This window comes from Lithobates pipiens, unplaced genomic scaffold (assembly GCF_037356315.1).
Source record: "Lithobates pipiens isolate NorthernLeopardFrog02 unplaced genomic scaffold, aLitPip1_a1.2 Scaffold_3, whole genome shotgun sequence".
Lineage (NCBI taxonomy): Eukaryota > Metazoa > Chordata > Amphibia > Anura > Ranidae > Lithobates > Lithobates pipiens.
In genome coordinates, this window is record NW_027507790.1 from 14,673,546 (window position 1) to 14,791,085 (window position 117,540).

At 43.7% G+C, this 117,540-nt stretch overlaps 1 protein-coding gene across 3 annotated transcripts; it reads left to right on the top strand.

Annotated features, from left to right (window-relative positions):
- The first annotated feature begins 18,859 nt into the window (after nucleotides 1-18,859).
- On the top strand, nucleotides 18,860-85,268 carry FANCG (FA complementation group G). 3 transcript variants are annotated; one of them, XM_077461303.1, is made up of 16 exons: nucleotides 18,860-18,932; nucleotides 24,095-24,249; nucleotides 25,169-25,327; nucleotides 25,545-25,635; nucleotides 27,885-28,016; nucleotides 30,503-30,693; nucleotides 33,415-33,562; nucleotides 37,397-37,527; nucleotides 44,105-44,251; nucleotides 53,080-53,240; nucleotides 61,055-61,121; nucleotides 62,758-63,059; nucleotides 73,097-73,137; nucleotides 73,790-73,942; nucleotides 83,234-83,372; nucleotides 85,004-85,268. In XM_077461303.1, exons 3-16 carry the CDS (start codon nucleotides 25,235-25,237, stop codon nucleotides 85,122-85,124), a joined length of 1,917 nt encoding a protein of 638 aa, XP_077317429.1. In that variant the 5' UTR covers nucleotides 18,860-18,932; nucleotides 24,095-24,249; nucleotides 25,169-25,234; the 3' UTR covers nucleotides 85,125-85,268. The 3 variants fall into 3 exon arrangements, with proteins under 3 accessions (XP_077317429.1, XP_077317430.1, XP_077317431.1); XM_077461304.1 differs by lacking the exon at nucleotides 24,095-24,249 and having other exon boundaries at nucleotides 18,867-18,932; XM_077461305.1 differs by lacking the exons at nucleotides 18,860-18,932; nucleotides 24,095-24,249; nucleotides 25,545-25,635 and having other exon boundaries at nucleotides 25,202-25,327.
- Nucleotides 85,269-117,540: the final 32,272 nt, after the last annotated feature.

Sequence of the window (117,540 nt, forward strand, 5' to 3'; positions counted from 1 at the left end):
TTTAACTTTTCTGGGAAGGCTTTCCAAAAGGTATAGGAGTGTGTCTATGGGAATGTTTGATCATTCTTCCAGAAGCGCATTTGTGAGGTCAGGCACTGATGTAAACGTGAAGGCCTGGCTCGCAGTCTCCGCTCGAATTCATCCAAAAGGTGTTCTATCGGGTTGAGGTCAGGACTCTGTGCAGGCTAGTCAAGTTCCTTCACCCCAAACTCTCTCATCCATGTCTTTATGGACCTTGCTTTGTGCACTGGCCCAAATCATTTGGTGGAGGAAGGGTTATGGCGTGGGGTTGTTTTTCAGGGGTTGGGCTTGGCCCCTTGGTTCCAGTGACATTTTGGACAATTTCATGCTGCCAGGAAATTGGGAATGGCCCCTTCCTGTTCCAATATGACTGCACAAAAATGCAGAATAAAAGTCCATAAAGACATGGATGAGTAAGTTTTGGGTGGAGGAGCTTGAGTGGCCTGCACAGAGTCCTAACCTCAGCCCGATAGAACACCTTTGGGATGAATATGCCCAGCTCAAATTCCATGAATCGTGTTTACATCCACTTTAAGCCTCTCTAATTGAAAGCTGAACACTACTCTTTCTTACGGAGAGGTGTAGGTTTTGAACCAGTATTTGGAGTTGATGAATTTTATTCTCTTCTTACGTTTCATAGAAATGAAAAAAATCTCTCCCTAGAAATGAGTGTAATGAGGATTTTGGAGAAGCTTTTGGAAGAGGGTCAGATAGATGATGTGGATAAAAATTAGGATAATTAAGATGTTCTGGAAATTCTTCATTCTACATGGCTTCAACTCAATGAAATGTTAGCTTCAATAGATGGGGAGTTACTGTAAAGCTGGATTCTCCATCAGGTGAGCAAATTAGCAGCAGAGTGCTTTTTGCAATGATATTGGCCAGAATTGGAATCACAGAATGAGTTTGTTATGGATTATTTGAAAGTTTTTTTGGAGAATTATTATTTTATTTGGATGGAGTTCCTGGAGTTGACAAGAAATAATAAAGGCACGTAGGTGAAAAAAATGTGCATCCTGTAAAGCATTGCACCAGCGATCAGCAGACTGTGATGCCATGCTGGTCTCCTGCAGATCTGTTATCCTCTCTGTTCATCCTCTCTAGATATGGGGATTCTCATCAGCTAGTTTTTCTGTCTGCAACAGAATTGTTCAAAGAGCTAGGGGCTATTATCATAAAACCCTCATGTGACCATCATTAACCATATCTACATTATGGCAAGGCTGTGTGCCATGAATAGCAGCTAGGGAAGGCGGCCTCCCAGTTTCAAACTCGCAACCTCATGCTTGTGGAACCGCCACCAGCTGAAACGATGTGTGAGCAGTCTAAAAAACATGGTGTTAGGAAGCATACCAGGGCTAGTCTAGAACAAGTGCTGGTTTTGAGCTATTTGTTTGTCCTTTTGTTCCGCCCATGGTTATTTTCCCAGAGTGAGACATGGAGCGCAACGCCTTCCATCTGGCATAGTGCTGAGATTTAGGGCGGCGTGATGACGTGTGAACGTTAGGGGTGACGGCGTTGCGTTGTCTTTCGATGGGTGGTTCCCACTGCCAGTTGTTCCTCCCCTGTAACGCAGTTGTGGGCGGTTTTTACTGCGATAGTGTGTCCCGCCCCTATGTACAGCCCCCTCCGCCATTTGGCATTTCCCCTGAGATGCTAGGCTCTTATCTTTCGGTTAGAGGTGGCATGGAGTCATATGCATATGGGGGCTGATACTTTGATTTCCTTTCCCTGTGATAGGTCTGTTCTGAGTGGGATGGGTGCTGACACTTTGCCCTCTCCTCTCATTGATAGATCTATTCTGTGAGGTGTCAGCAATAGATGTCAGGAGTGGTTTTAAAAACATTGCTTGAATTTTTGTCGCTTGTGTCTCCAGACAACAGCTGATGCTAATTGTAATTGAATGGATGTGTAGTTATAGCGTGGGATTTCACAAGGAGGCTATTCCCCAGTTGAAGCAAGTTATTGCGAAACATGTCGGGTACTTAGCCTGCTGGCGAAATTTTCCACGCATCCAGACGACAGCTTTGTTGTTGTTTTTCTTTTTTTGTACCCCTCTTCACTGCGGGCTTGTACATGCATGTATTTCAAATTTTATATATTTTTTAATAAACATATTTTTTTACTGGATTTAATCTACTCTATGAGGAGGCCTTTTGCCTTTTTCTTTTCCCCTTTCTTATTTTTGATACACCTACTACGATGTGAGTACTTCCTACGTTGGAGTTTAAGCTGAGGATATCCTACATTGGACACTCCGTTTTTACAGAGTACGGAAGACGGCTTGGCGGAGTGGAGGTTCACACCTTTCCTTTGAGAGGATTGCTGTTCATTCCAGCTTGACGCCTGACTGACTCACCCATAAGGTGTGTGGGTCCACACCTTCGAGTAAGAGTACCCATTACTTATCTCTGTTTATCCAGTACGCTGTATTACCTGCATGAGGAACTTTGGAAGGGTGTCGCTATGATGGTACCTTCAGTCGCTGTATTACCTGCATAAGGGGCTTTGGAAGGGTGTCGCTATGATGGTACCTTCAGTGTTCCATTTTACATTTACTGGAAGTTGGATCATTCCTTACTGAAGAGGAACTATTTGTAAACACATGTAAAGGTTCCCTGAGCCTTTAAATGGTCTCTCAGTCTGGTTAAGTAGGTTACACAATCATTGGGAAAACTGCTGACTTGACACCCTCCACAACATAAGTCACAAAAGGTCATTGCTAAAGAAGCTGTATCCATGCATATTAACCGGTTCCCGACCAGCGCACGCCGATGTACGTCGGCAGAATGGCACGGGCAGGCATATTGGCGTACAGGTACGTCCAATCTTCAATGCCCCCGCCGTGCCGGTCGGGACCCCCGTGAGTCCGGTCGCGGGTCCCTCGGACTCGATCGCCGCAGGCATACCCGCAATCGTCTCACGGGATGGGTGAATGGAGAAGTGCCGTTGTAAACAGCATTTCTCCATTTTGCCTAGCAACTAGTGACGCTGATCTCTGCTCCATGTGATTGGAGCAGAGATCAGTGTTCACTAAATGAAAGCCCAGCCCCCCCACAGTTAGTAACACACCCCTAGGAACACTTAACCCCTACACTGCCACCCACTGGTTAACCCCTTCACTGCCAGTGTCATTTACACAGGAATCAGTGCATTTATATAGCAGTGATTGCTGTATAACTGACAATGGTCCCAAAAATGTGTCAAAAATGTCCGATGTGTCCGCTATAATGTCGCAATCACAATAAAAATCGCTGATCGCCACCATTACTAGTAAAAAAAAAAAATAATACAAAATTATTAATAAAAATACCATAAAACTATCCCTATTTTTTAAACGCTATAACTTTTGCGCAAACCAATCAATAATCGCTTATTAAATTGTCGCTCTATTTTTGTTTATAGTGCAACAAATAAAAACCGCAGAGGTGATCAAATACCACCAAAAGAAAGCTCTATTTGTGGGAAAAAAAGGACGTCAATTTTGTTTGGGAGCCACATCGCACGACCGCGCAATTGTCAGTTAAAGCGACGCAGTGCCGAATCGCAAAAAGTGGTCTGGTCTTTGACCAGCAAAATGGTCCGGTCTGTAAGTGGTTAATGGACAATTGAGTGTAAGGAAAAGGATTGGTAGAAAAAGGTGCACAAGCAACAGGGAAAACAACAGCATTGAGAGGATTGTGAATCAAAGGTCATTGAAGAATTTGGGGGAGATTCACAAGAAGTGTACTACGGCTGGTGTCAGTTCTGTAAAATATTACTGAAATAAATTAACTTTTTGATGATATTCAAATTTTTTTGAGATGTAAGTACATCTGCAAAGGATGGGCCAACTCAATATTGAACCCTATGGACTTAGACTGGTTTGCTATTAAAGTTCATGTGCGTGTAAAGGCAGGTGTCCCAATACTTTTGGTAATATAGTGTATATAAGGTGCACAAAGTCTGATGCACATCGTGTATATTTAGTCATAAAATGGTGTGCGTATTGTGTACCACATGAAAGGTGCAGAAGATATACTTCAAAATAATGATATGAAAACTGAGTGAACCACAAAAAGGTACATAAAGTGACCTTCAAAAAGTGCCTCCTATTGGTATTAATATATCAACTCTCACCGGGTGCATCTGCCCACACACCAGGAAACCTAAGGACGACGACTAAAATGTTTAGGACTTTATTAAAGTAGATTTGCTTGAAGTGTGTTTTACTTATAGGAAGGGGTAACTGAGAGATACCTCTCTACCTCAATGTATCATTGAACTCCATCTCCTCTTAGTGGCTCTGTCTATACTGCAGTACAACTAAAGGAAGTACAAATGGGAAGAATAGGGGTTCTAATGAACTGATAGAAATCACCCTACTCTGCTCCTAAATTCAATCAATTACTTCCATTTTTCCTGGACTATGGGTACTTTCAAACTGGGACGGTGGCGGCATTAGGGGTAAAGTGCCGCTAGTTTTAGGCTGGATTCACACCTATGCAGTTTTAGTGCTTTTCGCATTTTGCAGATTTGCAATACAGTCCATTCACCATGGTTTCCTATGGAACACGTTCTGTAGTGCAAATCTGAAAAATGCAAAAAGCACTAAAACTGCATAGGTGTGAATCCAGCCTTAGCAGCACTTTACTGCTGTTATAGTGGCCCTTTTCGGACGCTAGCAGCCAAAGACATAGTGCACGTGTTGCGGTGCTGCCGAAACGCTGCCCATTCATTTCAATGGGCAGGGCATTTTGGGAGAGGTGTACAGTGGTGTGAAAAAGTGTTTGCCCCTTCCTCATTTTCCTGTTCCTTTGCATGTTTGTCACACTTAAGTGTTTCGGAACATCAAACCAATTTAAACAATAGTCAAGGACAACACAAGTAAACACAAAATGCAATTTGTAAATGAAGGTGTTTATTATTAAAGGTGAAAAAAAATCCAAACCATCATGGCCCTGTGTGAAAAAGTGATTGCCCCCTAAACCTAATAACTGGTTGGGCCACCCTTAGCAGCAACAACTGCAACCAAGCGTTTGCGATAACGTGCAATGAGGCTTTTACAGCGTCCTGGAGGAATTTTGGCCCACTCATCTTTGCAGAATTGTCCTAATTCAGTTACATTAGAGGGTTTTCGAGCATGAACTGCCTTTTTAAGGTCATACCACAACATCTCAATAGGATTCAGGTCAGGACTTTGGCTAGGCCACTCCAAAGTCTTCATTTTGTTTTTCTTCAGCCATTCGGTGGTGGACTTGCTGGTGTGTTTAGGATCATTGTCCTGCTGCAGAACCCAAGTTCGTTTCAGCTTGAGTACACGAACAGATGGTCGGACATTCTCCTTCAGGATCTCTTGGTAGACAGCAGAATTCATAGTTCCTTTTATCACGGCAAGTCTTCCAGGTCCTGAAGCAGCAAAACAGCCCCAGACCATCACACTACCACCACCATATTTTACTGTTGGTATAATGTTCTTTTTATGAAATGCAGTGTTCCTTCTACGCCAGATATACTTGGACACACACCTTCCAAAGAGTTCCACTTTTGTCTCATCGGTCCACAGAATGTTGTCCCAAAAGTCTTGGGGATCATCAAGATGTGTTGTGGAGAAATTGAGACGAGCTTTGATGTTCTTTTTGCTCAGCGGTGGTTTTCTCCTTGGAACTCTGCCATGCAGGCCATTTTTGCCCAGTCTTTTCCTGATGGTGGAGGCATGAACGCTGACCTTAACTGAGGCAAGTGAGGCCTGCAGTTCCTTGGACGTTGTTGTGGGGTCTTTTGTGAGTCGTCGCTGCACTCTTGGGGTAATTTTGGGCGGCCGGCCACTCCTGGGAAGGTTCACCACTGTTCCATGTCTTCGCCATTTGTGGATAATGGCTCTCACTGTGGTTCGCTGGATTCCCAAAGCTTTGGAAATGGCTTTATAACCCTTTCCAGACTGATAGATCTCAATTACTTTCTTTCTCAATTGTTCCTGAATTTCTTTGGGCCTCGGCATGATGTGTAGCTTTTAAGGATCTTCTGGTGGACCTTACTGTGTCAAGCAGCTCCTATTTAAGTGATGCCTTGATTGTGAACAGGTGTGGCAATAATCAGGCCTGGGTGTGGCTAGAGAAATTGAACTCAGGTGTGGACAACCACAGTTATAATATGTTTTAACAAGGGGGGCAATCACTTTTTCACACAGGGCCATGATGGTTTGGATTTTTTTTCACCTTTAATAATAAACACCTTCATTTACAAATTGCATTTTGTGTTTACTTGTGTTGTCCTTGACTATTGTTTAAATTGGTTTGATGTTCCGAAACACTTAAGTGTGACAAACATGCAAAGGAAAAGGGAAATGAGGAAGGGGGCATGCTGCTTGCAGGACCTTTTTTTTCCCCATCCTGCAAGCGCACCGCCCCTGTGTGAAAGCACTTTTAATAGAATGTTTTTTTTTTCTTCAAACTGATAGGCAAAATCAATCCCTCACTCTCACCATTTTTAGTCTTACTCATTCTTTATTTATACCTTTTTCTATCACCTTCTAAATGTCTCTATTGTAGAAATTATTCCTATGAGTCACCATCAAAGGTTTACACACATCTATTACAAAATCACTATATAAATAATTTGCAGATGCTATCAAGAACTATTCTCCCACAAAAGGTGGTTAGGTAAAACCTTCATTTATTCCCTGTGGGGCACGTGATCCTAACCAAAAGATCCATTTGGCTTCTGTTTTTAGTAGTTTCTTATCTAGATCTCCTTTCATCTGGTCCAATTTAATTTGTTGGACGACCTAGAAGGACAGGCCATCAGTTTTTCCATTGTGTTGTTGTACCATTTGTCTTGCTATCGGTCTGTCTTTTTTTTAATACCACATTATTTATGCGTCTCAGTTGGTGGACCATCTTACCAACATAGAGAAGGGGACAGGCATTTGGCTACATATTTTACATAGCTCCCAACTGTCCCTGATTTGGAGGGACTGTCCCTGATTTGGATCAAAGTCCTTCTGTCCCTCATTCCTCCTCCTTTGTCCCTCATTTTGGTCTGATTTGTATAGTTGTATATAAAATGCACTTTTTATCTATCAAAAAGTGTTTTCCACTGGTAAACCTTTCATTTGATTTCTAATTGCTGCATTTGTAAATTCCAAAAGCCAATATAAAGCAATAGTAGTGGTATAAAAAAAACACTTGGAGTTTAAGCAATCTTGTTTTTTTGGACAATTCTCCTTTTAAGGGGGCGTGGCAATGGGGTGTGTCCTATGCTTTCATAATTTTGCTGATAGGTGTCCCTCATTCCCATCTCAAAAGGTTGGGAGGTATGGTATTACACCCTCCGTGCTACAATTATAAAAGGATGTAATATCAATTTTTTCTAAATTTTTGGGATCAATGAAGTTTTTGACTGTTGGTATATGTCTACAGGCTTTACGATGACCACATTTATAACTTGCTTTAGGTTTTTCTGGTAACCAAATCAAGGAATCTTGTGGTCTGGGACTTTTTTCCTCTTAATGGCTGTGGACCAGCATATTCTTAAGGCTACTCCGTTTCCTATAGGTGATCTGGGGATTTACTGGTAAAGCTTGTGATAAATCCTTTTTGTCATGTATCACGTGACAAAATCTTTTGATAATGTTGTAAATTTGGCTAGATTGTCTGCAATTTGTCCCAATTATTCTCATGCTCCCTGTCTCATCTCTGGTCTTTCGTTTTGGGTTTAACAACTGTGTTCTTGGGATGTCTTTCACTTTCTTATAGGATCTTTCTAAATCATGCAACCTCTCTTAAGCCCCATACGCAGTATCAGATTTTCTGATGATTTTTTTCTTCAGATTTACCAAAACCATGTAGTGCAAGGGCCTGCCTGACTGCATAGAAATTGAAACTCCTAAGGTTTGACCTCATATTATATGGTTTTGGTAAATCTGAAGGGGAAAAAAAACAGTAGAAAATCTGATAGTGTGTATGGGTTTAACTGAAACAATCAAAAAGCCGCATACTCTCTGATCTATATGCCTCCTCTGAAGAGCAATTCCTTCATGTCTGCATAAACGGACTTGTAGGTATACCCCTTTTCAGTGGGGCTGGATGAAGATTTGTCCAGTGAAGTAATCTGTTAGTTGCAGTGTGTTTACGGTATATCTGAGTATTAATCATACCATTAATCCCTTTGCTTATTTCCAAATATAGCTAATTAAGGTGATCATGAATTTCACTAGTGAAGAACATCTCAATATTGTTGTTTTTAGACACATCACAAATTCCATGAAGGTGGCTCATCAGTTGCAATCACTTTAAACATACATGAAGAGACAGATTAAAAGATACTGGTGGGCGTGTTCTTCTACTGCTAACATTACAACCTATTTTATATAAAGGACTGCAGTGTGGGGGGGGGGGGGGGGGGGTTGTTTGGCCTGAGAAGGCCAGGTTTTTTGCTGTGATTTGTGCGGGAGAAGGAGTGCCTAAGAACAGGCCAGAATCTTCCTTACGGAGTGCTGCTTGGCCTCCTGACTTACGATCAGGTGTCATATACGCCTAGGTTTTGAGTTGGGGGTGTTCTGGGGGCTCCTCTTCTGGGGGGACCCCCGGATAAGTGTGAGGCCAAAGAAAGACGGAACTAAAAAAAGGACGTCGCCATGTTGCAGGGTTTGATGCGTTTGAGAAATTCTAGGAGAATCCAGGTAAAGCTTAAATATCGTGGTGAAGTGGGCCTGAAGACGATCGCTATGGATGTTTTACAGAAGTTGCTGAATTTACAGGTCAGTGATATATTTGCTCTCCAAGATTTTGTGGCCTGTGGTCAATACGATGTTTCTTTTCATACTGAGGATACCTGCCAAGCTGCATATGAGAATTGGGTGTAGGCGAATCTGGGAGGAAATTTGCTAACTAAGAAGATGGACGTCAGTTTATTGTTTGATCCTGTATTGAAGACCATGATTGTACATTTTTATTATCCTTTTTTGGAGCCGGAATTGGTGAGACAATTTTTGTTGCTGTATTGTGTTGGCTGACAGAGGAGAGAAGCTTTATAACCAACCAGTATGGCATGTATAGAGGTAAACTGCGTTTTAAAGTACGCATGAAGAGGGACGCATCAGGTTTTTGTGGCGTGTGTCACCCTCCCCTGGCATTTAGCATTGCCATTCTAAGCATTGCTGCAGAGTGTGCTTGAAGCCGGGACACAATGCAGTGGAGTGCAAGAAAACAAAAATGAGACCTGTGTGGTTCAGGAGAGCATATGGTCAGAAACTGTCCCAAAATAGTGGGGAGGAAGATGTTCTCATATGCGAAGGCTGTGCACTGATGGCGGTTTACAGGGCAGAATGTGAGCCGAGAACCGAAGGAGCAGAAGACTGAGTAGGCGGCTGAAAGGGGTGAGCAGGTGGCTGGCACGGAAGGTGGTAAGGCGCCGACCCCACCAGATGCTAAAAACCCTGGTAGTAGCTCCAAGGAGGGTGTCAGGCAGGAACTTGAAGGGAGTATGGGTAAAACTGGAGTAAATATTAATCTCAAAAAACAGAAGAGGGGGATAATGAGATGCAGGTTGGTGAGGCGGAAGAAGCTGGGGAGGGAGGTTGGTGATAAAAAGAAACCTAAAGCTTGGATTGCTGGGGAGATTTTTCCTAATGGGATACAGTACTTAAGAGAGAAGGAAAGTGTGCAAATTTGGAAGAGTGTGAACACAAGAGGAGTGACTAACTGCCAAAGGGACTTATCCTGGATGACCTTTATGGGATGTCAGATTACCATGAGTTTTCTGAAAAGTAGGGATTTGATAAGATCTGAGTTTTTTCCAAGGGAGGACATGTTCCATGTGTTTTGAAACCGTGTCTTCGCTAAAGAAGTGCTGGGAAAGTTGAAGGGCTCCCTGATGGAGATGGTGGGAGTGGCTTATGTAAGGGAGGAAATGGTGGTTCTGGGTTTGTGGAGATTGAAGAAAAATGCAGCCAGGAAGGCGTGGTGCTTTTATGTTGTCCACAAGGAAGTAATGTGGGATGTTAGCAATATATGGGTAGGAAGGAAGAGGTACATTTCTGTAGAAGATGCGGTGAGGTTATTTTAGGCTAGGATGTATATTGTATATCTTTTTGATGTGAAAGGGATGGGGTAGGAAGAAGCTGGGAGATATTGGAAGAGGGATACATGGAATGTCTTTTGATATATTTGCATGATTATTAAGATGTGCTCTGTATTATTAATTTGTTTGGTCATATGATGTGGAGGACGCAGTCACTAAGTACTGATAGTATATGTGTGCTGTTGTCTGTATACTGAATTGAAAAAAAAAAAATTGTGCACAATGACAAAAGCACCACTAGAACTGTTTGCTGAAATTCTTGTGCATTCTTTCCATCAAAAGTGGGTTTATGTGACCATGCTGTCAATGTTGTGTGTGTATTGTTCCTGTTTGACCATGCATTCTTGGTTTGGGAGAATCTGCTGACCTTCTACTCTTTGATCTCATTGCTTAATCATGTACACAGAAATGCAGCTTCCAACAGAACATGGTCACCAATGTATGTGTGGATTGTGGGGTGGTGGGTGTTAGTTTGACTATGTGCCTTTTTTAATATTATGTTGGAATGCTTTGTAAGAATAATGACTGTTAAAGAGGAAGTAAACCCTGATGGGTTTACTTCCTCTTTCATTCCCTGCAAAGGTAAAGCATAATGGACTACTATGCATCGCATAGTAGTCCATTATGTTTCACTTACCTGACACAGGAGCCAGCGAAGTCACCGCTGTCCCCTGTAGTCCGGCGCATCCATCTTCTCGTGGGTCTCGCCGCTCTGCCGCTGTCATTCGGTGAAGCCACGATGATGTCACTCCCGGGCATGCGCACAGGAGCCGCCACGCGCGCCATATTCGCAGTTGACGGTGCCGCGCTCAGTGCGCCTGTGCGCCGCTGTCTACAGTGCCTGTCTTTCGGTAAATATCTCCTAAACCGTATAGGTTTAGGAGATATTTCTTGGACCTACAGGTAAGCCTTAATCTAGGCTTAACTGTAGGTCAAAGTGTGTTGTAAGGGTTTACAACCACTTTAAGTATATTTCTATAATCTTGCAGATAAAAATGTGATGTGGGTTGGTGTGTGAGTAGTTGTACTAGGAAATGTGTTGCCCGTTATACACTGAAAGTAAAGCTGTGTCCACTCTAAGGTTTAGACAAGTTTTTGATTGTACGCTCCTATGAGCAGAGCCCTTAGAACCCAATTGATAACTGTTTTGCTAAATGTAGCACCATATATCCTGTAGAATCTTTTCTTATGCTTGTAAATGAATGTACATAGTTTGGTTTCTGCTGGCAAAATAAAAGTTCATTATTGAGCTTGTTTGTTGTTTTTTCTCTTTTCTTTCTTCTTTTTAAAGCGGTAGTAAACCCGCAATTTTTTTATTTTTTTTTTAAAACCTGCAAAGCAAAAGGCATAATGAGCTAGTATGCACCGCATACTAGCTCATTATGAAATACTTACCTTAGAACGAGGCCCCGACATCTCGCCCGATCCACGCCGAGGGAGCCGACATGCTCCCTTGGCGTCTCTTCCGGGTATCGCGGCTCCGGCGCTGTGAGTGGCCGGAGCCGCGATATCGTCACTCCCGCGCATGCGCGCGGGAGATTTAAATCCGGCCGGACGAGCGCTGCCGGATTTTCACGGAGAGAACCCCCTTGTGCGCATGCGCCGCTGCAGTCAGCGGCGCATACCGAGGGGAATATCTCCTAAACCGTACAGGTTTAGGAGATATTTTTTTTACCTACAGGTAAGCCTTATTATAGGCTTTCCTGTAGGTAAAAGTTAAAAAAGTGGGTATACAACCACTTTAATTAGTTTTGGGGAAGTGCAATATCTTTCTTATACCCATAGACATTATAAGATGTAATTGTGCACCAAAAAACCTAATCTCTTCAGCACACCTGCAAGTAAATGACAGTTGTGAATAATTGCAGGTAATGAATTCAGCCAGTGGATAGGCAGTGTTGTATGTGTCAGCCCTCGTTCACATTGGTGCAAGTTGACATGTCAAATTGGCGGCAATTGCATAGTCCTAATCGGTGCGGCGCCGCAATTTCCAAAGGTTTCTGTACTACTTTTGGTGACTTTGAGGTGCGATTTACATTGACATCTGTGCAGGCCCCCCCATCCCCAAAACACCCCCCCCCATGTTGAGGGCATGCGGCCTGGTACGGCTCAGGCGCTTGCTCATCCCCACCCCCTTTCCTGACCTTTCCTGACCAGCTGGCCTGCGCACTCGGATAAGGGTCGGACCAGCTGGCCTGCGCACTCGGATAAGGCGGCGACATTGACCTCCTGCACTAGTCCTGTCTACCTGGAGCCACATTCAAAATGAACAGACTTTTCTCCGTCTGTGGGCAAGTCCGTTCATTTCAAAAGTCCAGTTGACTAGCGCACAGACGGCCGGATTGTCCGCCGGACTGCCGAGTCCAGCGGACAGTTTTGAGTCAAAACTTCTTTCTAAGTCCGCCGGACTTTTGAGAAAAAATAGTCCACCAGGGCCCACACACGGGCGGATTGTCCGGCGGACTCTGGTCCGCCGGACCAAGTCAGCTGGATAGTCTGATCGTGTGTACGCGGCATTAATGTTCAATACATGTAACTTTACAGAATAGCATACATTTCTCAGTAATAATGATTCATAACTGCATTAGTTAGCAAAAGAAGGGAAAAAAATACTAATACTGATTGCAATATATATCAATAGATGAACACGAGGTAGAGCACATCTCATATAAAAATGTTTTTCACATACATGGATCATGGTTGCAGTGCAGTGCTATATAATAACTTAGTAGAAATTGGCATTTGCATATCTAATTAGTGCTGATTTCCGAATTTACTAACGTATGTTTGCCGCTAATTTCGCTCTTTTTCATTTGCAGTACTTCCCGGCGCTATAGTAAATGGCCCTCTATGGTTTGCTCCCACCAGCCCAAAAATAAATTGGCGTAGGTGGGAGCACATGCAATTCCCATAGATGTGCCCCGCTTTTGTTGGTATATTTTACCCGATCGTGACCCCAATTGTGATTGATGTTACTATACAGTGCCTCATCATCTAGGCTTGCCAATAGTATGTCTTCAGTCAATGTCGCCCCTTCTAATTTGTTGACAAATTCTCAAGTATCCTCAATATGCAGTATCTCAAAAAAGTGAGTACACCCCTCACATTTTTGTAAATATTTTATTATATCTTTTCATGTTACAACATTGAAGAAATGACACTTTGCTACAATGTAAAGTAGTGAGTGTACAGCTTGTATTGTATTTTGTGTAAATTTGCTGTCCCCTCAAAATAACTCAACACAGCCATTAATGTCTAAACTGCTGGCAACAAAAGTGAGTACACCCCTAAGTGAAAATGTTCTAATTGGGCCCAAAGTGTCAATAATTTGTGTGGCCACCATTATTTTCCAGCACTGCCTTAACCCTCTTGGACATGGAGTTCACCAGAGATTCAAAGGTTGCCACTGGACTCCACTTCCACTCCTCCATGACTACATCACAGAGCTGGTAGATGTTAGAGACCTTGCGCTCCTCCACCTTCCATTTGAGGATGCCCTACAGCTGCTCAATAGGGTTTAGGTCTGGAGACATGCTTGACTAGTCCATCACCTTTACCCTGAGCTTCTTTAGCAAGGCAGCGTTCGTCTTGGAGTTGTGCTTGGCATCGTTATCATGTTGGAATACAGCCCTGTGGCCCAGTTTCTGAAGGGAGGGGATCATGCTCTGCTTCAGTATGTCACAGTACATGTTGGCATTCATGGTTCCCTCAATGAACTTTAGCTCCCCAGTGCCGGCAGCACTCATTCAGCCTCAGACCATGACACTCCCACCACCATGCTTGACTGTAGGCAAGACACACTTGTCTTTGTACTCCTCACCTGTTTGCCGCCACACACGTTTGACACCATCTGAACCGAATAAGTTTATGTTGGTCTTATCAGACCACAGGACATTGTTACAGTAATCCATATCCTTAGTCTGCTTGTCTTCAGCAAACTGTTTGCGGGCTCTCTTGGGCATCATCTTTAGAAGAGGCTTCCTTCTGGGACCACAGCCATGTAGACCAATTTGATGCAGTGTGCAGCGTATGGTCTGAGCACTGACAGGCTGACCCCCTCGCCCCTTCAACCTCTGCAGCAATGCTGGCAGCACTCATATGCCTATTTCCCAAAGATAACCTCTGGATATGATGCTGAGCATGTGCACTAAACTTCTTTGAGTTGCACATGCAAGGCCAGTTCTGAGTTGAACCTGTCCTGTTATAACGCTGTATGGTCTTGTCCATCGTGCTGAGTAATTTTGAGGGGACAGCAAATTTACACTGTTATACAAGCTGTACACTACTTTAAAAGTGTAATTTATTCAGTGTTGTCACATAAAAAGATATAATAAAATATTTACAAAAATGTGAGGGGTGTATTCCATATAAGCCATATACATATGGGCGAATAATAAAATCAATATATCTGCTGGCTTTTTCACTTAGGTTGTTATTTCCAGAGACAATTGGGCATCCTGGGGGTGAGAGCTGATTTTTATGCACCTTTGGCAGGGTGACATTCCATCATGTATTTAAATGCCTCTTTTAATAGGACAACCCTTTCTTTTTCTTCCATAAAGATGTGTTTCAATTCATGTAAATATTTTGAGGTGAGATCTTGCTTGCTCTAGGTATCTCATAATTTTCTTTATTACTGAGAATATTATAACACATCCTTTCATAAAAGGGTTTGTCCAATGTTCAAATAACCTCACTTTTAGCTGTTTCTTCCTTTTAAACATGTACATTGACCCACATATACTATTATTATTGTAAAAATATCTCCCAAAATGGACAATAGTGCAATCAACTCTTCTATATATGGCCCCTTTTTTATTATTTAGCCATGTTTCTTTTGTTTGTGGAATACATTTACTACATACCAATTGATCCTTAAAAAAAAGACGCTCATCTCATTACGAGGGCCAACTAACATGTCCCCCTTCAGGAACATATTACGTGTTCCATCCTTTTTTGGGTGGATCATGTTCCTGCTTCTGCAGCTCCCCCTCTACTCCCTGCCTCCACCCTTTGACAGTGGGCCGGGGATCTTTTCTCTGCACCAGCTGTCACAATTTGAAATGTGCGGGGCTCTGCCTACATAGCCAAGTCATTTATTCACAACAATCTGACTTTGCGGCTGATGGCTTGTAGTTCTCAATGAACTATGAGGTTGGTGGTGAGCATCTTTTTAGTTCATTGAATCTTCCTGGACTGAAGTAACTGCCTGCCCGTTTCGGAGCTACACTAACGAGCCATACACACAGGCTGAATTTTATGCAGCATCGGCGGGTTCAATAGAAACCGGCTGACATTTGGCTTGTGTGTATGGCAGCCGGTCCAACAGAAGCCGGCCAAACAGGGCATGACCGAAAAAGGTCTACTGATCGGTCAATGGCTGAAATCGCTGACCGGTGTGTTTCAGTGAGGGACAGTCCCCCCATGCCTATATAAGTCGTTGCGCACCTCGCACACAGCATTACAGCGGGAGAGAGTGTCGTGCCAACATCGGAAGAAGAGAAGAGGGAAGAAGACGATGGAAAAGACCAGGCCAACGCTAGCAAAAGAGCAACAAAAGAGCAGAAGATAGCGGAGGAGCCCAGAAGAAGAGCCAGAGACTGGGAGAGGAGGCCGGAGAGCGGGATAAAAGGCCAGAGAGCAGGAGAAGAACGGGAGAAGAGGCCAGAGAGAGTGGAGGAGTCGCAAGAGACCCCCAAAGTCGGAAGAGACCCCCAGAGCTGCCTAATAAAAAACCTGTCTAGTGTGTTTTTTTTTATTGACACTTTTTTGTACTCCATACTCATTCACATAGGGTGGGGGGCTGGGATCTGGGGGCCCCCTTATTAAAGGGGATCCCAGATTCCCTTAAGCCTCCCACCCACAGACCCCGACAACCAATGGCCAGGGTTGTTGGGAAGAGGCCCTTGTCCTCATCAACATGGGGGAAAGGTGCTTTGGGGTGGGGGGGCCGCAGGGCGCCCCCTTCCCCAAAGCACCCACCCCCCATGTTGAGGGCATGTGGCCTGGTATGGTTCAGGGTGGGGCTCTCACTCTTTCCCACCCCCTTTCCTGACTGGCAGGGTTGCATCCTAGGATAATGGTCTGGTATTGATTTTGGGGGGACCCCCAAGCGTTTTTTCGGAGTAGGGGGTTCCCCTCAAAATCCATACCAGACCTAAGGGCCTGGTATGCCCCTGGAGGGGAACCCATGCCATTATTTTTTATTAGAGAGGCGACATTGTCGCTTCTTTCTTGCGCTCGCTGCAATAGGAAAATGTGTTTTTCCTAAGGCAGCCAGCACGAGATGTACAGTACCCTGTCGCCAAGAACCAGCGCGATGGGATCGAGCTGGAAACACATTCCTGCTGGCAGGTACTGTAATTTCTTTTCCTGTAAAGTCGCTTCAATATAGATGGAGATGCTGTGTAAGCAAGGCAACTCTCCATTCTGACAGGGGAGATCACACAGATCCTGTCTTTCTGCTATGCAGGAAGATGGATCTGTGTATTTTCCCAGTAACACAGTCCCCCATGCAGCTAGTAAATACACTTGATTGCCCCTGATGTTAACCCCTTCCATGCCAGTGTCATTAGTACAAAACCAGTGCAAATAATAAAAATGCCACAAATCTATCCCCTATTTTGTAGATGCAATAACTTTTGTGACAACCAATCAGTATATGGTTATTGTGATTTTTTTTTGTTTTACCAAATATATGTACAAGAATACATATTGGCCTAAACTGATAAAAAATGTGTTTTATTCCTTTTTTCTTTATATATATATTATAGCAAAAAGATAAAAATATTGTTTTTTTTTTATTCTTATTTTATTAATTTAATGTTGCTAATAATTTGTAATTTTAATGTTGCTCTTTTTTTGTTTAGAGCATGAAAAAAAAAACTGCAGAGGTGATTAAATGCCATCAGTAGAAAGCTCTATTTGTGGGAAAAAAAGGACATAATTTTGTTTGGGTACAACGTCGCACGACTGCGCAATTGTCAGTTAAAGCGACACAGTGCCGTATCGCAAAAAATGTCCTGATCATTAGGTGGTTTAAGAGAAACTCTGCTCTAAGTTTTTAAATCTTAAAAAGTTCTCCTGTATAAAAGTAAAAAAAAAAAAATCATTACTAGTCAATGGAGTCCAGCATTGCCTTGCTTCCTGGGAAAGTTCTCCCTACACTGATCCTTTCCAGACAAGATGCAGGGCTCTTTGCCAGGTCTATGGGACCTGGCAGATCCCACAGCGTTTCTGGACATGTACCTGACCCCTTGCGCAGACGCGGCAGTGTTGCCAACCGTCAGTATTTTTACTGGCAGCCAGTAAAAAACAGGCAAGTAAATGCCAGTAAAAACAAAAGGTTGCCAGTAAAAAATATGGCTGTGACGCTCGGCCCGGAGCCAGCCGAGACCATACGAGTGCCTGCTACAGTGTGTTTGGCGGCTCTGGTGGAGGTGGTGCCTGAGCATGTCATGTGACGTCATGGTGCAAGGGAGCCAAGCAGAGCGGTCAAAGCCTTGTGTGTGGGTCTGCGGGATGGGAGCGAGGCAGGCCAGAAGTGGAACCATCAGTGCTGTTTGGACTGGAGGGACCACCTGGCTTGGAGAGAGACTGTCACTGTGACTCAGGAGGGGACGTGTCGTGTCAGTAATCTGTGCTGCTGCACATTGCTGTCAGTATCACTGTGAGTCAATTTCATGTGTGTGCCGCCCAATCTAATATCTTGCCCTCCTGAGTCCTGTCCTTGAGCTACTTGCTTACTATATTGAAAATAAAATAAGAGATATATTGTTTTGCCTTATTATCTACCTTAAATCACATTGCTAATTACATATTGTACTTGTTTGTAGCCTAAATAGTGAAATTTGTACTTAAAACTGTAATTTTGTAACTTTTGGAAATGCCAGTAAAAACTTGGCTTTGCCAGTAAATTTTGGGTGTCCTGTCAGTAAATTTCAATCTGTTAGATTGGCAACACTGAGACGCGGAGCACACATATGAGTAAGGATGATCTCTGGTGTGTTCGCATACGCCACGTGCAGAGCCCGCCAGGAAGTCGGCGCAGCGCTGTGCTAAACACAGGCAGTGAGACATTGCCCTGATGAGCGGCTGCAGAGATCAGACAATGTCTCACTGCCTGTGATTAGCGCAGCGCTGCACCGACTTCCTGGTGGGCTCAGCATGTGGCGTATGCGAACGCGCCTGAGCTCATCCTTACATATGAACAGTTTCTGTGCTTGCCAGAGATCCACCCCCTCCTAGGTTAAATAAAAAATAAAATATAAAAACTCCAGGAGTTTGCACCCAGAGTGACCACCAGTGTTTCTGTGCATGCACATGGTCTGGTATGTGATTTTTGGTTAGGTGATCTCAACTTAAAAAAAAAAGAAAAAAAAAAAAAAGAGATATATAAACACATTTTTCTGAAGTTTTGTTTTACAATTTTGTTAGGAGGGAGGTGAGAACAACGTAAAAAAAAAGGTGCTGGTCCACTGTGATTTCTCAAGCCCAAAGTGCATCTTTTAGCAAATGTGTATAATAAAAAAAAAAAAAAAAGTGTGTGTGTCTGCATTTTTTTCTGGCGTATATAAATGTCATGAATATATATATATATATATATATATATATATATGCCTTCTATAACATGATCAGGATGGCAGAGTTGGGACTTGTAGTTCGCAGTCCGCCTGGGGCGCTATCGTTAGCCTTGCTCGTCACCTCACCTTGAACTACATTTCCCATGAGCAACTTGTGAAGCTGCTCTGCCAATGAGCGGGACGGGGCGTGTGTGGGGAGGAAGCAGGCGGGAAGTGCGGTGTGATGGCTGGGTACTAGAGGTCTGGAAGTACGTGTAGAATCGGATGGTATGTGGCTGGAGTGAGATATAGGCACGTCTGTCACTTGTCATAGCACCGGACATTGTATGCAGGCTTCTTCTATTATGTGTATATATGACACGTTACCTGTTCAATGTAGTAGCCTTATATAAGCTGCCCATAATAAATTGCATTTTGTATGCAGTTCCAGCCGATAAGTAGTGCACTGTATATGCCTCACTATTCACCCTTATGGAGTAGCCATTCTAATCCAGGGTTCCCCCAGAGAATGTTAGGGGTTCCTTGGGTAGTTGCAGACTGATCTCTCATCTGATGCAATGTCTGCATAGTTCTGGGGCCGACATCAATGGCAGAGTTAAGGCAAGCATACATTATACAATCTGATTGTGCAATCTCCTTTAAATTTACCAACATTATAATATTATTATAGAGAATTTATATAGTGCCAACACTTTACGCGGCGCTTTACAATATAAAAAGGAGACAATACAGTTATAATACAATAAAGAAGAGCTTACAATCTAATAGAACTCGCCTAATCTATCCAATTTGGCAGGACTATGCGCTACACAAGTGATGGTAGATCTAAAGTAGTTTACACAATGAAGTGTTGAGAAACTGACAGGCAGATCTGAATAGAATGGCTGTGTGAAAGGGACCCTCACCATACACATTACAGTCTGATTGTGGAATCTTCTTTAGCTCTATCAATAGGTATGTAATGTACAGCCCTGCTTGGTTGGATACTTTACATAGGTCACCCCAATACATTGTTTTGGTAAATGTTAAGTTGATTGTACAAAGATTGTGAGGTCAGATTGGAATATGTGGGGTGAGGTGAAGACCTCTTTCAGACAGGGAGGACTTCATCCAGCGGATCCGCCTGCTCAGCGGGGGATCTCTCCACTGAACAGACAGATCACAGCCACTGATGGAAACGGACTGCCTGTCAGTTTTCATCCGACTGTCATTCGATCTGGAATAAGGATGAGCTCAGGCGTGTTCGTACACTCCACATGCAGAACCCACCAGGAAGTTGGCGCAGAGCTAATCACAGGCAGTAAGACATTGCCACGATGAGCGGCTGTAGAGATCAGACAATGTCTCACTGCCTGTGATTAGCGCAGCGCTGCGCCGACTTCCTGGCGGGCTCTGCACATGGAGCATGCGAACACGCCGGAGCTCATCCCTAATGGGGATCAGATCGGAAGCCGACATCTGCCGCTCCATAGAGATCAATGGGTGGTCCAATCGGATCCACCTGACAAAACAGACAGGCGTACCTGATCAGTCCGCTGGTGTGAAAGGTATTGAAGGTTAGCATTACATAATAATGTAAGGAATTATTTTTCCTTTTTTTTTTTTTTTTTTTCTGTCATTATTTTATAATTGTAGCGGAGAATGATTTTTTTTTTTTTTGGAAGATTTTATTGGTAAAAATGATCCACTACAAGTGTCAGATATTCTAGGTCTTTATCCTTTAGTTTATTGCCATAGTGATACTAATATGGATAACATACCTTGAGCTGTAATATACCTACCTGCCCAACTGTCTATGCCAATCTTTTTTCTCCAATAGAGCTAAACCTGCTGAAGGATCTTTAGTGTCAGACACTTCTGGGTTTGTCAGATGCTTGGTCCCAATTACGTTTCTACCGTTTCTTGCATTGACAAAGAGCCAGTAAATGGAAATAGTATGCACTGATATCTGACAAACCTGTGTTGGATTCTGAACATTCTTGAGCAAGCTCTTTGGCTCGATTCACATATATGCATGTTGCTTTTAAGCGTCTCTGCAGTGCTTTTTGTTGTGCTTTCTGCGTTTTTGTAACCGTGATTTTACCGCAATTTGCGTGTGTTTTTTTTACATTCGCTGTATATAGCTGTAAGCTAAGTAGCGGTTCGGGAAGCCGTCCGCCGTGTCCTTGGCAACCAATGAGTCCTCCGCTGTCAGCGGACTTCCCTACTGACAGCTGAATGTAAAAAAAAAATTGAATAAAAAGAAAAACGAATGAAAAGAAAAAGGTGCCCCTCTCCTGAACCATACCAGACCAACATGGGGGGGTGTGCTTTGGGGCAGGGGTGGATCTGCCCTTGGGGACAAGGGCCTCTTTCTGACATCCCTGGCTGGTGGTTATCAGGGTCTATTCGCAGGGGGCTTATAAGAATCTGGAAGCACCCTTTAACAATGGGGCCTTCAGATCCCAGCCCCCCCCCCCCCATGTGAATGGGTATTGCCCCAAACCCATTGCCCCAAAAAGCAGTGAAGTGAAGAAAAATAGCCAGTTTTTGTTTTGACAAGTCCTTTATTTAAAAAATAGTCCCAAGCTGTCTTCCCCCCGAGCCGTCGACTACCTGCTAAGAACAAAAAAGGCCACTCTTGTCCTGAGGCTGTCTTCCTCCTTTGTGATGTCCCCCGCTGTCTGATATCTCTTATATAGTCATGGGGCCTGGCCATCCGATGACGTCACCTGGAGAGCCCACCCTTTGTGACTTCACAAAGGGTGGACTCTCTGGGTGATATCATCGGATAGCCAGGCCCCATGACTATATAAGAGATGTCAGACAGCAGGGGACATCAAACGGTTGAAAACAGCCTCTGGATAAAAACTTTTATTTTTTATTTTTAGCGGGTATTTGTTTAAATAAAAGACTTGTCAAAAAAAAAAGTTTTTTTATTTGTTTATTTTTTTTAACATTTCACTGCTTTTTGGGGTGAATGGGTAGGGGTGAGATGTACCCGATACTCACTCACATAGGGGGCGGGATCTGGGGACCTCCTTGCTAAATGGGGCTTTCAGATTCCGATAATCCTGCAAACCCTGACAGCCGCCGGCCAGGGTTGTTGGGAAGAGGCCCTTGTCACCATCAACATGGGGGCAAGGTGCTTTGGGGTGGAGGGGCAGAGCCCCCCCTGCTGAGGGCATGTGGTCTGGTATGGTTCAGGATCTGTCGGGCTGAATGCTCAGATAAGCTATCTTTATAAAAAAAAAATTGCGTGGCGGGGGGGGGGGGGAGGGTTTGGGGGCACGCTGGTTTTATTTACTTTCATGAATTTTTTTAGCCTGCAATTTTTTTTTTGTACATGACTCATTGGTTGTTAAGGACATGGGGACTGGCTTCCCTTTCTGTCCCTTAGCATCCAGCTATATATGGTCAATGTAAAGAAAAAAAAAATTGTGCTAAAAACGCAGTACTTGAGTTTTGGATGTGGGTCCAGTGAAAATCTATTACATGCAAAATGCTGCATTTTGCAGGAAAAAAGTCCACAAACCTTTTCAAAAACGCAGAGGCACAAACATGTATTGATGCGTACCTGTTCCATGGGAACCCATGTTAAAAAAAAAAAATTAAATGCATTTCTGTAAAATGCAAAAAGCATCAAAAAACTCATTAAGTGTGAATCGAGGCTTCAAGAGGGTACAGCTCAGCACTGTGGCCTCAGCTCTGTCACTGCTTTGGATCAGGAGCCACGGGACAGGCTTATTATGTGATTGCTGTGAGAGCCAGGGCAGTAACATGGTAGAGAAGGCCGCGCTGCAGGAAAACAAATGCGTTGAACTGTTGCTGCACTTATGTTGCAGATTAAGCATTTTGCTGCTGAACCAATACCAGTAACCAGTTTTGATATGCATGCTAAATAGCACATTGACTAGAATAAGTATGAAAGACTTATAAAACAATATACTTTATTTTATTATTACTTACTTTCTAAAAGCAGGTGAGCTATAGAAGAAAAATATGGTAGTCATGATTTAAAAGGTTCCATAGTTGTGCAGATGGGTATAAAATATATTTGTTTTCAAATTGAAAAATCCACTGACATTTTTAACCACTTAACAACTGGCCCATAGCCAAATGACAGCTACAGGGTGGTTGCTTAACTCTGGGAGGACGTCATATGACGTCCTCCCAGAATTCCGCTCTCGCGCACCCCCTGGGGTGCGCACTCGAGAGCATCTGTGACCGCCGGGTCCTGTGTATCATGGTGAACGGCCGCTCATCCTGGCCGTTTACCACGTGATCGCTCTGTCAAATGACACCGGTTCCTCCCTCCCCTCTCTGTACCGATCAGTACAGTGAGAGGGGAGAGATCAGTGTCAGCAGCGCTGTGGGCTGTATCTGCAGTGCCCACAGCACTGCTCACCGACAATTAACCCTGAAATTCCCTGCCAATACTCTGCAATGCCCTGCCAATACTCTGCAATACCCAGCAATGCCCTGCCAATACTGTGCAACGCCCTGCCAATACTGTGCAACGCCCTGCCCAGTACCCTGCAAGGCCCTGCCAGTACCCTGCACGGCCCTGCCAGTACCCTGCACGGCCCTGCCAGTACCCTGCACGGCCCTGCCAGTACCCTGCACGGCCCTGCCAGTACCCTGCACGGCCCTGCCAGTACCCTGCAATACCCAGCAATAATCTGCAATACTCTGCCATACATTGCCATACCCAGCCATACTCTGCAATACCCAGCCATACTCTGCAATACCCAGCCATACTCTGCAATACTCAGCCATACTCTGTGTTACCCTGCAATACCCAGCCATACTCTGCAATACCCAGGCATACTCTGTGTTACCCTGCAATACTCTGTGTTACCCTGCAATACCCAGCCATACTCTGTGTTACCCTGCAATACCCAGCCATACTCTGTGATACCCTGCAATACCCAGCCATACTCTGTGATGCCTTGCAATACCCAGCCATACTCGGTGATGCCTTGCAATACCCAGCCATACTCGGTGATGCCTTGCAATACCCAGCCATACTCGGTGATGCCTTGCAATACCCGGCCATACTCGGTGATGCCTTGCAATACCCGGCCATACTCGGTGATGCCTTGCAATACCCGGCCATACTCGGTGATGCCTTGCAATACCCTGGCCATACTCGGTGATGCCTTGCAATACCCGGCCAGAACTTTACTAGCTCACCAGTTTGATTTGAAGGCAACCTGTACTGCCATTGCTGACCTGTCCTGAAAATGTTAGTTGCCTGGCTGTCGTGGTGATCGAATAATGTCCAAGTCTAACTCCGGGTTAAACATTTATTTTTTAAAAAGGTCCCATAGGTGCAAAAATAGCAGCTCTCACTGCAATACTCACTTTTAACATATAAGTGCAATTTAAAATAGTTTATTTACTTGATTTTGCCCTGACCTAATTTAACCCCTCCTTCCTCTCCACAGATGCCTGGTTACTAAGATCCGACACCCGCAGGCTCTGGTGTTTGACTTTTGGACAACAAAGCTTTCATCTCCCGGCCACACCTGTGCATCAGAGCCCTATAGACTTTTGTGGTTCTTGTCTACCTTTGTCACCTGGCTGCAGGCATCAGATCTCAGTAAGTAAGCATTTTGTGAAGAGAGAGAGAATGAGGATGGTTAGGTCTGGGTAAAGGGAAAAAAAAGATAAGTGCACTTTGTTTTAAGGGGGAACTTTATCTTAATTGCAGAGCTGCCCCTCTGCAGTATCTCTTTTTGACCACACGGTGTCCTTAAATGATGCCCATTCTGTTAACCCAGAAGCTGTCAAATCACGTTGCTCAGCCACTGCAGAATGGATAGGAATGGGATTGCGTGCTATAGTATTATGGTATTATACAGGATTTATATAGCGCTAACAGTTTCTGCAGCGCTTTACAATGTAAAGGGAAAAATATATATAAACACACTGACTGCAAGCCACTAACAAAGCACATAAAAATGACACAACTTCACTAGAGCATAGAATAATTCATATAAAGTGCAAGTAAATTTCAAAAATGCATGTAAGCGAGACAAAACTTCACTAAAGCATAAAATAATTCATATAAAGTTCAAACAATAGTGCAATATAAAATCAGTTAATGTCTAATATTCTCATAAAGTGCATACAACATAAAGTGCAATGTCCAAAAAGTGCAGTGAAGCTCCAGTGAGAAGGGAGCAGATCTCCATATAATAGTTCATACAAAAAGAAAAGGGAGTGCATGTGCAATAAATTTGATCGGTGTCCACTTCCTCCAATGACTAACACCATCCGCAGTGCGCCACTCGTTTCCCCCAGCCTCTCACCTCTAATGGAGACCCATACTGATAGTCGATTGCTGGGATATGGTTTTATTTCGTACTAAGCAAATCATAGCAGATATTCTTTGTCCACACACACATTTTCATTAAACAAATTCTTTCTTAAAAAGGATAACTTTTTACTTTGATTTGGCGCCCTGAACTGATGAGATGAAATAAAGCTAATATAAATTTTCCCAATTGACTTAACAGGTGTGCTTTACTTGAGCAGATTGGCCCAGATAAATTCTTGATGATCAACTGACTCCAGAATGAAAGATGGAAATTGAGTGTGAAATAGAAATCCCTGAGGATGAAAGCCTCGTTCTACTTTGGATTCAAGAGAATAATGCAGTTGTTAAGAGATGGAAAGTAAATATTCTTTGTTTTGTTTACTTCACTTGGAAATTGTGGTTATTGATGGAAAAATATCCATAATTTTTACATCTAAAGCATTGTAGCTGATTTTATGACTGAATACTCTTTTGTTTACACAGTGATTTTGTACCATGATAACTGTCCAGGGTAATACCATATAGAATTTGTACTGATTAGGTTTTGCTGCATGTCATTTGTATTTTGCTTTCAGGATTTCAAAACAATCCGGTATATCCAAGCATTGAAGCAGAAATTACTGGAGTGGGATTCAGAGCTTTCGCTTTTGCTTCAGAAAATACAAGGTGCTGATTTCTTTAAAGTGAACCTATGTAGCCATTAAGGCAGCCCATACATGAGTCCTTTTTTTTTTTTAAAGTGACTTGATTGCCCCAACCACACAGATGATGTGGATGGGGGAATCCTCCCAGCTGAGCTATTGTTTTCAGACAGCAGGGAAAACTTCTGCTTATAGCCGACAGCTCTGAACGAGCAGCAAAAATCTGACAGGGTTCTGGATAGACTTTTGTAAAACCACTTTGCCCATGCATGGATCAAAATGTGGCTGGTCCCTGCTGAATTTTGCTCCATGTATGGCCAGCTTAAGGAGTGTCTAAATCAATAAAACTGCTAAGCCCTAGGCGCCTTTGTGTTATCTACAAGTACCTGTGGTAATCAAAACATGAATTTCAGCAAAGGCTATCTATTCCTAGAGCTAAGACATGTCCATTGAACAGTCTAGTTTCAGATCCTCAAAGGCCAGTAGGGACCAGGGTATTGAGCTATTGAATGATAGAGTTGAGGCTAAGATTTAAGAGGGTCAGCACTGACATGGAGGAAGGTCTGGTGTACCATGTGTGCCCAGGTAAAGGACTTTCAAGACACATAGATTCACTTGCAAGAAAGTGTAGCACTCATCCATAGAGGGGCCGCTGAGAATATACCCAGATCTCCCTTGCTAGTACAGAGGCTGCCTGCTGCAGACACAGTTCCATGCACACATACAATTCACTCTCAGTCTATGGATATCTTTTTTAGAAATTATTGCTGAATAGCATGAAACCGGAGAGGGGTTCAGGAATTGGGATACTCCAAACAATAGAAGAAATAACTGGAAGAAAGTTTCTTGCTAATACTCTCTGAGCAGCCTTTCCTGGAGGTAAAAGGGAATAGCTAGTATATCTAGGACTCTATAAGAGCAGTCCCAGTCCACATAGTATCCTCTGGCACTTAGTTCCCTTCCAGTGAACAAGAGTCCACAGCAAGGTCTTTACCCACTATTTCCCACAGCATCCACAGGTAGTTCCTCAGTGAGGGAGACAAAAGGTCCTTCTCTAGACCAGGATGATGCCCTCCAGCAAATAATCCTTTGGGAGTCATCTCGTGGCTCTCAACTCATGATGAAGAATTCATACCTGGATGAAAAACCCTCCTGCTCTATCTTCTGGAAGCTTCTTTTAGAAACGGGCAAGAGAAATCAATCACCCAGCTTAGGAAATCCTCCCCAGACCAAAAACAACAGATCGCTGGTCCACTGACTGCAGTGAAGGCAAAAAAAATAAAATTTAGCCTAACTAGATGACGGCACTAAATAAGCACTATTGTTAACTTATTTAAAGAGGAACTTTTATCAATGCACTCGCAGTTTACTGAGAACTACAAGCTGTCTGCTGTGGTTGCAGACAGGACTTGTAGTTTATTAATTCACAGATTACTGTAAGTGAATGACACGGTTCTGTGGGTGGAGCGCTGCACATAAGTGCTGATTTTGAAATGTGAGAGCGGCTGCAGGGGAAAGGAACCCCTGCCTGCTCTCAGGGGGGAGGGGTGCAAGGGGATGTGCTAGAGCATGTTACACCTGAAATATGGGTGTAACATGCTCCAAAAGATGAATCGAACTTAGCCTTTAAAGTGAAACTGTTTCAGCCCACGTTCACATTGGGCCGATTTGGCATGCGATTTGACATGTCGGATCAGATGCCAATTTGGAGGCTATTGCCGGTGCCACACCAATTGCCAAAAGTAGTTCCTGTACCACTTTTGGTGACTTCGGGGCGATTTAAATAGATATCTGTGCAATCGCTCCCAAAGTCAGACTTGGCGGTCTCAAACTCACACAATTTCAAACTCACCCTCAATCTGAACCTGGGCTCAAGGCTATGTATGTTTGAATATTTACAAATTCTTAACAAGCAGTAAATGAGCTTTGAAAAGTTCTCACTGACCTTTCTGGATGCAAGCACTGTGAAGCTATTTATCCTCAAAGTTCACAGCAGAAATAGCTCATCTCTTTGCCAGGCCAGGTGCTGTTTGTTTACAATAAAGATAAGAAGGCGGAGTCACTGCTGGGTGGGGGAAGCTGAGAGAACGATTTCAGTGCTATGAACTCTGAGGATTAATAGCTCCACTGTGACTGCAACTTCACAGGTAAGAGCTTGTTTTGAAGCGGTTTGTAAAGAATGTGTAAATACTTGAATGGTTAGTATGTTTTTTTTTTTTTTATTCACAATCTTCTCTTTTAAATGCACTTAGAATATTTATTCTATGATTACAGGTTTACCATCCACTGCCAACAGCCTTCCCTTGGAGCTAACAGTTGTGTACAACACTTTGTTAATTCACATTAATATAACTGGTGGATTTCTGTGTGAACATCAAGAGCAACTGAAGAATGCCCTGTACAGAGGTTAGGAATCATAGCTGCCTGTAGATAGTAGGTGACACTTTGTCATAAGAAATGTCCAGTTTTGAATACAGCATTTGTCTTTCAAAGAAAATTTGCAGATATGGTTCTATATTTCTTAAATGCCACCAAAAAAATGTAACTTGTGTAGCTAAATTTTTTTTGACAATTTAACTTTTCACTTGTTTCTTTTCTATCTTAAAAATCTTAACCACTTCCCACCCGGCCAATGCACATATACGGCCGGGTGGGAGCCATCTACTCCTGATAGGACGTTCAGGAACGTCCATCAGGAGGAGCGGGATCGCGCGCGCGCAGCGGCGCGATCCCGATGCGCCCGTGTCACCGGGACACGGCACATCTCAGATCGGCAGGAGGGCTCTGTGATTGGCCCTCCTGATCACATGACGGCCGTGTCCAATCACGGCCGTCATGTGATGTAAACAAACAGCCGGTTGCTAGGCAATCGGCTCCTCCTCTCCTCACACAGAAGTCATCGCTGAGAAGAGGAGAGCAGATTGCTGCAGCCGGCTGATGATCAGTGAGTATGAGCTGTTTTTTACAGCTTTTTACTCACTGATCTTCAGTCTAGTGTACACACACAACACACCACACAGTGTAAACACAGTCCCCACATATGTCCCCATAACACACATGTCCCCAAAAAATAAAAACACATGTCCCTAATAATAAAAACATGTCCCCCACATATGTCCCACTAAAATCACTTGTCCCAATGATTATGTGCACACATATGTACGTGATCACCTGCACACATATGTACATGATCATTTGCGTACATATGTCCGTGATCACACAAACCAATTATTATACACTTAACGGAATTTTTTTTACCAAAAACATGTAGCAGAATACATTTTGGCTTAAATTTATGACAAAATTTGATTTTATTGGATTTCTTTTAAAATAGAAAAATGAAAATATTGTTTTTTTTCCAAATTTCCGCTTTTTTGCGCTTATATCGCAAAAAATAAAAAACGGAGTCGTGAATAAATACCACCAAAATAAATCTCTATTTGTGCGAACAAAATGATAAAAATTTAATTTGGGTACAGTGTAGCATGACTGCGCAATTGTCACTGAAAGCGCTAGAGCGATGAAAGCTGAAAATTGGGCTGGGAAGGAAGGGGGCGAAAGTGCCCTGTATTGTAGTGGTTAAACAACATACAATACATACATATGGACATTCCATTTACCTAGAAGCCTTATTTTAATATCTGACTTTCATACGTGTGTAGATTTTCACTTATAGGACCAACTTTGTATGTTGTCACTTTAATGTACATACTCTACGTAATCTACTATTTATGTGCCTTATCGGTTGTGTGCCTTATCGGTTGTATGTTACAGTAGTTATATTAATTTGGAGCATTGATTAGAATTGCTTTCTTTTGCTGTATGTTAGCCTTTTCCTAAGATACCTTTGAGAAAAAACAAATTGACTTCTGGTCCTGCCATTTTGACCTAAATAATTTTTAGCACAGTGACTGGGAGCAAGATAACCCAATAATTTTGACCATGACAGGGTACGTATGGATTGTAAGGGTAACATAACATTAGGGATTCAAGGGTTAGGTTTAAAATTCAGAATAAATGTGAGATTATGTTTTAAAAATATGTGAATGGATACTTTTTACTGTGAGGTTAAGGGTTACTTGTCAGGGTAAGGTAAAAGGAAACCTGTCAGGTGAGAAATATGTCAGCTAACATGTCTTGGATAAAGCACAATAAATAAAGTGCACTGATTGAGCAGATGGTCACTTTTAATAGGAAATGTAAAAAAGCACTGAACTTACATCAAAAGGTAAAAGACAGGCTTATGAGAAACTTCTGTTGGTCCCCGAGGAAAGGAAGCAAGGCTAGTGGGGATTGTGTGGTCTGTTAATAGACTTCACAGACTTGCTGTTAGTGGTCCTGGGGCGATATATGATGTAACTTCTGATGGAATCTGGTCTCATTCTCTGTATGTATAGGATTTACTTATTTTATTTATCCCCGTTCACATTGAATCCAACTTTGAAATCGTGCAACTTCGCTTGAAGTTGCACAATTTCAGAGCTGCAGATCAGTGCAATGTCAGATGGGACTTCATGCACAGAGGTCTTTTGCAAATCGCACCTGAAATCACAAAAAATAGTGCAGAAACTTTTTCTTCAAATTGGTTAGAGTTAGACCTATCAAACTACATGACAAGTCACACCTGTGTGAACGGGGGCCTGGTCTTTCCAGATTTTATTTTTTCTCGGTGGCTTTATGCACCGTATACTCTGATTTAAGAAATTGAGCAAAAATTAGGTTGACACAGTGCTGTGACATTTAACTGTTTAACTGTGTAGTTTGTTTGTCACAGCAGAAATACAAAAGCACCATGTAACCCAAATAAATGTCAGGCCTCTATAAACTGTTTTATAATTGTCAGCATCTGACTCTAAATCCTGCTGCATAACTATAATTCATTTTGCTGACAGTTCTTTTGCCTAGAAGCCAGGGTGATATGAGGGACACAACCATCACAGAGCTATGGAAGAAGGTCCTCACTACAGTGCATCCTCAGGAAACATACTCCGCTCTGAACAGATTAGCTGGATTGCAAGCTGCCTTGTGGCTGGCAGAAAATCAGCTGGAGCCTATAATTAACTTATTTTGCCTTTTAAACCAGGTATGTTTCTATCACGTCAGAGTATGTCTCAGTTATACGCTATATTGTATTGCACCATTGTTTCAGGGTGCTCTAGTGACTTAAAGTGTATATTTGGGCAAACGAAAAACCTATTCAGAACATTTCTGCAAAACCTTTACTCTCCCCCCCATTTACCTATTGATTCTGGAATAAATGCAGTGAGCTCCTATCATCTTTTAGTTGACAACACATTGCCTCTGCTGCACGAAAATCCCAAGCTACGCTGCCAGCCCTGCCTAGTTTTCCCTCGTGGGCTATAGATCACAACTACTTGTGTAGTCCAGAAGGAGAAATAATTTTACTGAACTAGTGTAAGTACCAAAATTTGGCTTGGTGTTAGCTTTTTGCAATCCTCTGTACAGCAGCGTATGAACGGGCAGGACTGGGAGCCAATCAGGCATGCTACATGCAAATGAGTTCTGTCTCTTTTAGCTTATCACATCTAGCCACTGAGATTGTTGCCCATTCTTCAGGGCAAAAGTACTCCAGCTGTTTCAAGTTAAACTGTTTGTGTTGGTCTACAGCAGTCTTCAAGTCAACAGATTCTCAGTAATATTTAGGTCTGGATTTTGACTTTGGACTGTTTCCCTTTAAACCATAGTAACTTTAGCAGTATGTTTAGGGCCATTGTCCTGCTCGAAGGTGAACCTTTGTCCCACATTCAAATCCCTGACAAAAATTGCAGTGTATTTAGTGCCATCCTGATCAGTTTTTCAATCCCTGCCGATGAAAACCATCTCCAACATGATGCTGCCTCCACCATGCTTCATTGTGGCGTAGCTGTTCTCAGGGTGATGAGAGGTGTTGGGTTTTTGTCACACATAGCATTTCCCGTGATAGCCAAAAAAGTAAAATTTTAGTGTCGTCTGACCAGAGAACCTACTTCTGTGTGTTTGGAGAGTCTGCTAATTGCTGCTTGATGAACTCTAAATGTGTATTCTTATTTTTTCTTTGTTTTCGTGTTGCTTGCTTAGTGGTGAACTCAGGAGGGTCTTTCGGAACAGGTGAATTGTATTTTAATTGACATATGACCGATCACATGACACTGATTGCATACAGGTGGACCTTATGTAATTATTTTAATTATTTTAAATATGGGACTTTTAAAGTTGGGTGGATTGACCACATCTTACTTTGGGATTTCATAGCAAAGGGGGTGGATACTTATGCACATTTTTTTTGTCTTATTTATTGTTCGTGTCACAACAAAAAAACTCTTCATCTTCAAAGTCATAAGCATATTGTGTACATCATATGGCACAAAGCCGCAAAAAAAAAAAGCATTTTAATTCCAGGTTGTAATGCAACAAAACAGGAAAGACACTAAGGGGGTTGAATACTTTCTCAAGGCACTGTATGGATTTATTTTTTGTATTTAGCCGTTTGCCTGGCTTCAAATTTAAATTGTATTTTTACCTTAAAACACAGCATGTGTGTTTTCTATTTACTTGGGGTTATCTCTTCCCATGGTCCCCAAGGCTGTTCATAAGTGGATTAACCTGCTATGTGAATCATCCATACAGTATTTGTTGAAATAACTAGTATGTTTAAAGCGGACCTATGAGGATAGAAGAATGGGCATTTGCTACCTATTGAGTCACTGACCTGCATTGAATATGCAGCGAGTGAATTCTGAAAATTCTGAACTCCTCTTTGTCTGCTACATGATGTAAAAGCAAGTTACTGCTCTAGGTAGGTTTACCTCTGCGAATCAAAGCTATTGTAGAGGTGCACAGTTCTAAGACCAAGTATAATGTAAAGTGGTTGCGTTTATTGACTGCAAGAGATGATGTTACAAAAGTCCAATAGTAAAATGTAAGAGGCCACTTGTACTTCGGTGATGCATTTTCAAAGATTTATTGTAGATACATAATAACACATAGATCAAAGTGCCAATGTTTTGGGGCTTCGCAGGTCCTTTTCCTCAGGGTGACCTAATGACTCCAAACATATTTATACAACATATATAAAGCAAGGTAGCCCTTAACATCCAGAGTCCCTTTGCTCAATGACATCATACTCCTGCCAAATTCATGAAAATAATGGTAATGTCAATAAGACACCTACATGCAAGAAAAAGTTAAATTGGCATCCAGATGTTGAATGAAAACTTTGTTAGGATTTTAAAGGGGTTGTAAACCCTCATGGTTTTTCACCTTAATGCATTCTATACATTAAGGTGGAAAACCTTCTGTGGTGCTGCAGCTCCCCGTGTGCCCCCGTTTTACTTACCTGACCCCAATCTTTCTCCGGCCGGGAATGAGCACACCAGCTCTAGCTGGTGTCTCATATCCTGATCGGATAGATTGATAGCAGCGCAGCCATTGGCTCCCGTTGCTGTCAATAAAATGCAATGACGCACACATTCTGTGTGATTGGACACAGATGCGGGACTCAGGAGCATGCCCGCACGGGTGTCCCCCAAGCAGAGCGATTCTCCAACGTGGACACTCAATGTGGGGAGGAGCCACCAGCACCGCTGAGGGACCCCAGAAGAGGAGGACCGGGGCCACTCTGTGCAAAACAAACTGCACAGTGGAGGTAAGTATGACATGTTTTTCTTTTTTGTTGTTATCTTTTTTTATTTAAACGAGGCTTTACAACCCCTTTTAATGCAAGTTGCTTAACTATTGATAAAATAATCTCATTTGAATGGTGACAATAACAATGGACCGGTGATGGACTTATTTTTTCCCACAGGCTCCTACATTTTCTTGTAGAAAATACACATTACTAGAGTTGATCAAGGCATGGAAAGTTCCTCATCAGGCAGAGGAGGAAATTCACACTCTGCAGAGTGCCTGCCATTTAAAAGATATTCTCTATACCTCAGCTGCTTTTCTGCAAGGTAACTCATTCTGTTAAGTAATATCTATGGTGGTGCTATGACAGACAATATTCAAGCATGCATTTACTTTTTTTAAATGTTTTGTGACACCAATACTTGACTTTTGGTCTTTGTTATAATACTGAATAGAAACCATGCAGTGTGATACTGTTAAATGAGACTTGTGTATGTGCTCTTAGATCTTCCAATGATCTTATTAAAAAAACCTTTAATGGACCACAATGACAAACATATAAAAATGGCATTACCTGAAAGTGCAGGAATATTTTAGTCTACATCAGTGGTTCTCAACCCTGTCCTCACGTACCCCCAACAGGCCATGTTTTGGTTTTCTCTCTTAAATAAAATAGCTGTCCAAAATACCAAGCCATTGACTCGGATTTAAAGCACCTGTGAAATATAAAGGAAAACCTGCAAACATGGCCTGTTGGTAGTACTTGAGGGACGGGTTGAGAACCACTGGTCTACATGAGTAAAAATGCATTGATATACAGGAACCCGTTTCTCATTTATGTTTCTTCTGGTGTAAATTACAAATTAAATTATGGCTTTATAACTTTGTAGAATAGGCCATGAGCCAGTTTTGCAATCGGTTCTTTTAAATTTCCTAAAGTAATACTTGCACATATTTTGGCAGGGAAAACGTGTGTGTGTGTGTGTGTGTTTTTTTTTGTTTGTTTTGTTTTCCCACAGGAACCTTCAAAGTTTTGCATTCGCAATCATTGGATTGCAGATGCAATTATGGGATCCTGCAAATTCTTTCTCCAGCTCCCTGCCTGTACCTGTGTACAGGGTTTCAGTTAAAGAGCTGAAAGTGACAATGGACTACGAGAGTGCTGATTACTGCACTTGTTGGCCTTTAAACAGGGGTGATATTGGTCCTTTTCTTCAGGGGGGCAGCTTTTTTGACAGAACTAAAGTGCCGTTGGTGAACTCCAGTTTCTACCTCCATCTGCATAATCGTCGTACTCCCACCCATGACTTTGAAAAAAAACTCAAATTTCTAAAAAAATACTAATTGCCAAAGTATGGTTCCCATTTAGGAGCATATACAAAATCCGTGTTTACTGTGTTAATGCCCTTAAAACTTGTATTTTTATATTCTGGTTCATGTTAGAGAATTAAACCACCTTATATTTTGTTATGTCTCTCAGGGAGTATGTTGGTGAGGCCCCTGCACTTTAACCACTTGCTTACTGGGCACTTAAACCCCCCTCAGTCCCAGACCAATTTTCAGCTTTCAGCGCTGATGCACTTTGAGTGACAATTGCGCGGCCATACAACACTGTACCCAAATTAAATTTTTATCATTTTTTTCCCACAAATAGAGCTTTCTTTTGGTGGTATTTAGTTACAGCTCGGAGTTTTATTTTTTGCTAAACAAACAAAAAAAGATGCAAAAAAAAAAAAAAAAAAAAAATCATGTTTTAATAGTTTGTTATAAAATTTTGCAAACGGGTCATTTTTCTCCTTCATTGAAGTGCGCTGATTAGGCGGCACTGATAGGCTGCATTGGTGGGCACTGATGGGCTGCATTGGTGGGCACTGATGGGCTGCATTGGTGGGCACTGATAGGCTGCACTGGTGGGCACTGATAGGCATAGTTAAGGCGGCACTAATAGGCACAGATAAGGCGGCACCGATGGGCACAGATAAGGCGGCACTGATGGGCAAAGATGGGCACAGATAAGATGGCACGGATGGGTGGCACGGATAAGTGGCACGGATGGGTGGCACGGATGGGCACTGATAGGTACCACAGATAGATGGGACTGATGGGCACTGATAGGTGGCACTGATAGGTGGCTCTGATAGGTGGCACTGCTGGGCACTGATGGGCGGCACTGCTGGGCACTGATGGGCGGCACTGCTGGGCACTGATGGGCGGCACTGGGGTGCAGCACCTGAGGCAGATTTTGGGTGGCACTGTGGGTGGCACTGCTGGGTGGCACTGTGGGTGGCACTGTGGGCACTGCTGGGTGGCACTGTGGGCACTGCTGGGTGGCACTGTGGGCACTATGGGCACTGCTGGGTGGCACTGACAGGGGGGCACTTACTTTATTTCAGGATGGCACTGCGGGTGGCAGGTGGGCACTGGCAGGGGGCAGGTGTCCTTTTAAATTGCTGGCCGTGATCGGGACTGATGTCCCGAACACGGCCGCCGGCGATCGGCTTTTTTTTTTTCTCCTCGCGCTGTCAGCGCGAGGAGGAATACTAGCCGATTACCGGCTCCGTTTTATCACATGATCAGCTGTCATTGGCTGACAGCTGATCACGTGATAAGGGGTCGGGATCGACCCCTTACACGGATCGGTGATCAGGCGAGTCTCACGGACTCGCCGATCACAGAGCGCGCCGCGCGCGCCCCTCAGGGGGCGCGCAGGCCGCTCGTAACCGGGACTACGTCAATAGACGTAGTCCCGAAAATGTGGGTCCGCGCTATTGCCGTCATTTTGCAATAGCGCGGATCCCAAGTGGTTAAAGGGTAACTCTTCTTCTTTCGTGGGGAAATAAATGACAAAAATAAATAGCATATACAGTTGTTTCACAAGTCATATTGTAATTGAATGTTATTAAAAAATGCCTTCCCTTTTCAATCTGCAGCTCTACAATTTTCTGTCAAATGCAATATGGCTACCTGGAGGTGTTCTGTACACAGATGGTGTACAGAACACCACCAGAAACATCATTTCCTGCTGGTGTGAGTGGCTCAATGAATTTCCCGGAAATCTGTACTAAGATACAAGTCAGATTTCAGGCATCCCCTGCAACAAAAATTTCATTTTTTGTGAGATGCTTCCAATAGGAAATCATGTCTAAAGTGATGCAGACCCTGCATTTTTTTCCTCATTCGAGCCCTGCTTAGGAATCTGCAACAAAGTTTGTTAAAATCCTTGCAATGTACATAGATTACAGAGAGGGGAATTTTTTTCTCAACAAAAGTGGAGTTACTCTTTAAGTTCAGATCTGTTGTGGCCATTATGAGGAAGTCTAAGACCCCGTACTCACTATTCAACTTTTGTTGTCTGATTTCCTTTAGATTTACCAAAACCATGTAGTGCAAGGGCCTGCCTTATTGCATACAAATTGAAAAGGGCATTTTCACACTGGGGCGGGCATCGGCGGTAAATCGCAGCTATTTTTAGTGTCGCTTTTTGGCCGCTAGCGGGTTGCTTTTAACCCTTCTAACGGCCGAAAAAAGGTTAAAAGCACCGCTGCAGCAGAGCTGCCCATTGATTTCAATGGGCAGGGGTGCTTTAGGAGAGTGCCTCAAAGATGCTGCTTGCAGGACTTTTTTAGCGTCCTTCCAGTGCACCGCTCCAGTGTGAAAACACATGGGCTTTCACACTGGAGTGACAGGAGAGGTGCTTTACAGGCTCTATTTTTAGTGCTATAGCACTAGTAAAGCGCCTCAGTGTGAAAGTAGCCTTAAGGTTTGACCTCATATTATATGGTTTTGGTTAATCTGAAGCACAAAATCTACAGAATATTGTATAGTGTGTATCCAGCTGAACTCTCACTTTTGGATATTTCATTTATACTTTTTTATGAAGAAAGCAGCAGGAGTTGGAAAATGCAAAGGTGTCAGGAAATTTAGTTTTTGAAGTATGCAAGTTGAAAAAGGAGCTAGGGTTTTAAGCCCATCAGGTTCCACCTATAGCGGATTTATTTATTTTGGATTGCCCAGCTATTTAAGAGTATTTAAGAGTAGTTTTGCTTTGGTAGTGGATCCAATATTATTGCTGAGCTAAATATGGAGTGCTCATTTTGTTTTTGTTTTTTATGCAGTTTTTTTTCTTTCTTTAGTGTATTCTAAACTTAATTCTCTGCTAGGTTTGGCTTCAATGGATGCTGAGGATTTCCCTAAGGCAGTGGACCTCTTACAAGAAGCTGCCAGCAGCTTGTGTACTAGCAAAATATTGTCTGAAATCTACACCTGTCTTGGATGGTCCTTCTACAAGATGGTATAACGTAGTTAAATTTTGTTGTATAACGGCACAAGTATGTTTTTGTCAAATTTTCAGAAAAGACATATATATTATAACTCCAAACATATGTAACGGCTGTGGATTTCTGGTTGTAGTATTCACCAAGCATCAAAAACATTTTTTCCACGTTAAGTAGGGATGCACCGAATGGGTTTTTTGATACCGAAACCGATACTGAAAATGAAAAATACACTAGGCCAAAAACTGATACCGAAACAGCACCGATACCGAAAATGACTGTTTTTAAAAAATATTTTTATACAGGAGGTGGTCAGAGACTGGGGACATGGTTCAGGGGGTGGTCAGCGACTGGGGACATGGTACAGGAGGTGATCAGAGACTGGGGACATGGTACAGGAGGTGATCAGAGACTGGGGACATGGTACAGGAGATGGTCAGAGACTGGGGACATGGTACAGGAGGTGGTCAGAGACTGGGGACATGGTACAGGAGGTGGTCAGAGACTGGGGACATGATTCAGGAGGTGGTCAGAGACTGGGGACATGGTTCAGGAGGTGGTCAGAGACTGGGGACATGGTTCAGGAGGTGGTCAGAGACTGGGGACATGGTTCAGGAGGTGGTCAGAGACTGGGGACATGGTACAGGAGGTGGTTAGAGACTGGCGACATGGTACAGGAGGTGGTTAGAGACTGGCGACATGGTACAGGAGGTGGTTAGAGACTGGCGACATGGTACAGGAGGTGGTTAGAGACTGGCGACATGGTACAGGAGGTGGTTAGAGACTGGCGACATGGTACAGGAGGTGGTTAGAGACTGGCGACATGGTACAGGAGGTGGTTAGAGACTGGCGACATGGTACAGGAGGTGGTTAGAGACTGGCGACATGGTACAGGAGGTGGTTAGAGACTGGCGACATGGTACAGGAGGTGGTTAGAGACTGGCGACATGGTACAAGAGGTGGTCAGAGACTGGCGACATGATAAAAGAGATAAGTGTGTTGTCCCCTGTGCAGCCAGTGTTGTCCCCTGTACAGCCAGCGAAGAGAGAGGAGAGCCGCCTCCGCCGTCTGGTTTAATAGAGCGCCGGGAACATCACAGCTTTAATTTCAATAGCTGTGTGTTCCCCCGTCGCGCACCGTCGCATAAGCCCCTCCCCCTTGTCCAGGGAACTCTGATAGACAGATCACTCGTCCAATCTGGACGGGTGATCTGCCTATCACAGTCCCCCGGACAAGGGGGAGGGGCTGTATGCGACGGCGCGCAACGGGGGAGCGCACAGCAATTGAAATTAAAGCTGTGATGTTTCCAGCACTCTATTGACCAGACGGCGGAGGCGGCTCTCCTGCGTTATAGATCTCCCATGATGGGTGGCACCAGGGGCGGGGACGGTGTTCCGCCCCGCCCCATTTTCGGCTCAATTATCGTCCGTTTTTTCCTTTTGGCAAATTTGCCGAAAAGGGCATTTTCAGCCGATATGTTTCAGCGGCCGAAATTTCGGTGCATCCCTAACGTTAAGTGCATGCAAACTGCTTTGAAAAATAAACCTAGCCGTTTCAGCTAACAAATGGGTGCTAATTTTAACAACACGGTTGGTCTTTATTGAGAAGATATCATGTTACAATTAACAATTACACAATGATCTTCTTCATAAAACAGTCCAAGGAGAAAAGAAAAACAAAAAAAGAATTTGGTAAGGAACCAGGGGAACAGAAACAAGGAAACAGGAGAAGCATCCAAATAATACCGTTTATGCACTCAGTATTACCTACAGTTCTTAAGTACATCTGTTCTCGGGTGATGAGTTGGAGTAATGCTCCCCCTCCGTACGGGTAGGGGGGGGGGGCAGACATGTCTGATATATGCTGTGGCAGTACCCCAGTTTCTACCCAGCAGAGCGATTAAAATTGCTCGGTCCAGGGCAGCCATACTCGGTCAAATTTCTGCGGGCATCCTCTGTTTGTGTAGGTCAACTTATACATAGGTAAATTGGCATTTACTGCGGAGTCCCAAGAATCAACCGTCTGGGGGGGAAGCCGAAGCCCATTTCTTTAGAATTAATTTTTTGGCATAAAATAACAAAAGTGAAACAAGCCGTTTTGTATATCGGGGTCTCTGGTCGTCCTCATGGATGCCCAGCAGTGCCAACTCAGGCGATATCGGCAATGACAATTGCAATCGGATGTTGATACACTCAAAGATCCCCTCCCAAAACTGCATGATGAGGGGACAGGACCAAAACATATGTATATATGTACTATCAGCGGATTGACATCTGGGGCAGTTTGGTGACCTATGTGCGTATATCTGATGCAGTCTTCTTGGCGTGTAATAAATTTGATGCATGAATTTTGTTTGCACCAATTTGTCCCTAGATGATATCATCAGTTTATACCCGTCTTTGAAACACTCCTCCCAGGTTTCCCTGTCCAGACTAGGTACGTCATCCTGCCACCTTCCCCAGAGGGCATTTATTTTGGGTGAATCTACCCCCAGTAGGGCATGATACAGTGTAGACAGGGTCTTTTTAAGGGTTTCCTGTGCCAAGATTTCCTCAATTGGGTCCGATTTTATATTTATAGGCTGGGGTAATTGACCCCTGGTTGCGTGCGGCAACTGGTAGTATCTGAAAAGCATAACCCCTGGAAGTTCATACTTCCTTACTAAATCCTGAAAGGAGAGCAGTGTGCCCGAATGGATAACATCCCGGAGAACCTTAATCCCATACCTAGCCCATAACTGCGGGCCCGGTATAGTCTTAAAATGAGGAAGGGAAGAATTCCCCCATAGTGGAGAGACAGGGGAGTACTGGTGTGGGCGTAGAAATCTTTTCCTGGCCACGGCCCATACCTTGAGGGTTATCTTAGTGGGACCTGGAAGTGAGGGGTAGGCAGAAGGTCCTCTGTACACTAGATTACTTAGTTCTGTAAGAGAGCCCAGCATAGCAGCTTCCAGACACGTAGCTGCATTTGACCTGGACTGCTCAAACCACCATCTTACTGTAACTAGCATCGCTGCCCAATAATACACCATCAAATTAGGCATTGCGAGACCACCACATTGCACTGGTAGTTGAAGGGTTGACCTGCCCAGCCTAGGGCAAGATCCTTTCCAAAGAAATGAACCAATGTACTTGTCCAGTTCCCTAAAAAAGGATCCAGGAAGCCACATCGGGCAATTCCGGAAAACATAGGTGAATCTAGGTAGGAATAGCATTTTAACCACTAGGGATCCGCGCTATAGCTGAATGACGGCTACAGCGCGGACCTGCTTTGCCGGGACTACTTCTATTGACATTGTCCCGTGCACGAGCGGCCTGCGCGCCCCCTGATGGGGGTGCGCAGCGCGCTCTGTGATCAGCGAGTCTATGAGACTAGCCTGATCACGGATCGGAGCAAGGGGTCGATCCCGACCCCTTACCACGTGATCAGCTGTCAGCCAATGACAGTTGATCATGTGACACAACAGAGCCGGTAATCGGCTATTTTTCATCCTCGCAAAAAAAAAAAGCAGACATCAGTCCCGATCACGGCCAGCTTATCAGTGCCCACCTGCCCCCTGCCAGTGCCACCTAACCAATAAAAAAGTGCCCATAGTGCCACCCATCAGTGCCCAAAATCTGCCTCAACAACAGTGCTGCACCCCAGTGCCACATATCCGTGCCCATCAGTGTCATCTACCAGTGCCTATCAGTGCCCAGCAGTGCCACCTATCAGTGCCCATCAGTCCCATCTATCAGTGTTACCTATCAGTGCCATCTTATCTGTGCCCATCAGTGCCGCCTTATCTGTGCCCATCAGTACTGCCTTATCTGTGCCCACCAGTGCCTCCTCATCAGCGCATTTGAATGAAGGAGAAAAATTACCTGTTTGCAAAATTTTATAACAAACTAAGAAAACAATTTTTTTTTTATTTTTTATTTTTTTTTAATTTTGCATCTTTTTTTGTTTGTTTAGCAAAAAATAAAACTCCCAGCTGTAAATAAATACCACCAAAAGAAAGCTCTATTTGTGGAGAAAAAAATGATAAAAATTTATTTTGGGTACAGTGTTGTATGGCCACGCAATTGTCATTCAAAGTGCATCAGTGCTGAAAATTGGTCTGGGCAGGAGGGGGGTTTAAGTGCCCAGTAAGCAAGTGGTTAAGCACATTAATGCAGCCTAGCAGATTAAGTGGCAATTCCTGCCATCTAGAGCAGTGCTCTTTCAGTCTTGCTACAATGGGCTGAAGATTAAGGAGACGAAAGGCTTGGAGGTCCCTAGTTACTATAATACCTAGATATTTAAATTCCTCTACCCATTGCAGGGGGGTCGAAGATGCCACCGCTCGTGCTTGAGGATCTATCAGGAATATGACCGACTTGGACCAGTTAATCTTGACCCCCGAAAACCGCCCAAATTCATTGAAAATTTTAAGTGCCACTTGTAATGAAGCACCGGCATCCTGCAGATAAAGCAATGCGTCATCCGCATAAAGAGAGATTTTCTCCTCCAGAGGGCCAACCCTAAGTCCCCGAATGCTGGCTGACCCCCATATCAGGATAGCCAGTGGTTTCAGAGCTAGTGCGAATAGACTGGGAGACAATGGCAACCCTGCCTAGTTCCCCTACGGAGGAGAAAAAATTCCAATAGGGTATCATTGGTGCGGATCCTAGCCCTAGGGGATTTATACAATAGACCAAGCCAACCCAGAAACTTGGGGCCGAAACGCCTCAAGATCTCTCAGAGGTATGTCCATTCTATGGAGCCAAAAGCTTTCTCCGCATCCAGGGAAGCTATGACTCCAGTACCACTGTTTCTATGGGCAGTGTCTATATTAAGAAAATGTCTGCGGATATTGATATCGGTGCCCTTCTTCGGCATGAACCCCGTCCTGATCTTGATGGACCAGGTCCTCAATTACCGTGGCCAATCTAAGGGCCAAGATTTTAGCCAATAACTTGGCGTCAGCGTTTATCAAAGATATGGGCCTGTACGAGGTACATTCCTCAGGGTCCTTCCTGTATTTGGGCACCAATACCACCACCGCCTCAGACATAGAGTCTGGAAGTGAATCCATAGTGGAGAACTGCGAAAGGAGGGAGGTTAACCTAGGGGCCATCAGTTCCTGATGCGTCAAGTAAAAGTCTATAGGTATACCGTCCGGCCCAGGAGCCTTTCCTACCTGCATTCACCCCATGGCCTTCTGAATTTCCTCTAGCGCTATGTCTTCTTCTAGTACTTGACTTTGGTCTGTGTCAAGTGTAATGCGTGCTAATTTTAGCTGTAAATTTCATTAAAGGGTGTAGTGCTACTAGCCTAGTCAGGACATAGTTCTAAAATTGGCTGTACTTACTTGAATTGCTTGTTAGGGTAATTACTGTCAATAATATTTTGAGGACTAAGGCTGTCTATAGATTGAGCGATTTTCTTTCTCGCAACCACAGTCAGTGTTTATGGGGGAATCCTTCCCGCAGAGGCATTGTGTTCTCCAAGCTGGAAGGGTGGGAGAAGCGATCCCTGTGGGAGAACCGTGATTATTTCTGGTGGCTGTGATATTTGCTAGCAATAATTGCATGTAAAATCTAGCAGGCTGGTTGTACCCAAGTGGATTGATCAACTTGGGTACATTCAGCCTGCCCATACATGGTTCAAATCTTGGCTGGTTCAGCAGGAACCAGAAAATTTGAACCATGTATGGGCAGACTGAATGAACCCTCTATGACCAAAAATTGGCATGGGTCTGGACAGTGTCATTGATGGAGGCACTAAAATTCTCTTTATCTAAAATGATCTTATGGGTGTGGCAGCTTTGCTCAGGAAGCAGTGTGAACATAGCTTTATAATAGTTCATTGTTGGCTCTCATTCTAATTTTAGTGCAAAGCTTCCTGGTATGGACAGTCATGATTTCAAAGGCTGGGTGAAATGTCATTGACAAAATTAGGCTTATTCTGTAGAATATTGCAAGGCGCAAAGGGTAGCAACAAATTAGCATTCAAATGATACTAGTCGGGCTTCAGTAAAGTGGAATCTGTTTATTTGCATGGAGTCATTGCACTTGAAACTTAAAGAGGAACTACCTGTTCACTGCATCTGAGCACCACAAACCAAAAAATGCTATTTAATTCATTTTTGATATTCATAGTCAAATTCCCCATCCATCCATATCACCTTGCTTTATTTTACTTAAAATTTACTTTCAAAAAGACCCCCTGGCATTTCTGACCATGGCCACCTTGGGTAAAGGCAGATGATTCATGTAACATTTACTTCCTGGAATCCATCTGCCCTTCACATGCGTGCAGACAGATAGGTGTGCTTAACTGAGAAAAACCCTTACTCCCCTGCTGAAGACTCCTGGGATATATTACATTATTTGCCTAGGCACGGAAACCAGAAAGTAACTGAATAAATGTAAAAAAAAAAAAAAAAAAATATATATATATATATATATATATATATATATATAAATAAATAAATCAAATACTATCTATTTACTAATGCTAGCAGCATAACAATTATAAATAGTCAATGTTGATTGAGAGAGTGAAGGTCCAAATTAAGATTAATGATGTGAAAAGGCTCGGCAGTCATAGGAGGTCATTTGTTTACTCTAGGCAAAGCCACAGACAGCCCTGCAGTTCTGGAAGCAGGCTCTGAGTGTGGATTTTCACTGTCTCCCAGCCCTGTACCACACATCCTGCCTGTACCGTGAAATGAATAGGATGGAATCTGAACTGGAGGCTCTTACTCTACTTCATACGGTAAATATGCAGAAAACACATAATGAAACATGGGTTTGTGTGGATTGCAATGACTTTCATAATTCTTTATCTCTGTACAGAATGCCACCTGGGAGCCTTTTATTAAATAGTCTGCATAAATATATATTTTTATATATATGTAATGCCACCTGGGATCCTTTTTATTAATAGTCGGTAAAGTATATATTGTTTGTAGTGAATGTATATACTTTTTATCCATTTGTTCAGTTTAAAAAAACATTGTTTGCTTTAGTTTTGTCTGCGCTTTACTGTATTAGAAGTCCTTATTTACATACTTTTTTTATATTTATTTATCCACCCAATTATATTACCTTTTACTACTGCTGGTCATAGGTGTAACATTCCAGATTAAATTATACCCACCACAAATAGAGATGCTATATATACAACAAATAATAGTGCGCTATAATTAATAGTGGCTACCCTTGATAGTCACGTGACATGACGCAACACGTCGGGAGGAGCCTAGTGACATCTGATGTGTCTCTTAGCAGCGCAGTGGATGCGGTAGGAGGATTTACCACTAGCAGCTGACTGTTTTTATTAACCCTTTCATGACTAAGCCTATTTTTGGCATTTGGTGTTTACAAGTTAAAATCCATATTTTTTGCTAGAAAATTACTTGGAACCCCCAAACATTATATATATTTTTTAGCAGAGACTCTAGAGAATAAAACAATGATTGTTGCAATATTTTATGTCACACGGTATTTGCGCAGTGCTGTTTTAAACGCAACTTTTTGGGGAAAGGGACACTTTCATGAATTAAAAAAAACGAAACAGTAAAATTAGCCCAATTTTTTTTGCATAATGTGAAAGATAATGTTACGCCGAGTAAATAGATACCAAATATGTCACACTTTATAATTGCACGCACTCGTGAAATGACGACAAAGTACGGTACCTAAAAATCTCAATAGGCAATGCTTTAAAACATTTTTTTACGGTTACCAGGTTAGCGTTACAGAGGAGGTCTAGTGCTAAAAATTATTGTTGTTTATATACATATATATGAGTGGATCTGCTTTTGCCTTTGATTATGTGTTATATGTGGTGATCATTGCACGATGATTAATTTCTTTTATTTCTATGAGAAAAACATCCTTAATTGTGAATCATTCAAGAGAAGCGTGGGTAAATGAGCAGAGAATTATTAAAGCTGTGTGAGCCTGCTGGGAGTGTGCCCTTTTTCCTCTTTAAGTGCACAGAGGATTTGCCTCACCTGTGAATGCTTTTTTTTTTTTTTTTTAAACAAACGCAGGTTTATTAATCATGCAAAAATGTTACAGAAAATAAAATTAGTGGGTGCAACCACACAATTTATAAAGTAAACAAATACCAGCATATGTTCATCCCCAACGCAGTGAGGAGAGATAATCCACACAACCGAATAGTACAAACATGGGAGCTTCCCGCCCACCCCCCCCCACTGTCCCAGGACACGAGTACCATGCGTCACAGCATCAGCGGACGCAAGTCTCAACTGCATTCAACCATCTATCCCACACTTTATTGTACTTGGCAGGGCAACCACGATGACTATACACCAATTGTATGTACGGTAATGTATTATTAATTTCTATAATCCAGTCCCGGACCCGAGGAGGAGCAGGTCGCATCCAATGTTTCGCTATCAACTTTCTAGCGGTAAATAGGGTAGACTGTAGGAATGTAGTAAGGTACGTATCCATAGCCACGTCCGGGAACATTCCCAGTATACATACTTTCGGGTCAAGTTGTAAGGGCGACCCCATGTGGTCATGCAGAAAATTAATTATGTGTATCCAATAGGACTGAATCTTTGGACACAACCACACTAGGTGGTATAAGGTTCCAGAGATGCATGAGCACATGGGGCACCCCAGACTATGGTCAGGCCGGAATTTCGCCAACCTGACAGGGGTCAGGTACGACCTATGAATTACCTATAGTTGCGTAAGGCGGTCTGGGATTTTCAATGATACCTGTTTAACATTTTCAAGCAAGTCCTCCCAGTCTGACCCCTCCAGTGGCCCCATATCCTCCTCCCATCTAAGCCTGGCCCTCTCCGAGATCAGAGCCGACTCCCTCGCCCTCAATAAATTGTAGAATGTGGAAATCAACTGGGCCGAGGTGTCACCAAGCAGCAGGTCAACCAAAGGCAAGGTCTGAACATTAGGGGGGCCGTCAGCAAATTGGGCTCTAAGTGCGTGTCGCAATTGCAAATACCGGAAATACATGGATTGGGGTAGGTCAAATTCCGCCTGTAACGTAGGAAAATCACGAATGCCAAGGGGGGACATGACTTGGTATAAAAAGATAACGCCCCTAGCGGCCCATAGTGCGGCCCCTGGGACCGCTAGTAATTCCTTCAAATCAGTGTTGCACCACAAGGGGGTGTGCGAATGGAAAAAATCAGCTCCAACAACACCCAACGCCGACTTCCAGATCTTCCTATGGTAGGACAGCATAGGGGTCTGGACAGCTCCCGCCCTCCCGGCTCGAAAGAGCGTCTGCAGGGGGGTATGAGTGTGTAAGCCCTCTCCGCCACCCACCAATGTCTGGTATCTGGTCCCATCCAATCTGTGCAGGTGATAGAAATGCGACAGCTGTGCCGCCAAATAGTAACTCCGAAAGTCCGGGAGGGCCACCCCTCCCGAGTTCGATGGGTTCTTAAGCGTGGTGCACGCCAGCTTGTGCCTAGAGGAGCCCCAAATAAACGTATTCAAAATTTTATCAATCGTTTTGAAGTAGCGGAGAGGGATCAGGACCGGGGAATGCCAGAGCGCGTAAAGAATCTTGGGGAGTAGAATCATTTTGGTCAAATTAACCCTGCCCATCACCCCAAGGGGGAGACGGGACCAGGCCTGGGTACGTGTTTTAAGAAATAAAAAGAGGGGTTCGATATTAAGTAATAGGTACTCCCGCGGTTCTCTAGTGATATAAATCCCCAGGTACTTAATTAGGGAGACCCTGGCAAGTGGAAGGGAGGCCGCACAGCGGTCTGGCACCGACACATCCAATGGTAAAACCTGGGACTTGGACCAATTTATGGCCAAGCCCGAGTGTCTGCCGAACTCCCCCACCACCTCCAGCGCACTCTGCAACGAAGGACCCTCGTCTTCAAGGAACAAAAGGGTATCATCCGCATACATACTCACGGATTCCACCAGGGTACCACTGCGGAGGCCAACTATCCCCGGATGATGTCGGAGCTTGGCCGCCAGGGGTTCCGCCGCGAGGGCATACAAAAGGGGGGAGAGCGGGCACCCCTGACGCGTACCCCGCCCCACGGGGAAGGGATCCGATACCCAGCCATTTACCGCGACCCTAGCCATCGGCCGAAAGTAAAGCAAAGTAACCCATTTTATAAAATTGGGGCCAAATCCAAATCGCCCCAGGCACTCCCAGAGATAACCCCATTCAATGGAGTCGAAGGCCTTGGCAGCGTCCAAAGACACTACCGCCCTCGATCCCACCGAGCCATGCCTCGCCTGTACATTCATGTATACACGCCGGATATTCATAGCCGTGTTTTTCCCCGGCATGAAGCCTGTTTGGTCAGGGTGCACAAGGGACAATATAATCGTATTCAGTCTGATGGCCAAAATTTTCGCTAGAACTTTAATATCGGTCTGAAGTAGAGATATGGGACGGTAAGACTCAGGAAGGAGGGGGTCCTTGCCCGGCTTGGGTAATACAACTATGGTGGCCTGCCGTAACGTCTCGGGAATCGTTTCTGAGTCAAACATATGCTTGTACAATTTCAACAGTTCCGGAACCAGTACATTGGAGTATTGGGCATAGAAATCTAAGGGTATACCATCCTGTCCGGGGGCCTTAGCAGAAGCCAGAGACGAGATCGCCAATGCGACCTCATCGCTGGTGAGGGGGGCGTCCATATCCGCAACCTGTGTTGGTGACAGTCTAGGGAGAGAAATACCCTCCAGATAGGTCCTGGTCTCTGATCTCGGAGTAGCCACCTGAGAGGCATAGGTCGTCTTGTAAAACTCCCGGAACATCTCCGCCACCACCGGCGGATCAGACACCACCACTCCCCGGTGATCAGTTAAGGAGACAACCACCGGAGGTCTGGAGTCCTGGTGCGCCAGGTAGGCCAGAAGCCGCCCCGCCCGCTCCCCCTGCTCGAATACACGTTGCCTAGTGAAGAAGAGCTTTCGCCTAGCGTGTTCGTATTGTAAGTGCTCCAACGCACGGGTGTGATGCCTAAGCGACTGCGCCTTAGCCTGAGTAGGGTTTGCACTGAAGTCAGCTGTAACCGCATCCAGTGCCTCTGTAGCTTGTGTCAGTTGGGTCAGGGAAGCTTTCTTCAACCGGCCTATCCGCCGTGAGAGAGTGGAGCGGACATGCAGCTTGAAGGCCTCCCATACGTGATCTATCCTGGCCGTGTCTCGGTTGGTATCAAAATAGAACCGCCATTCCTCCTCTATGTCCTCGCATTCGCCCAGCCTCGACAGCCAAAAGGGGTGTAGCCTCCAGCGCCTCGGACCCGCCTGACATGCCATCTCAAATGTAGCCCAGCAAGGAGTGTGGTCCGAAAGCGACCGGGCGCAGTACCCGGCGTCCAACAGTCTGGGCAGAAGGCTTCTGGCAATCAAAATGTAATCAATGCGGGACATAGAGGAGTGGGCAGCCGAGAAACACGAGTACTCCCGCTTTCCTGGGTGACGCCACGGGTCGATAAGGGAGAACTCCCGTAGGGTACGACCCAATCTGGTTTCACCATGGACACGATCACCCTCAGCCAGACGCATCCTGTCCAGTCCCCAAGCCAAATGGCAGGGGTAGTGGGGTGCATGGCCATGTAAGAGAGCCCCTCGTTAATAATGGTAGAGTTATATGGCGGGGGAATATAACATGCCAACACTAGGTATTGAGCCCCATATAGCACACAATGCATAAATAAGTACCTGCCCTGGGGATCAGTCCGCAATGAAATCAACTCAAATTGGGTAGACTTAGTCACCAGGACAGCGACCCCACGGGAATAAGGGGTATAGGAGGCATGATATGCCCAGCCAATCCAGGGGCGTTTCAGCGCCAACTGTAATTGTCCGGTAACATGCGTTTCCATTAATGCTATAACATTAGCCCTGTATGATTTAAGGCGGTCAAATACTGCCGTGCGTTTTAATTTGTCACGCATCCCCCGGACATTCCAGGACAGAAACTTCAACTCACCCGCGAGAAATATCTCGTAAATGTTTCGAGAGGAGGGAGGCGGACAATCCCCAAAGCAGTGACTCTCCCCAACACAGTATGGTCATAGGCAGAAAAGAAAAGCAAGCTAAACAGAACTGTTAAATATACATTTCCTGCAGTTAAACACATATTGAAAGCCCCACAACACAAAGAAAACCTGCAACCAGATTTAAAACTAAAACAACCCAACCCCCCCCTCCCGGCTCTCGGCCCCCCCAACCTAGCCGGAGCATATATCCCTGAACAAAATTCAACCAGGTTCAACCCCGGTAAACTATGGGGGCGAAAAATCCGCTGGGTGTAGTCCCAGCGATGGAGCAAAACGCCTACACACCGCTCTCTGGCACAACAACCAGCAGCTGAGGAACAAGCTGAGCCGCACCCGCCGTACCACAGTCATGAAGCGCCCATATAATCCATTCATCAGAAATGTAAGCCTTATAGTCTTAGAGGTGCGAGAACCAAACCCGTGTCCCCAGGGTCTCAGAAAGAGTCCGGCACCGACCCAGTCCCCCCTCCATGTTTGTATAGTGACAAAGTGCCTACCAGACATTATACAGGTAAGGAACCCAAGACCACATAACCGTAGCCCCGAGGGGGGCTAAAAGAGAAAAGGAAGAAGCAGGGAAAATAAGAGGAGGTGAAGGGCAGAGAAGGAGGGGAAGGGTAGGGAGAGGGGGAGAAAAAAGTTGTAATACCCAGACAGGAGACGGCAGAGGTGAGCTGGAAAGGAGAGGAAGGGAAGAAAGAGCGAAGAGGGAAACAGCAGTAGAAACGGAGATACAGAAGGGGAAGGATAAGCAAGGGGGAGAACATGGCCGGTGCCCAAGCATAGGAGTTCCGAGGAGCTGCAAGCCGAATGCTGATCCAGGTGACAGTAAGGAAATTCCAGCAACTTGTGGTGGAACAGTCATTCACAGACAAGTATCCTCCATGCAGCAGAGGAGGCGTTGCGGGGAAAAATCAAAGGAGAAGGGAAAACAAAAAATAAACGGAGACCCCACACATGTCCTCTTCACGTCCACGGGCGGAACAGGGGCAAACAAAAGAAGGGGAAACAGGGGGAGCACCCGTGTCCAGATAGGCCGTTAATAGCTCCGTAGCGGCAGGGCCCAGTCCATGACACCCCATCAGCCAGGACGGCAGGGGACAGAGAAGGTAAGTCACAGGTAAAGCATGTACTCACAGGCTCGCGGAGCGTTCAGTCCCGCGGTCGGTTACGGGCCGCATCCCTCTGATCCAGCCAAGCCACCACCTCCGCCGGATCTTCAAAAAAGTGGGCACGATCTTCCCCCACCACACGAAGCCTAGCTGGAAAAAGCATCGCGTACTTCACATTGTGGGCTCGGAGGCGTCTCTTAATCTCCACAAAACGGGAACGTCGCCTCTGGACCTCCGCCGAGAAGTCTGGGAAGACCGAGATGTGACCATTCTGGAAGGGGACATTCCCCCGCTCCCGGGTGAGTCGTAGGATGGTGTCTCGGTCCCGGTAATTTAGGAGCTTGGCAATGAAAGTGCGCGGTGGGGCACCATCCGGCGGTGGGCGCGCCGGCATCCTGTGTGCCCTCTCCACTACAAACGAGGCAGAAAAGGCCTCCCTCCCGTAGGACTTAATAAGGAGATTCTCCAGGAACGTAGCCGGGTCAGCGCCCTCCGAGCCCTCCGGCATGCCCACGAACCGTAAGTTGGACCGACGGGCTCTATTTTCTAAACAGTCCTGTTTCTGGGCCAATTGCTGTAATCTCCGCTGGATCTCTTCCTGAGCGTTCTGTAGCGGGAACAGGACATCCTCGGCCTGGCCAATCCTGGTCTCCGTCTCTGTAACCCTGTCCCGCAATTTAGAGAGATCTTGGCGGATCAGGGAAATGTCCACCTTGACTTCCTCGATCTTGCAGGTAAGGGCAGACTGGCACGAGGAGATTGCCTCTAGCACCTTTGCCGTCTCCGTCGCAGCAGGCTCTGTCGGCGGAGCGGCCGGGCCGCCATGTTGGTCCTCGTGGTCCCGTTCCTGCCTCCGATATTTGTCAAGCGCCGCTGCCGCGCTTCTTTTCGGCGGGGACATGTCCGCGCACACACCGGAGACCGACTGGCACGATATGGCTAAACAGGTAGTCTTGCGGGCTCACAGGATAATCGTGAAGGATGGTGGAAGGTACGGAGCTCAGCTCACACGCGTCTCACTCCATCGCCAGCCAGGCCACGCCCGTGAATGCTTTATTTTAATATTAATTTTTTTCACTCATAGTCTGGGACTACTGAAATTTGGAGAAGAGTTTTTTTGTATTTGTGTATTAGGAGGGGTGGTGTGTACCCCCAGTAACAGTATTTAAGACATTTACATCCTATTCATTGTAGAATCTACATATTCATATTTTGCTAGCATGATACACTTAGGAGTATTTATCCATGCATTTATTGTCTACACGTTATAGGTATTTGTGCACCATATTAGAAAGTTAATTATAGTGCACTATTATTTGTTGTATATTTATCACTTTGTGTTAGAACACTATCAGAATGGTTGCAGCTTAATTATTTTCTAATTTTATTCACTAAATTGAATTATTTTATCAGCGCTTTAGTACACCTTTGACTAGAGATCCTGTATACTGGCAGTACTGGGACTACCCATTTCTTAGTGAAAGAAATAGTTTCTTTGGGCCCACTTGGTTGCAAAAAATAAAAAAACACACTGACCATGAGTTTTGACTCTGACACTATCCTAGATCAGCCCTAATCTAGCCATTTTGTCTTGGTTTTTTGATTTATTTATTTTTTTGGCCGCACTTTTTTATATTTTTAAAAAAATTTTTTACACTGTTGTCCTCTAACTTGGAGATGAATATACAATGTATCTTTTTTCTGCATTCTGAGAAAAAAAGTAGCACAGGAGTGGTTCAGTCCTCTCAGTTCCCGATTAGTTTGCTGGCCGCGCACTGTGGAGCATATTTGGCACAGATGCCAAGTGCATGTATGTGGTGCCTCAGAAGAAAGCACATATCTGTCTTCTTGGCATAAACAGATTACTTATTCACTTTTAGTAAAATTAGCCACCTGATCTAGAAACTTCTCCCAGGTTCTTTCTTAATTCAGCATGACGTTTGCAACCTCCTCTGTTGCTTCTCTCCTCCCGCACCTGTGCATTGAGCCCCCACAGTCTTGAATAGAAGCATCTTTAATCTTAGTGTACGGCTGAGGAAGCGCTAAAGAAGATTTTGGCCCAGAGGTAGATGGCAGAAGGAGCCACAACTGTCCTGCTTATGTAAGTGAGCAGCTGGGTGGGAGTTTCCTAGGTTAGAGGGCTAAGGAAGGAAGGCTAATATTTTTACTAAATGTGAACCTGTCCTTTTAAGTGATTTTTCTCTGTTCCCACATCTTCCTTACTATTTCCCAAATACAGTGTATCTCACTTTTCACTCACACCTTGCTGTCCATCTACTGACCACCCAAGCACCTGACACCAATGGACACTGAGGCTTTAGAAATAAATCTGAAAAATAGTCCAGATGCTTGAGCTGTTTAACATTTTCCTATGTTATAGTTTTGTCTTGTTTTAATTTTTTTTTTGTATCACTACACTATGACCATATTTATTTTTATTTCAGGAATTAGAAAATTATTGCGTTGACCACAGTTCAATAGACACCTTTTTTCTGTTCAGAACTGAACTTTTACTGAACGCCTCAATTTTGAGTCACTATGTCCATGTACCAAATGCCTACGAGGTGAAGTATCTTATCGCAAATCGCTACCTCAGAAGAAATAGGTAACGTATAACTGTAACAATAACGGTAATCTTGCGCTAAGGCTTCATGTACACGGGACGTTTTTACAAACTCTACTGAAGGATTGAACTTTTTGGAATGCCTCTAAACTCAACTGCCTAGAAATTACTGTAAACGACTCTGTGTACATGGACAGATAGAGTTCGGGGCAGTTGAAAAAACTCTCAACTGCTCCTAAATGTCCGTTTACCAGCAGCAGTGTAAATGAGGTCTAAGTGTGCAAAACAATAATAACCCTTTCATGCCTAAGCCTATTTCTGACATTTGGTGTTTACAAGTTAAAAATCCCTATTTTTTGCTAGAAAATTACTTAGAACCCCCAAACATTGTGTATGTATGTTTATATATAATATAAAAAAAAATTCAAATTTATTTTAGCAGAGAATAAAATGGCGATTGTTACAGTATTTTATGTCACACAGTATTTGTGCAGCAGTGTTTTAAACACAACTTTTTGGGAAAAGGGACACTTTCATGAATTAAAAAAAAAACGTAAAGTTAGCCCAATTTTTTTGTATAATATGAAAGATGTTACTTTGAGTAAATAGATACCAAACATTTCACGCTTTATAATTGCACGCACTCGTGGAATGGCGACAAACTACGGTACCTAAAAATCTCCATATTCTACGCTTTAAATTTTTTTTTTTTGCGGTTACCAGGTTAGAGGTACAGAGGAGGTCTAGTGCTAGAATTATTGCTTTTGCTCTGACGATTGTGGCGATACCTCACACTTGTGATTTGAACACCGTTTACATATGCAGGCGCGACTTCCGTATGCGTAATGCGTTTTCTTATTTATTTTTATATTATTAAATTGTGTTTAAAAATAAAAATAAAAATTTGATCATTTTTATTGCTGTCACGAGGAATGTAAACATCCCTTGTGACAGTAATAGATGGTGACAGGTACTCTTTATGGAGGGATTGGGGGTCTGTCTAAAAGACCTCCAATCCCTCCTTTGCACTTCAAAGTATTCAGTTCGCCAAAAACGGCAATTCGGAATACTGTATATTTTTTTAAATCCGGCTCCATTGGCAGCCGGGTAAACCGGAAGTGATGTCACTTCTGTGTTCACATTCAGGATACTGGAATGAAGCCATTTATGGCTTCGTTCCAGTCTGATGCTGGACGCCGGAAGTGCCGGATCGCGGATCAGGTCTCCCGGTGGGACGGGAGGGCTGGTCAGAGCGGCATAAGGGATGTCCCCTCCTGCTCCTCTGGGATAACAATCAAGCAGCTTTTAGCCGTATTGTTTGTTATCCCTGGAAAGCTGATTGCCTGCTCTAAAAAACTGTACCGGGATGATGCCTGCCCCCCCCCCCCCCCCCCCCCCCCCCCCCGAAAGCCGAGGCCGCTTACATGCATACTCTCGGCGCGAAGAGGATAAAGAAAAAACACAAATTTCAATAGAAGACAGCAGCACTCACTGTATCTCACATAACCATCAAAAAATGTGTTGTGCTATCTGTAAAGTGCATAAATCATATCCAATTTCATAAACCCAAAAATATATAAGAATTCATAAACATATATACAAGAAATCAGGCCATAAATTGATAAGTGAGTAAATAAATAAGTAAATGCTCCCAAGAATTGGGGGGCGTGGCCTGACGCTGCATGGGGTAGGATGTGCTGGTCAGTGCTCCGGCTATTAATCCTGCAAATTACTCCTGTGACACCTGAAACGCTAGCTAAATCGCCTGAAAAGGTACCTGGGCATCTTCACCACACTGTTGCTAACCCCTGGAGGCCCTTTGGTTTCGCGGCAACCCGTGCAGAGCGGCGATCTCCCATTCGGCGGCTGACAGAGCTAGGAAAGTCCCCGACTTCGGCCTACTCCTGGAGCCGGTGGCCATCTTGGTACACCCAAATCACCGGACGACGCTGTATTCAGGCCCTACGGCCTATAGGACTACTCTGCTTGGGATTGGCATTGATTACAGAGTCACCCCAGGCCCCTGAGGTATGTCACCAATGAAATCGCAAAAGGCGGGAGCAAAACTTGATCAGTCTCGCAGACAGGAAAAGAGTGCTATGGAGGTCGATGATGTTTCACAGAAGGTGGGGGAGTGAACAACCGACCAATGACACTGATAGACTGTTGGAAGCAATTACTTTATGCAGAACCTTACTTACAGCGCAAATTGAGGAGGTGAAAATGGATATTTCCCTCATTAGGCAAGACTTTCAAAAGCTCAGGGACCGGGTGAAGGAGACAGAAACCAGGCTGAGCACAGTGGAGGACGCCATTCCGCCCTTGCAGGCATCCTCCGATCACATGCAACAACAGATACGCCAACTCCAGACTAAGCAGGATGATATGGAGTACAGGCTGAGACAATGTAATTTGCGCTTTATTAGCCTGCCAGAGGGGACTGAGGACACTAACACGTTCCTAGAACAACTCCTCATTACTACCTATGGGAGGGAAACCTTCTCCCCATGTTTGCAGTGGAGCGGGCGCACCGCATGCCAGTTAGACCCCCCCCCCCCCGCATGGAGCCCCCCCACCTTCATAGCTAAACTCCTCAACTACAAAGACTGGGATGCAGCACTGAGAATGGCTAGAGAGAAAGGCAATATTCCTGTGGGCATTTTCCTGGACTCTTCGGCAGAGATACAAAGCCGCCGTCAAACCTTTATGGAGGCCAAACGCAGGCTAAGAGATCAGTGCTACAAATACTCCATGCTTTTCCCCACTCGCCTTAGGGTGGAACACGATGGCCGCCCGATATTTTTTGAGGATCCGGAGGATGTTATTTCTTGGCTGGAGCAACGAGCCCCACCTGAAAGAGTCGCATGATTACGACCCAGGTACTCAGCTTGAACCCTTCAATTTTTACATCTTCTTTTATTTTTGATTGTTTTACCTTTCTCCTTTTTTTTGTACTCACGACAGTTCCTAGTATGACTGTGTGGTTCATACAGCTGTATGGGAAGCTTGCTAGGATATGCACGTTTACAGGCAAGGAACACTCTGTGACATGCACAGTGGGCCCAAGATGGCGTTGGGAAACCATTATTACCTCAATGTGAGTACAGAACACGAATCTCAGGGATTTAAGGCACAGGAGCCCTATTGATCCTACCTATTCTATTACTTATATTTAAATACTACTCAAGACCACACTGAATATGGAGCTGCCGGGAAACAGAGTCCTGCAGTGTGCAGCGAGACTTTAACCCGCACACCACTGGGAATCGCTATAATGCTGACTGGAATTTTTTCTGGAGATGGTTGGTTACTGTTTGTAAAATACAGGGTGGTTTGAGAACCCTGACCCATCCTGATCTATTGATATGGCCAGCATCCCTGGCTCGATATATAAGCCAGGAACTCTGTATATTGTATTACCATATATGCATATATTGGAAGACAGCGTATTCACCAGATGGGACGCAACAGTTCAGGGAACAAGCCCGCACCAGTTGGATGGGGTGCAGGGAGGGGGAGGGAGTTATTCTTGTTCTAGTTTTGTTGTTTTTTTTGTGCATACTAAATTTGGACAGCAGGTATCACCTCGTGGAAAGTGGTTATGTGAATTGTTATATATGTTCTGCGAAATATTCATATTGAAGTACATGATTATGCTAATTGATTTCCATGACTTCCCGCCATGACGTCTTTAAAGTTTATCACATGGAATGTGAGGGGCGTACACGAGAAAATTAAGCATGCGGCAGTCCTCACTTTCCTCAAGAAACAACATGCAGACTTAATAGCCTTAACAGAAACTCATGTTGAGGGGAGCATTCAGATGGCACTTTGCCGTCCATGTGTAGGTTGGGCGTTCCATTCTACCCACACATCCCATGCCAGAGGGGTCTTAATTTTGGTTGCTAAATCAGTACATTTTGAGTTGTGTGAGTTGTTATTCACTGACATACAGGAGTGGTATGTATTTCTCTCAGCTAAATTATATGGCGGACCCCTCCTTATATTGGCTTTCTATATACCTCCCCCATTCAACATCACCATAATTAAGGAGGGATTGTCCTTTATGGCCCGTCACCCTACAATACCTGCAGTCTGGATGGGCGATTTCAATTCTACACTAAACCCAACTCTGGACAGGTTGCAGTTGACTTTGCCCACCCTGAACTCACCCAACGAAATTAAATTATCTAGGCTCCTTTCCACCTTTCATTTAACGGACACCTGGCGTCACAAATTCACACACACATGTTTCTACTCCTGTTTTTCATCCACGCATAATTCTATGTCCTGCATAGATCTCATACTTGTCTCTCATAGTTTTAACACCTCGTCTGGTGGAGGCTGCATTCTGTCCCAGGGCACTTTCGGATCATTGTCCCTATTGGATAACATTGAGTGTCCCAATTGATAAACCGCCAAGGACTTGGCACTTGAACCCGTTCTGGCTCTCGCTCCTACCGAGGACAAATTTAAGTTATACTTTGCGGAAAATGATAATTCAGCATCACCCTCTGCGGTGTGGGATTCATTCAAGCTCTTGGCTCGCTCAGTATTAATCACAAGTATTAATAAGATTAAGGCGGACCCCGCCGTTACCCTCGGTAAGGTGATGGCGGATCTGTCCGTTGCTGAGCGAGAGTTTGCTATTGATCCGAATCCCGCAAAGGTTAACACGCTCAAACTACACGCTAGAGCAGCTACCCAACTCCAATTCCAAAAGGCCAGGCAAAAACTTTTCTTCTGTAAGCAGAAAATGTTTGAACATGGGAAGAAAGCAGGAAAATGACTTGCGTACTTGGTGCATAGTGAATATAGACCCCCCGTGGTGATTACACTGTGTGGCCCTGGAGGACAAGAAATCACAGACCCACCTACAGTAACCTCCATATTCAGAGATTTTTTCGCTGACCTTTATAGGACAACAGCTCCCACTGAGACAGACTCGATGTCTCTTTTTTTTGAGGGTATTGATCTCCACAGCTCTCAAACAAACAAACTGACGTCTTGGAGGTACCCATCACTATGGACAAAATAGCGACAGCCATAGCTAGCTTTGCTAGATCTAAATCCCCAGGGTCGGACGGTCTCCCGATTGAATTTTAATCCCAATGCAGCTACACTCTTATCCCTAAATTACTGGCATTGTATAACCACCTCTTTGAGTCCCGAGAACTGCCTTCTTCCATGACAGAGGCAACAATAGTCCTAATCCCTAAGCCAGGGAAAGACCCAGAATCTTACCACCCCATATCCTTGTTACAGGTGGACGTCAAAATACTAGCCAAAGTCTGGCTATTAGGCACAATCAGATCATCCTTTCCTTGATCCACACGGATCAAGCGGGCTTCATGCCAGGTCGAAACACCTCATTCAACCTTAGGAAACAATATATAAACATGCAAGCCACACATGAAGAGGTGGGAACGCGGGTGGTGGTGACCCTAGATACGGCAAAAGCGTTCGACTCGGTGGAGTGGAGATATCTCTGGAGATGCTTGGAGGGCTATGGCTTTGGTCCCAAATACATCCGGTGGGTTCAATTTACTATATCAGGCACCCATGGTTAAAGTGGTGGCCAACGGGTGGCAGTCTCGCATGTTTGACCTCAGTAGAGGCACGAGACAGGGCTGCCCGCTGTCCCCATTACTTTATGCACTAGCGGCAGAACCCCTTGCGATATCCATCCGAGCAGACCCAGAGATTAGAGGACTGAGAATGGGCTCCTTGATTGAAAAAATCAGCATGTATGCAGATGACACACTATTATACTTGGCCGATTTGGGCCTGTCCCTACAGACTGCACTCCACGCGATCGAGCGATTCGGTCTGTTCTCGGGGTTAAAAATTAACTGGGATAAGTCTCAAATCCTACCACTCAACAGCTTCCCGCCCTCGGAGCCCCAAGGACAACTTACCACTACAGAGAGTCAATGTCATCAAATACTTAGGGATACAAATCTCTAGTTCCCCCGCAGATTATATCACTCTCAACATAGAACCCCTCATCTCCCTAGTTAAAACTAAAGTGAGGGTTTGGTCTCGACTTCCACTTGGGGTTTGGGGTCGCATAAATTGAATTAAAATGGTCCTGCTTCCCAAGATTCTCTATGTACTATGGCATACCCCCGTATGTCTCCCCCTGAAATACTTTAACTCTTTAGAGGCCCTGTTAAAGCTTTTTGTGTGGGGAACCAATAGACACAAACTAGCGTGACAGACCCTTAAAAATCCAACTGAGCTGGGAGGCACGGCTCTCCCTGATTTCAATTTATATTATGTGGCATCCCAGTTGTCACAACTATTTCATGTAGATAAGACGGATAGTGAGAGATTTCTAACTCTTCTATGTCCCGGGTGGGCGCAGCACACCAAAGACCCACTATGTGCGATTGCAGTGGGTGCACAGGTGTTGGAGCGAGGGGAACATAAACGCACAACATTGTATCAATACAGGAGAATATGGGACTTAGCATCTTCTAAACTTGACATCCCACCTCATAATGATTACGTGCTGCTGTGGCATAACAAAAACTTACCCGCATTTGCCACACTGCAGGACACAAGTTTATTGCCCAGACAGGGAGTGTTCTATTTACATCATATACTAAAAGATGGATGCCTTAAAACCTTTGATTTGCTTAGAGGAATTTATCCTCCAAAACGGAATGTTCTTTAGATTCCTGCAACTCCGCCATGCAACACATGTTTTGTCCAAATGGACATCATCACTGGGGCAATGGAGGTAGCGGTGATGTTGTGCAGACCAGACTATATAGGCTTACCATACTAAAGCACTAGAGGGTGCTGCCACTTCTCACCAGCAGATCTGGCTGACATATTACCAAAGACCCTTGCATGCAACCTTCTTGCATGTGAATACATTTCTGCCGCTTCCCTTAGAATTTCCCTTAAGTCTTAGAATCTGGTAAGAGGCTTTTGATATCTCTCTTGGTGAAGCACAGTTTGTTAATCAATGGAGCACTTTATTTCCTTGCATTTCTATGGGAATGATTTTTTACTTCTACAAACTTTATGAATTCTTGGGACTATTTACTTATTTACATTTATCAATTTATGATTGATTTTTTTTGTACATATGTTTATACATTTTTATTTATGGGTTTATGAAATTGATATTATTTATGCACTTTATAGATATAATCCTTATAATCCTTCACTTTTCTTACACAGCACTTGCACACATAAAGCAACAGAAAGTACTCCACTGTTGATTTGATAACAATGCAAAGGGTAATAGGTCAGTAGCAATCTATCAAGTTCCAGCTTTTATTAGTGGGGCCAAGCTCTTTGAATTTCTGACCGATTACTGGTTTCTGCACTTTGCACATTGACTTATTAAAAAATAAATTGGAACACCAGGCAAATAGATTAAATACATATGCGAGCTGTATTATCTGCCGAATGATTTGTACTTCTGGACATCCAGACCAGAGCTTTGCACAGCTCTGCTTGTGAGGGAAAAGGGACCTGATCATTCTCTACAATTTCACTTTCACACAATAGTGGTTTGGTATTTTTTGGTACACAAAATTTTCCATAGGTGATGCTCTAGGAGCCCTTACAGGTAATTAGTTCAGGATTCACTGTAAATAATGGACATATAAAAAGTGCTTTTACTCCCGCATGTGGAGTTACCTGATATGTGTAGCTCAATCTACGATTTCATGCATGGGTATCCCAAACACGCACATCTACAAAATGTTCATTTGTATGGTTTTTATAAGAAAAAATTAACTGCTTGTGTATAACTGTAATTTTGCAATGTTTTCACTTGGCTGATGGAGAATAAATGTCCAATGTAAAAATATCTATTGTTATCTTTCTCTCTGCAGCTCTGAACAAGCAGCAGAACATTACATGGATCTGATGACTGCATTACTTCAGGAATCTCAGGCAGATGTAAGTAGTGGAGAAAGGCTACTGAGCTCCTTGGCAATGGTCCACTCTATTCTCTCTATTAAAAACCTGTATACACCATTAGTACTGCCTCCTATTGTTGTATCCCCCTCTGTGTGTGATTTATAAAAATGCTGCAAATACCTAATTTCACTGCTGAGATTTTGATCACATGACTGTCCAGCTTTCTCCTTTGCTCCTCTGAGAGATGAAGCAGGCAGGGCTGAGAGTCCTCTGCTGTCGTCAGTCAAGAGGGGAGGAGAGAGCTGGCTGGTCATGTGATCGCAATCTCAGCTCTTAAATGAGGTATTTACAGCATTTATATTTATAAATCACAGGAGCAAAGAGGAGAGTAGATAGCGGGCTGCTCATGACAGAGGCACATAAACGGACCATGGAGTCTGGTCTCAGCAGCCATGGTACACAGTGGTCAGTTTACAGAGGGGGTGGGGGAACTGGTAGGATCAGAGAGTTTTTTTTAGATGTTACAGGGGGCCAAATGACACAGGACAAGCACTGTGTCATATAACATGCTTTAAAGGAGCAGGATCCATTTTTGGGGGGGGGGGGGGGGGGGGGGTGTTAACAAACGCTTTTAAATATTTAAAATAGCTTTGCTGTCTCTTCCTGAAATAAAGGGTATTTTTCCTTAACATTTTCATTTTCTGGTATTAATACAAGTTTGTAAAAAAAAAATAAAAAATGCCTTCACGCCAACTATTACCTAAAATAAATTTTTCTCAGTTCCGCTTTCCTTGCTACATTGGGCAAGTCTCAGCTGACATTTATTGTAAAACAGCGATGGGTAGATTCTGACGACTGTACCGTGAACATGCTTATTTATTTTATCGAAACAAAATCTGGGGAATTAACTAAGCTTCTTGCATCATTATAATAGAGCAGGAAACCGTCAGAAGTGGCGCATGCCACATTTACAGAGCAGATGGACCTGTTTCAGGTTTATTTGTGCCAACTGTGCTACTATAAATTTCACAGTGAAATACAAACTAGTGGAGGTGTGCACTTAATGAAGGGAATGTGGTAGTTTTCCATTATTTATTATTATTATTATTATTATTATTATTATTCCAGATTTATATAGCGCCAACAGTTTACGTAGTGCTTTACAACTTGAGGGTAGACAGTACAAATACAATACACTTTAATACAGTAGGAATCAGAGGGCCCTGCTCCTTAGAGCTTGCAGTCTAAGAATATAGAAAACTACCGCAGATTCTTGCCAGGTGTGACCTTGTCATGTGGATGTGAGTTGTTTGCAGACTGCTCACATTCCTCTCTCTACCTGTGTATTAATTACACCGTATAAGCAGAGAGTACAGGGTTAAACAGCCTCCTCTGAGCTAAGTGGGGACGGGGGCGGCAGAGAGATCAGAGCTTGCAGCTCCTTCTCTCCATTCTCTGTGCTCTGCGCTGTGCTTGTCACAACTACAAAACAGAGAACAGACCATTGCTCCACTTTTGTTAGGAGCAGAATCTGCTCCATGTCTTCAGTTTACAAGTTTTGTGCAAGTGTTTGGACAACGCTGTTTATTCCCCCCCAAATGAGAGTTCATGTAATACATTTACATTCTGCAATTTGGGAAAATGTCTGATTAACCTTTTGTTTTTGTTTTCTCAGAGTATATATCCCAGCCCTGCTCCCCTACCCAGAATTCCATTGATTTACTTGGAAGCTACCACAGCTCTGTTAGAAACTGAGAAGTTTCAGGATGCTATCACAGTAAGTGAAGAAGTGTTGGAAAATCTCAGTCACATCACAGCTGGCCTTACAAGCATTGTGGAAGCAGAGACCAGCCAGGAGACTAAATCTCACATTGAATGGGTAAATTGTGTCGCATGGGCCTCCACAGCTCACTTCCTTCAAGGAGAAGCTCATGGGAAGCTGGGAAACCATAAAGAATCAGTTACCGCATACACCAGGTACGCTAAATGTCCGCAAATAGATCTCTAATTAGATGTGTCAGAATGCATAGTAAATTTGGGTATAGGTCCATGTTGTCTGGACAGTAAGGGGATTTATTATTTTCTTGTCAACATTGTTTCCTGGGATAATACAAGAATAGATATGCCTTAGAGTCCATCTAGTCTGCCACCTTTGCATGGCAGGTCTATTTGAAGTGTAGCCATATATATCCTTATTTCTCTTTTATTCACCGACCGACACAGCTCCTCTCTGTAACTAAATGGGTTTGTTAGCCTGCCACTAGGAGAAACTAGGCAAAATTGTAACACAATACACAGAATTGTCAGTACCGCCCAGGGGGCGGACCCTGTGCCAACAACCCTCCCTGCTGCCCCAGCTTCAGTTTTATTTTGCCTAGTGATGGATAATGACCTAGGAACCCTGCAGGCCCTTCCATTTTTTTTCATGCAGGACTTAGGCTTTTGCACAAGATGTATGATCCTGAGATCTTCTATCAACTGCCAGTTGGGTGACAGGCTGGTTAAGTTATCCTTGTAGTACCCCCAGTCCGGCCATCAAGCGTGTGCACGTTGCAGCTACGGCTCGGCAGGCCACGACATACCTCAGCTCCAGAGGTGGTCGGTGAGCTTCAATGTTTCGGGGTATACATATGACCGGGCTACTGATGTCTGGATCACAGTATACCGAGGCCAGCAGCCACCCTGTAACTGCACAGGAGTGGGTCTGTGATTGAATGTCTCCCAGCTCTTCAGGACTGGTAAGTAGGGCTCTCCCGGTGGGGTGAGCAGCTGGGCTTTCCCTGAGAGGACGATTCGGGGGCCACCTCACCTCCTTCTCTTCTCTACCAGGTCCCTATCTTCCCTCCTCCCCTTGCTGCGGCTGCATGTGTCTGCTGTGCGGTGTGTGTACAGGGGATCACTGGGTCTCACCTGTATGGGGATTGTGCGGTTAGAGATGGTCCTGGTTCCGGTGTGGGGGGTCCCAAAAAGGTGCCTGTGGAGATATTTTGCTGTGTTTGAGGCAGCACTGTTCCTTTCACTGCATGGTGCTGTCCGGCGGCCATTTTGGATGGGGCTGAGCAGGTTCCCCTTGTGAGCTTCAGCGGCCATTTTCTATAGGTTTTCCCTATTCAGATCATTGGTGGCCGTTTTCTTGAAGCCTGGTCGCTTTTTTTTTAACCGCAGCTCTCTAGTGACAGCATGCCATGTGCTATTACATGCTGTTTCCTGTGTATACGGGACGCTGGGCAGCCATTCCCTAAACACTGATGCAAGCTCTGCAGATCGTTTCACCGCTCTTCTCTGCTGCTGCCAACACAGCTTTTTCACTGTGCATTTGGGTAACCTCCTGGGGACTAAAGGCACGGCTAGTAACCGACACAGAATGCCTCAGGGTGGTGAGTCTGGCGCTAGGAGCCCCCCCCCAGCCAGCGGCAGCAGGAGGGTGGGACCTTCACTGTCTTAAGTCCCCTTTCAGGTGACAGACAGAGTAGGGTCAGCATGGCTTCAGAAACTGGTGTTTCTTCCCCCGAAATCCAGGCTATTGCAACCGGGTACCTGCGGGTGGCGCTGTGCCCATGGACACCCTGACGGCGGTCCTTAACTCAAGGTGCTAAAATAGCAGTGCGTGGAAGGAAAGGTGCACTAAAAAGGCCCCTGCCCCCCCCCCCCGTCCTATGGGGAGAGCTCTGATGCAGACTCGGGCCCTGCTGCGGCTGGTGACCCCTGCTCTGACCTATCAGACGAGGCTGACCAGGACAGGTCGGACAGTAAGGTATGATTCCCCAATCCAGGTCCGGGCGCGACAAAGCGCTGGTTGGAGCACTTATCACAGCCGTGCGTGATACCCTGAAGATCCAGGAGCCAGCGGATCCCTCTTCTGATGTATCGGTCCCCTTTGGGTCCTGCAAACCAGCACGTTCACCTAAGGTGTTCCCGTATTTGACTTATTTTGACAAGTTCATCTACAGGGAATGGGGTCGGCTGCAAAGGACCTTTTTCGGTCCTCAAAAACATGGCGGTGCGTTACCCCTTTGAGAAAAGCCTTCTCAAAAAGTGGTCGGCTCCTCCGGTCGTGGACCCCCCAGTATCCAGGTTAAATAAAGTAACCACGATCCCGGTTGAGGGGACCCCTGCATTCAAGGATCCCACGGACAGGAAGGCCGAGGCAGTGGCTCGTTACTTGTTTACGGTTGTGGGGTCAGCCGTGCGACCTGTACTGGCATCTGTACTGGTGTCGCAGACACTGACTGAGTGGGCAAAACTTTTGCACCGTGAATTGGGAGAGCAACAGGCCTCCCCTGTCTGCGTGGAACTAGCAGACCAACTAGTGCAAGGCCTTAAGTATGTCTGTGACACGGCCCTGGATACTCTTCCTCTGTTATCCAGGGCTTCAGTGTCAGCTGTGGTGCTGAGGCGCCTGATGTGGCTAAAATGCTGGTCTGCCGACCAGGCATCTAAGAAAGCCCTGACGGATCTTCCCTTCCTTGGCGAACGGCTCTTTGGAGCCTCATTGGATGACATTATAAAAAATGCCACCGGTGGTAAGAGTACCCTACTCCCGCAAGCCAGGAAACCTAAGGAGCCACGCCGTAGGCAAGGACCCTCTTTTTCCACTCACAAACGTCTTTTTCGTCCGACCGGGGCTTCGACGAAGCATCCCCAGCCCGACAGGACAGCCACGGACATACAAAAGTGTCCTTAGCATCGCGAGCCTGCGACAAAAAGTGCTACCGCATGAAGGTTTGCCCCCACCCATGTCTCGGGTGGAGGGTCGCCTTCGGCAGTTTGCAGCCCGGTGGTCCTCCCGCTTATCCGACTAATGGGTCTGCGATCTGATTTCCACAGGCTACAAGATAGTTTCTCTCTTGGCCGCAAAACAGATTCTTCCCCTCCAGCATACCCGTGTCCCCGGTTCGCCGGGAGGCCCTGTTGGGGGCGGTAAGGGACTTGCTGAGTCGAGGGGTGGTTGTACCAGTTCCGGAATAGGAAAGCTTCCAGGGATTCTGCTCAAATCTGTTTGTGGTTCCCAAGAAGGAAGGGGTACGTCCAATCTTGGACTTAAAAGCCCTCAGGATGCGTACCTGCACATACCCATATGTCTGCGGCATCAAACGTTTCTGCGATTTGCAGTCGGGGAAGGCCACTATCAGTTTGTGGCTCTACCATTTGGCCTGGCATCAGCCCCCCGAGTCTTTACCAAGGTATTGGCTCCAGTTTTGGCGTTGCTGTGACAACGAAGGATCGCGATCGTGGGATATCTAGATGATCTCTTCCTGAGAGCATCTTCAGCATCAGAGTTGGAGGAGGATGTTGCGATCTCCATGCAGACTTTGCAAGAATTTGGGTGGCTGTTGAACTTAAAGAAGTCGGTGGTTGTACCAACCCAACGTCTGGAGTACCTAGGCTTGTTGCTGGACTCCAAGGAAGCGAGAGTCTTTCTCCCTTTAGACAAGGTGCAGACCCTCAGAGCCGCGATAAAACTACTGTGGAATCGCGAGCGGTCGTCACTTCTCTTTTGCATGCGAGTCCTGGGACTCATGGTGGCCGCCTTCGAGGCTGTGCCGTATGCCCAGTTCCACATCAGGGTCTTGCAGAAAGAGATTTTGTCAAAATGGGACAAATCTCCGTTGTCCCTGGATTGCTCGATCCAGGTGAGCCAGTCCGTCAGACTCCCTGCTATGGTGGCTGAGATCCCCGGTGATTCAGTCAGGAAAGTCGTTCCTTCGTTCTCCAATGGACGGTAATCACAACGGACACCAGCCTATCCGGCTGGGGGGGAGTGATGGGGATTCAGTCGGCTCAGGGCCTCTGATTGACGGAAGAATCCAAGTTGCAGATCAATCTGCTTGAATTGAGAGCGATCAGGCTGTGCCTCCACACATGGTCGTTGAGTCTTCAAGGGCGTCCGATCAGGGTACAGCGCCAGGGTACGGCTGTGGCGTACATAAATCGCCAAGGGGGAACAATGAGCTCAGCCACTGCTCGGGAGGTCGCTCGGGAGGTCGCTCACATACTTCGGTGGGCAGAGCGACACGTACCGGCCCTGTCGGCCTTTTACTCACTCATTAGTGAGTACCTTCGTTCAGGGGGTACGACATGTAGTCCCTCCGGTGCGTCCGCTGTTACCCCCATGGGATTTGAACCTGGTGTTGGCGCTTCAAAAGCCGCCATTTGAAAACATCAGGGAGATTCCCCTGTTTACTCTTTCCCAGAAAGTGGTCTTCCTAGTGGCCATCACATCAGCCAGGAGGGTTTCGGAATTGGCGGCCTTGTCATGCAAGTCGCCTTATCTGGTCATCCACAGGGATAAGGTGGTGTTGCGTCCGCAACCGTCCTTTTATACCGAAGGTGGTTTTGGCTTTTCATATCAATGAGGACATTGTATTACCATCGTTGTGTCCTAAGCCGAAGCACCCCAAGGAGGTGGCCCTTCACGCTCTCGATGTGGTTAGGGCTCTGAAGGTGTACTTGTCTGCCACGGCTCCCTTTCGAAAGTCAGACTCACTGTTTGTTTCGGTGGCTGGTCCAAAGAAGGGTATGGCGGTCTCGTTGGCCACCATTTCCAGGTGGATCAGACAGATTGTAGTCCAAGCCTATGCCTTGAAGGGGCAGGTGCCCCCCTTTCCAGTCACGGCCCACTCTACAAAAGCAATCGGAACGTCTTGGGCCTTCCGACACCAAGCGTCTGTCGCTCAGGTGTGTAAGGCGGCGACCTGGTCGTCTGTCCATACATTTACCAAGTTCTACAAGGTAGACGTCAGTGCATCGGCTGATGCCTGTTTTGGCCGCAAAGTTTTGCAGGCGGCCCTGTAGTTGCAATTCTATTTTTGCAACTGAGATTTTTTCCTGGTTTTTCGATAAAAACGCAGTACTGTTGTTAATGCACGGTTGCATTACTTCTGCAATGTTGCGGTCTTGGGGATCACTCCGGTTGAGGATACCCGGTTATATGGTGCTGTTTTTTCCACACACTGCTGTTTTTTTGTGGGTTTAGTTTCATTAGTTCCCACTTGCCATGGTGGATGAAATTTTTATGCTGTTTTTCCCACCCCTCGTTTGGCACTGCTTGGGGACGTCCCATTTAGTTACAGAGAGGAGCTGTGTCGGTCGGTGAATATAAGAGAAAATAGGATTTTTGTACTCACCGTAAAATCCTTTTCTCTGTAATTCACCGACCGACACAGCTCTCACCCCTCCTTTTCTCTACGTTGTACTGCTTGTTGACGTACTGAAGCTGCTGGGGCAGCAGGGAGGGTTGTTAGCACAGGGTCCGCCCCCTGGGCGGTACTGACAATTCTGTGTATTGTGTTACAATTTTGCCTAGTTTCTCCTAGTGGCAGGCTAACAAACCCATTTAGTTACAGAGAGGAGCTGTGTTGGTCGGTGAATTACAGAGAAAAGAATTTTACGGTGAGTACAAAAATCCTATTTTTTAGTTTTGAATAGGAAAAGAATTAAAACTTGTCATGTTTTTATTTATTTATTTTTTATTTTTTTACTGTCTGTGTCCTGCTGGGAGAAGATATTTCCTGGTAATGCTCTCAATATTAAACAGTTGTCACCAGAACATCTGTCCTTTTTGAAAGATTTCCCGTCACATCTTGTCCCCATGATTTCTCCTTACTTTCCATCTCAGGGGAACGTAAGGAGAGCGTTCACATTTCGTCTGGTCCTAGGGCAGGAGTAGGAGGAGGGGGGAAAGACAGGTGCCTCTGATGAAATTTGCTTGCCGAATAAAACGTGTCAGCTAGACGCCCCTGCATTTACAGTGCCCACCACGGACCTGTCTTTCCCCCCTCCTCCTACCCCTGCCCTAGGACCAGACGAAATGTGAATGCGGAAAGGTTGTACGGACCTTAACTAGAGACTGCAGCTAAACTGTCAGCACACTCCATGGATGAGCTGATTCTCAGCCCTTGGTAATGATCTCGCTGTACACTTCAGCTATTTCTATAGAGACTTGAATGGGATTACTAAACCCTCACACACCTGTTGATTGGTGCACCGCTGATGTGAGCAAAGCTTCCGACTGGAGCCCAATCATACAGGCTGGGATCCGAGCGCTAAACGGCCGGCAGGTCGGCAGATGTACTGTGAACTGAGCGGTTTCGTCGAAGACTGTGACTATCATTGGATGGAATAATAGCTTCTAACACTGATGCTGCTCTAATACAGCCGCAGAATTATTGTCAAGTTGTTGCTATCCTCTGGATACTAGTCGCACTACTCATCTACCTACAAACGAGTGCGTGTAGAAGCCAGCAAATGAAGTAAGCTTCCGCCGGCGCCCATTGACATGGTCTCGGGTAAGCGACGGGAATCTACTCCATTTTTCTTGCCTCTCTAAAGCTGACTTATTAAACAGTGTTGGTGCAGAGTGCTGGTATTTTTGTCCTCACATTTGTGCTACTGATTTTCATCTGTCTCCTCCATGTTCACTGTATCAAGGCAGGCTTGAACCAACCGATTCACAAATTGAGGCTGCTTTCAATAACTGAAGATTAACTTTTTAGCATGCTCATTTTTTAGTAGCTAATTATTAAATTTTTTTCTTCAGGTCTATTTGTTAGCTGGCTATTAGTAGGAGAACGAACGAATGAATGAATGAGGGGTGTTGTTCGTGGTGATCACCTGTTTAATGATAACGTTATCATTTTAGATTTTGTGGCGGAGATATTTTGGTATTTATTCATATTTGTTGTGGGTGGAATTGTTTTTCAATAAAGAATTCTATGTAATCTTTCCAGAGCAGTCACGGGCATGTGTCATCATTGGACTTTTGTTTACATCAGAGCTGTCCCATTACCGATAGAAACCAATGCAAATAGCAGCTAAAAATGAAATAAAAAGCAAGTCAGATGAAGGTCTCTCCCTCTCTAGTGGCACCTTCCGCTCCCCTCTAGAACATGCGCAGATCACTCCCATACTTAAAAAGCCCTCACTGTACCCCACCAACCTTAACAACATAAGACCCATTCTCATTGCTCCCATTCACCTCTAAGCTTCTAGAACGCTTAGTCTACAACCGTCTTAGCTCTTACCTCAGTGAAAACAACCTTCTTGACCCCTTACATTCTGGCTTTCGCTCTCAGCACTCCACGGAAACTGCCTTACTAAAACTCACTAATTATTTACTGCTAAAACCAACAGCCAGTACTCTATACTCCTATTACTTGACCCCTCTGCAGCCTTTGATACCATTGACCACCCGCTCCTTCTCAAAAAACTACATTCCCTTGGCCTCTGAGATTCTGCTCTATCCTGGTTCTCTGCCTACCTATCACAGCTCTCCTTCAGTGTCACCTACAACTCTGTCTCCTCCCCTCCATTGCCCCTTTCTATGGGGGTTCCCCAAGGCTTAGTTCTTGGACCGCTTCTATTTTCTATGTACACCTCCTCCCTTGGTCACTTAATAACCACCCATGGCTTCCAATACCACTTATATGTAGATGACACCCAAATCTATCTGTCTACTCCTCACCTCACTCCTTCGGTCTCCTCTCGCATTACTAACTTACATATCAGCATGGATGTCGCACCACTTCCTTAAACGAAATCTCTCTAAAAATTTGCTAATAATATCCCCCCACCCACCCGTGCCCCCTTCCCTGACTTTTCCATCAAAATCAACAATGCAACTATCAGTCCCTCCCCTCACGCCAGGGTACTAGGTGTAATCCTAGATTCTGACTTGTCATTTAAGCCCCAAGTCCAATCGTTGTCAAGTTTGTAGAATTTACCTGTGTAACATCTCTAAAATTTGCCCCTTTTTAACAAATGAAACCACCAAGCTCCTCATTAACTACCTTGTTATCTCTCACCTTGACTATTGCAACTCCCTTCTCATTGGCCTGCCTCTCCATAGGCTATCCACTCTTAAGTCTATCATGAATGCTGCTGCCAGACTTATCCACCTTACCAACCGCTCAGCATCTGCCAATCCCTACGCTGGCTCCCAATCACCCAGCGAATTAAATTGAAAATACTAATCACAACATACAAAGCCATTCACAACTCTGCCCCGAGCTACATCACCAACCCTGTCTCCAAATATCACCCAAATTGTCCTCCACTCTTCTCAAGACATCCCACTCTCAAGCTCTCGTCTCCTCCTCCCATGCTCATCTCCAGGATTTCTCCAGAACCTCTCGCATCCTCTGGAACTCAATACCTCCACCGGCCCGGCTATCCCCTACTCTTGCTACCTTCAGGCGATCCCTGAAAACTCATCTCTTCAGGAAAGCCTATCATGTCTCCAACTAATCTTTTACCACTTCCATCAGCTCATTCCCCACAGTTACAACCTTTTGTACCACCTGCCCTCACCCTATTAGATTGTAAGCTCTTCTGAGCAGGGCCCTCTTAATCCTCTTGTATTTTATTATAACTGTATTGTCTCCTCTTTATATTGTAAAATGCTGCATAAACTGTTGGCACTATATAAATCCTGTATAATAATAATAATAATAAAAGGTCAACTGCAATCAATGTCAATGAAGGGTCAATCAACCTGTCAATGAAATGGAACGCATGTGGAGTAAAACTGCATTTGCCCATCAACACTAGTACAAAACCCATTGATACAGGCTCTAATAATAATCCGCAACTACACAGGCTCTCACTTCCCTCCTGTATGGATGGAGCTGTAACTTTGTGCTTGGAAGGAAACTGCATATGTTATACATGAAAGCAAAATCCACACTGCTTTTTATAAGTTAGAAATATTTCAGTCCTGCAGAAAATGAATGAAAAGATTATTAAAACAATACTGGTATAAAGGTACAATATATCTCTTGCTCTTATATGGGCATGTCATTTTTTTTTACCATATGAAGCCCCTTTTGTCCTCTCTTTAGTACCTCTGGGGTTTAGAAATGTAAATATGGTCAAAGCTGTACTCCAGTGGATGAAAACTGCCCTTCCTTATGGAATGTTGTTGCTCAAATCTTCAAAAAAAAATTCAAAGCCCCTTTCTCTTGGATAAAACAGTATTATAACCTCTTCTGGATTTAAGACAGTTTAGCCCTTAGTAGACTTATGTGGCCTAGTAATTTATGTATCCAATTAAGCCAACTGATGATTATTTTGAATTTGACCAGGAGTGTAAATAATGATCATGAAGGGGGAGCGGGGCATAGAAAAGTTTTAATTGGAACCCTGGGCATCTCTGTGGCACCCAAGGGAGTCAACTGTGATGATACCGTCACTGATCTTAATATAAAGTATGAATATGTCATTTGCAGGTAGCAGGATAGCTGTCAACATAGTCCATGCACAGTGATGTGGATATAATTTGTAAGGAAACAGTGGGGCAGCTTACAAGAAATTCACTTTAAACCTTAATTTCCTTTTCATTACTCTGTTCTTGGTAGCTCCCTGGTCATTTTGAACATAGGAGGGCTTCATTGTAAATTTTGGGCTTTTTTTTTTACCCCACAAGTGCTGAAAGAGGTGGTCTAGTAAAGTGGCTCTCAACCTCAGTCTACAAGTACCCCCAACGGGCCATGTTTTCAGGTTTTCCTTCAGACTCCTTGCACACTGGGCTTAAAAAAAATGTCTGTTCTCTTTGTAATAAAATGTTTGCATTTTTTTTTTACAAAGTTTTGGTGAGTTTAGGAGAGTTTTACGTGTTTTCTGCCAGTAAGCTCCAATCAGAAATGCGAATCAGAAGGGTTTTTTTTCCTGCCTTTAAACGTTGATCTTAAAATATGCCTCTAAATGTCCTAATGTGCATGGACACATAAGATAACATTGAGTTGCTTCTACAGGCAGAACACAAAACTCCTGTAGAAGCAATGTTTTTTATGCCAGTGTGCATGGAGCCTCACTTTGCACAGCTGCTTTAAATCAATATCAATGACATGGTATTGATAAGAGATATTTTATCTAAGAAGTTCCCAAAACATGGCTCGTTGGGGATACTTGAAGACTGAGGTTGAGAACCACTGGTCTAGTAAGTTGCTACATGGGCTTCTGTTATGCCATAACTTGCACTAGATAATGTTTTTTTTTTTTTTTTTTGTTTTTTTTAGGTGTATAAACCTAATGACGAAAGTTCAATTTGCTGACTCTGGTGAGTTTTGTAGCTGAGAAAGGGAAAGTCCACAGGAAGCGCCACCTAAATGTAGTATTTATCCGTTTAATGACAAGATACAGGTTAACACTCATAGGAGAGAGATAAAAAAAACAGGCTCAACGGTAGATGGTGTCATCCAGGTCTCTCCTAGCGTGCAACAATGGCACCCACATGTTGCTGGAACGGCAGAGGGTCGGCTGCATGTCCTGTGGCCACCAGGAAGCTGGAACCAGTGTGGAACGCAGGGAAGTGGTGTCATGGGAGGCGGGGAGGCATCCGGGAGAGCTGTACCGATCAGACAGGCAGGCTACGTGCTCGGAGCTTCAGCTCCTTCTACAAGCCTCGTTTTGTAGCTTTTTGGGCTTTATGGACTTTTTTGTAGCTAACTGTAGCTTTTCTGATACTATTAGAACACTTTGATAACATTAAACAGAAATTTCTCATTTATTGTTTAAACCATCCACAAACATGGCAATGACAGTCCCCCTTACCAGGGCTGCACCCTCTATTATAAAATGAATTAACCCTATTAGAACACCAAAGTTCCCTAGTTGACTATAGGGTATTATAAATTAAACATCCTTTGTTGACACTTGAGGTCCGTTTTTATCACACATGTAGGGCTCATGCTTTTTTTCACATATTGCAGGATCTTTCAAGGCTAGTGATCACATTAAAGAGCATCGCTTATTTACAGTTCTGAAAGCATCAGCCTTTCTGGGCAGAAGTCACCAGTTTTTGCAGATGGAGGATGAAAAGATTTCCCTAATGAACATGAGACTTGCCCTTCAGGCCATGCAAGGTAAGATTTTTTTGTTTGAATATGGAATATCAACATCTATTTTATAATTGTTTAGAGTTTTATATAATTTTAGTGCTTATATGCTAAGCTAAGCTACAAAGCAATACTCAAACTCTCCACACTTCAGTTCTGCCCTTTTTGTCACCCTGTCCCCAACTCCTCATCCTGTGAGCCCAGGGCATCAAGGACATGTCCCTTCAGGGCTTATGGGAAACTGATAAAGAGAAAACCCACACCACTGTTGACATTGTTTTCTGCATCATTGAGGACCATCCACTGCTGCTACAGGAAAAGAACGAAAGGACCCTGGGATGTTCTGTAAAAGGACTAAAGCCCAATCCCCAAAAAAAGTACGTATGTTAAATATTTTAAAAAAAAGGAGCTTGTGAGGGGAAACTCCAGTTCCCCACCCTGGTGTTAAAAGTATAGACTGCCCTTTGGAAAAAAAAATGAATAACTGCACCTATAATGAGAAAATAAAAAATGTGCATTTAATAATTATACACGTAAAGCCGCGCCTATGGAATAGGTCTTGATCAGCAGGAATATGTATAGGTATTGATTTATACCTGTGCCCTTGTGTTATATATAGTTTTTTATTGGTTTACAGTTCTTTTGTCTAATTTTTGTCTTATTAAAAGATTAAGTATGAACTTTCTTTATTTTATGAGGTTGCTGCCACCCTAATATGCAAAGGCTGCACAAAACAACCTGCATAAATGGAATAATTCTTGATTAAAGGTTATTGACGCTACCTCCACCCAGTTAGTTCCAATAGCACTCTTTGCTTACTCAAACCTTTTATGTCTATCTATCACCTTAACGTGTCCCCAGGGACTATGTGCATTAAACCCGTGTTCCGTATTTTATCTCAACAACACCCCATATATCCAACACCTAAAACTCAAGGCAAAAACTAATTGCACCCCACTTTATATCACCTAAGTGAAATAGTGCTACTATAGTTTCATCAGAAAGATATACATACAAGAAAAAAATAAAATAGAATAAATTAAAATAAAAAGTGATTGGTAGAGGCCTCAGCCGTGGAAAAACCTAACTTCAAACAAAAAGCCAAAAGATACAGAAAAAAACACAGAAAAAAACACAGAAAAAAAGGGGGAGAAAAGAACCCCCAACAGTTTTAGTGTTTACCAGTGCCAAACCTCTTCCTAATTGTGGAAGAGAACTATCATATACATTCTTTGTGCTAGTTATTACATATTAAATTCACCAGATCTCCTTATATTAATAAGTGTAAAAGGAGGAAGCACAAGGTTTCCTCATGCAATAATATCCAAAAAAATTATTATTTTTTTATGCAGTAAACAAAAAATCAAAAAAGACAAAATATGTGAAAAAGTCCAATTATATCCAGTGGTCTATACACCAATCCACAAGCATGTGAGAGTGTAAAAGGGTCAAGTGCGCCCAATATATGTCAAAAATAAGCAGTATAAATATCAGTCCACATTGAGTCTTCTATAACCGTATCAATGCAATTACTCCTCTTCAGAATACAGGAAAGGTGACTTTCGTGAGATTGCCTGCGCTTTATTAGTGACTTTCGTGCTCGTTCCCCCTCAAGGATCCCCACTCACCAGATCCATTCACCCCCTAGGGGGTTAAACGCCTGTAATCTGTATCCTGTTTGTCCGAAGATTCCACCGTCCAGTTATATCTCCAATAGGTCCTTCTCAAGGTCTTTTAAAGAGATGCAGGTAAGTCCTTGTATCCAATAGTAATTTCCTCAAATAGAAGAGAATACCCTCATGGTGTAGTATTTTTGATTATAATTGGGAAAGAAGGGAGAACAATCTGATATTCTTCTTTAAAAAGCAGGTATTTTTAGTTATGTAGAAATTTTAGGAGGCTAATTTCCACAAAAATATTTTATTACAAAAATATTTTATTACAAAAAACTTTATACAACACTCTGTGCAGAAAAAAAGGGGTTTTTTTATGCAAGATGCAATCTAACAATCCATACATCAGCATACACCGTATATAACTTGTGTTATACGGCTCAAAAAGATGTAATATAACAACCCTTTTTTCAGCAAAAACAAGGAGCCAATATAAAATATAAAAAAATATAAAAAATAATAAAAAGTAAAACAGAACAGATGCAATATAAAGCACTGATTCCGGAATGCAAAAAAAGAATTTACTTTATATATGTACTAAAAGTTCACCAATTATGAAAAAAATATAGAAATAAAAATCAAAAATGAAAAACAGAATCTCCTACGGTCCTTTGCATAAGTCTGCAGAGTCCTGTGAGAGACCTGTGAATGGGAGGAGTGGCCACCTTTAAGGACGGAGGTGGGAGTGTGCGTGGTATCGCTGCTGAGGACGTCTCTGACGAAACGCGTACAGCGTCATTACGCACACACGTCACTTCCGGTGCGCCTGGATCCGCTGGAACGCAGCCTGGAACGCACGCCGCGCGTTCAGGGGAATTGTCTCTACGACGGACCGGCGAGTTAAATATCTGGGCTGTAGTTAGTGGGAACAAGCCCGATAAACGTTCTGAAAATTTCTTTTAACATTAACGTTTTTTCGTTTTTGGTTTTCTAACATACGGAGCTCCATTCCTAACCCAAACTAAGCCTGGTATACGGCCCCCAGAGGAGACCATCATTTAACCCCACGGTAGTAAGGGGACTGTAGCACTGGGGGAATAGGGTTTTTTGGGAATAAGTGCAGATACTCTGCAGACTTATGCAAAGGACCGTAGGAGATTCTGTTTTTCATTTTTGATTTTTATTTCTATATTTTTTTCATAATTGGTGAACTTTTAGTACATATATAAAGTAAATTCTTTTTTTGCATTCCGGAATCAGTGCTTTATATTGCATCTGTTCTGTTTTACTTTTTATTATTTTTTATATTTTTTTATATTTTATATTGGCTCCTTGTTTTTGCTGAAAAAAGGGTTGTTATATTACATCTTTTTGAGCCGTATAACACAAGTTATATACGGTGTATGCTGATGTATGGATTGTTAGATTGCATCTTGCATAAAAAAAAACCTTTTTTTCTGCACAGAGTGTTGTATAAAGTTTTTTGTAATAAAATATTTTTGTAATAAAATATTTTTGTGGAAATTAGCCTCCTAAAATTTCTACATAACTAAAAATACCTGCTTTTTAAAGAAGAATATCAGATTGTTCTCCCTTCTTTCCCAATTATAATCAAAAATACTACACCATGAGGGTATTCTCTTCTATTTGAGGAAATTACTATTGGATACAAGGACTTACCTGCATCTCTTTAAAAGACCTTGAGAAGGACCTATTGGAGATATAACTGGACGGTGGAATCTTCGGACAAACAGGATACAGATTACAGGCGTTTAACCCCCTAGGGGGTGAATGGATCTGGTGAGTGGGGATCCTTGAGGGGGAACGAGCACGAAAGTCACTAATAAAGCGCAGGCAATCTCACGAAAGTCACCTTTCCTGTATTCTGAAGAGGAGTAATTGCATTGATACGGTTATAGAAGACTCAATGTGGACTGATATTTATACTGCTTATTTTTGACATATATTGGGCGCACTTGACCCTTTTACACTCTCACATGCTTGTGGATTGGTGTATAGACCACTGGATATAATTGGACTTTTTCACATATTTTGTCTTTTTTGATTTTTTGTTTACTGCATAAAAAAATAATAATTTTTTTGGATATTATTGCATGAGGAAACCTTGTGCTTCCTCCTTTTACACTTATTAATATAAGGAGATCTGGTGAATTTAATATGTAATAACTAGCACAAAGAATGTATATGATAGTTCTCTTCCACAATTAGGAAGAGGTTTGGCACTGGTAAACACTAAAACTGTTGGGGGTTCTTTTCTCCCCCTTTTTTTCTGTGTTTTTTTCTGTGTTTTTTTCTGTATCTTTTGGCTTTTTGTTTGAAGTTAGGTTTTTCCACGGCTGAGGCCTCTACCAATCACTTTTTATTTTAATTTATTCTATTTTATTTTTTTCTTGTATGTATATCTTTCTGATGAAACTATAGTAGCACTATTTCACTTAGGTGATATAAAGTGGGGTGCAATTAGTTTTTGCCTTGAGTTTTAGGTGTTGGATATATGGGGTGTTGTTGAGATAAAATACGGAACACGGGTTTAATGCACATAGTCCCTGGGGACACGTTAAGGTGATAGATAGACATAAAAGGTTTGAGTAAGCAAAGAGTGCTATTGGAACTAACTGGGTGGAGGTAGCGCCAATAACCTTTAATCAAGAATTATTGCATTTAATAATTGCTTGCATTAGAGTCTGCAGAGCACTGTAACTGCAATCCATGCATTGTGAGTGCAATGCACAGGCTCCTGCAAAGTCTTCCCCTAGTCCTGGTCTGCATGAAAGTACAGAATTACCATTATGGGGCTTTTATTTTTTTTACAATTTTATTTTTTACAATTTTTTTTTGGGGGGGGGGGGGCGGGCAGTGGACAGTGTCAGTGTGTGTGTTTATTTATTTTTATTTTTTTAACTATTGTTACAATTTAGGGCTGTGGAAATTTAAAGATTAATTCCTCGATTAACTTTTTTTGATCGATCAAAATTCTTTTTGATCGTAACTCACCTCTCCGCCTGCTTCCCAGTCTTCCGAGAGTTCTGTCGGAGATCTGGTGACGTCACGGACATCGACGTCACTGGACTCTTCCCCCCCCTTCCCCAAGTGTAGTCTTCCGGGAGTTCCATCGGAGATCTGGTGACGTCACGGACATCAACGTCACTGGACTCTTCCCCCCTTCCCCAAGTGCCTCCGTCTGCTAGGGAAGGGGGGGGGGGGGGTGTGGTGGCGTTGAAGTTCTGATTGAATGTAACGCGTACTGGGGAGGAGCTATGCATGACGTCACCTGCTGCTGCCCTACGGAACTAACACGATTGTCAGCTTTACATGATGTGTTTTTATCATCTTTATGTGAATTGGTGTTTGAACACAAAAATGTAATCTTATAATTAAGCAGTGAGCACTTAGATCTTTTCTTTCTACCCATGACCCGACGTCCTTACTGAGATCTAAGTAGACATGAAAGAAGTTTATGGTCCGTGTTAACCCTTTTGATACCCGCTTGCATGACCATCTGTTTGCACAGGGGTCCATGCCATAAGGTGAGAGTGATTAGTTAGGCCGGAGTTGGAGGGATTGTCACGCTACTGGGGGGAAAACAATTAAATACGTCAGTGCTACAGTTTGAATTTAAAACGTATTTGTGTGAACTGTGAAGTTAAGTCATGGATTGTGGACGCTAACTAATGTTGGGTGATTGTATATAGTGTATACCACATTTACCACTGACTAATGCAGAGTTGCAATGCAATGAGATCAGCTAAAAGTAGTTGGATCTGTATGTGCGTTATAATTGAAATTAATCGATTAAAAAAAAAACGATTAATCGAACACAACAATTTTAATCAGTAAAAGCCCTAAATTTAACCTTTTAAATATTTATTCATTACAATTCTTTATTTTTCTTTATTTTTTATCAGCCCTGTGGGAGGGGGGCTTTGGTGAGATATCAGGGGTCTTAACAGACCCCTGACATCTCCCTTTTGAGACACAGAAAGGGACTGGGGACAGAGATTCCTCTGTCCTTTTCTCAACAGCCACAGCTGCACTGGAGATGAATTGACAGGATACAGAGGCTCCTCTCCATTCACATTTTACGATGCTCAGTTATGAATGGACAGCGTCAGTGATCACTGACTCTGTTCATTTGGAATAGGAATGAGCTGACAGATTTACTGGCTCCTCCACTCTCCATCCTGAAAAATTGACACGGGGGGACCGGAGCAGAGTACACCGGGGGGGGGGGGGTGTTGGACCGGAGCGGAGTACACCGGGGGGGGGGGACCGAAGCGGAGTATACAAAGGGGGACCAGAGGAGCCTGGAAGGGGACACAGAGGAGTATACAGGGGCAGTCAGGGGGTGATCGGTGCGATGGTAGGGGGAGTTAAAAGCACCAATTCCACCCTGTATAGATTTCAATAAAGCACCTGGAAGCTGCGAAGGAGATATGAAGAGAAGCGGTTGTCAGCTACTTTATTGAAATCTATACAGGGGGGATCGGTGCTTGTAACTCCCCCACCGCTGCACCGATCACCCCTGACTGTCCAGGTATCGGATAAAGCATCAGAGCATTTGCCCGAGTACAACTATTTGGGCAAATACTCGGCACTGGTATATGTGCAACCCTAGTTATCATGGTGGAAATAGTTTTTATTTGTTAAGCATCCACATATTATGCTAAAGTATTTGACGTGGTTTTCTCAAAGCAGTACAGTAAAAAATAGATTCTAAGTAGAGTTTTTTTGATATAAGACTTTTTTGTCACTTCTGGCAAAAAGGTACTTTTTCCTAGCACTTGTGTGCTTTCTGTAAGATATAAAATATAGAACTGGGTTCCAGGATAATATCCAGTGTGCACAAGGTGGAATTGCATAATCAGTGACTCAGAAATGGTGCAAGGCTGAGAGAAGAATCCTTAAAGATGTCCATGAGAGAGAGCTTGGACCTGTCATCACTGAAGGAGGCCAATGTAGGTGGTAAGTTTTTCATTATGGGCAAGTTCTCCTGGGTGCCTGAGGTGACTCCCTGTTCACCTCCATTTAAAAATAAAATGAAGGTCTGGTGGTGTAAAAAATGTAATCAGACTTATTCCTAAAACAAAAGTGCAAACTTAAATTTGAAAACGTAGTGAAGTTCATGTGCACATTTGCACCTGGTTCATGAAAACAATTCATAGACAAATATGAGCCATAGTCATCCTTTGCCAATATTGTTTGCAGGTGAACATTTTTATATGCAGTTAGACATGTTGTCTGAGCTATGCTTTCTTGGGACAAACTGATTTATACTTGGACAAAAAGAGAAGAAAAAATAAAAAGTCAAAAAGGTACACACTGTGGACCACTAGGTCTTTTTTGCTGTCACTCTTCCATGCTTCTGTGGGCCGTGGTAGGCAGAGCGTTTACTGATAATGATAGGAAAACATGAAGGAATTAAACATTTATATTTTGTGCAGTGAGGAAAAAAAAAAAATGTGATTTATGTCCATAGTGCATAGCCTCCTTAGCACCTTGTTCACTTGGGTTATAAGGGGGCTGACTTTCAACTTTTCCATTTGCTAGTGTCTCAAACTCTTGTAGGTAGCAGTATGACCTGACTTTCTGAATTCCTGTCTCGCTCCCTAAAATATAAACAGGGAAGTGATGTCACGGAGGCATCTGGGAGAGCTGTACCAATCAGACAGGCAGGCTACATGCTCAGAGCTTCAGCTCCTTGTACACTTTGACATTATTAGAACGTGAGGATAACATCAAACAGAAAGGACTCTGCTCCAAGCAGCTCTTCTTTGCTGTCACTCCCAAACCCTGTGTTGTTTAAACCATCCACAAACATGGCAAGGACAGTCTCCAAATGTAGCCTCGCCAGTGCCCGTCAGATGCAGCCTCGCCACGGAGCTGGATTTAAATTTCCCGGCTGCCGTAACAATGTCCCACCTCCTGTGATCACGTCACACGGATTACATTTCCCGGCATTGGATCAATGTGCCATCTATCACTGGAGGTGGGACATTGTTACTGCGGCTGCCTGGACAATTCAGCTCCCTGACACAGAAAGATCACGGCTCTAGGATGACCCCCCCGCAATGGACGGCACCTAGAGCGGACACCGTCTGCTTTTCTTCGCCATTATCGGCACCTTTTCTTCTTTCGGCCAAAATTTTGGTGCATCACTAATAAAAAGGTTGAAAAACCCTCCTGTGCGAACAACCGCAAAGTGCAGTGAAGGGAATGGGGGAGGGCAACAACGTCCAGTGAGTGCAGATTTGCACTTTACTGGCCTCACATGGTGTTCACTCTCTCTTTTGGGGTACTACTGAAGTTATTTGCGAGGAGGAAGGATGAATCCTTCATATTGGATGTCACTGAGGACTGTTGGGGACTTTTTTGCACTTTAATCATCACTTTAGCAATTGTACTTGTTTATGTGGTTTATTGGATGTTGATCAATGATATCACTGTTTAATTAGTTTGACACATAGTTATGTATTAAATAAAATTATAATTGTGCTACCAAAAAAGTTATAAGAAAATATAAAGCAGCCAGCATCAACAACGATACAATTGCATAAAAAATAATGGACAAAATAATGCAGCGCTAAATAAATAAATTCACTAAACAGTGAGTAAATAGTGAAAATTACAAACAAGTGGCCTAGCATAAACTAAGCCAAATATAGTGACAACAGTGAAGTGATCAGAAAACCAAATCTATCAAAATAAATAAGTGTAAAGTCCATAATAAATCCATCACATGGATCAAAAAATAAAAATGTCTATAACCTGAAGTCAGGCATAGACCATATAGAAGAAAAAGCGTCCCTTCAGAGATGAATGACCAATCCTCGGTGACAAATAGCCAAAATAGAAGGAATGTGGAACATCAAGTGCATAAAATAAAGATCCAGGCACCTCCGAACCGACACCCAATAGGACTTCATACACAGAGATTTCAAATGCACAGATTGTATGAAAAGAAGGTAATGGGTACTCTTACCCGAAGGTGTGGACCCACACACCTTGGTGGTGAGTCACTCAGGCATGAAGTTATAACTGGCAGCAATCAATCCTCCAATAAGGGTGATGAAATGCCAACTACACCGGACAGCACTTGATATTCCTCTGCGATCAGGATATCCAATGCAAGATGTCACCGACTTGAACTCCAAGGGTATTACATACACTCACACCCGAGTTGGTATATGGGGAAAAATAAAAAGGAAAAAGAGCCTCCACATAGAGCAGATCACTCCGGTAAACGTTTATTCAAAATAAAAAATATAAATAAAAATCTTTTTTATAAAAGTACAAACCATCAATGAAAAAAACAAGACTGTTTTAAAAAAAAGCGTGGTAGATCCGGCCAGCAGGCTATGTACCCGACATGTTTCGCACAATCGTGCTTCAACTGGGGCAAGTTGGGGCACTTCACTGTTGTCACTATATTTGGCTTAGTTTATGCTAGGCCACTTGTTTGTAATTTTCACTATTTACAATTTACTCACTGTTTAATGAATTTATTTATTTAGCGCTGCATTATTTTGTCCAACATAGTTATGTATGTCACTTTGCATTTCCACTAGCAAGCGCTGTTTTTTTTTTTCCATAGAGGCATTATGTTTGCATAATTTATATAAACACAAATTGAGATGTTTTAAAATTATTTCCTTGTATTCATGCAATAGAAATACTATCTTCTTAGGTGTACCTGCTGCACTCTTCTGCCTTATTGGAATGTTGTGGAAGACCCAGCATAAGAAAGTAGTAGCTCTTGAATTTAGGAGATGGGGATACCAGGGCAAAATGGCGTGCCTACTTGATCAATATGAGGAAATCAAGATGTAAGTGTATTCCTGAAAGTAGACTAAAACATTACATTAATACATCATCTTTTAGGATTTAACCTTTTTTTTTTTTTCCCCAAGAGGATAAGGATCCTAAATTAGGTTAAGACATTTCTCTTTGCCTAATCAAATGACCAGTGCAAAAGTGCTGGCCGTTTGATTTCTGCCAGAGAAATGTATAGAGAACTGGCTTTCAGGCAAACCTAAGTCAACAGCTCACTGTGCAGAGCTTGTTAATACACTTAACCAAGATCTTTGGTATCTTCATACACCATGTGATCTATGCCACAACACGGAAGCAATGTGTAGCAAATGGTACTTTAAAGTGGTTGTAAACCTTTACACACCACTTTTACCTACAGGTAAGCCTACAATAAGGCCTACCTGTAGGTACCGTGAATATCTCCTAAACTTGCACCGTTTAGGAGATATTCACCATATCAGTATGTGCCAACGTCATCGTCGTCATGCCGTTTCTTCAGCTGCTGTACCATTACTGGCGGCTCCCGCACGCATGCGGGGAGTGACGTCACCGGGGCTCTGGCCAATCACATCGCCGGAGCCCGCGATGCCCGGAAATAACTTCAGGAGACATGACGCCAGCCACAGCGGTGTGGTGGGACCACTGTGGGGGCTTCAATCTAAGGTTAGTATTTCATAATGAGCTAGTATGCAATGCATACTAGCTCATTATGCCTTTGTCTAGCAGTTTTTTTTTTTTTTTGTGTTTGTTTTTTTATTTCTTCGGGGGTTTACAACCACTTTAAAGAGATTTCTTTAACTTTTCCTGATATGATGTTTGATAACTCTGTTTTATTCTAAAGTTTCGTTTTAATTCAAAGGATAAAGTCTATGTAGAGGCAATCACTTTTAAAGCTTTGGATAGAGTGGGGATGAATTTGACCCCCTGTCAATTTTTTATTGCAGTCTGCCTCCCTGCTGGGGAGACTATTGCCACCAAGACAGTAAGTAAGGGGAAATCCTACATTTTAGAGTTGATACAAATAACGAGAGGTGAGGCAAAATCTTAGAGTGGGGACAAATGTTCTGGTGACTTGACAAAACTCGGCAAATCCCCTTAATTTGGAGCTGTTTTCTCATACTTTCTATTGTGTCTCCTAGGATACAAACATAAACATAAATGCCCACTTTCGCTATAAGTTGTATTTACACCTACCTGTGGAATTGCACGTGAGCCCTCTCAAGGGAGAGGGTAACACAGAGGTGGCAAAGACCAGAGTATATGTGATAAAAAAAAAAAAAGGTAAAATTAAGTGATTTCACTAAAGCCCCATATACACTTTCAGATTTTCTGCTGATTTTTTTTCCTTCAGATTTACCAGAACCATATAATATGAGGAGTTGGGAGTTTCAATTTGTATGCAATCAGGCAGGCCCTTGCACTACATGGTTTTGGTAAATCTGAAGGAAAAAATTATCAGAAAATCTGATCGTGTTTATGGGGATTAAGAAGTTTATATAAATGGTTGCTAAAGGTTACTGCAGAAACTAAATTCCTTGTATAGCTCTATTATTTACTGTAGACTATTTGAAGAATATATATGGACACTCTTAAGATTAATTTTTTTTCTTTTGGTCTGACTTTCTTTTTTTACCATCTTCCCAAGGGATTTGCCACTGCACCTGGCTGTTTGCATCCAAAAAAGCTTCTTGCTGGACAAATCGCTTGTTCAAGAATTGGAAAATTATTTGCAAAATGAAGAAAAAGAAACCATCACTAATTCTTAATTCTTTATAAAATGTTTAGTAACTGTGTTGGGTTTACCGTATACTCTTCTGCTTTTAAATTATTTTGTACCAGAGTTTAAATTAAAATAATATTCTTTTGTTTACACATCTAATGTTCTGAGTATAAAAAGTTGGTTTACCATATCTAATGACTGATGACGGTGTGTAGCTGTTGCTATAGATTATTAGGTCAAATCCCATCCATATCTTTTTGTTACTATACTGGTTTCCAGGAAATTTAAAAGAAAGACTACAGTTAAAGGAGAAGTATGGCCAAAGCTATTTGGGATATACTTCTCCTGTAGGTCACAGGAATGCAGTTCCTTTTCCACTCCTGTAGGGCTTAAACAACTAACCGATTAATCGACAACTAATCGATTATGAAATGAATCGATTACTATTTTCATAATCGATTAATCGGCCAGTAACATAAGGGTTAAAAAAAAACTAAAATTAGCCCTTTATAGTACAAAAAGAGCAAATCGCTACTTTCAAAGTTCTACAGTAAAAAAAATGAACCCTTACATTAGTGATTATCTGCTTATTTTGTACTATAAAGGGCTAATTTTAATTTTTTTTTTTTTAAACCCAATTATGTTACTAAACGTCTTATGCAGGCCATACATGGTTTCAAACAAATTTTCTTTTCAAAATCAGAAAGTTAGTTTTTTTGTGATCCGATGATGCCGACCAAGCTTTCAATTTCACCTCATGTTGCTTCAGAAAAGAATTTTCGTGGCCGGGAATCTTCTTTTCTCTCCGTAAATTTTCTTTTCTTGCACATGCGCATTTTTTTTCTTATTACATTTCTCGCGCGATTCTCCCATCGTTGATTAGAAAATCGCTAGTTTTTCAGAAAATTTCCAGCATGTCCAATTCCTCAAATTTGATTGCCGCACGAAAATCGGCTGTTGCTGCAGCTCACTAATGGTGCGAAATTCGTACTAAAATTCTTTGATACGATTTTCGAAAGAAAATTCTTTCGAAATTTGAACCGTGTATGGCCAGCATTAGACCTGGTTCACATCTATGTGTTTTTTGGTGCTTTTTTTTTTGCAGAAACGCACTACAGTTCATTTTACATGGTTTCCTATGGGACACGTTCACATCTATGCTTTTTCAGCCGCAGCGTAAGCGTGGAAAGGGTCAGGAACTTTTATTAATGCAAAATGGTGCTTTTTTGGTTCAATACACTTCTATGGAGAAGCTGCAGAAAAGCATGTAATGCGTTTGTTTTTTAATCTGCCCAACAACAAATTGGGCAAAAAAATAGCAAAAATGCAAATTGCAGCAAATCAAAACACACAGCAAAAAGCACTGCAGAAACAGATCAAAAGCAAACTGCATAGGTGTGTACCGAGCATTATGTTGGCCACACTTTTTTTCAATTTTCAGACAAGAATATTCAAATGAAAAATCTTTGTACATTAGCTAAAAGAATATTGTTTGAAATTTTCACTTGTTTTTAACAAGTCTGATCGATGATCATCTGATCGATGCTGCATCCACCTAGGTCAGGGGTGTCCAAACTTTTTTCAAAGAGGGCCAGATTTGATGAAGTGAACATGCGTGAGGGCTGACCATTTTGCCTGATATTCTTCAAACCATTAAAATTTGTTCTAAGTGTGTTCGTTCGAGCACTAATATACTGTCCAACAAGAATTATCTTGCCTTTGTGGCTGTGTGTGGTAAAGAGATGAGCTTGGGAGTATTATTTGGATATACTGTATTTATTGGCGTATAACACGCACCTTCACTTTAAGAGGGAAGTTTCAGGAAAAAAAAAAAAATTTAAATAAAGAACTGTGAAGCGAAATAATAGAAAGCGCCCACGAGCGCTAAAGATTACCTACAGGAGAATCTCCTGTTTACACGGTGGCTTCTTTAATAGAAAGTCCCGCCTCCTTTGATGGACAGAACAGTTGTCCAATGGTAGCGCCGAAATCGAGACTTCCTATTACAGAGTCCACCCGTAAACAGGAAATTCTCCTGTGTGTGTATGGCACTCGGTCCTGCCTCCTCCCTGGCCCCTCCAAGGCATATACATATATATCTTTTGTGGCTCTGGTGCTGGGAGATTGTCAGGGGCCACAAAAGATATATATGTCCAAATAATCAGGCGGGCCGTTCAAAACCGGAACGGCCCGCGGGCCAGACTTTGGACATGACTGACCTAGGTGAAAATTATTTTATTTTTATTTTTTTAATATATAACGAAACCCGAACTTTGAACTGTTCACACAGAGTCGGTTGTGTCTGGCAGATAACAAAGACACATAAGGGTAATGGAGTTCAAATAACAAGGACATTCAGACTGAATATGCATTTATTTGCAGTATATTTATGGGGTTGGGATTTGCGATGCTTAGGGTGTTGCCTTGGCAGCCTAGTCAAGGATTAGGACATTTCAGCCAAGATAGGCAGGAAAGTCTGGAATCATGGGGACTGAAGGTGGGACCCATGAGGGAAGGACCTATGACAGGAATGGATTTCAGGTAGTTTTGTGGAGTGCGTAGGCAGAATAGGCCTGCTATGTGACTTGTAGCATCGGTTTTAGATTTTGAGATTGCAGTCGTTCAGTTTTTCTCTGTCTTTAGAGCCCATTCACACTATTTGTGTTGGGTTGTGCTGGGCAACACTCTCCAGCACAGTCCCAACGCAAAGAAAATAAAATTTTCCGTGTTTTCTATGGTGTGAGTTCACACCACTGTGTTAAAATGGTGCATGCCATGCTTTTTTTTTTTTTTCTCCAGCGCAGCAGGTTACGTCGGAAACAGCGCATCCCAACACCACTGTGGTAAATAGAACTTGATGAAATGTCATTTGCCACATTTCAATAAAGTTCTAGGGAAAAAACTAACCATGTAATTTGCTAGGATCAGTGCGCTTCAGCACTGTCCTCGCAGTGCACACCAGCTACTGTGCGATAGCATACATGGGATTTGAGCTCCAGAGCTTAGGTTATGGCCACAAGTTTTTGCTTAAGATAGCAGACACTCTGGTTGAGTTTTTACCTCCTTGTATGCCTATATGGTAGCCTTTTGATTTGTTCTCTATTTATTTTAAGAAACCAAGTGCCTGAACTCTAAATCTAAGAAAGCCAAATAATAATAAATTCCAAATAACTGGTGCTTTGCCTACAATGTCAGTTTAGGGAGCTTTTCTTTTATACGGATCAGCTTACACAATCATACAAGAAAGGCTTTTTAACGCGAAAATGCCAAACATGTTGAAAGGAATTTTGAAGAATAACACCCATCGGCTGCCAGTCTTTCTTTTCTTCATTGGTTTTGAGACCCTTCTTTCTGCATGCCTGGAAAAAATATTTAAAAAAAAAAGTCTATACTTTAAAATAGGAAGAATTAGCCCTAACGTCGCACACCTCACCTGGCCTGAGTGGCTGGCAGATAAAAGCAGCCTCAGCTTGATTCATCCAGACCACAACCCTAACATGTTTCACCCTGCTTTCAAGGTGGTTATCCATGTGTAAGCCCTGAGGACAGGGCGAAAAATGTTGGAGTTGTGGTCTGGATGAATCGAGCTGGGGCTGCTTTTACCTGCTAACCACTCAGGCTGGGTGAGGTGTGCGGTGATCAGGCTATCTCTTCCTATTATCGTACATCACGGGACACAGAGCCATAGTAGTTAATATATGGGTTACAGGCCCCCTTCAGGTGATGGACATTGGCACGCCCTAAGATAAAAAAGTGCACTCCCTATATAACCCCTACCACTACTGGGAATATCTCTGTTTTTTTGCCAGTGTCTAAGGTGTTGATCACGAGTAAAGATGTCCTTTGCTGAGCTCCTCTAGAGCAATCTTTGCTGGGGCTAGCCATGCAGCTGGATCCATTCAAAGTATCTTTTAGGCCTACCTGAATGGTACCCGGGCCTCGTGTCTTGCCTTTAAACACTTCTCTTTTTAGAGAGCTGGACCCCGGGATCCAGTACTTTTGGTAGTAAGGCCATAAAGTTTTACGGACGGTGGTGCTATTCCAGGTCTAGGATTGTGGGTTTCTTCGAGGATCCTCAGCTCCTGAAGGTTTAATGGAGCCCACCGTGAAGGGTGAAGATTGGATCTGTTGGTTTTACCACAGAAAACCCTGCGGCGGGAAAGGTAAGTGGAGTTTTTCTAAGAATTTTTTTATCAATGTCTCCTTTAAGTTAGTAAATGTTGTCATGCTTATGTGCCACCATCGGTGGCTGTATAGAGAACATACCTTCTCACTCTTCCTCAGAGAGATCACGTTGTGTCCGGAACAAGCAGTTTTCCTTTCCTCCAGCCAGCAGAAGACCTCCGGTAAGTCTGGCCATCAGACGCCCCCCCACCTGTGCCATTTGCTACCCCTCTTCAAGAGAAAGAACTAAAAAAAAAAACCTCTCAGCCTGCACCCTCACTAGCTAACAGCATTGAACTTATCAGAACTTGACAGCCAGAGTGGGGACCCTTAAGCATTTATCATGGGCCAAAGTGTCTACTTTAGTAGACAAAACTGCAGCAATTATCCTCTTCAGTTCATGCCTACCAGTCTCTGTGGCTGGCGTTTCATCTCCTACACGTATATTCACCACAACATGCTGTTGCTACTGCTACAAATCCCAGCTCTTAGGAGACATGGCTTCAGGCACCACCCATTACACATGTAGCCGACAGTGGACTACAGTTACCTTGTTCCACAGACCACCCCCGTTATTCTCCATCTATTCTGATGTCTCTCTAGTGCTGGGCTCCAGTGACTAACGTATCTTTGAGCCAAGCAGGGAGGATTTGGGACTAGTAGTCTCTTGAGCAGCCATTCTGATGCTGTGATATTACCCCTGGACTACACATCCCAGAGGTCCCTCTGCAGCACGAACAGACCTCTGGGAGAAACTATAAAGGGTCAGCAGATCTTCCCTGTGATCTCTTCTTCCTGGACCTGATTGAGTGAGCATCTCTGCTGCTAGGCGAGAGGGCTGCAGTCTACCACACAGTGATTGAGTGACTCCAGCCTAGCCCCGGAGGGCCCAACTCTGCTTGATGTTGGCGAGACATCCCGGTGGTACCACCTTATCAGACGGATCCAATGATGGCCCATGTCCAGCAGCTGGTGGGTCATCTCCATTCGTCTCCTAGAAGGACATTTAATCCAGGACCGCTGTTCAGGAGGCAGTCGCCCATCGTTCACAATCCTTACTTGGTTATCTTGCTTGAACACTGTGTACAGACACCTTGCCCATGGAAACACTTTATTGTATTACATAAGACACTGTACATGGACATCCATATCCCACACTAAGGAATATCACTAGCCAGTTTAAGCTGTCCTGCCTGCCATCACATCACTGTGCAATATTTTGGATATAATTCAATGAGCTCCAACTGCTGGTGAAGATTACTGCAGGACTGCACTGCTGTTGCTATTGGTTTTTCAATGGCCCTTATCCTATTCTATCCGATCTCTCATTTGGGATTTAAAGATTGAATAGGTCGGACTGGGATTAGCCTTTTAGCTTGGTATCATATTGCATTAACTAGTGGATTCTTTACAACCCCTCCAGTCTATTCTCTAGTTGGTATTTCACTGTATATGTGTGTGTGTGTGTGTGTATATATATATATATATATATATATATATATATGGCTCTTTGTGCTATTGAACTGTAATTAGGCTGTTTCAAGGGGATTCCTCATCTGAGTTTGCATTGTTCTGGAGACCTCTGCAAGTGAATGCACTGAGAAGGAGATTCGGCAGTGGGTGAGAGCTCTAGCCCCAGAGCATAGGGCCTACATTTTGGATGTGGAAGTTGAGTTTGCCCTGGACTATATCACAGTATTCAGAGTGGCAGGAAGATATATACCTGTTTCCTGGAAGAAGTACGCCTGGCTAAAGGGGTAACTACTACGGTGATTCCACTGACAGTGGGAGGAGAGACTGTTGAGAGGCAGCCACCACGAGGGCCCAGGGAGGGAGCCTAGGATCTGTTAGGGCAGACTCCCGTGGGGCCAGTGCCCCTCCTGCTGCCTCCTATACTAACATGAGCTGGGTGGTTGACAGTGAAGAATGGATCCAGAAATGCAAGTCAGAGCTATCGAAGACTGATTCTTTTCAGGGCAACTGCCGACCCCTGATGGAGAAGAGTTTGAGACTTAGATGAGTCAGGCCATCCACGCAGTGGAGGAATGGAGTGTTTGAGAGAGCCTTCAAGGCCCTGCCGCTGAAGTAATCCGCAAGAAAGGGAAAGAAAACTTGTATCGCCATGGATTACATAGACGCTTTGTATGCTGTATTCGGAAGAATTGAAACAATTGCAGACCTGTTGTACAAGTTTAACCACTCTCATCAACAAAAAGGGGAGAGCCACTCTGGTAACATCTCTCAAGTGAGTTAATTCAACTACAACCTGTTTTTTCAGGTAATAATATATTTATTTATTCATCCATCTATCCATGCTTCATATGCACGCTATAACTGGCCATGCCTTTCAGTTTCGTCTATTTCTATCTCAGTCAAAAAGAAAAATATTTTTTAATAAAACACAAAATATAATTGTTCTTCTCTGCAGACCGTAACTTGGTGATGCGTCGTCGTTGGCCATCTTTTCATTAATTTTATACCCTACTCAAACCTTATAAATCACACTTTGTGAATTTACTACAAATCCTGGGGAATCCTGGCTTATTGGTGAGATAATGAAACGATATATTTTTTATTTTTATTTTGATTCATTTGATATGTGAACAACCATCAATTTAATATATTGACAATTACAATATATGATACAATACAATATTCTGACTGTATAAAATTTAATTGCTGAGAAAATTCCTAATAACTAAACATTCTTTGTTTGTATTTTATTTTTTTAGCTATGATCACTAGCTGCTTTATTTCCTGAAGAAGCTCGAACCTTGAGCGAAACATGTAGAAAATCGCAGCTCAGTCTTGCTTTTGCTCTTATGTATAAATTTGGGTAACATTGTGGTTTTTCCACGCTATACCTTGTATGATCATTTTTTATGGTTATATAGTGATGTCTTGTTTATTATTTATGTATGATGTATGAAATTAAAATTGTTTTTAGTAATTGATATTTAACTGCTGACTTTGTTGATCTGATACCGGTAAAAGTCCCGGGGTTGGTATTCCCCAGCCCCTTTTTTCTTTCTTTATATGTAATTTTGGGACGTGGTATCCTTATGATTCAATCCCTCCATCTTGATTTTGAATTGGCTCTTGTGAGAGTTTGCCAGGAAGGGGGGGAGGCAGTATGAGTCATAAGAGGGCCAATGAAAGCTACAGGTGTGCCTCTGTGTAAATCCAGGAATTGAGCAGGCAGCAGCTTCAGCTGCTCACAGTTAAAAGCCAGTCTTTGTGGAGGGAGATTTCTGCAGCATATTTGGCAAGTACAGAATCACAGTATATATAAAATAATATTCAACGTGGTTGGAGGAAAGAATGGCAAAGATATTTTTATTACAAATTATGTGAGCAGACTACAGTTCTTCTTTAACTTGGTCTGAGCATCTAAGTTTCAAAAAACTCTGGTCATGAAAGGAATAAACATTAATCCATTACCAGGGACACTTTTGGTTGCACCCTGGTTCTATTCTTTGCATTGCATATGGCCCTCCAAAATTAATATAGTATTTCTAAATGCACTAGAAATGAAAAGTTTCCTATTCAGACCTCATTCTGATTTAGTAAATCCACACATTGCAGCATGCATTAAAAACAGTACATATAAGAGAAGTATGGGTTTAAAAAACCTAAACGGTCATACTTACCTAAGTTGATGCAGTATTGCTCCAATGCTGCTTCTGCTCCCCCGCTGGCCCTAAGATTAAAAATTGAGCATTTTAAAGATTGCTCAGTTCTCTGTCTTCAGCCTGCAGAGATCCTGTGACTTTCAGTAACCAGCTGGTCTGCCACTACAGCACTCACTGGCGCCAGACGGCGGCTGAGCCAGCTGCCAATCCAGGCATCTGGGTGGATCCCGACTGTAAAGTTGGGATCTTTCCTGAGCCTGACTGGCTCAGTGATAGCTTTAGCCCACTGTTGGCTGAAAACGAGTCAAAGGAGTACAGTACACATTCCTGTGATCCCCAGAAGTACAGCCAAAAAAGCTTTGGCTGTACTTCTCCTTTAAGGATAGCCTTGATGTATTTAGAGTGTAACTCCAGCCAAAACCTATTTTCGTTTTTGGAAACCCTAGCACCATTTCTATTTGTCATCGGGACGGAAAGTAATGGGTATTCCAAACATTTGCAGTTTTCCCCAGGGCTAGAACATAAATTCTTCCAGCAAAGTCACCTATTCTGGCAACTGAATTTCCCCTCACTTTGAAGAGATTTTGTCTTACTTCCTGCTGTGTCTTTGGGACATGATGTGAAGTATACTTTTTTTTTTTTTTTAAATCTGTTTATTGGTTTTGCTAACACAAAATACAGAAAAAGATTCACTGGTTTACGAAGGGTATAAGAGGTGGCCCTTGCAAGGGACACATTATCTGGCATTCATTTATACAGGATAGAGCATATAGCATGTGTCACCATGATAATTGCAACAGGCTGGCTCTTGAGGTGAGAATTCAGCACAGGCCTTAAATGCATAAACCGAAACTAGATCACATTTTTCAGCAGTGTAAAACTTGTACTAGGTAAGGAGTATCTTAAATGCAAAGTTTACTTTAGGATACATCAGAAGTTGTGGAAGGTTCCGACAGCCGTTTGGTCCAGACCTTGCTGTATTTTTGAGGGCAGCCTCTGTTATCACATACTTATCTCTGTAGAGGGGTAAGCTGTTGTTAACTAGCTGTTTCCAAAGAGAGAGAAGGGGGGAAGTTTGTGCCAACTGAGAGCTATGGCCTTGAGGGCATAGAAAAGAAGTAACCCAACTAGAGTACATCCTGCTACTGTGGGGATCAGTTGTTCTATCAAGCCCAGCATAGAAGGTTGTAATGGTATAGTGGTCACCTGGGTTATGAATGTCAATACCTCTTTCCAGTACCCAACAATAGCCGGGCAGGTCCAAAAAATATGGGCAAAGTCTCCAGGAATCTCCCCACAACACCAGCACCCTGGGTGGTGGTGGAATCGGGATTCATTTTGTGTAGTCTGGGGTGAAATATGCAAGGTGGACCATCTTGGACTGAATCAAACGATCTCTCAAGGAGACAAGGGAACTAAAAGGAAAGTCCCATATGTTGTCCTAATCGTCACTGTCAAAGTCTGTGATGTCTTGTAACCACAGATTTCTAAGTTTCTCCAGAGTAGGAAGGGAGGTCATTACCAAATGAGAGCATAGCTGAGAGGTGGGCTTCTTCGAGCAGTCCGAACTAAGGAGGTCCTCCAGTGCAGGCTGGACCACCTGGGGCGGAGAGCAGGGATATTGGCAGGTGAAGGCATGGGAGAACTGGAGGTAGCGAAAAACGTAGGACAGTAAAATCGGAAATCAATTTGGAAAGCGGGGCCTGGAATTGGAGACTACCTGGGTCATTGTTTTTATGTTAAATTTAGTCCAGGCGTGGGGTTCAGGTAATTTATAGATATGATCGAGAGTGGGGTTTAACTACAGGGGGGCGCTGAGAGAGATTGCATGTTTAGGGTATTGTTCCATTTTAAGACCAGTGCCCTATGCATGCAGTGTAGTGTGCATGGAGGGTGTCAATGGATATGGGGCAACGGAATAGTAAGAATTTCAGCGCTTCCAGGGATTTAACCACTGCTGCCTCGACTAAGGTAGCGGGATTAGTTATGTCTGGATTGAGCCACCAGGCAGTGGTGTTTTTAAACTAGGCCATTGGGGGGGAAGGTCCAGAGGTAGGGATAGTCAGCGCAGAACATATTCCAGAGGGTAGTATTGGGGGCATTTGTGGTAGGTTGACCAAAGCACATAAACCCATGTTGAGTATAGTAGCAAGTCCTAGTTGCAATCTAAGAACACCCAATAAGAGGATAATATGCGACTGGTCTAAACTACATGGCATGTTCACCAAAGCCAGGAGCCTGGAGGACATAAGCTATGAGTAAGAGCTAGGTTTAGCGTGAAACGCATCAGCAATTTTAGTTTTTTTCTTTTTCTCCCTTTGTTGCTGTTATTTGTGTGATGTGAGGTTATTTTAGTTTGAAGAAATAAAAGGCACTTTTTACTTTTCATCTGATCTGGAGTGCGGCTGTCCAGAGTTTGTTCATTCTTCATCAGCCTGGAGGACAAGATGGGATACTATTGTACGGGGAGGATTTGGATTTTGTGGGAATTTCAGAGACCTGGTTCAACAGCTCTCATGATTGGCTGGCAAACATTCAAGGGTATACCCTTTATCGCAAGGATAGAGAGGGTAAAAAAGGGTGAGGGTATGCCTATAAATCAAGAATAATGTACAAGTATATATGAGAGATGACATCACTAGGGAGGAGGTGGAATCTTTATGGGTAGAGCTCCAAAGGGATGAAGCTAAGGGGAAAATACTGGGAGTATGCTACAGGCCCCCTAACCTTAGGGAGCAAGGGGAGACTGATCTGCTATCACAATTTGGATTAGCAGCAAGGATGGGAAATGTTATAATGGGGGATTTTAATTATCCAGACATAGACTGGGCGCAGGGAACCGTGCATTCATCTAGGGCTCGCCATTTCCTAAATGTCTTGCAGGACAATTTTATGGGTCAGATGGTAGACGCACCAACTAGAAATAAAGCTTTACTGGATCTACTGATTACCAACAATACAGACCTGATCACTGATGTGGAAATATGGGGCAATTTAGGGAACAGCGATCACAGGTCAATTGGCTCCCACATAATTCCCACTAATAGGAAACATAAGGGGAATACAAAGACACTTAATTTCAAAAGAGCCAACTTCCCTAAACTACGGACCTTACTAGAAGGCATAAACTGGGATAAAATCTTAGGAACAAAGAATGCGGAGGAGAGATGGGTTTGCTATATTAAATGAGGGCATTAGCCAATGCATACCATTGGGTGATAAATTTAAAGGGCGAACAAAAGTCCTGGATGGCTTAACTCCAATGTAAAAATGCTTATAAAAGCAAAAGAGAAGGCCTTCAAAAAATACACGGTTGAGGGATCATCAGCATTCAGACATTATAAAGTAAGGGGGCAATAAGGATGGCTAAGATAGAACATGAAAGACATAGTGGAGGAGAGCAAAAAAATCCCAAGAAATTCTTTAAGTATGTAAACAGTAAAAAAGGGAGGACAGACCATATTGGCCCCATAAAAGAATGAGGAAGGACATCTGGTTACAAAGGATGGGGAAATGGCAAAGGTATTGAATTTATTCATCTCCTCAGTCTTCACAAGGGAATCAGGGGGCTTCAGTAACCAAAACTGCAGTGTTTATCCTCAAGACACATCACAGGAAGCATCTCCATGGTTAACGGAGGACAGAATTAAAATTAGACTTGGGAAACTTAACATTAATGAATCACTGGGACCAAATGGCTTGCACCAGATGGTACTTGGGGAACTCAGTCAAGTAATTGCCAGACCATTGATCCTAATTTTTACTGACTGGAATGGTACCAGCTGATTGGAGAAAAGCCAATGTAGCACCAATATTTAAAAAGGGCCCAAAATGCATCCCTGGGAATTACAGACCAGATAGCCTAACATCAATAGTATGTAAACTCTTGGAGGGGATGATAAGAGACTATATACAAGATTTTAGTAATGAGAATGTTATCATTAGCAGTAATCAGCATGGATTTATGAAGAATAGTTCTTGCCAAACCAATCTACTAACCTTCTATGAGGTGGTGAGTTGCCAGCTAGATAAAGGAAGGCCCGTAGATGTGGTGTATCTGGATTTGCAAAAGCAATTGACACAGTTCCCCATAAACGTTTACTGTACAAAATAAGGTCCGTTGGCATGGAGCATAGGATGAGTACATGGATTGAAAACTGGCTACAAGAGCGAGTTCAGAGGGTGGTGAAAAATGGGGAGTGCTTGGAATGGTCAGGGGTGGGTAGTGGGGTCCCCCAGGGTTCTGTGCTGGGACCAATCCCATTTAATTTGTTCATAAACGACCTGGAGGATGGGGTAAACAGTTCAATCTGTATTTGTGGATGATACTAAGCTAAGCAGGGCAATAACTTCTCCACAGGATGTGGAAAGCTTGCAAAAAGAGCTGAACAAATTAATGGGGTGGGCAACTACACGGCAAATGAGGTTCAATGTAGAAAAATGTAAAATAATGCATTTGGGTGGCAAAAATAAGAATACAATTTATACACTGGGAGAGCACCTCTGGGGGAATCTAGGGGGTCCTAGTAGATGATAGGCTCAGCAATGGCATGCAAGCTGCTGCTAACAAAGCAAACAATATATTGGCATGCATTGAAAAGGGGATCAACTCCAGAGATAAAGCGATAATTCTCTTGCTCTACAAGACTCTGGTCTGGCCTGGAGTATGCTGTCCAGTTCTGGGCACCAGTCCTCAGGAAGGATGTACTGAAAATGGAGCGAGCACAAAGAAGGGCAACAAAGTTGATAAAGGGTCTAGAGGATATTAGTTATGCAGAAAGGTTGCGAGCACTGAACTTATTCTCTCGGGAGAAGAGACGCTTGAGAGAGGATATGATTTCAATATACAAATACCATACTGGGGACCCCACAATAGGGAAAAAAACTTTTTCACAAAAGGGAATTTAACAAGACTCGTGGCTACTCATTAAAATGAGAAGAAAAGAGGTTTAACCTTAAAATACGTAGAGGGTTCTTTACTGTAAGAGTGGCAAGGATGTGGAATTCCCTTCCACAGGCAGTGGTCTCCGTGAGGGGCATTGATAGTTTCAAGAAACTATTAGATAAGCACCTGAACGACCGCAACATACAGGGATATACAGTGCCTTGCGAAAGTATTCGGCCCCCTTGAACTTTTCAACCTTTTGCCACATTTCAGGCTTCAAACATAAAGATATAAAATTTTAATTTTTTGTGAAGAATCACCAACAAGTGGGACACAATTGTGAAGTGGAACGAAATCTATTGTATAATTTAAACTTTTTTAGCAAATAAAAAACTGAAAAGTGGTGCGTGCAAAATTATTCGGCCCCTTTACTTTCAGTGCAGCAAACTCACTCCAGAAGTTCAGCGAGGATCTCTGAATGATCCAATGTTGTCCTAAATGACTGATGGTGATAAATAGAATCCACCTGTGTGTAATCAAGTCTCTGTATAAATGCACCTGCTCTGTGATAGTCTCAGGGTTCTGTTGAAAGCGCAGAGAGCATCATGAAGACCAAGGAACACACCAGGCAGGTCCGTAATACTGTTGTGGAAAAGTTTAAAGCCGGATTGGGATACAAAAAGATTTCCCAAGCTTTAAACATCCCAAGGAGCACTGTGCAAGCGATCATTTTGAAATGGAAGGAGTATCAGACCACTGCAAATCTACCAAGACCTGGCCGTCCCTCTAAACTTTCAGCTCAGACAAGGAGAAGACTGATCAGAGATGCAGCCAAGAGGCCCATGATCACTCTGGATGAACTGCAGAGAACTACAGCTGAGGTGGGAGAGTCTGTCCATAGGACAACAATCAGTCGTACACTGCACAAATCTGGCCTTTATGGAAGAGTGGCAAGAAGAAAGCCATTTCTCAAAGATATCCATAAAAAGTCTCGTCTAAAGTTTGCCACAAGCCACCTGGGAGACACACCAAACATGTGGAAGAAGGTGCTCTGGTCAGATGAAACCAAAATCAAACTTTTTGCCCACAATGCAAAACGATATGTTTGATGTAAAAGCAACACAGCTCATCACCCTCAACACACCATCCCCACTGTCAAACATGGTGGTGGCAGCATCATGGTTTGGGCCTGCTTTTCTTTAGCAGGGACAGGGAAGATGGTTAAAATTGAGGGGAAGGTGGATGCAGCCAAATACAGGACCATTCTGGATGAAAACCTGTTGGAGTCTGCAAAAGACCTGAAACTGGGACGGAGATTTATCTTCCAACAAGACAATGATCCCAAACATACAGCAAAATTTACAAAGGAATGGTTCACAAATAAACGTATCCAGGTGTTAGAATGGCCAAGTCAAAGTCCAGACCTGAATCCAATCGAGAATCTGTGGAAAGAGCTGAAAACTGCTGTTCACAAACGCTCTCCATCCAACCTCACTGAGCTCGAGCTGTTTTGCAAGGAAGAATGGGCAAGAATTTCAGTCTCTCGATGTGCAAAACTGATAGAGACATACCCCAAGCGACTTGCAGCTGTAATCGCAGCAAAAGGTGGCTCTACAAAGTATTAATGCAAGGGGGCCGAATAATTTTGCACGCCCCACTTTTCATTTTTTTATTAGTTAAAAAAGTTTCAAAAATCCAATAGATTTCATTCCACTTCACAATTGTGTCCCACTTGTTGGTGATTCTTCACAAAAAATAAAATTTTTATATCTATATGTTTGAAGCCTGAAATGTGGCAAAAGGTTGAAAAGTTCAAGGGGGCCGAATACTTTCGCAAGGCACTGTACAATGTAATACTGACATATAATCACACACATAGGTTGGACTTGATGGACTTGTCTTTTTTCAACCTCACCTACTATGTAACTATGACTAGCTGGGTGGCCAAGAAATATTTGTAAAGATCAGGACATGCCAGTCCTTTCTAGGAGGTTGGGCGCACCAGTGTGGACTAGCTGAAACGGGGGGGGGGGGGGGGGCTGGGGACCCCATATAAAAGAGGAGATGCAGGCGGATGAAAAAGGATTGAGGGATCCATTACGGGGAGTGATGAAATAAGTAGGTGAATTTAGGTAGGATTTTCATTTTTATCAAGTTTATATGTCCTAATAGTGATGGGGTAGTGACTCCCACGTCTTCCTTCAGCTTTAGCCGAACCTCTTGACACACCATGGATAAATGTAGAGATATGAAAGCTGAAGGACACCACCACATTAATGGCTGACGTGGGATTTTGTTTTTAGAGTACTTGCAGCCATTTGATGAATATCAAGGGGAACCCCATTCCCCTCAAAGAAGGGGCCATTCCACGGTATCCAAGGCCTTTTCGAGGTCTAGGGAGGTGACCACCCTAGAACCCTCATTCCGATGTTGTGCGTGTATGTTCGTGAACAATCTCAAATTTACGTCTGTTGCTCTATGGGCCATGAAGCCAGTTTGGTCGGTCTCAATAACAGTTGGTAGTAGGGGCTGTAGTTTGTTGAGGATTTTGAAATCCACGTTCAGTAAAGCAATAGGCCTATATGATGCCCAAGAAGTAGGGTCTTTAGGTGCTTTGTGGATAAAAATCACGTGTGCGTAACTCATGGAGAGGCCAGAAGGGCACCATCAGCCAAATAATGGGAGTATAGCTGGGCTAGTTTAGGGGCATCAGATCCCCATGAGTCTTGTAAAACTCCACAGGAAGGCCATCTGGGCCCGGAGATTTTCCCGATCACCTTCAAAACCTCCTCTGGGTTAATCGATCTCACCAAGGTCTCCCTCTCCTCATCTGAGAGCCAGCCGAGTGCCAGAGGGTCCAGCCAGGGTGCAAGGTCCTGGGGCTGGAAAACCAACGGCAGCACAGAGACGTAGAGGGAGCTATGATATTGGCGAAAGGTATCCAGAATATCTGGTAGGGAAGAGACCGACTCTCCCAAAGGGGACACAATGTTGGGTATCACAGTCAGGGGCTGGTCATGCTGCACCAACATCGTCATGAGGCGACTGTGATGCTCACCCTGTTCAAAAAATTTCTGTTGGTTCCAGTAAAGGTCTAGTCTGGTGACCTTGGTAAGGTGGAGATGCAGATCATGCTTCGCTGTTCTAAGGGAGTCAAAGTGAGTGTCGGCGAGGTCAGTAGCATAGGTTTCTGTCTGGGTTTTCAGTGTCTTGCAGGGCCGTTGTAGTTTACGGCTTGTTCTGTACGGCTCCCGCCAATAGAGGAAATGTGCTGCCCTCTGGTAAAGGCCTTGAAGGCATCCCAAGTGACTTCTGGAGAGGAGGACCCCGCGTTGAGGTCTTAGTACTCTGCATGGCGGGATGGTATTTGTCAAATATGCGTAGGAGAGCCAATGAGTCCCCAAATGCCAAAGGGCAGAACTTCAGGCTGAGGGGGAACAAATGTTAAGGAGTAAGAGACAGTGATCTGAGAGCCCACTGGGTAAGTATATAGTATCTACAATGTATGACATCATGGTCAGGTTTGCAAAGGCCAGGTCAATACGAGAGGACATTTTGTAAGTGCAGGAGAAACAGGAGTAAGCTCTGACTGTGGGATGTTTCCATCTCCAGACTTCGGTAACTCCCATTGCCTGGGCCCAGGCGAGCAAATCTATGTAAAATTGTTTGGGGGGGGGGGGGGGGGCAGGTCTATCTAGATCTGGAGCCAGAATGGCATTAAAGTCGCCCACGGGTGACAGCCTTGCAGGGCAATACAGATTAATCCTCCAGGATAGTATATAGAATAGATGATGAAAAGGGAGGGGGTGATATATATATATATATATATATATATTCACTACTATATAACGAGTGCCCCATATAGTGAACACCACTATCACATATTTGCCCTGGGGGGGTCAGTGTGAACCTGTTCCATCATCCATGGGAACTGATTAATATAGATATCCCCCTGGCAAAGGTGGAATAAGAGGCATGGGAGGCTTTCTGGGTCCAAGGCTTTTTCAGTGCAAGGAGTTTGCTGCCCATGAGGTGCTTTTCCTGTAGCAATATCATATGGAGGGAGTGCAATTTGAGGTATTTGAAAACCGCTGCTCTTTTAAATTTGGGATTGAGCCCCCGCACATTCCAGGACAGTAGATTAAAATTGGGAATGTCATGTGCAGCCATTTTATGTGATTAGATAGATGAGAGTAGGAAGGTACATATTTGGCCTAAGAGGAGCAGCATGGACCCAGAGAGCCTGTACCAGATAGAATAATAATCAATAGAAAACAAACAAAAAATGTACACATACCCAGTTTCCCCAAAAATAAGACCTAGCGTGATTTTCAGTGATGGATGGGGGGTACAGCTTATATTGCAGCCATCACCGACAATCACGCTAGGTCTTATTTTCGGGGAAACGGTAGTGTCACCCCAGATGATGTCTAAATGAGACGAAACGCGTCGGTAGGACTCCACTGCTGCCTTTTATTTACAAAGCGCTTGTTTCACTGCTTCAATGTAAGTGTGATTTTACTTTAATAAATTCGTTCATTGTACGGAATTACGCTATTTGGCCCAGTCTTTCTTGTCCCATATGATTCCATGAATGAGGGTGCGATTGTTCTGGGAGTATTGTCTCCGTGATCAACTCAGCTTGAATGAGAGAGGAGTTAGCATCAATGTCTAAAGTTCATCCCCCCTGACCTGAGGATCTCCTATCGATACAATCAAAAAGTGTTTCCGACCCCTGGAGCGTATGCTTGCAGGGGTCATTAGGAGTCGGTAAGCTCACATCTTTCTTCTGTGTGTGGCGGTTTCAGCACCAAGGTGTTTTCTTTGGATTAAATATACCACGGATGAAATTAACATTTTTCACATCCTTTTTTCTGCACCAAGGGCAAGCACAATTATTATGATTTTTCAGTGAAGGACTCTGTGTATTTTTCTTTTTTTGTTCACAGTTTATTCTTATCCAGTAATGTTTTGGATGTTTATTATCTCTATATGTAAATGAGTGTGACATCTAGTTATCATTAGCACACTTTCACATTTACCGCAACACTTTTTGTACACTGACTAGCTGAACTGAATTTATCCAATTTAGTGTGTTTGCTGCTTTTTTATGTTTGGATAGCGCAGTGTTTTTTGTTTATTTTGAATTTGATGTTTTGTCACCTGCATTGGCCCGCTCCCATGTCTGCCCCCAGGGAGGGATCTTGCCCAGGTCTATACCTGTATAGTTGCCAAAGGACGGTTCAAAATGACTGCGTCCATCAAAGACAAAACAAGCGAGGTGCTCCTTGGTTATAGAATTCACCTCCCAGCACCTTAACCAGAGTGCTCTGCGCATCTGTATAGACGATGGAACCATAAAAGACACGGTTTGATGCATCTAACAAACTTTTACAATTGAACAGTAGGTCTCCCTACATCTGGTATACATGCTCTTGCAGGAAGGCCTCACAGGAGGCCAAGACAAGACATATGTGTACCTCAGTGCAAGAAGTCCAAGGATAGGTCAGCAGAGCCCTGTACTTCTAGAGTAGAGTAAACAAATCCATACCCAATAAGCCTGCTTTTTAAGCAAACCTCAGAACATTTTCTAAGTGGGATGATGGTTATTAACCCTTTCATGACTAAGCCTATTTTTGGAATTTGGTGTTTACAAGTTAAAATCCATATTTTTTGCTAGAAAATTACTTGGAACCCCCAAACATTATATATATATTTTTTTTAGCAGAGACTCTAGAGAATAAAACAGCGATTGTTGCAATATTTTATGTCACACAGTATTTGCGCAGCGGTGTTTTAAACGCAACTTTTTGGGAAAAGGGACACTTTCATGAATAAAAAAAAACAAAACAGTAAAATTAGCCCAATTTTTTTGCGTAATGTGAAAGATAATGTTACGCCGAGTAAATAGATACCAAACATGTCACACTTTATAATTGCGTGCACTTGTAGATTGACGACAAAGTATGGTACCTAAAAATCTCAATAGGCGACGCTTTAAATTTTTTTACGGTTACCAGGTTAGCGTTACAGAGGAGGTCTATTGCTAGAATTATTGCTCTCGCTCTGACGATCGCGGCGATACCTCACACGTGTGATTTGAACACCGTTTACATACGCGGGCGTGACGCTCGCGGGGACGCCGGGCGCTTTAAAAATATATATTTTTTTTTTTTATTTATTTTATTTTAAAATGACTAAATTGTTTAAAAAAAAAAAAATAAATGTATCACTTTTATTGCTGTCACAAGGAATGTAAACATCCCTTGTGACAGTAATAGGTGGTGACAGGTCCTCTTTATGGAGGGATCGGAGGTCTAAAAGACCCCCCACCCCTCCTTTACACTTGAATGTATTCAGATCGCCGAAAACGGCGATTCTGAATACCGGATATTTTTTTTTAAACCGGCGCCATTGGCAGCCGAGTAAACGGGAAGTGACGTCATGACGTCGCTTCCGTGTTTACGATGAGGAGACTGGAACGAAGCCGATTACGGCTTCGTTCCAGTTCCTCCCCAGCAGCCGGAGGCGTCGGATCACGAATCGGTGCTCCCGATCGAGCGGGAGCACCGGTAACAGCGGCGGGAGGGGGGGGACGTCCCCTCCCGCTCCTCCGGCATAACAGCCGAGCGGCTTTTAGCCGCATCGGTTGTCATGCCTGGATAGCCAATCGCCTGCTGCAAAAAACGGTACCGGGATGATGCCTGCAGGTGTGGGCATCACCCCGGTATAACCCCCGGAAGCCGAGTACGCATATCTGCGTAAGCTCGGCGGGAAAGGGTTAATGTTTGAGGGTCCTTGGAAAGTTTGCCCTTTGTACATTCTGGTGTAGAGGACACTCTTTCAGGCTATTATGCTAATCACTTACTTCTTGCATGCTCTTCAGCTGCTCCCCTGTCTAGGGATGAGCTTCGTGTTCGAGTCGAACATACGTTCGACTCGAACATCAGCTGTTCGCCCGTTCGGCGAATTCCGAACGTTATGGGCCGTTCGTGCCAAATTCGTGTGGCGCTCACGGCCCACAATGCACTGCGATGGCGCAGTGCATTGCTGGCTCATGATTGGCCAAGCATGCACTGTGACCCCGCATGCTTGGCCAATCAGAGCGCCGGCAGCGAGGAGAGCCATGATTGGCCACAGGCAGGATGCCTGTGGCCAATCATAGCTCAGGCTGTGTAGTACACGCCCCACACTATATAAGGCCGCCAGCGCAGCGGCCTTGTGTAGTGTGTTGGCATCTGTAGCAGTTAGTGGGTGTTCTGTGTACCTTCAACACAGTATACACCGATCGTTATCGGCCGATTTTTCGTTCTTGCTCTTCTGTAGTGGTTGTTGTCTGCGTGCCCTGACCGCAGTATACACCGCTATATTCACCTATATATCTAGCGATATATCTATCTTTTATAATAGAGCTTACAGTCAGTGTTAGGAGATTGTGCGTGCTGTCTGCGCGCTCTGAACCCAGTATACACCGCTATATCCACCTATATAGCTAACTATCTTGCTCGTTTTAAATAGAGCTGTCAGTAAGTGTTAGGAGATTGTGCATGCTGTCTGCGTGCTCTGAACGCAGTATACACCGCTATATCCACCTATATAGCTAAATATCTTGCTCGTTTTAAATAGAGCTTTCAGTCAGTGTTAGGAGATTGTGCGTGCTGTCTGCGTGCTCTGAAAAAGACGGACGGCAAAACAAATTATACAGGGGTGATAACCCTTCCCTATGTTTTCCAAAAAGCTTAAAAATTGTTTTTTTGACTGGAGCTACACTTTAAAAATGTACCAGTTGAAAATTACAAACAGATTCAACTTAACACAACAAACCTACACAGTCCCTGTCTTGTTTGCACCGCCTGTATACTGTTATGCTGTTCTGAGTATATAGGGCCTGGGGGCCACACGTATTTCCTTTTTTTAATATGGGTACAGGGTTCCCCTTAATATGCGCACAAGACCCAAAGGGGCTGGTAATGGGCAGGGAGGGCTACCCATGCCATTTTTCTCAATGATTTTCAACCATATTGCAGGAACCAGATATAACATTAAAACCGCAAGCAGTTTTAAATGACGTTATTTCCGTTAAATGACATTTTGTGCAGGAACTGTTCTAAACACGGGAAACACGTGGCACTTCACAGGCATACTACAGACACCCCCCCAGGCACGATACTTAAAGGAATATTTCACTTTATTTTTTTTCACTTTAATCATCATTAAAATCAGTGCTCCCGCCAAATCGGCCGTTTTTAAAAGTTTTTTTGCATTGACCCATGTCCCCTGGGGCAGGAGCCAGGTCCCCAAACCCTTTTTAGGACAGTATCTTGCATATTAGCCGTTAAAATTAGCACTTTTAATTTCGAACGTTCGAGTCCCATAGACTTCAATGGGGTTCTAACATTCGTATGAATTTGGGGTCCGTTCGAAAGTTCTGGTGCGAACCGAACCGGGGGGGGTATAAGACAGAAGAGCCAGCAACTCCAAAATCCTTGTTACAAAAAATTATTGGCTTCATATGAGCATTAAAAAGCAAGCAGTTAACGCGTTTCGACGTGAGCCTTAGTCATAGCAAGTTTACAATGAAATAATAAAAACATTTATAGAGAAACAGATACAAAACTCCACACTCTTCTGAGGCACAAAGAGGGCTACTTACCTCCTTATCGTTCAGGAGTGTACCCTATGTATGAGTGATCTCAGGAAGAAGGGGAGAAGGGAAAACACTGGGTCCTAAAGGAATAGTGTAAATTGATAGTACAATCTGCATGGTTGCTTAATACAGGAAGAGAAATTGATATAACCGCTATCGAAATAGAGACTTTAAGGAATCTCCCAAACTGTTCCACTCTCTGCTTGCATACGCTGATCTGCAAAATGATTTGATAGAACATATGGACAAACTGGAATGTGAGGTTATGGACACTAAAAGGCAAAAACATGCCTGAGATATTCAAGAGTATGAGCAAGGATCTGTGTATGCGTACAAAAAAAAAAAAACCGTGACAACCTCAGTCCATACTTAGGAACAAGCGGAAACGCATAAGAAATCAACAGAGACTTGTGAGTTTCAGTTCTCCAGACCGGTCTGAAACACAGTCAGAGATGTCAGATGTCATGACTCCTGGATCTCCTACCCCCTCATGGGGTTCCGTAACCTCAGTTTTTTTCTAAAGATGATTCTGGTGCCGACTCTTCAAAAAAGTTACCAAACCTGGACTCCAAAAATACAAAAGGAAGAGAAGGAGTGGCTCACATGGAAGAAAGAACAAACAGAACAATATATTCATGCAAAGCACGGAACAAAAAGGACTCAGCTAGATGATAGCATTTTTAATGTCATAAACCTATCCAATGTTTCCCTCACACCATCTGAACTCTACCTTCTATCTAAAAGACTCTCCTTTGTCTATCTACATATTTTGATGTATTCAACACAATTCTGGATGTTAATAGATTTGTGTGCAATATGTTGCTTAGAAAACACTTTTTGACCTCTTCTGGGTCTCTAGTACCTTCCCCTACAGAGGATTATCCTTTGACACCTTTAATTTTCCTGATTTGATTGTCAGATCTGCTTTAGAATGTCTTCAGTCCAAATACTCTGGGGGCATATATGGTGTAGACACAAATGCTATTTACACATGTAATATTTTTCTTTATCCAGTGCACTTTAGAAGTAATGATGTAGATACCTTTCAAAGCTTGGTAGAAAAGGAATTATTAACTCTAGGTACAAGCCCTTAGAAATCTAAAAGCCTGCAAGGATATTATCTTTGAGACAGATAAGGGGGTGTGCTAGTTGTTTTGAAAGCAGAGGGTTAAAAAAGTAGAAGCCCTATGCCAACTAAGTGATGACACAACCTATCGCAAGCCAGGCACTGACCCCAGACAGATCTTTAAATTGAAACTTTCAGATCTTTTTGATGTGGGATTAGAAATGGGTGTGCTAAATAAGCTAGTGGATTTTTTTATTTGTGGAGTACCCAGTTGTCCCAGTCTTTCATCACCTGCCTAAGGTCCACAAAGCTGACATTCCTTTTAAAGGGCCATCCAATTGTGGCAGGTATAGGATTATTACTTGAAATATTGGGAGAATGGGTAGACCAATTTCTACAGCCCCTGGTAGTTAGACTGCCAGGGTATGTTAAAGATACAGGTAAAGCCTGGTGGTGATATACATGACAATTGTTGGAATTTTATATGCTGTTTTTATACCCTAATAAATGTGAGTTTAATGTTTGAAGCTGGGGTGGTGAGGTTTATTACACTTAACATATGGCACTGCACTATTAGAATCACTTTATATTTTTATGTCGGTTTGTGGTTGCTGGGAAACTGCACGGAGGCATTTTTAAAGGAGGAGTGCAGACTGTGTTTGACCCCTGCGGGGTCTTTATAGGAGACATTGGAGATCAATGTGGAGCCATCTGTTGGTTGGTTTATATCATATTAATTTATTTCATCACATGTTCTACTTATCACATTATACTGCATTTGGATATATGCAATTAGCACTTTGTGGGGATGGCAGCAGCTTATTAATTCTAATTCACCCATTGTGCTTTTATTTATATACCACTAGGTGGCAGCGCCCAACTATCACAATACAAAATGTTAAAGGCACAGCTTCCATTCTAAGACATTCCAAGGACATTTTTGTGGGTCACGATGGATGTCAGATCACTATACTCATTCCTTAGCTGTAGAAGCCATAAAATTCCATATATTAAAGTATAGTCTTTATAATAACACACTAAAGGAGTTAATTGTTTTTGCAGTGACCTTTCTGCTTGAACACAATTATTTTGTTTTTGATCAGACCTTTTGTCTACAATGCTGTGGTGTGCGTCTATGAGGGCCACCAAGTTTTCTCCCTCACTAGCCAATTTTTATATGGGCTGGTGGGAGGAACAAGACTCTTTTCTCAACATAACATACACATATATATATATATATATATATATATATATATATATATATATATATATATATACACACACACACACACACACCTCATATCAAATAGTATGGAAGGTCTATAGATGACTTGATCCTCATATGGGATAGGCCTGACTCCACCTTGGCTTTTTTTTGCTTCTTACCTTAATAGTAACAAGCATAACTTGGAGTTCACCTATGAATACAACAGCATAAATGTCCTAGATGTCACACTTAGAGGCAGTTCCAGTACAAAAGATGTTACTACTGAAACATTTCAGAAACCTTGTGCTGGCAATTTGTTTCTTTTAGCATCAAGTTGCCATCCATTGCACACAATAGGCGCCATACCAGTCGGTACAAGTATGTAAGAGCCAGGTGTAACTGCTCCACTCTGGAAAGTTTCTCAATAGAATGCCATAATATTTATATGCATGTAAAAGCTTGTGACTATCAAGATTGGCCTATAAATGGAGTGATTAAAATTGCCAAAAATAAGAACAGGGAAACTCTCCTGCAACAGAAAAAACAAACCACTAAAGAGGAATAAAAGTCAATATCCAGTCACCTTTGTTACGGAGTTTTCTAAGGAACACAACCAGATTAGAACCATTAAGTAGTATCTTCCCGTTTTACATGGTGACAAGGACTTGAATATGGTATTTGCTAATGGATGCAGGTTTTCTAGCATACGTGCTAGAACCCTGGGCAACCATTTCTCTCCTAGCTTGTACCAGTCACCAACTAGAACAGGCACCTGGCTTGGCACTTCTGGCTCCTATGCCTGGGTGCTTAGCACATGCTGCTACTGCGACAAACATAATAAGGAACACAAATTTGTTACCGCTTATAACAGTAAAAAACTTCCCATTAGAGATTTCATTCATTTCAGTACCAGGAATGTGGTTTATGTGATTGAGTGTACCATCTGTAAGTTACAACATGTGGGCTGCGCTACTAAACCTCTACGTACTACAAACTTTTTAATTTCAAAATGATTATACACAGTGGGGACGGAAAGTATTCAGACCCCCTTAAATGTTTCACTCTGTTACATTGCAGAAATTAGCTAAAATCATTTAAAGCGGGGTTCCACCGCCGTTTTTTTTTTTTTTTCCCGCAATAATGTTTGAAATTAAGTATTCTAAATATTTTACTTACTTCTAAGTGCTGTCCGAGTCTCTTCCAAGTGTTTTTCTTTGTTCAAAACTGCTTAGGAAAACGTCTCCAGGCGTTTTCCATTTTGCCTGTGGGCATGTGAAGCCCACAGGCATTGTCTTCCGGGGCACAGTCCTCCTAAACTCCCATCATGCACCGCCCCTATGAGCTGCGATCTCGCGCATGCGCAGATCAATCCGCTCGAGCGCTGACAACCACTCAGGTCGCGCGAGATCTCGGGCCTGGGCGCCGTACAGACTCCTGGGAAATAAAAACAACGATCCCAGGAGCCCCTGCGGCCAACAGGAAGAAGTGACCTGCCGCTGAAGCCCCGCCCATTTCCGCAGCAGCTCCGCCCCTTTCCGGAATCTCCAGAGGCAGAAAATTTGAAATAAGAAGAAAACAGCAGAAAGGTAAGGGGGTTACCTAGCGATTAGGGAAGGGGGGATCACATAGACCTAGAACTGTTAATTAGGGTGGACCTCCGCTTTAAGTTCACTTTTCATGTAATTTTTGCAGATTTATTAAAAAAGAAAAACTGAAATATCACATGATCCTAAGTATTCAGACCCTTTGCCGTGCCACTCATATTTAACTCAGGTGCTGTCCATTTCTTCTGATCATCCTTGAGATGGTTCTATACCTTCATTTGAGTCTAGCTGTGTTTGATTATACTGTTTGGACTTGTTTGGGAAAGCCACACACCTGTTTATAGAAGACCTTACAGCTCACAGTGCATGTCAGAGCAAATGAGAATCATGAGGTCAAAAGGAACCGCCTGAAGAGCTCAAAGATAGAATTGTGGCAAGGCACAGATCTGGCCAAGGTAACAAAAAAAATTCTGCTGCACTTAAGGTTCCCAAGAGCATAATCCTTAAATGAAAGACGTTTAGGACGACCAGAACCCTTCCTAGAGCTGGCCATCTGGCCAAACTAAGCTATCGGGGAGAAGAGCCTTGGTGACAGTAAAGTTAAGTAAAGAAGATGCAGTCGGGAGATGGGAGTAAGTTGTAGAAAGTCAACCATCACTGCAGCCCTCCACCAGTTGGGGCTTTATGGCAGAGTGGCCCGACGAAAGCCTCTCCTCAGTGCAAGACACATGAAAGCCCACATGGAGTTTGCTAAAAAAAAAAAAAAACAGCTGAAGGATGCCAAGATGGTGAGAAATAAGATTCTTTGGTCTGATGAGACCAAGGTAGAACTTTTTCACCTGTCCAATACACTCCCAACAGTGAAGCATGGTGGTGGTGGCAGCATCAAGCTGTGGGGGTATTTTTCAGCTGCAGGGACAGGACAACTGGTTGCAATTGAGGGAAAGATGAATGCGGCCAAGTACAGGGCTATCCTGGATGAAAACCTTCTCCAGAGTGCTCAAGACCTCAGACTGGGCCAGAGGTTTACCTTCCATCAAGACAATGAACCTAAGCACACAGCTAAAATAACGAAGGAGTGGCTTCACAACAACTCCATGACTGTTCTTGAATGGCCCAGCCAGAGTCCTGACTTAAACCCAATTGAACATCTCTGAAGAGACCTAAAAATGGCTGTCCACCAATGTTTATCATCCAACCTGACAGAACTGGAGAGGATCTGCAAGGAGGAATGGCAGAGGATCCCCAAATCCCAGGTGTGAAAAACTTGTTGCATCTTTCCCCAAAAGACTCATGGCTGTATTAGATCAAAAGGGTGCTTCTACTAAATACTGAGCAAAGGGTCTGAATACTGTCCACGTGATATTTCAGTTTTACTTTAATAAATCTGCAAAAATGTAAACAATTCTGTGTTTTTCTGTCAATATGGGGTGCTGTGTGTACATTAATGAGGAAAAAAATGAACTTAAATGATTTTGGCAAATGGCTGCAATATAAGATTGAGTGAAAAATGTAAGGGGGTCTGAATACTTTTGTCCCTCTGCAGGCACCTTGTCGGACTGGGAACGATTATATGCCAACCCGGGCGGACGAAAAATCTATTTCTGAGCGTAAAAGGAGGGCCCTTTCCTACGGCATGGCTCCTTCCCTTTTCTGGACTGTGGAAGCAACTTACTCTTACCCCCAGTAACATTCTTAATAATGTCATCCAGCAAGGGACCAAATAGCCTCTCTCCCTGGAAGGGCAAGTCCACCAGTGCTTTCTTAGATGCCTGGTCCGCAGACCAGCATTTCAGCCAAATCAGGCAACGTAGCACTACTGCTAATACAGAGGCTCTAGAAAGCAAGGGGGCTGTATCTAAGGACGCATCACAAACATACTTAAGGCCCTGCACCAACTGGTCCGCCAGCTTAATGCAGATCGGGGGAAGCCTGTTGCTTCTCCAACTAACACTGGTCGCAATGCTGACCCCACCACCATTAAGATGGACCGGGCAACTACCTCGACCCTTCTGTCGGCAGGGCCCTTGAAAGCAGGAGTCCCTTCCACCAGAATCGTGGTTACCTTATTTAACCTGGAAACCGGGGGGGTCAACAATCAGAGGAGATGTCCATTTCTTCAGGAAACTCTCCTTAAAGGGTAACGCGCCACCATGCGTTTCGGGCCTGAAAAAGCCCACTGCAGTTTTCCCCACTCATTGTAAATATACTTATCAAAATAAGTTGGGTAAGGAAACCCATTTATCTGTGCAGGCTGGCTTGTGGGACCCGAAAGGGACCGACACCTCTGTAGAAGCCCCCGCCGTATCCGCCATTTTTAGGGTATCCCGCACCGCTGTAATAAGTGCTCCTACAAGCAACTTTTCCTGCACTGACCCGGACACGGAGTCATCCTCACTGTCCGAACGTTACGATACGTCAGAACAGGGGCCGCCTGTCACAGCGGAATCAGAGCTTTCCCCAGAAGATGATGGGGGGGAAGGGGCGTTTTTTACCCCCCTTGCGCCCGTGTGCTGCTTCCATCCTGGCAACAAAGGCCTCCAGGACCACCGACAGAGCGTCCATGGGCACCGCAGGTGCAGGGGAACCAGTTGCAATAACAGGGTTGACTGAGGAAGAATCGCCAGCTTCCGACGCCATGCTGACCCACACTTGCCTGTCACCACTTAGGGACCTAAGGCAAGTCAGACAAAATGTCCACCCCCCTAGCTGACACAGACTGAGGCGTCCCCCACAGGACTCACCACCCTGATCCAGGTACTGCGCTGTGCTGCTGCTGTCTGCTCTCCCTGGTGTCTTCCACAAGGTGTCTCTGTGAAAAGCACGCTGCTCTAGAAGGAAACGAGCACCCAGCGCTAGAGACAAAACTACCTGAGGCTGCTAGAAAATGTCTGCCTCAGGAAAAATGTCTGAGGGCACGAGAAAATGGCTGGCGAACTACCAGAAATTGGCTGAAAGGCAAAAACTTTCTGTGGCTACAAAAAAAAAAGGCTGCGGATCGTGGGGCGGCCTCCCCACATGTCACACACAGCACAACACCCCACCGTGGCCCAGAAACAGGGAAGAGGATGAGCGAACCCCCAGCGCAGCCCCCTACCAGGACCCAGAGCCCCCTCAGCCAGGTATATGCATCGCACCCCCATGTGCCCAGTCACACAGCGGCCCATAGCATGGGGAGGAGGAAAGGGACAGGGAGAGAAGGAAGAGTGAGAGATCCCCAGTCAACCTCCCAGGAAATGCCTAGCTGCTCCATCCTGCCGAGACAGGTGGAACCATACTTACCCCTCCTGCAGAGACCCCTGGACGCATTCCACAGACAGACCCATCAGTGATTTCCTTTCTTCCCCTCCCTCCAAGGACTGCTCTCATACATAGAGTACACTGCTGAGAGATAATGAGGTAATTAGCTCTCTGTGCTTTAGAAGCAGCACCATGCTGTTAACCGCTTCCCGACCGCCTCACACAGCTATACTGCAGCAGATTAACGTACCTGTGCATTGCCCGCCGGGAGCTCCGTGACCCTGATACCCGTGATCGGCTCACGGTGAGGAAGAACGGGGAGATGCTAATGTAAGCAAGCATCTCCCCGTTCTGCCTAGTGGCACTGTCACTGATCACCGTTCCCTGTAATCAGGGGCAGTGATGTGTCACACACAGCCCCCCTCACAGTTATACTTATACTCATGGGCGTCCGCAGGTAGGGGCAAGGGGGGTCAAGTGCCCCCCCCTGGAATTAGGGATCAGATCTTAAATTCAACACAGTTCCATCGCTATTGGAGTGCGGGCAGCCTACACCCATGTGCAACCCACCAGTGAGGTGACACCATCAAGGTTTTGTCAAGCCCCCCTATCAGTGTAGTGTGACTGCGGGCTCTTTTCCCTGCTCAGTCCAGCAGAGAACTCGGCAGCGCTGTGATAGGAGAAAGGCGAGGTGTGGGCTATCAGAGGTTTCCCCTGGTTGCCCCCCCTTTCTCCTGTCTGGGAGAAGATATGACGGCTCTGACCAGGTTCCTCTCCCAGCTTCCTGCCCGTGCCATTCCTTCCCTGTTGGCCATAACTGAGGGTCAATCAAAGGAGGAGAGGAGAGCATCATGGGACATGTAATTCCAAAGATTGGTGGCCCCATTTTCCACGGGGAGGAGGCTACAGCTCGATCAAGAGAGATATTTAGAGACTGCAACCTGGAGAAAAGCTGAGGGAGAGAGTGCTACAGGAAAAAGGATGAGGAGTGTGCTGGGTAGAAGCCAGAGAGAGAGCCGCGCTGCCCAGCGCCACCAGAGAGAGAGCTACACTGCCCCGTACGAACAGAGAGAGCCATACTGTCCAGCACCACCAGAGAGAGCCACGCTGCCCAGCACCACCAGAGAAAGACCGGGCCACTGCCAGAGTACAGACATGCTAGACTACTGGCCAGAGTCGCCCCCGGAGAACCCAGAGTGAGCAATCATCCAGCCCGAGGGATCACTGCTGTAGTTTGGCGGGGTCTGATAAGAGGTTCTGTTGGCTATTATGCATTACTTATCCTAGGGATTGTACTACGTCTGCATCCTCTGACCACGATAATGTGATAATGACATTGTCGAAAATGGGTGACCCTAAAATTATGCCCCCCCCCTGAAAAAAGTTCTGCGGACACCCATGCTTATACTCACTCCCTAGGACACACTTAACCCCTACAGCGCCACCTAGTGGTTAACCCCTTCACTGCCAATTACATTTACACATTTTTAATCGCACTGATCGCTGTATAAATGTGAATGGTCCCAAAATCGCGCCAAAAGTGTCCACCATAATGTCGCAGTCATGAAAAATCGCTGATCGCCACCATTACTGGTGAAAAAAAAAAATTATCAATAAAAATGCCATAAAACTATCCCCTATTTTGTAGACGCTATAACTTTTGTACAAACCAATCAATAAATCCTTATTGTGATTTTTTTTTTTTTTTTTACCAGAAACATGTAGAAGAATACATATCGGCCTAATCTGGCAAATAATAAAAAATAAAAATTTTATTTTTTGGGGATACTACTTATAGCAAAAAGTAAAAAAAGTGTTTTTTTCAAAATGTACGCTTTTTTTGTTTATTGCGCAAAAAATAAAAACCGCAGAGGTGATCAAATACCTCCAAAAGAAAGCTCTATTTGTGGGGGGAGGAGGTCAATTTTGTTTGGGAGCCACATCGCACGGCTGCGCAATTGTCAGTTAAAGCGACGCAGTGCCGAATCACAAAAATTGCTCTGGTCAGGAAGGGGGTAAATTCTTCCGGGGCTGAAGCTGAAGTGGTTAAGCAACCATGCTGATTGTACCATTTACACTATTCCTTTAGGAACCAGTGTTTTTTCTCCTCTCCTCCATCCTGAGATCACACTCATACATAGGGTACACTCCCGAAAGATAATGAGATAATTAGCCCTCTTTGTGCCTCAGAACTTAGATAGTGTAGATTTGTATCTTTTTCTCTATAACTGTTTTTATTATTTCATTGTAAACTTGCTATGACTAAGGCTCACGCCGAAATGCGTCAGCTCTTTGCTTTTTAATACTCATATGTAGCCAATACATTTTTGTAACAAGGACTTTGGAGTTGCTGGCTCTTCTCTCATATATTGTATTTAGTGTGAGAAGCACACAAGCTGCTTGCTGTGGGGGCACTCGGGAGGAGGGAAGGGCCAGAAGAGCCAAAGTGGGACTCGAGAACAGGATGAGCTGAGCTGAGCAGGTAAGAGAAAATATATTTTATATATATAATTTATTTTATTTTTTATATACACACACTTTTTTTTTTACATTAACAAGAGTTTAGTATTTGATGGCAAGTTCTAACTTCCAGCCCCAGCCTACCCTTTTTGGGCGCTGCCCATGCACCTTACCGCTGCAGTCATGCTCACTTACAGGTTGCACTCCTGGTTTCTCTGGTAGATTCAGGAGTCATTTAAATATTTCACAGGTTTTTGTTTTTCAATTTCAGGGTTCTTCCCTGGTAAGTCTTACCTTGGTGAGGTAGTTGCTTGTTTTGACAATCTCTAGATTCAGAGTTTCTTGACCCTTATCAGGTGAGGCGAGCAGAGGCTTAGCACCTTCCTTTCTAGAATGGTGGAGCCGAATGAAAATTTTGGTGCTGAAACGAAAAATGAAGGAAACACTAGGCCAGAAGCAGATACCAAAAATGACAGTTTTTAAAAAATATTTTTATTTTTATATATAATTGTATTATATCTCAACTTTTTAATTAAGATCATCAGATTAAATTAATATGAATTTATTGTTGACCATTATTGGAGCCTTTAGTGCAAGAAAGGTCAAGAAAAATGCAGTCTCTAACCATCTCTTGTATCATGTCTGCAATCTCTTAAAATGTAAACCCACTGCTAATATTATTAGCAAAATTTCCATTCATTGCACCTCTATCAGACAAGATACAAGAGATTAATGCAGCCTCACTTGTGCCCGTCACATGCAGCCTGCATGTGCCCAGCAGCCTCACTGTGCCTGTACCCAGCAGCCTCACCAGTTCTCATCATATGCAGCCTCGTTAGTTCCCGTCATATGCGGCCTCGTCAGTGCTCATCATATACAGCATGCCAGTGCCCAGCAGCCTGCCTGTGCCCGCATCAGCCGCGATCTCCGTGTGTCATGGAGCTGGATTTGAATTGCCCGGGCCGCAGTAACAATATCCCGCCACTGGATCAGTGTGCCGTATATCACAGGAGGCGGGACATTGTTACTGCGATGGGGCAATTCAGCTCCATGAAACACGGAAATCGCAATGAAGGGAGGAGGAGGGGGGAAGTAGAGGACAGGGCAGCACCCAGGGCGGACCACACCCCCTTTCGCTATCGGCTGTTTTTTTTCTTTCGGCCGATAATTTTCGGGGGCTGAAATTTCAGTGCACCTCTACTTTTTTCCTAGGTTCAATTACCTACCAGGTGCTTGACCAATTTCTTTTTTAACCCTATCCGGTGATGTTTTCTTTCCTGAAATGAGAATTTGCATTCTAATATACCCTTTCGTAGGTTCAGGTTGTCCAGCTTTTTGCTTATTCTGTGCTTCAGTGCTCTATTGTGTTTATCCTTTCTGGTTCATAACTTGGGCATCAGGTTGATTTTTCATGTCCTCTCTTTGGTCATGTTAGCAGGTTCCCTTTTCAGGCAGGGGGTTCAAACTCTGGTGTCAGAGTAAGACGTTGGTCGAATCATGGGTTGCATGCGGTCACCGTTTTGTTTTTTGTTGGGCCTGTTAACAGTTGTTGCTTTTTTTCACCCTTCAGTTGGACTGCTTTTGGATGCCCTCAGTGGATCAGAAAGAAAATCTAAT

Coding starts and splice junctions, on each gene's coding strand:
- FANCG (XM_077461303.1), top strand. CDS start 25,235: ATGGAAATTGAGTGTGAAATAGAAATCCCTGAGGATGAAAGCCTCGTT. Junction 25,328..25,544: donor CAGTTGTTAAGAGATGGAAA/GTAAATATTCTT, acceptor TTTTGCTTTCAG/GATTTCAAAACAATCCGGTA. Junction 44,252..53,079: donor CTCTTACTCTACTTCATACG/GTAAATATGCAG, acceptor TTTTTATTTCAG/GAATTAGAAAATTATTGCGT.